Source organism: Gobius niger, assembly GCF_951799975.1.
Source record: "Gobius niger genome assembly, chromosome: 6".
In the NCBI taxonomy this organism is placed as follows: Eukaryota; Metazoa; Chordata; class Actinopteri; order Gobiiformes; family Gobiidae; genus Gobius; species Gobius niger.
This window is the reverse complement of record NC_136857.1, coordinates 18,429,143-18,573,321: the sequence shown is the minus strand read 5'-3', so window position 1 is coordinate 18,573,321 and position 144,179 is coordinate 18,429,143. Positions and strand designations below refer to the sequence as shown.

General features: G+C 41.1%; 3 protein-coding genes across 13 annotated transcripts in view; 1 reads left to right on the top strand and 2 right to left on the bottom strand.

Moving 5' to 3' along the window:
• The window catches only part of agrn (agrin), a 325,948-nt gene extending 304,537 nt beyond the window's left edge, over positions 1-21,411 (bottom strand). For all 11 annotated transcript variants that reach the window (XM_079557727.1, XM_079557735.1, XM_079557734.1 and 8 more), the window contains exons 1-2: positions 20,874-21,411; positions 17,829-18,090 (exon numbers count right to left, since the gene is read on the bottom strand). In XM_079557727.1, coding sequence (XP_079413853.1) covers positions 17,829-18,090; positions 20,874-21,059 — 448 coding nt within the window. In that variant the 5' untranslated portion in view covers positions 21,060-21,411. The remainder of the gene's footprint in view (positions 1-17,828; positions 18,091-20,873) is intronic.
• A 10,440-nt stretch (positions 21,412-31,851) lies between these two features.
• On the top strand, positions 31,852-119,333 carry mtor (mechanistic target of rapamycin kinase). The gene is made up of 58 exons (XM_079557726.1): positions 31,852-32,002; positions 32,346-32,488; positions 32,757-32,865; positions 33,037-33,269; positions 33,502-33,702; positions 33,779-33,913; positions 34,047-34,322; positions 35,383-35,491; positions 35,842-36,025; positions 36,127-36,255; positions 36,569-36,813; positions 36,896-37,105; positions 37,188-37,393; positions 37,626-37,748; positions 37,845-37,928; positions 38,425-38,517; positions 38,616-38,750; positions 40,674-40,803; positions 44,368-44,618; positions 45,104-45,190; positions 47,414-47,581; positions 50,514-50,626; positions 50,962-51,124; positions 51,622-51,714; positions 52,101-52,247; positions 53,435-53,577; positions 55,142-55,304; positions 55,982-56,127; positions 77,997-78,072; positions 81,493-81,632; positions 84,900-85,000; positions 85,534-85,649; positions 91,600-91,677; positions 92,068-92,175; positions 95,818-95,943; positions 96,666-96,797; positions 99,189-99,304; positions 103,032-103,149; positions 103,980-104,177; positions 104,456-104,556; positions 104,720-104,816; positions 104,896-104,994; positions 105,076-105,198; positions 105,355-105,537; positions 106,674-106,808; positions 108,398-108,576; positions 112,070-112,201; positions 112,620-112,767; positions 113,606-113,728; positions 114,119-114,201; positions 114,318-114,390; positions 114,468-114,542; positions 115,626-115,761; positions 116,554-116,619; positions 116,699-116,779; positions 117,005-117,085; positions 118,290-118,395; positions 118,953-119,333. The coding sequence occupies exons 2-58, from the start codon at positions 32,360-32,362 to the stop codon at positions 118,966-118,968; spliced, it is 7,551 nt and encodes a 2,516-aa protein (XP_079413852.1). The 5' UTR covers positions 31,852-32,002; positions 32,346-32,359; the 3' UTR covers positions 118,969-119,333.
• angptl7 (angiopoietin-like 7) lies at positions 61,122-63,946 on the bottom strand. Its single transcript, XM_079559271.1, has 5 exons — positions 63,222-63,946; positions 62,301-62,401; positions 62,033-62,227; positions 61,707-61,902; positions 61,122-61,623 (listed from the first exon to the last, which is right to left on the bottom strand). Exons 1-5 carry the CDS (start codon positions 63,568-63,570, stop codon positions 61,454-61,456), a joined length of 1,011 nt encoding a protein of 336 aa, XP_079415397.1. The 5' UTR covers positions 63,571-63,946; the 3' UTR covers positions 61,122-61,453.
• Positions 119,334-144,179: the final 24,846 nt, after the last annotated feature.

The following is a 144,179-nucleotide window of genomic DNA, read 5'->3' as shown; positions in this document are numbered from 1 at the left end:
TTGGCTCGAAGCTCAGTCGGTGGTCCAGAAATGCGTTGCTCAGATCTGATATAAAGCTGACATCGACAGGATTACACGCTCCATTTTAGAGATACGACACTCCTGGAACAGAGTCTCAGCCGTTTGCATACGTTTTTTACATTAGCATCCGACTATTCCAGGCTGTTTTCGTACATGGTAAACATGGCAACAACATGGAATGATAGCTTCCCCAGCTTGTGCTTGTTGATAAAGAAGCTGCGAGTTGTCGTTTTCAGAGTTTTATGGTGCGTCAACGAAATGTGTTGACCTGTAAGAACCGCAAACTGAGAAATTCTTAAAATATATCAGCTTATCCTCTTGGCAGGCACCTCAGACCATAATATCATACTGTATATTACAGGCATTTCAGGTTCTTAAACAGAGGGGAATGCTTAAAGTTTACATGTTTTGACAGCAGAATGATGCAACATGAAGTAAGAGTACAGATTGCACTCCTCCTTGTCATTTTAGAATTAAATGTCTGTAAAGTATCTACAGTTGACGGCCTCTGAGGTCCACTGCTCTTAAACCAGGAATAGCTGTAAAATAAACATACTGCTTCACTGAATGTAGAACACGGACAAAATAACTAATTTATATTGATTTAGATAGCTCTGAAAAAATGTATAGACTTGATAGATAGACTTTGATAGACTACCATACTCCAAATCTATGAGCAAATTCAATATCTTTCAACTCCAACCAATCACAATGCCCCTTCCTACACCCTCCTCCTCTTAACTGGTTGGGGGTGGTTGGGGGAGTGGGGGGGTACCAGTCACAGTCAGGTAAAATGACCCTTAATGCTTTTTGAATAGCGTGGCTAACTTTACGCTGCCATGTCATTAGGTGAACAAAAGGCCAGGCCAAACACAAGAAGACCCCCAACTTCAGCGGCACCCTGCTCCCTCCGAACCTATCCCCCAACCCCCATCCCCTCCCAGGACAGCCAACGTAGGCTCCTCTCAAATCAGTCTTCCACGAGCCATCGAGCATAACAGAACAGCGCTCTCTCCCTCCCCAGCGAGTGGATAAATCTGCAATGGAAAATTGACTGGGGATGTTTGCCTTTGGCCCACAGTAATCTGAAGAAGTGAGCGTGTGTTGAAACTGCTAATAGTACAGAGCAAACTTCCTCCCTCAGGGCCTTGTGAGGGGGACTCCGACAGTCAATGCATGGTTAATGATGTTTGCAGATGACTTCGGAGGGAAGGGGGGCACAAGGGGACTCCAAGGACAGTTACTGAGAAGATGCGGGGTCCCGGTGGTGCATGTTCGATGACTAACTTGGAACAGCTAACCCACTCGATTTAACCATGCACAGATATATTTGGGAGACAGTGAACATCAAAGTGACAGTGTTTGGGTTGCACTGGTTTACAGCGGAGGTTAATATTGACTGTGCCAAGTGTTTCGACACACAGGCACTAAAGGAGGAGAGCTCACATCCCTGGACAAGCGGCAAGACAGTGCTGACAAAAAGCTCAGGAGAGCACGGTGAAGAATGTGGGGCAGGAGTGTGAACTTGTGCTAACCAGGATGTGACAAAGACAAACATTAACTTGGACATGTGCAATTCGTCGACGTGTGACAGGCTGGGGTCATGAGGCAAGATTATGGCAAGGTGTTAAGGCAAAGTGAAAGTAAGCCCTAAAGTTGTACTCAAATCACAAACAAAATGTGTACTATAAATAGTTTTGCCATAAAGGGTTGCATCTTTCATCATAAGGTAAACTCCACTGGTATAGGAACAAGAACATAACTAGAAATGTAGAATCCCCATAGTTGCGGCTTTACAAAAGAGTATAATGCTTAGGTGAGGCCTAAAATCATGTGCATAGAATGAAACAGATCAGCAGAGAATGCAGAACAAAAGGTTGGCCTGGACTATGTGTGAGTCGCTTATTAAAGTGTCATGGCAAGTCCGCATCATACTTCCTCAAACCCCCCGCTCACTTCACGCTTCAAAAACTCCCTTTACACTTTGATGGGCTCCTCCAACAAAGCTCTGATTCTTCAGAAAGGCCGAGACCCTTTCTGAACTTGGAGTTGAGGCTCTGTGGAGCTCAACAAGGTGGGGGGTGCCGGTCCAAAATATGATTGACTTCAAATAATGGAGGTATTAGAATGAAAGGAAATGTTGGAGATCCACAAGGAGCTTTGATAATCACTGGGCTTTGGAAGCAGGTGGTGAGGAGGGACGCCTTCAAAAGACAAGAAGTCAACAACAAAGGCGTGCAACCCCACCCCCGCGCCAAGACACCCCCCAACGCCAGTATATGAGCCTTTGTCAACATGAGGCTGCACTGGGTTGAGGAGGTAGCCACAGGCTGCTCCTGTACAATGTGGACAACCAACAAGCTGAAAGGTTAATCCTTAAACTTCTACTTGGCAGCAGTGGGAAATGAAAATTCAAAGTCAAGTACTAAAAGTAAAGTAAATGTTTCAAGTTTGCTTGTCCAAAATGGTCATTAAACTTTTCAATTGAATATGCTTTAGTTTCTGATACATTTCTTGATTAATCTGCTAATATCAGTGCAGGAACTGTAAGTGTTACTTCTGAAAATCCTGATCAAATTATTTCAAAGCAGCAGAAGGGTAGAGTAGTCAAAACATTTACTTAAGTAAATACTTAAGTAGACAAAAAGGTAAAGTCTTAACATTCAACCTGTATTAGGGGCTTTAAGGTTATATTTTTTGCTCTCATTCGATCATTTCTAGTGATGTGCTGCATATAATTGGACAACTTCAGAAAATTGCATTCTGCAATGTGTAAAAAATAAATCTCTTCCTCGTAAAGCTATTTGATGCTACATTGACTTCCATATAATTGCTTATTTTCATCCTGCGGCCATTACAATACAGAACATGAATTTATGGTAATAATAACTTCAGGAGCTAGAAAATGACATAAAGAAACATGCACATTTTCCAAATTAATCACACTTTCATTATCATGCAATTGTTACCAATAAGAAACAATTGAGTTTTATAAAACGCTCTAGAGCTTTTAAAATACCTACGACAAAAATCCTTTTGCGGTTCAACACCCTACACTTCGAATTCTCAAGAGGACTTTTCACCTGCTCGCGAGAGACAAGAAGCTCCCAGCATCATTTATGGGCTTACTCGGGCATCCTGCCATAGAGATAAGCCCTCTGATATTATTAAACATGAATGGAGACGGTACTCAAGGGAGAGCGGGTTTTTAATCAACTTCACACTCTCCTGAACATGATAAAGTCTGTTGTTTTTTGTTTTTTTTTACTTTTTTTTACTCAATTGTTTCAGAGGCAAAGAAAGTGTTGAGTTACAGAGGGAGAGTGCGCTGATGTTACATATGGCTTGCTTGGATGGACTGATGGAAGCGCTAAAGTGGGCAAATCAATAACAGAGCAGCCGTGACTGAGCACAGATAATCCACTGACTGTCAACTCTTATAGGCCTCACACACACCTGTTTGGAGGCCGGTTCAAATTATAGCATAGCCTACAGACATATTGTGGCTATCAGTGTCTTGTTGCTGGCACGGAAATACTGCTGCAAGATTGTTTTCATACTTTCTTTGAAGTACAACTTGGTAAAACAGAGCATTTTTATTCCCCATTGGACTATTGCAACCCTCAAGAATTCTCACTTTTTTTCCAATTGCCATTTTGCTATTGTTTTCTGGATTTCGACTAGAACTGCGTCACAAATGACAACTTAACTCACTCAATCTATGACATAGATTTAGCCACAAGTAACAACTATGCTAAACTATTGAATGTGCTCCTTCTGATTATTAGCCACATCCAACAATCCCAAAGTCTCTAAGAACATAATTCGTAGGAAGGAAAAGCCCAAATTTCCATAAATCTTAACTTATTCTAAAGCAGCTGTGTTTTTGCTCATAGGTATTCTGGAATATCTCTATCTGTCTGTGCTGTTGACGTCTAACACATAAAGATAGGCCAAAGAAAGCAAACAAGATGAGAATATTTTCCTGGTGTTTGCATAAAGATATAAAGAACCGTTTTTATGGTTTGTATTGGAAACATTTTCATAGTTTCTCTAAAGAAATTTGAGAGATTTATTTCTTTGTTCAATAAAACATAAAAGCTCCCATAAGCGCTGCAAGTTGGCCGCAAGCATTCTGAGTAATAAAGAAGAAGTATCAATTTCTAGAGTTCCCATATACTATTGCATACTTGATTTGAAAACTAAAATGGCAGACATTATTTGGTTCAGTGTTTCTCCAACTTGTCAAGCCACAAATCTGAGGCCATGGTTCTCCACCGGAAAAAGGTGGTTTCCCCTCCACAGGTCGGTGGGGAGTCCTTACCTCAAGTGGAGGAGTTCAAGTATCTCGGGGTCTTGTTCACGAGTGAGGGACGGATGGAGCGTGAGATCGACAGACGGATCGGTGCGGCATCAGCAGTAATGCAGCCGCTGTATCGGTCTGTCGTGGTGAAGAGGGAGCTGAGTCGGGGGGCAAAGCTCTCGATTTACCGATCGATCTACGTTCCCACCCTCACCTATGGTCATGAGATTTGGGTAATGACCGAAAGGACAAGATCGCGAATACAAGCGGCCGAAATGAGTTTCCTTCGCAGGGTGGCTGGGCGCACCCTTCGAGATCGGGTGAGGAGCTCAGTTAGTGGAACAAGGCCTCGTGGAAGGCCCAGGGCACGCTGGTGGGACTATGTCTCCGAGCTGGCCTGGTGTCGCCTCGGGGTCCCCCCAGAACAGCTGGAGGAGGTGTGCGTGGATCGGGAAGTTTGGGCGTCTCTGCTGAGACTGCTGCCCCCGCGACCCGGCCCCGGATAAAGCGGAAGAAAATGGATGGATGGATGGATGTTTGCCATCATTCTTATCAAACAGGGCAGAAGAATTTTAATTGTCCCGTCAAGCTCCTGTTTGCACACTTGTCAAATACGGGGAAAGGGTCTATAGACTTGTCTGTGGAGTTCATTATCGGCGACTTCTGCCTCAAATGAAGTCCCACAGCATTGAGTTGAGTCGACTGTCGATGAGGCCTTTTCTGTTCCTTTCATCCCCATCTCTTAACGCACAATACTGGGTTAAGGGTGCAAGCGCTTGGCACCCACACAAGCCCCGAAGAGGACAGGAAAGAGGAGGTTCTGGGAGAGAAAAGAGCTGAGAAATCGCCTCTGAACTTCCGCCATTGTCTTTATGCAAATCCCTACTGATCAAGATTCCTCTGGCATCCTAACCAGCCGATGTGATCCGTGAGGACTAAAGGGAGCAGTGAAGAGGGTGACTCAGATGAGGGAACAGGCAAGACAGGGGGATTGGTCCGGGAAGTGACAAAAGCAGCACTTATCGAACAATAAACAGAAGAGTGCAGGCGGTGATTACTATTGGAGCGGTGCCACTAATGAGGCATAGGCCGCCCCATTGAACTCTGACAGATAAGGGTCATTTTAATTAAACCTTACACTGATGATAGTGATGAGGTGTCCCAAAGCAAACAAACCACTTGAACTGGAGTTTGTCAAAACCACAGAAATGGAGATCTTGCTTGGCTGGACTTGATGATGCTGGTTGCTTAAGGTGCACTACATGTCAAATTGATCACATTTTGTACAGTATTTTATATATTATATAAAGAAGGAAAAAAACATATATAAGTCGCTCCGGAGTATAAGTCGCACCAGCCAAAAAATGCATAATGAAGAAGAAAAAAACACATACGTCACTCTGGTGTATAAGTCGCACCAGCCAAAAAATGCATAATGAAGAAGAAAAAAACATATATAAGTCGCTCCGGAGTATTAAGTCGCACGAGCCTTGGCAACTACCTGGGCATGGAGGTGTAGCTGCATTGTTGACAAGCCTCTCCCGACAGCACTTTGTTCAAGCACCCCTTTGCAAACTCGTTCCTCTTACTGTGGCCATCTAGCTTTTAGCCCGTGATTAGCTTTTTTTGTTTTCTTCGTATATATTTTGGTATATAAGTCACACCTGAGTATAAGTCGCACGCCCAGCCAAACTATGAATATGGTATACAATATTTCAATCAAATGTCTGCAATATTTCAAACATCCATAACTATTATGTAAAGCTGTAAAGCTGAGCTACATTTCCAGCTGCGGCTTGCACAATTCCCCTTGTTTCTTTTGAAGCCTATCCTTGGGGAGCATAATGATGGTTTTTGCGGAGGGTGTGAACACGTCTGACCTGAGTTTAACCCAACAACCTTTCACCCATCCACACTCCCTTCGGCCAAAACCAAAGGCCAACTGGCTGCCATTCACCCTGTCCCGGTTCAACTGGGACGTCCGGGGGCTCTGAACCCTGTCTGGGCCTGATCTGAAGTCAGCAGGTGGAAATACACACATACACACACACACACACAGGGGAATTCCACTCAGACTCTATAAACATCATTTGGATCAGCAGAGGAAGAGGGTGTTTTACTTAAATCAATGGCAAATGAAAAGGCAAACTTCTTTAACTTGTTAGAAAAAAATTAAACTTTATAATAAATCATTCCTGTCCCGATGGCGCCATGTGTGTAGTAAAAGTACAACAACACTTATTTTTCTATCCAATCTGTTGTGCTACCTTGCATTGAATACTTGGGAAATTCAATAATTTGTATGTGATTCTTCAATTATTATTTGTAAGTAAATAAGCAACAGTCCAAAAGTCAACTAAGAGGATATCACAACTTTCCCTGAATGCTAACGGTTTCATCTCATGTCAAACAGAGTACAAGTTTCCCATTTGGCAGAATTGAGAGTCTAGTGTCTGATTTATGTAAAGTGCACTTTTTGTGACAACCTGTCCAAGCAGCCATTAGGGTCGGTTGCAAAAGTATTTCCCATCTATCTCAGTGTAGAGCCCTCTCCAACATGTCCGCCTTAAGTGCTCTCCTCAGAATATCCTCGAACTGCGATCACTTCTGTGTAAAATGGTCAAAGAGATAAATGTTGTGCTGTGCTCAATTCGAACTGGTGAAATTGCTCATGTAAAAGTTGCTTCAAAAAATGGAAAACTTTGAAGAGCCAGACTGCAGCATTTGAGGTTTTGATCCACAGTGACGTTCATTGGAAAGGGCAGTATCAGGGCAGACTGGTGGCAGCAAATCTCACAGTGTGATAGAATGAGTTCCCTAAAGCCATGGCTTTTTGAGGAGACTGGAAAATGCCAGGAGCATCCTCACAGCACTGAACACATGACAGGCCCAAGTTCACTCTCAGCTAAAATATGCTACATTGAGCAATTTATGTAAAGATTTGTTTAGTTTACTTGTTAGATCTCAAACCTTCCTTGATCCCAGGAGAGGAGTCGTGTTGTTCTCTTTTATTCTGCCTTCACTCTGGTTTCATTTCATCCCACTATAAAAAGCCATCGGTGGAGTTACAATATGTGCAAAATATTTCTAGCTTATCATTCACCACAATTGGAGTCATAGTGAAATCTTACTCACTTGTCATTGTCCTTGGGGTCAAGTCTTTGTTGCAATCACAATGCACTGGCAGGGTCAAACTCTGTATATGTTACTTTATCTGATCTGCAGATACTGATGTCTCTTCTCCAACAGAGTTGCCTTGCTATTCTTAATTTTCTGTTCATAAATTATTCATGTCAGTGTCTTCGTTCCAATCTTGTCTGTGTGAGTGCTACTATAGTGAGCCAGCATCCATCAGATATCTGTTTTGCCTCTAAAAGCCATCCCGTCCTCACCATTATTGGCTAAAACAACAGGGGCAGTACCTGCTCCTCCCACTGCCCCACACGCCCTATCAGCTGTTGGATGGGATGACTGGACATGTAAAGGGCTAACAGACCGCGAATACTGATATTTAGACTTGGAGGTGGCTTTATGTTCAAATCCCTGCAGCTACAACAGCTTAAGATGTTTACACAACTGAAAGCCCCGTCCAGGGAACACTGAAAACAAGGGGTTATACAGAGCCTGTCAACACAGTTAATAGACACGTAAACCAGCATTATTCAATTGCATTACTGTATTTCTCTTAGCACTTTAGAGCGGTCCATTTTGTAGAAGACCTATGATATGTGGCTTTGTGTGGGAATCAATTCTGAGCTCATGTCCAACTGACCTGCAACAGGGACAGTGACTTTTATAACATAACTGAATTGAAAGTGAGAACAGCATAAAATCATATTTAAGCTACAAATTGGTTCCTGACAACCAATATTTTTTTATTTTATTAAAATCTGTACTATTACAATGTTCATCTATTACATATGACGAGGGGAGTGTGTGAGCTTTTGTTTGAGGGGTGAGGATTGATCCGCACTTGATTTGTCAACACGGCAGTAGGCGAAGCAAAGCAACTACACATTACAATGTTCACTTTTCCAATACATGTGTACGTCCACAACGTGTGCATGACGAGAGGAGTGTGTGAGTGTAAGTTTCAGGGGAGGCGAGCGCTCCGCACACTGATATGCGATCATAAGAGCCACTTCGCCTGCTCTGATGGTGCTCGGGCCTAAATACTCATATTTGAAGTTCCAATACCAAATACCAAAGAGGTTTTTGAAGTTACGACCCCTATTTCACCACTTTTATGAGCCTGACTTGGAATATATTTGGGAGCATATTAAATTTTCAGAACGCAAGGCTGTGTTATGGCTTATGAAAGTAGTGAAAGACAGAGTAAGAGTTGGATGTCGAACTGGGTCATTCATTGGCCAGTGTCAGGTCTACAGCAGTGCACCTGGTTGTTAGAAGTATGACAGCTTTACAGGACACGGGATTCCAGTGTAATTACAGGTGGAGAGGGCTGAAATGAGAGCTCAGGGAGGGAGAGATTGTGCGAACGGCTGAGCAGGGGGAGGATGTGCTGAAGTACAGTGGAGAGCTGCTTCCATCGGCGAAAAGAAGACTATACATTTTTGTTTATGAGTTTAATTTGTGAAAATACACTGTAATAAATATGGAAGGGAGTTAGTGTTATGGCTAGGCAATACCAAGAGGATAACAAACATTCAATATAAAGTATACCCACGAGTAAAGCCACTAACTTGATGATGGTAGAATGATAGGCCAATTTCAGCATCCTTTGCACAATGCACATGATTAAGGCACATTACTATTCCAGCTGCTCTGAACAAAGAGATGGTAACTCATTTTAACACTGAGAGCACTGCACAGAAGAAATACCAAGGGTCTTGATTTTTGTTTGGAAACAGAATGGATTATATGCAAGCTAAGCTCCATACTGGGTTTTTAATGCATCAATAAAACAATATATGTTGTTGTTGTTGTTTGTTGTTGTTTGTTGTTGTTGTTGTTGTTGTTGTTGTTGTTGTTGTTGTTGTTGTTGTCGTTGTTGTTGTTGTTGTTGTTGTTGTTGTTGACAGAGGCAAGGAAGTGTCTTGTCCAAGGGCACAATGACAGTGTAAATGTGGGAGCCTGGATTCAAATATAACCTTTCATTTATAAAATGACCTGCTCTACCATCGTAGTCGATTTCCACTGCTAGGAGCATAGGGGCCGATTTATGTTCTTCCCAGTGGGTGCCAAGCCCCCCCCCCCAAAAAAAGTGGGGTTGGGATTGATCCCCTGCGCTCTACCTATGGAGCTAAACGAGCTGAGTGAAAAGGCACCACCGCACGTGCGCTCGTGGATTTGCAGAAAGTGGAGTAGCGGCTTTACAGGTTAGGCGATATTTATTGAATCATTTTAAGATTATTTTTTTTTTACAAATTTGCCTGGGTGTCCAAAGATTTCATCAGCGCCTATGGCCAGGCATAGTAAATTGAAACCATGGTCAACCTGTTATAAAGGAGTATTTACAAAATGAAAATGGCAATACACCTATGGAACATAAATCCTTCCAGGGGATATACTGTATGAATGAATGCTTGAACAAAATAACATTTAAAGCATTAGCCATCAGGGACCTCCCAAATGTGAAGTGGAGATGACATATGAAAGCAGACAGATCCTGACGGAGTGAGAACCGTGTTTAGGACAAGTCACATGGGGCAGGGAGAGAGTCTGGATGTTCATGCTTACTTCACCATGACGACCCGTGGACAGAAAGATTGGTGAGTGCGAGGGGGTGGATGAGGTGCAGGAAGCATAAAAGAGAGAGAGGGTCCAGAGGAATAGACTATATATCCTGTGATTTACTTGTCAAAGTGGGATGCCCAGCTGAACTACAAACCTGCCCAATTTCCTCTTCAGTTTTTTTTTTGCTTTTTGCTTTTATGAAACCAGGAAAGTCCAGCTGAGATTTCAGATTTTTATTCTCAAGGCAGTGCCGTTTTACAGCACTTTTTGTTGTGCAGCAAGAGTGTTAAAAGCTGCACCATATTTAAGTGGAGTTTATTCAAATAAGTGGTATTATGTTGCACTACTCCAATATCACTTAATAATACCTCAATTACTTTTGACCTTGCAAAAACAAAGATGTAACTTTATTCCCTCCCATGTGATTGTATGACCTAATCCCACTAAAGGAGCGACAGATCCACTGACCTACATCCAGACCACATAAGAACTGATGCTCCCTCATGGCCCACCAGACCGTAACGCTCTAAACCAGAACTAGTCAGAACTGGGGCCACACAGATGCCCTGGTCTTGAGATGTGAAGTCTCGGACCAGGAATCTTGTCACTGATCCAATTCCCCAATGGGAGCGCTTGATTCATGGGGACCGCTGGCTTTGAGCTCTTTATGTCTGAAACAGAAAGTTTCCGGGTCACTGTGCACACCAAAGTCGTATGCAGGTTAAACTCCAGTTTTCTGTTCCCAAAGACCACACCACGCTATATCAACTAAACAAATATTTACAAATGTTTAGCAAGCAATAAAAATACGAAAAATGCTTTAAATGGTTTGCTCTTCACTTTGTCAACACAAGTCTTTGGCTCATGCATTTATGAATGCATTTTTAGTGCAGATGCCGTTCCTCACACACCTTAGTCCTAAGGAGAGAACTTGGGACTCCTTTGGCATTATAGATATATCACTGTTTGCAAGACGAGAAATTGATTTCAACTTCGAATTAAAAACAAGACTCTTAGACTTTCACAAGTGTCTAGCTTTACACCTTCCTCTCATGTGTCCAGGCCTTTATATGATGTAATGGCTTCTACACTATTCCCTTGTGACGCTTTTGGCCAAAGTAAACCATTTTACGATGAATCTTTTAGTGACCCTGGCCTGGAGACAAACAGAACGCTCCGAAAAAGACATCATGGTGCGCAGTGTAGTTGGAACATGCTAAAGTCATTACACAGATGTAAAGGCCGTGAATGAAATGTAAGCAACACTTGAGGTTTGTCTGCAACCTCATGGCTTCTCACACTTAGTTTACAAAAAATTAGGCTTAAATCATTGGCTGCAGAATGGTAAACAAGGTAGTTACCAAATGTATACAATGTTTGTTTGTTTTACTGTATGACAGTTTCGGTAAAGCTCCATAAACGCAGCCACAATGCAATGAGGTGCACCTACATTATTTGATCCAGCAGAGCAACAGAATGCGAGAGATAAGCACAAAAAAAGTTTGTTTTTTGTTTTTTTCAGTTTCAGCTGTTTGTAGAAGTGTGTAAGAAATTATATCCAATGATCAAAACCATGCTACAGCCATATCTAACTGGAAATTATACACAAGAAACAGCTGACTAAAGTTATTGCCTTTGAGAACAGGAGCTCTAGATGTTAGGTCTGAAGGCTTGCAAACATCTGCAAAAACGACAAGCATGTCTCGGCACGTCTCTATCAGGGAGCTCTATCAATACCATCCCGATTCTTATCTGCTTCTTAGTATTACAGTCCATGTTCGTGCTGGGCCCATCGCCAAGATGCACACTTTGTGGTTAAGTGGTCTGTTCCTCCTCTGCTCCCCTCCATTTTTCATGGCTTTTTCATTTCACCGGTTCTTAAACACCATGCCAAGCTCTCCTTGCTCACAGATTTTTAATTAAAATCTACTATGTGCAGTAACTCAGGGGAAACTATGGGCTCCCTGGCAAACATGCAGGACAAACGCTCATGTGCGCTCCTTTGCTGCTCCATCAAAGACCGACCATCGTCAACTTGTTCGTTTTGTCTGATTCCGTTCACCTCAGTGCATAAATGCTTTCGGACATAAGCTTACAAAGGCGACGCAGATTTAACCAAAAGGGTTCACCGGCTAACTCTCAGACCTAATCCAATCAAAAGTCCATGAGAAAACCCCAATCCGCGGAGTTGCTTGTCGACTTCGCATGATTCCCCGCCAGACAAAAGGCGGCTTGTGTAGACATGAACCGGATCAGGACCCCAGTGCTTTAATTCAGTCCTGGGTGTGGCAGCGGAGGGTGGAAGTGTTCTCATAGACACTAGAGCTCCAATAAAATTGGACTGCTACTTTTGGAAAATCCCATATGTTTATGCTCTATACATTGGAATTATGCGGTGACACAGTGTGATTCATGCTTTGTAATTTGGTGGGAAGATGTTAGTAAATGCAGCTAGCGGCATGTTCTCTTACAGGAAGCGAGTGTTAAACATAATGAAGGACTACAATTTAGTAAACAATGAATAGGTAATGCAAAGTGCTGAGTGACCTGTTAGATCACAGTGTTGAGCTACATACTGTTAAGTCAATCGTAAACCAATGCAGACATTTGAATAGGCTGATACCAATGGATGATTTTAAGACTGTGCAAAAGATTAACAGAAGAGTGAATCAGTGCCACTTTCAAATAAACATTAGAACATCTTTCCCTGTCAAGAAAATCCTAAAATGGTAAAACCTGTATTATTTTTTTCAATAAAGTCACACATTAACTTAAAACAATGCACTCCTGGCCCAAGTGTCCTCAAGGTGAAGTCAACCAGATACTTAAATTTCCCCGTCATTGTTTCACCTCCGCATCAGTCTCACATATCACCATAGACTCCAATGGGAGAGGGGATCAGCCTGCCAGGTGGAGAGGCCCGTACAGGTGAGGAATTCAAGCGTGCCTCCTCCTTGCACAAATATTTGGAATAAGGAAAAAAAAAAGAATACTGGGCAGTAGAGAAGCAGCAGTCAAGACGGCCGAGCACATATCCCACCCACATTCCACCGCGCTGCTTTGCTGAGGCGTCATTAATGGGACCACCTGCCGGGGGATCAGGACCCCCATCATGGTCCTAACAAGCCGGGCTTAGCACACCACAGAGCAGTCTTCTGGGTAGAGAAACACGGATGTCGTAAAGGGGAAAGTAGCGCAACACTGGTCATTAACAGTAGACTAAGGGTTCGCCAGGGAAGGCCAATGGTGATGGAGCTACAGGCCTATTTGAGCATTTCTGTTGATACAAGCTGAGAGCACTGTTTTATTGTGTTAAAGCTATTATTACGCTTTTTAGACAATACAAAAATAGAAGTTAATATTATCACTTTACCCCTCAATCAACTGGCCTGTTTTGGAGCAGTAAAATGCAATATTTTTGCTTTTTTTTATGACTGCAAGCAACTAGCTAGATCACAACACTGTTCAGTAATGTTAAGACCAAAATATATTGTTTATAAGGAAGTCAACCCACAAACACCGATGTCACCAACTACAGTTCAACTTCTCTCACCAAAATCTACAACAGATGTCAAATGCCAACTAGTCTTAGTCATTTTACAACAGAGCTGCATTTTGTGCCATGATCTTCTACAGCAAACGTCTTTCCTGTTACTGTAAACAGCTCTTACATGATTACAATTATACGCTATTACAATCAAATCAAAAGCAATTGGAGGTTTATCCACGGGCTCATCATTCAATAAGACATGTAAATGGCATGAGCTCAAGGATTAAATCAGACGGCACGTTTTTCTATGTTGGTGTTCCATGTTGGAGCCTTGCGGGACTTTCAGGAGCAGAAACAAAGGAGCCTGACAAAGAGTGGAACGGGGATAAGATCTTCCTCACACTCAACACCTCTCCATCAAATAGACTTCCTGTCCAGGCTCAAAACATCTCTGCCTTTCCACTCTCTGGAATCCAGCACAGTCTATCAAGGGCACACCATCAAACAGGGAAAAAGTTGGAAGGGGAAAGCAAAGAAAACTGGTGAAGAGCATGGGCCTGAAAGGGCCTCAAAGGAGAATTTTGATTTGATTAATTGAATTCACAGGTTTTAGGTTATTGTGTATCATAATTATGCTTATTAATATGGAATGGACACAATTTTGGAAATCTAATATGCAAAATGTAAAACTTAGCCAGTGATTGATAACGTTTAGGTCATCTTTTGTCATTGTGTGAGTCTTATAAAAAAAGAATGGACAGGGTATAGTTATAGTGTATTCGCTGTTTGCAGGTCCACCTCTATAAATCTGCTGTCAAACCAGATTACTCACCAGCCTCATACAAGCAGTAATTAATACAACATTTTAAGAGCTTCTTTGTCCTGTGAGAAAGCTCCTAAAGTGAGAGCTACCCACTGGCCTTAGACATTTTGCTGCCAAACGATCAGTACCGCACCATTCATTCCAATGAGTCAAAGGGCCGTCATGTTATGCCTTGAGCTATCTCATGCCGGTAATCCATACAAATATGCCTCCACTCTGATTCATCAGGCTCATGTTTCTTGTAAATTTGTGTGTATGGAAAAAGTTACACAAAGCCGTTTTTATTCCACCTCTTAGACAATGCAACCCCCCCCACCCCCCCCACCTCTCCGCTTTTTTGCCCGGCATTCCGGAGTCTATCCTAGCTATCGAAAATGTCAGGAATGAGGGGCGAGCAAAGGAGGGTACGGTGCAGGCGGCAGGTACAGTCTTGTCCCAGTGCAGTCTGGGAGCAGAGGATGAGATCGGACTTGACTGACTTAATTAAAACTGTGCCGCTCTGAAACAAGAAGACTTGAATCCCTCCTCTTCTCAGGATAGAGTCGCAGAAGGCAGGTAATTATCTGGGCCACTTCTGTTAACGCAAAGGTTTTGTGGTGGTGGAGGAAAACCTTGCACTAATCCCAGGATAGAGGGGGTAAGGCAGGCAAAAGGTTAGTCGCACGGCATGTTTTGGCCTAATACATGGGAAACGTTGATAAAGCTTGCGACAAAATGCAAAAAATCACTCAATCAAACTTGTGCTATGTTCTAAAAGGTACCCGCTGAATGCAGAAATGGCAACAGGTGATTTCAACATTATTACATGGCCAGATGATTTTGCTTGCGCACGTGTATTTTCTATTCATTTTTGTACTCTTATGTTGACACTGAATAAGTTGAGTAGATAGTTAGTGAGTATAAATATAAATTATGGTTTTGTGCAGCATCTCTTTGAGTGTCACGTTACATAGAAAAGGACTTTTACAATTGTTGAGCTTAGATTGCCTCTGTCTCTTGTAGATTATCATTATCTTTAATGGGACATATGCCGACCAATACGCTGATGTACTATATATTCGTTTACACATTTGATTTGTTTATTTTGCTGTAACCACAGGAATACAACAGCATTTCTCAATCTCCCATGTCCAAGCTCAAAAATTACAAACAGATCTACTCCTGCTGACTCCGAAAATTCCAGTACTTCCATTATCAACTCCAGTATAAGATAAAACAGAGAAATCAGGTTTGAGCGGACAACAACGAAAAAAATCCTTCTTCAAACACAAAGCCGTGCCACAGAAAGGCCTGCATTCACCGCCGTTTATCTTCGCCAAGAAACTCCCCTCTCCACAACAGGAGTCCCGGGACAAGAAAGAAGCTGCTCAATGAAAAGGTTAGCAGTGCACTGTTTCGTGCCTTGACAGACAAACAGAAGAAGTTTTATGTGTGTGCCAAATGCAACTTAACACTGCAAACAAGCCCAGTCCCTTGGAACATCCCGCCACCCGGAACTATTGAGAGGAAAGCACCCGGAATGCAGACTCCAGAATTCCGAATCCAAACTCAAAGAGCCCTCGGCAAGGTGATTTTGTGCTGGGAATCATTTGCCAGTAATGCTTCGGAGTTTGAACGGCTGCCAACATTGTCAAATGGCAGAAACAGTTCAACGCTAAAGGGGGCTGCAGTCTCGCAGTCATGGTGGTTGGTGGTTCGATTTATTAGTCATGCTCCTGTGGGTCATCTCATAAGAGCTTGACAAATTACTATTCAACCAAATAAGGGTGCACACTGGGAAAGAATTAACTCCTTAGTGCTAAAGAACTACAAAGTAAATCAGTTTGATACATAAAGTTGCCAAAAGATTATACGAATAACACATTTTTCTTCAATGTTGCTGACAGCCAGGGTGGGTTTACTCTAAAATCACGCATTAATGTCAACACATTGCATTTTAAATCTCCCGTAGAGCACTTTTGATTAAATGTTACATGGTTTGCTATGCTTACAATAAGGTAAATTGTCCTCCTTTCGCTTCTTCTCAATTCCTGTTAACTTTTCCAATAAGGTTAAATGGTTACAAACCTATGGGCTGCAGTAAAAGTGTGGGAACCTGTCTCTCAAACTCTTGTCTACCTGTGAGTTATTAAACAGGCCATCTATAGTGTGCAAGGGTCAGAGAGCGACACTAAAGCCATCTCCTAGAGGTGTTTTCCGGACACACCCACCTGCAGGGACGGGCTGAGAAGAGTAGACCTCACTGCTCCAGGCTATGCTTTTTCGCAGAGCTACTGCTGCTCTGAGTCATGAAAAGTTAGCATGACTGTACAGCTCTCAGCTTGGATTCAATACAGCATTACTCCAGGCGGTGCATACAATTGAGTAAGTAATGAATGTAAAAAAGGTACCATGCTATATTCATTTTCATTTGAGTTACTATACAGTCAACAAAAAAGGGTAGTGACTGGTTGTTTATTGAAATGTGAGTAAAGTATTTGTAGGTCATCTTTACCTAACTTAATTGATGCTGCAGATGTAGCATTAAGTAGCATTCAGCATTTTAGTAAGGTAAGCTAGAAGCTACTGTATGTCTTATCGTCTCTGTTGGGAAGTATGTCATTCACTCAATCAATGCTGCTGGGACAACCTGAAAGGGGCATTGGGCATCTCAGGATCACCATGGTAGATTGTCCTATTGTGCATGTTTTGGGTTGTTGGGGAACACCCAACCAAATACAAGGAACACATGCAAACTCCACACAGATCTACAATGGACAGTCACTAAAACTTAAAGCAGAACTAAGTAATTCTCATTAAAACTCATTATAAAACTCAGTAATTGTCCGTAAGAGTGAATACTATGCTGACAGGAAAGACAAAGGGAGAGAGGGATATTGCACATTGTGCCACAACTCAATGACACAATGGAGATATTTTTAGTCACTCAAACTTGGCTGTAAATACTGCTAAAGTGACGCTAGCCCCCAGTTAGCTTTGCCCGTTAGCCTGTTGGCTTCTTCTTTGTGATTCCATTAGTGTGTATTGCGCCTCCGGGTCCGAGCAGGGAAAGTTGCAATCGTGGTTTTCTGGCAAGAGACACCAGCAGGAGATGAGACCCTCCAATCATCACATCAACACTTGTATTACCTCGAGAGGGACTATGGAAAGGATTTATTTAGATAAACAAGTTACTTAGTACTGCTTTAATACATTGAGTAAGGCCCCTTATAAAGAACATCCCTTTTCAAAATCATCAAATACTTGAATTAAATCTAATGCAGTCAGTCATACACTATATTTATTTACATATCAATGAATAAAAACGTGTGCAGAGTCGCAGTAAAATATCATTTAGAGAGACGCGGCCACCATATAACAATAGCAATAGTCCTCTACCTTACTCCATCATCCTCCTTTCCTATCTCATGCAGTAACACAACTCAATATCCACATGAAAAGTCTAGCGAAGATCCACCTGCCAGATACTGTTAGCATTCACAGCAGTCTCCTACCTTCCACGCAGTGCTCCACGTCCTCCAGATTGCGCAGAGTAATCCTCATCAGGCTGGAGTTGAGCATGAGTTCGTTCTTGTGCTCCTGTCCCATAGACTCCAGGGCAGGGTTGAGAAAGAAGATGCGCGTGTCCCCAGTGGACACCTGGTTGTCACAGATGCCCGGGTTACCGAAGCCGCCGATCATCACCTTGTTGCCCCCGTCCAACAGAATTTCACGGGTCACGCTCGATTTGCCTTTCAGGTAGCGCCACACTCTCACCTGCAGAAAGAAAAAAGCAGAAAGTAGGATTGTTTGGAGGTTAGCTATATACTGTATAAGTACTGTAGTTATAATTAGATTTGAGGGGATTCATCTCTCAGCTGGCCTGGGGCGCATCAGGATCCCTCAAGAAGAGCTGGAGAAAGTGGGCAAGGATAGGGAAGTCTGGGCATCTCAGCTCAGACTTCTGGCTGCGCAACACAACCCCAGATAAAGAAAAAGAAGATGGATGGATCTTTTTCTAAGTCAACTTTCAGTTATAGTGCATAGATTATTGTTGAGTAAGCAGACTATAACACACAACTACAATGGGGCTTGGTGAACAATAAAATGTTTTTCTCTATATACGGTATGTTCGGTCACGAATTTAGATATTATCAGATGGCAAACTTTTAGCTTCAAAAGATACAAATTTTGCACGAGTGTAATTTAATTATCTATTTCATTAATAAATCAATCATAATTGAGAGAGTCATCTATTATCAAAATAAGTGTTACTGCAGCCCTAAATAAACAGCTCAAGATCATTAGATTAGATTATATTAGATTATATATTATGTGTGGAGCTACACAACTCAAAACAAAACAAATTGGGTTAATTCAGACTGATAATACAGTACATCACTATGTGAGTTGCATTATTCGTTCACGCCATACTCGGTGGTGGTAAGCTACTATTGTAGCCACAGCTGCAGTGGGGTAGACTGACAGAAGCGAGGCAACCAGTCTGCGCCATCTACCCCTTGTAGCACATTTCCACCTTCATTACGCACTCAAAGCGCTTTACAGCAAGGAACCCCTCAACCATTCACACTCTTATTCAAACACCAATGAACACAGATACCTGAGGCAAGGTAGGTGAAGTGTCTTGCTCAAGGACACAATGACAATGTGTAGGATTTGAGCCCCCGACCATCCGATCAGGAGGCGCCCCCCCCTACCACCTGCGCCACTGTCGCCCCAATGCATTTTACACCCATATAGGACTACTGTAGTGCAAGTCTGTATGTGGTCTGTATGCTTTATCCAATACGTAAAATTACAGATAGCACATACTACAATGTTAAATGAGGTGTATTTTGCTTTACAACAGTATATTTATGTCAAAGGTTTGGAAAATGTTTTGAGTAAATAATTAGTCAAATCTTTCCCCACAGTCATTCCAATACAAACCAGACTGTGCACTGTTACAGTAAATTCTCAGAGGCTAAAGCAGTGTGTTTTATGTCCAGTCATGATCAGTCTGGCCTTCCTCTGCACTTCCCCTGTTCTGTCCGTCTCAGCTCTGGAGCAGTGCGCTTCTAATCTGCTCCATTCATTCTGCTGCAGACGGGAAACCAGTGAGTGCTAAGGAAAGGCTCGCTGACCAAACACTGCTTGTTTATTTTGACAGATCATAGAGTGGTACACCGCAAGAGAGCAGCATGGTGCTAAAGGACCTTTACAATAACTGGGTCGGGAACAGGGGACAGAGGCAGGCGGCTTCCTCCAGGCAAAATGTAGGATTCTGTTTCACTACAGCTACTATGAGTCAGGAGTTAAAATGTGCGCAAGAATGTGGCTATAGGGCACAGCTTTGGTTACAGGCAAACCTTGGCATAAAGGTCTGGTGTAAACCGCAAACGAACATTACATTGTTCTCCCTTTATATCTATTATTGAAGAATACCATTATCGGATGAAAAAAAAAAATTAGGAACTTCCCCTAATATCAACAAAATGAGCAAAGAAAAATAAAAAGATTGTCACTATTGACGCAGACCTCAGCTCTTTTTTGTGAATGTGTGAGAAATAGAAGATAATTTTCTAAAATCATTGAAAGATCATGAAAAGAAGGTGACAGGAATTAACCAGGAAATGTCATGTGTCTATCTTGTACTGACGCATAGTCCAGAGTACTGACCAATATTGCTTGGTAATGTTTCCCACACCAGTTGCTGAGTCACCATTTTGGCACAGAACACTGGTCTAAAAGTGGTTCTGTGCACTGTCCCATTACAATAATCTTTCATAGGTGCATTAGTCTTCTATATTTACTGACATAGGTATAACTATCAGTAATCCACCATGAGAGCCATTAGTGCCAAAGCCACTGGGGAGTAGTAGTGAGAAGCTGAGATTTTAATCATACAAAAGAGCCGCAGCCACGGGCCACTCAGGGGCCACTTTCCTGCAGCAACATGTTGGAGACGACTACATGCTCGCTTAGGCCCCTGTAATAGACGTGTAACTGTCTGGTACTAAGTGGTAATAAAGACACGTGGAATACATGGTCTAATCCAGAATTACAAAACATGTTCTCAGGGCACATGTTTTTGTGAAGCTGGGGGTAACAATTTTATTATTACTGTATATAATTATTTCATTTATTATTAATATTTTAATTTTGTTATTTTACTTATTAACTATCTATGTATGATTGACAATAAGATAATAATGCGAGGAATGCAAAGTCAGTCTAAGGTCTGAGTCATCAAGTAAAAAGACAGCAAATACAAAACATTTCTTTTCCAGTTCAAACATAAAAGTGGCCTCATGGTTAGGGTACTCTCCAGGAAATCTTAAGTAAATCCTTGTATAAAATGCACTATGTTGTCAAGCCCTACCTAAATAGCTGAAGTTTGGAAAAATGTCTTAATAATAGGTTCATTATACGTAAAGATTCTTAGAAGTTGTACATAAAGTCTGCGCAGTTGAATCAGTGGAAGTTGCCTAGTTTGACTGAGGCAGGTGTCTCCTCATGTGCAGTTGTGCACTGACTTCTGAAAGGCTGCTCACTCTTACCTTGCACGAGTACGTGTTGTGAACCGGGTCCACGTTTATTATTTCGTCCACAGTTCCCGTCAAAACTATGTTCGCTTCATCCTCCCGGTCCTCCAGGTTCCTCTCGGGGCAACTCGCTCCGCAGTGCCCGCTCAGAGCCACGAGCAGCCCGGCCACGATCAGCGCCACTGTCCGCTGGGATCCCATGGCTGGAGAAAAGAAAAAGTTTCACTCCGCGCAAAATCAGTTGACGCTCCAATGAGTTTTGTGAAAGCACTAACTATCGGTCAATTCGTGCATGTGGTTTTGCGCTCTTCTGAAGTTAGCTACAAGCGGGCAGTGTGTTTGTTCACGCTGCAGCCCAGATCCAGCATCTGCACCCGGCTACGGTCAGAGCGTGTGCGCCGCTGCCGGCTGGAAGTGGACGAGGAAGAGGGGAGACACCCGGAAGGAAGAGGAAGGCCCGGAGAGCCGTGTCTTCAGGAATGTGCCGCTCTCTCCCCCTCTTTTCCCCAGTCTCTCTCTCCCACTCTCTCTCTAATATCCGCCGCTGATTTGCATGCGATCTGAATTGCTGATCCCACAAGTGAAGTGAGGAAGGTGCTGGAGGGACTGTGAGAGGCACTGTGAGAGTAGTCAAATGCGCTTGTACTGCGTCGCCCCCCATTGGACGCTGAGGGTCCTTACGCATTTTGGACTATTTTGCAATGCGTTCCTATGGTTGATCCCTATCCAGAGTAGAGTAGCCACTAGCCAAATGATTTACTCAAGTGAGAGTAACGTCACTTTAGAATAATTTTACTCAAGTAGAAGTAGCTAAATAATGGCCCAAATATCAACTAAAGTAAGAGTAAAAAGTACTAAAAGAAAATGTTGCTTATACTGTGAGTACTGAGTAACTATATTTACAATGAGTGTAAAACTCCGATTCCTGTTTCAGTTGTGACTTAAATTATGAGAAACTAAACGTGAAAAAAAAACACATAGGCCTGTAAAAAGAAATCATTATGTGTCAAAAGTAAAGCTTTGTCACCAGTTACTATATTTTTATTACTCGAGTAAGAGAACAGATATTTCATTTTAATATTACTCAAGTAGAAGTAAAATGTACTGTATGGAGAAAAACGACTTGCCAACTTCAAAAAGTGACTTGAGGCTAAATGTAACTGTGTACTATACTCACCTCTGACTTAAAGGTACACTGCGTAAAATTTTAACATTTTTTACTATAGGCCTACAGTTGCGTGCAATTTGTTAAGAAATAGTGCTGTCACTCTGAATACCAGAAAACCGGCTGCTCACAATAGGACGTATGGGACACAACGGACACAAACACTGTATCAAATGTGTGTGTTGGTAGGCGAAGATCGGCTGCCACAATGGCGACTCTCATCAATCAAGTGGTTTCATTTGGCCGCCGATACAAAACATAATCAGCTCAACACAGAAAATGCTTTATAAGTGCGTAATCAAAAGATGGATTTGGATGAGGACGTTCTAGACTTGATGATGTCATAATCTCAGGTGGAGGGCAGGGGCCAATGGTAGAGAAACAGATTTTTAATGAAATCTCCAAAAAGAAAATTGGAATAAATGTCAAATGTTACTGATTGGATTCACAAACCTTCTTATGGCTCAAAGGCCTGGATCAACACCAGTGATATGATCTGGATATATTATATAAAGAGTTCATTTGAAAGATAGATATCTCCGGTTTTAATTTTTTTGCTTGTGAAGAGAAATTTTCAGGTATACGTTGAGTTTTTTCAAAGGCACTTGTATCTGTTTTTTTGCAGATGAACTCTTCATATTATATCACCAGAAAATGCTTTCACTTTACACTTCTTACACTGAGGGGAAGATGTTGAACTTCATGACCGTTTTTGTTTCATGTGGATTGTCGTAGTAATAAAAGAGATCTTAACTATGAACCAACCAAAAGACTGCAATTTCATGGTAACTATAGTAACCTCTGGAGTTGCCTCTCCATGAGTTCAAGCTGGAGATGTCTCTTCATGCTCCCAGTGTTACAATTCAGGAGCAGTGAGCCACTCAAAGCAAACATTGGTCATTTACTAGGTATTTTTCTAAAACATAAATCTACAATTAAATAAATGCTTGTATTTATTTGTAGTTTAATGAAATGTCATTTTTTTTCGGTCATCATTTTATACATACATTTCTCTGGTTCAATTTAATGCAGCTGAATTTAGTGGGAAAGGGCATTCCACTGTAATGATGGTTTTGTGGTCTTAAATGCTGTATTTCCAGCTTGTCCTCAGTTGCATGTAAGTCAGTGATACATCTTGAAATAATTGTTACCCCTTTAGATACTCTATTTTTACTTTATGCTGTACTTGAGTATATTATGTTATTGGGCTGTTCTGAAAAAGAGAAAGTTGTGTGACATATACAGTGTAGTGTGGTAGTATTCTATATTGACCAGTGCTTTTGAAATGTTTTGAATTAGCATGATCAATTATATTCTAAGCTTTTTAAGCATCACTAGGCCGAGTAAACCATGTTTTGTCACATTATTTGATGTTGGAATGACAAAAGTACCCTTGACATGCAGCTTGAGTCATGGTTTGCACCAGTTTTTTCTGCCCAAGGGTATAGGTATGCCCTTAACAAGTACATTTCAGAGTCAAATCAAATTTTTGAGGCATGAGAATGAAAAGAAAAGAATAGGCCTCCATCTATTATAGAAAACGCTATCTCTATGGCCGCCGCCTGGGCGCCGCCATGTTTATTTCCCATACCGACTTTGAAGCTAAGCAGGGAAGTGCCTGGTTAGAACTGGGATGGGAGACCGTTCCTCCGAAGCTAAGCAGGGAAGGGCCTGGTTAGGACTGGGATGGGAGACAGTTTGGGAACACCAAGAAGCCTGGCGACAGTACAGAGTGTGTGCGTGGACATCCGCGGCCGGCCCCCACGTGACGGTCCCACCGGCCGCGGGCATTGGCCACGGGTCCATATGGACCGCGGTGCTGCTGTCCGAGGACAACCCGCCGTCACAACAACGCGAGTGCACGAGATCTGACTGCCGTGCGTGTGCGCGCATCCAAACAGGGCGATGTGTGCGTGTGTGTATGTGTGTGCGTGAGCGTGCGTGCCCAAAACCTGCTCAAACACGAGCCTCTAATCAAACGCGCTGCTCCGACTGACTCACCGGAGGATAACTCCGTGTGAGTCAAAGCGAAAATGAAACCACTTAACGAGCGCATGGCCTGCACTGCGTAGGTTTTTTCCCTTTTTTTTTTTACTTTGCTGCTGTACCTTTTGTTTTCTATTTTGCTTTCACGTATTGTGAGCCCAGAGGTACATTTTATTCTAAAGCAGCTTTGAACGCATTGCCAATTTTATTGTAAGGTCAGAAATACTGTCTAATAACGATCATTAGGCTATTTCAGTTCAAAACCTACTCATTCTTTTTTTTTATTGTACACTACCGTGATGCACCAAACCAGGGTCCTGCACCGTGACCCAAACCGTTAGAGCTGAACCCCTAATATTTATCCATAATTATTCCACTGTCTCTTGAATCCTGTTCCCCAAGTTTAGCGAAAATATTGTCGTAGTTTATAAGAGAGGAGCACGGGTGCATCAAACACTCCAATTGCAGTTTGTTTGAAATTTTTTGGAGCCTTCATTCTTTTACTCATTTGTAGTGGCCATAGTTTTTGGAATGGGTTGGGAACCACTGGTCTACAGCTGAACTGTGTGACGGGTTGGACATTTCTTTGTAGTCACTCACAATCTCTGAATATCAAATGTGGAGACTAGCGAGGCCCGGCCGAAGGCCGGGTCTCAGCTAGTAAGGAAAGATTCTGACAGCTCTTCTCCTCCTCTCATATGTGTACACACAGAGCACTCGTGACAGGCCATACTTATAGTGGCCGCTCTGTGAATATGTACATGTGCCAGACACAATTACAGCGGAAAAAAAACCAATTTAAACTGAATAAAAATTTGCAGCACACAGTGAGAAAATATAGTGTGATAGTTTCATGACTGGTGATAATACTTGAATAATAAAGAAATGGTGCTACAATGACTATGTTATAATGATAGTTTACAAGAACCAAGTCATCACCAAAAGTGTTGATTATAAATTCTGATGAAATATGGCAGATTTTACCATATTTCACTAGATGGCAGTTGGATTGTGGCGATCTGGTCTGGTAAAAATAGAGTTGACAACACCACCCTGTGGGGAGTCGAAACAAACATAAAGATGTTATTTATCAGCTCACTGACACGCTGTATGTCAGCAAAGCCTTCAAATATCCAGATGGTTGGATGTTTGAGACCTTACTTAAAATGGGCCTATGTTTTGAAAGATTTTCTCCCCAGTGATTGATAAGCCATGATTATGTGAATATCTTTTCACATTTGACTTGCTCAAGTTATTTCACTATAGGAAGAAAAACAATGTGTGTCTGAAAAAAAATACACGTGTGTTGCATTGAAGCAAACCCAGGCCAGATAGGTTCCTTCATCACGGTTTTTACAGTTGACCACAGAGCACACAATTTAGAAACAGCCCATTCATTTTAACACATGGCTGAGCACATTACACTCTATATGTTTTCAGCTGTTTCTCCAGCACAAACAGTGAAAGAGCAGAGAGAGCAGTGTGTGGTTAGTGGTCTGTCGCTGTGCCAGATGGCTCAGTGCTCTCAAGGTTCAAGTCTAAACAGAAGCCGCCTCTTCACACCTGGTTTTATCCCCTGTGTTCACTGGAATGTCATATAGGCTACATCAGCGGACTGTTCAATAGTGCATTTGTTGTAACTTTCCTCTGCATTTACAAGCCAAGATAATTAACAGATTTCATCTCTCAAAGTTCCAACAATGTTTTTAACCTACTGTAATTCCTCTGCTTTCCAAACACTTTGATCCTGTGCTGGCCACATTACGTATGTTATATACTTATTATTGCTTATAGTAATATAATAATTATAAATAATTATATAAGGATAAGTATAGTATAAATATACATTCCTCCATTAAAATGTTCCATGACAAATTTGTAATAGCTTAGAACTCAATATTGTTCTAAAAAAAATGTCAAGGTCAAATGGAACTCTCTTTACACAAAATGCATTCTTTAAAGTTTCACTTAACTTTTCCCAAGTCATTCAGATTAAAGTCAGTCATTTGAGACAGGGCTGAGTGACTCTTCATTACTTTTACTTTGTTACTGGAAAAACACATCCATCTTCCCACGCAGCCACCAACCTAATTTCTGCAGAGTGGCCGCCACAACTCACTGTGGGCCATTCTGCGTAATGGTTGCAGCCCATTCATTCCCAGCATGCACTTTGGCAGGGCCATACGGGAGTCCATTAGAAAATGAGTCCACGCCAAAGCTGCTGACATATTGAGAGATTAGAACCCGGCCGATACCAATGATTCGGATTCCACGCCTCAGTTGATTAATTGGTATGTGTAAACTATATGGACATAGAGTTTGGAGTCCATGTTGGATTACATTCATGCAATTGATATAAAGTCATTTATAAGTATTTGTGTCAATGGCAGAATTTCAGTTATGGAGACTGAACTGTACAGTACTCTAGTTGTTGTGTGTAAGACAGATATTGTGCCCTCTAGTGGATAGGACAGGTATTGCGGAGACCAAACCTGAACTAAAATCACGTGGGATCTCCTGTCAAGATACTAGCTCTTTGTTGAAACTGTAAATGCTCCTGATGTAAGTCAGCATCTCTCAGATTGTTGTAGAATGATATTTCTTGATGATATCGCCCAAAATGTATATTTTGATTTTGATGTGTGGCGAGAGACATTCTCTTTCCCCTCACAGTGAGACTTGGGGCCAGATCTTGTGGTTCATAGCGCAGGCTGTAGAGAAGACGAGTACGCAGACGGGTGGCGCTCCTCGCAATCTTCAGTGTCATACCTGGCGCAAAAAGTGGGCAGGACAGGAGGGGTGGACAGACTCCCATTGCGATGTTGTGGTGCCGCCCCCTCCCCATGCTTTCCCCAGACCTGTGGAAGGCGGTGGGCATCATGCACACGTAACGTGCATGATGCAGCGTGCAATGTTTAATAAAGATTAAAGAAATAAAACTGTCCCTCCCAGCCACTCGCTGCAGATCCAAGATGAGCAGGCGGGGAAAGAGAGGCAGCAGCCTCGCGTTGGACACCGTTCGAATGCGCAAAGTTACGAAATGTACAGGATTTAATTGATCAGTAACTGTCATATCGGCTGCGGAGTAGTTGCAGAGTTATGCAGCAGTTGCAAGAAAACTAGCGTATTGGAACATTTGCGCTCCAGCTGCAGGATTCTTGGAGCGGCTGAATTGGAACAAAAAAAAGTTGCTATTCCCCCTGTAAAATGCGCTTCTTTCTTTTGGACTGAGCTGTGGCTACACAAGGAGCATCATCAGGAGGTAAACACTGACACACGATGGAAATGTCTCCTTAAAACGCAGATTAGACGTGGTGTTGTGGCACTTGAAGGCACGTGTGGTTTATTTATGGAAAACTGTTGTTTTGGTGTTAGGGGTGTGCGAGTTGATCTACTGTATCAAAGTAGGCCCGTGCGCAACCTACACTCAGACAGACTTTTCAAGGCAATTTCGCTTTTGTTTTCAATTTGACGTCGATTCTAAGGAAGAAGACAAGGCAGCGCGATGCAAAAAGGAATATAATGGGAAGGTTAACACAGAAGAGTGGCTCCAAGTGCTGCTTGTAATGAACCACGCCTCATTCGGCCTCTTTTTCTTAAATAACGCCCTCTCCCTAGTGGCGCAGCCTTTAGCGTAACATGCAAGATCGAAAAAGAGATAAAGATCAGTGTGTGAGATGACTGAAATGTTACAATATATTTACTACCTATACCAAGACTCAAGGCAGTCAATCCGATAACCAGCCACACAAAAGCCCACAACAATGCATGAACCTTCACATTATTCCCAAATGTGTTTCCATTGAGATTTGGGCGACACAGTTTTAGATTCTAACTGCAATATTTTTCTGTTAATCATCACAATTAGATTGCCATGTTTTCAAATTCAGTTCACTGATGTCATTTTAAACATGCTCAGGATAATTACCAACATAGCTGACAAGACAGAGACGGACAAAAACAACAACGAATGCAAATTAGTATAAAGTCCGTCTGTCTTTTCAGAATATCTTTAGGAATCTGAACTATGGATTAGCTGTTTGTTTTTTTTAACATAACATGACCCAATGCTTACATCCAGCCTTGCAAACAAATGTTGTTTTTGAAATGCATATACTGTATTAAGTGAATTCCTAGAGTGTGTCCTTTTCTACAGGCGTCTTACAATTCTATTTTTGGTAAAACATTCCGAACAGGTCATTATTAAAATAACCTTTTCTGTAATATTTTCACGTATTCACAGTAACAATCACTTATGTCCTTGGTCAAGTTTTGCTTTGCTGATGGTCCGGATTACAGCAGAGTCAGAGTAGAGGCATGCCAGCCTGCTGATTCAATAGGTTCAAGTAGAGGTTGGGTTCATGACTCAGGAGAAGGCTTACTGCGGCGTCATCACACACTTCTCTTTCGGTCACATTTGCTGATTACTCTATTCATTATTGCATTAGACCTTTGCTGATTCATCTGCTGTAGTTCTATTTACTAAATTCACTTTATCCTGATATAATTAATATTTAAAAAGATAAGACAAATATGGCAAGTTGGTCCTTATTTCTAAATACACCCAACAGAAATTTCCAGTTACAAAAAATACTAAGGGCATTATACAATTACAGCAGAATAAGAGAAAACTAAGCATTCAAATAAATACCGGTACAAGAAAGAAACGTCCAGAAGGAGCAAGAAAAAGTGTGTGTGGTGTGGTAAAGCAAGAATAGCTTTGCACACACACTTTTTGCATCGGAAACTGCTACAAATTCAAACTATAGGACTCTCTATACCAATATGTCACAATTATGATGCAACAATACATCCGGAAAGTATATCCCCTTCACTTTTTACATATTTTGTTATCTTATGCCAAAATGAAATAATGTTCTATTTTTTCTCATCAATCTGCACACAATACCCCATAATGCTTTAGCACCTTGGAATGATTCCATAACCCCCACTAAGGCAGCAGTTGTCCACATTGTTCTCATCGTGGCTTACAAAACTTTTCAAGCCGTTCTTCAGTACAGCGTGCACATCTGGGGCGCCGCCCACAACAACTGCGGTTGTGTAGTGCGTACTGATACGTGACAAGGCGAGTACATGCAGGACACAAGTGTGCTATATAGAAAGGCACCTAACTCCTCTTGCGTGTCCTGGGTCTTCCCAGAGGCCTCCTCCCAATGGGACTTTTCCGGAACACCTCCCAAGGGCAGCCACCGCGAGGCATCCGAAACAGATGTCTGAGCCACAGCAGGCTCTAATGGCACACCCAGCCACCCTGCGGAGGGAACTCATTTCGGTTGCCTGTATCCGTGATGTTGTCTTGTCGATCATTACACAAATCTCATGGTCCCTCTTTGAGTCCTCAATCTCTGCTTCCCCATCGGAAGATGTGACAGTGGGATTGAAGAGATCGTCAAAGTATTCCTCCTGTCTGTCTGTGAACAGGTTCACAAACTAAGAATTTTATTCAATGTAATAGTGCAACATTAAACATAAAACATAACATACCATTGGGTTGAGATAAAACCCTTTAAGGGCATGCATTGGGTAGATCAGGAAGAACATCAGCAAGAACATCCTCTGCTGAGCCTTCTTGATGAGGGAGCAGATGGTTGACTCACATTTGAGGTCCTGGGTGATGGTGGTGCCCAGGAAAGGCAAAGATTCCACAATGGGGATTCGGATGGGGGAGTCTGTCAGGGCGAGGGGGGACGGTGAGGCTGTAACTTTCCTAAAGTCCACGATCATCTCCACTGTCTTCTGGGCGTTCAGCTCGAGGTTGTTGTGGCTGCGCCAGGATGCCAGCCGGTCCTCCTCTCTCCTGAAAGCAGACTCATCACTGTCCGAGATGAGCCCGATGAGGGGGGTGTTGTGTGTAAACCTTTGCTTTTGTAGAAAGTAATATAAAACCATATAAAAAAATTATATCTGTCAATCTTCTGGCATTTAGCAAATGGAAATATTAATAATATCTAATTCACCTAAAAAAGTAAATTCTGGTTTCATGTGTAAAGTGTATGTAAATATCTGGTTCCCACTGTGTGTGTGTGTGTGTATATATATATATACACTCTTCCTCACCCTTCTGGGGCGGTCTCTTTTTCCTCCAAGCTCGGGTCCTCGACCAGAGGCCTGGGAGCTTGAGGGTTCTGCGCAGTATCTTTGCAGTTCCTAGCACTGCACTATTCTGGACCGAGATGTCTGATGTATTTCCTGGGATCTGCTGGAGCCACTCCTCCAGTTTGGGGGTCACTGCCCGAGTGCCCCAACGACCACGGGCACCTCTTTTATTTTTATATATAAATAATGGAAAATAAAAAAGAAGCAGCTGAAATATACAGCTAAAAATCAAAACAACCCCTAAATAAATGATGCTTAAATGCAATTAATTACTCGATCAATTAATTACAAAGGCTTTGTTAAACTTGATTAAAAATGCAGTTAATAGACAAAGCTTTACAGTGGCACTGCAGGGCCGAATGAATTATTTTTCAGTGATTTATGTGAATGTCCTTTTTATATAAATGGATGCCTGACATGTTCAAACCACCACTTGCAAAAACTCTGAAAAGGTCAGACTCGATCTACTTAAGTTGTTGAGTAACCATGTTGTAAAGGCCAGAATAAAAGGCTTATTCAAGTGCACCCATGATCTGTCTGTCACTTCACACAAAAGGGCAGTGCTGCCTGTTGAGACAGTGAGGGTGAATACTGCATATACTTGCAAGTTGCAAGGCACTGCAGCATCAAGACAGGAAAGTGAAAGGCCAGAGGTGTAAGAGTCAGCAGCAAAAAATGGTCTGCCCATCCAGCATGTGGGAAGACACAAGGCTCTAGAGTCTACAGCTTGGATGATATGTAATATTTTTTTTTTTATAGATGACTGATATTGCCTCATCTCACTTTCCACATAAAATTCTGCAGGTTTGCCTTAACTTCTGGAAAGAGGATTGAGCACATTTCCAAATGCAATAGTGACGTGAGGTCTACTTTCTACAAACATAAGGCGAGCAAGTAAAATTGGCAATGACGTCACAGTGGCGCTCATATTCATAGCATTTACATGTGTGTACATGGTTTCCGTGGTTCCCCTTACGAAAAACATGTACAATAGGCCAAGTTGAGTGAGAGTGTGTTTGTATGTGAGGGGGACAACGGATGGATATAATACGGTGTGGCATGTTAACATAATGCATGAGTGCCATGGTCGTTCATTACTAAGCACCGTCCCAACCAAATGATTTAAAGATAATAATAATAAAAAGAAAAGCAAATAATAGAAATGACATTTCCTGCCACAGAACTTATTTCCAAAAAGAAATGTGTGTGTATTTTAGGGCTGTCAAAGTTTAAGCTTTAACAAAAAAAAAAATTATGAACTAACTAAATTATGAACTAATCACAATTAATCACATCATATATTTTGATCAAACACATTCTGTTGCTGAGACAAAGCATTGTACATTGTAAGACTTTTTTTTTAACACAGTTTATCGAACATTTTTATATTTTCGAGTGTCATTTCTGAACTGCAATTTTGCTATTTCAACAAAAAGGACTTTAATTTTGCCTTTATGTATCCAAAAGTTTACAGATTATGTTCAAAATGTTCAGAACCCTCAGAAAATACATCTAAGATGTGATTATCGAGGGGGCGATCAAGAAAGTGTTTTATGTCGGCCAAATAGGCCTATTGGTAATGAATAGAATTATTAGAGAAAAATGATCCATGATGCACTTAATATATGGGGTGCTATTAATGCACGTTCTAGGAATGTGCATTGTAGGAATGAAGCATCACCAGAGGATGTCAGTATTGTCACTTCTGCTGAGACAAAACACAGAGGAAGAAGTCCAGCCCAGCCTTGCAGAGCAGCCAGCTCGGTTCTGTGTCTGTTCTGCAGTTTAGTTACACTACTGTGGACTGATTGTACAATGAAAGATATTCTTCATCAAATACATCTTTACTGAATCCCAGGCATACTCGGGTCCACCGGTAGGTTGTCCATGTTGGCAATTATTTGAGTCCTAATGGTTGCTTTACTAGTTAGCTTTAGCTAAAATGAACAAGCATGTTATGCTCATGTTATTGAAAGTCCCGTCCTTTTACACGTTGCTACTCTGCACGGATTGACACATGTTTGACTTTATGATGATCTAATCATACTATAATAAAATGTAAACTGTTCACACTTAGGTTAACGCGTTATTTACATATTGCTACGGCCAATCCCAGAGGCATAGCTCATGTAGCGAGCTGTTTCAGAACTTTACACTTTCCTCTCAAGTTTTCATTCTTTTAGGTCAGATTTGTCTGTGATCGTTGTGTGTGTTTGCAGACAAAGTCATCCAGATGGTGATCATGTTGGGGACAGCCACTGTGCTGCAGCAGTTTGTCAGTGGGCTCAAGAATCGGAATGAAGACACCAGGGCCAAATCTGCTAAAGACCTGCAGCATTATGTGACCACGGAGCTCAGAGAAGTACTGTCAGCCATGCACACTCAGTTGCCTTGTTATGACTTTAAACAAAACAACACAGCTTTTGAACCTTAAGCTATTATGTGTAAGGTCGAAAAATGCGCTATGTTTATTACAACTCAGGTTATTGCTCTGAGAAGGCGAACTATGTAACAATTGTCCGAACCAAATTGTTATATTTCCTCAAAATACAGGAATTTTTTAGAGTCTAAACAATTGTAGACATATGCATGCACTTGATATAATATTCTTTTTTGTTTTCCTTAAATAGTTGAGCCAAGATGAAGCCACTACCTTTTACGATGAGTTGAATCACCACATCTTTGAGCTGGTCTCCAGCTCCGATGTCAATGAGAAGAAAGGAGGGATTCTTGCCATAGGTAAGTTCTCAGCAGTTTGTATTCATTATCTGTATACAACCTTTGGTGCTTTTCAGGAAACACACAAAAAAAGTAAAATAGAACTTGAACACTCCACATAAGTGTTTCAAAATGTTTTAAAAAATAGTAATATGAAAGTAAGCAATAAAGTACCATATCTTGTTTTATCAGTGAGCCTCATTGGAGTTGAGGGAGGCAATGCCACCAGAATCAGCCGCTTCGCCAACTACCTGAGGAACCTACTGCCCTCTAGTGACCCTGTGGTGATGGAGATGGCCTCTAAAGCCATGGGACACTTGTCTATGGCAGGGGACACCTTCACTGCGGAGTATGTGGAGTTCGAGGTGAAAAGGGCGCTGGAGTGGCTGGGAGCAGACAGGAATGAGGGCAGGCGGCATGCTTCTGTAAGTAGTACATTTTTGTTATGGCATCAACATGACTTCACAACTGTGCTAAGTGTTTCCGTGTAAACATTCAAACAATATGTCTGCCGCATATTCTGCATTGTAGGTGTCAAGTAAGACATTGTTGATATTGTTATACATAGATATTGTTGCTGCTTTGCTTCTAAGTCTTCTGTTATTGTGATTCCTGCATTATAATTTACATCATTTATCATTATTCATCTCTTCACAGGTGTTGGTGTTGAGAGAGTTGGCTGTGAGCGCTCCCACCTTCTTTTTTCAACAAGTTCAGCCTTTCTTTGACAACATCTTTTACGCTGTGTGGGACCAAAAACAGGCGATTAGGGAAGGGGCCGTGTCTGCACTCAGAGCCTGCCTCATCCTCACCACTCAGAGGGAGACCAAGGAGATGCAGAAACCACAGTGGTATAAAGTATGTACATTTTTCTACAGATTTGCATCTTATTTTCCATGCATATGAGTGACATAAACTGCCCCCCTTTCTGCAGCAAACCTTTGAAGAGGCAGAGAAGGGGTTTGATGAAACATTGGCCAAGGAGAAAGGGATGAATCGTGATGACCGGGTCCATGGGGCCCTCCTGATTCTGAATGAGCTTGTCCGGATCAGCAGCATGGAGGGAGAGGCGAGACTCTTATTACATCATTTCCACATTACATCTTCAGTGTTGTTGCACATGCAGGAGGACTACATATTTAGTTTAGGCCTCACTCTATGCCTATTCTTGGTATAATATCTACATCTGTATTGTCTTACAGCGCATGCGTGAGGAAATGGAAGAAATCACTCAGCAGCAGTTAGTCCATGATAAGTACTGCAAAGAGCTGATGGGTTTTGGGACCAAGCCTCGCCACATCACTCCCTTCACAAGTTTCCAGTCAGTTCAACCGCAGCAGTCCAACGCTCTGCTGGGTCTGCTGGGGTACAGTACTCCTCAGGGCTTTATGACCTTTGGGGCCGCTCCAGTTCCAGCCAAGAGCTCCCTGGTTGAGAGTCGCTACTGCAGAGAGCTCATGGAGGAGAGATTTGACCAGGTACAGTCCTCTACTAAGATTAGATTAGATAAAATACACTTTATTGTTCACTCAGTGGAAATTTGGGTCCCGGGTTCCATCCCCGGACCAGGCCTTTCTGTGTGGAGTTTGTTTGTTCTCTCCGTGTCTGCGTAGGTTTTCTCGGGATATTTCAGTTTGCCCTACCACTAAAATCATGTACAATAGGTGAATCCTCCAGTCAAGTGATACTACCATCGGCCTGTCTCCACATCTGGAGATGGGTCCCCAGTTGACCACTGCTCCTTACGGGTTGCCCTAGCGGCATCGTGGGATGGATGGATGGATGGACAATAAGACAGCACAGACAGCTGGCTAACGCCAGACTAAAATCACAAGTGATATTTAGTTGGACCACCAATTCATTTTCTAGAGTAGAGGTGTGGTTTACGATTGTCCATAGTCGTTAGTACTGCATTGGGCGCTACGAATGTCTATCATATGTGTCTGCGCGTAGCCATAGCCAAGCGTATCATCGTATCAGGTGACGTAAGACGTACCCGCTGTAAACTTTTGAACTAAACTATTTAGAACACGGTCTGAAGCTTGATCGAAAGATGGCGTCTCATCTGCTACTGTCATATTGGATCCGTAAATAAACTTAAAAAAAAATGTTATCCTTAAACAAGCTACAAGCTTCTGTATGTGGAATAGTGCGTCATCGTCTTGTCGTCGCTCCTCGTTCTGTGATTGGTCGCCAAATCCATGCGAAGATTTCTGCCATGGTTCCCAGACTGCTGTGCCGTGCGGAATGATTCGAGCGCACACAGTCTGCCGTTGGCCAGGCTGGTAATAAATAGCCAGTTCTAGCCAATTATGATGACAATAATGTTTCTTTATGTTCGTCGTATCTTTTATGTCTTTAATCATATTCGATTTTTGGTTTATATTCAGATTTATTTTTTGAGTATTTGCTATTGTTAGACTGTTTTGCTATATATTTATTTGTAACACACGACAAAGGATCACCATCTGGATTCTTCATGCATCAATTATAAGCTGGAATATATATATTTTAATTTTAAGTGCGGTTAACTTCCAGGTGTGTCGATGGGTGCTGAAGTACAGAACAAGTAAAAACCCTCTGATCCAGATGACAATTCTCAACCTTCTTCCACGCTTAGCTGCCTTTCAGCCCCACACTTTCACGGGTAAGTTCCAGTGATTATACTTTCATGTCCAAGAAAGTATGAATAAAGGAAGAACATACATTTCAAGTAGGGCTGGGTAGCTTTAATTTTTCATTTGATACCGGTACTTTAACGATACTTGGCTTTCGATACAGATACCTGAACGATACTGAAAAAATATATGTACTACAGTATATATTTGTCATCTGAGCTGAAACGACCAATTCACTTTCTTTAATGCTGTCTCTGGACTAAAGATAATAATACCCCCAATACCATTAGTGCCTAAACTTTTATTTTAAGATGCCATCTGAAATTATTTAACGGTACCCAGCCCAAATTTCAAGTACTTAAATGTTGTGGTTGTGCAGACCAGTACCTGTCAGATACTATGGGCTACCTGCTGGGCTGTCTGAAGAAGGAAAAGGAAAGGACAGCTGCGTTTCAGGCTTTGGGACTTCTGGTTGTGGCTGTGAGGGCAGACATCCAGCCTTACCTATTGAAGATCTTGGAGATTATTAAGGCAGCGCTGCCACCAAAGGACTTTGCTCATAAGTAAGTACATGGTTATGCTATAGATATGTTAAAAGTGTCTTTAAAGTGGTAAAGTTATAACTGTTAATTTATTCTAAATGTGGTTGCATTTGTGTGTATAGGCGGCAGAAAACTATGCAGGTAGATGCAACAGTTTTTACTTGTATAAGCATGCTGTCCAGAGCCATGGGACCCAGCATACAGCCAGACATCAAGGAGCTGCTCGAGCCCATGCTGGCTGTAGGACTGAGGTAAGCATGAGAATAAGATACAATTAATGAGCACATGGCCTACACATGCATTTCTTTTTTAACTTTTTAATGCTGCAATTTTGTTTTCTATGTTGCTTTGTTTGGGAGCCCAGGGGCACATTTTATTATAGCGCAGCTTTGAAAAATTCAAAAGCATTGCCAAGTATATATATACATTATATTATAAATTCTGCCTTGTTGTTTATCGCGCTTGATTGAACCTCATCGTGAGATTGCTGAACTGTAACAACCCTAACGTTAAGTATATATGTTTTTTTAAATTTATTCTCAAAATATGCATCTATTTGTCCAGCCCTGCCCTGACTGCCGTGTTGTATGACCTGAGCCGTCAGATCCCTCAGCTAAAGAAAGACATCCAGGATGGCCTGCTGAAGATGCTGTCACTGGTCCTGATGCACAAGCCTCTGCGTCACCCTGGCATGCCTAAAGGCCTGGCACACCAGCTGGCCTCACCGAGTCTCACAAACATACCTGAGGCTAGTGATGTGGGTAGCATTACTCTTGCTCTACGTACCCTCGGCAGCTTTGAATTTGAGGGTAAGTTATGCTGAGTAGTTTTTTTGGGAAGACCATTTAGTTAGAATGTCCGTAACTGTTGACTGTTTTTTTCCTCTCTTAGGACACTCCCTGACTCAGTTTGTGCGGCACTGCGCTGACCACTTCCTGAACAGCGAACACAAGGAGATCAGGATGGAGGCTGCCCGGACCTGCTCCCGCCTCCTCACTCCCTCCATCCACCTCATCAGCGGACACGTTGTCAGTCAGACCGCAGTCCAGGTGGTGGCTGATGTGCTCAGTAAACTGCTGGTGGTTGGCATCACAGACCCCGGTAACTCTATAAGTATTACATTCACTACAACAGCACATGCACACGTCCAACAGCAGTTAATCGCTCTGTGTGTTCTCTTTAGATCCAGATATCCGTTATTGTGTCTTGGCCTCCCTCGATGAGCGTTTCGACGCACACCTCGCTCAGGCTGAGAACCTGCAGGCCCTGTTTGTGGCCCTGAACGATGAGGTGTTTGAGATCAGAGAACTGGCAATTTGCACAATCGGACGCCTCAGCAGCATGAACCCTGCCTTTGTCATGCCTTTTCTGCGCAAGATGCTCATACAGGTACAAAAAATACATGATGCCCTTTCTTTTCGAGGCGTGACAATTGTATGATCATATCTTTAGTGTTTTTAGAAAATCCAGCAGAGGGCAGTAAAGAGCTTTAGAAAACGTCTACCAGCCTTTGTAGAATGTTCCAGTGTATCAGTTCGAAGAGCTTAATTTGACATAAACTTTGAATAAATGAGCGTTTTCATCCATAATTCATGTTTTTTTTTTTTTTTTTGCTTTTCAGATTTTGACTGAGCTGGAGCACAGTGGTGTTGGTAGAAATAAAGAGCAGAGTGCGCGCATGCTTGGGCACCTGGTTTCAAACGCTCCTCGCCTAATACGCCCGTATATGGAGCCCATCTTAAAGGTGCATTTTTGCTATATTCAAATGATGTATTGCACACCCCAGCAATGGTAAGGAATGGGCTAATTGTTATTTTGCTTGCCTTTTTTATTTTCACAGGCTCTTATCTTGAAACTGAAAGACCCAGATCCCAACCCCGCTGTGGTCATAAGTGTTTTGGCCACAATTGGCGAGTTGGCTCAGGTAACGACTGTCATATTAACTAAATATTAATAAGAACTTAAATAATTCAGCTCTAGTACGAACTCATAATAGAATAATGATCATATCCAGAAGGCTCACTGGAACAAGAGGAGTCAGGAAAGTGGATTAGAGAGAAAACAGAAAGTAGGAGATGTTCAGGTGGGAGACTTGGTTTGAGGAAGATCTAAGAAAATGTAGGAAATAGTACAGTGTTTTTACCTTATATAGTATGTGGATGAGCAATTATTAAATGTTGAAAATTTGAGACGTAATGCTCCAGTACTTGTCACAAATAGTCGATAAATTTTGTCAGGCAGTAATCCAGTTCAGGGCAGGCATTTTACTATTTTACTGCTTTCAAAATTTCAGCTGCTAAAACAGAGGGAAATTTAGTTGGCAGTAAATGTTGAGTCTGTTTGAGCCAAGTACAATAGACACCGGTTCACCCTGTGTTATTGAGACCGAGTACAAAAATCCTCTGTGGTTCTCTCATCAGGTGAGCGGACTAGAAATGAGGAAATGGATGGATGAGCTGTTTCCCATCATCATGGACATGCTCCAGGATTCCTCTTCACTGGCCAAGAGACAGGTATGATCCAAAAGATCACGTAGGATAGTATTAAGTTGTGTGTAAATGTACAATCTCCGAATTGTAGAAAAAGGTACAGTCTCTCGTTCCTCCTCCAGGTGGCGCTGTGGACACTGGGCCAGCAGGTTGCCAGCACAGGCTATGTAGTGGAGCCCTACCGCAAGTACCCTTCACTTTTGGAGGTGCTGCTCAACTTCCTTAAAACTGAACAGAACCAGGGCATTCGCAGAGAGGTACGGTAACAGCCTTTCCCTCTGTGTCATCATTACGTACTACACAGATAGATGTTGTAACTTTGACGTGAGAACCCCATTGCCTATGACTGCAGTACACACGATGCACTTTCCCTATATTGTCGTGGAACTCTTTCCAAAGCCGTATGCATGTGACGTAAGTGGTAATGGTCTTTCCCTCCCTGCTACATCACTTAAAGGGGAGCAATGCTGTTACATGTTAGAAAGTTTCTGGCTCTGACCACTTACAGACAAGGCTGAATAATAAAACTCTGTACATTTGAAACCCCTCAAGGCTTATTATTACACAGTTAGAGCCCTTTCAGTAAGTCTGGGTTAACTTTTTTTTTACGCAACATCACTTCCTATTCAGTCTGCAAATGTATTCAGCTAAGAGGGCGCTAACTGGCACCATAAGTTAAAAGTTCACCGCCTTGTTTTAATACTGTATCCATATATTATTGCCAGCTGCAAATTGGACTTCATTTCTCTGCTACACTTTTGACTCCAAACTACGCTGCGGATTTGATCTTGTAACTGAGAAATATTTTTTACCAAATTATAACATTGACAAAAGACAAACCTGTAAAAAAGAATTGCATTTTATACTTCTGGCTCTTAATTTTAGCTTAGCTTTTAACTGACATCTATTTATTTAGTCCTAATATATAGTATATATTGTTTTAAATGTTTTAATCTGTAAAGCACTTGGTGATACCACTTTATAAATATAGTTTGATTGATTGATTAATGCTGAATAGCTATAGTGTTTGTGCCTAGGGCTGTCACGACAAATACTATATCGACTTATCGTTCAATAAAAATAGATAAACAATACACTTTTCTTTGTAAAACCTTGATTTTCAACTGAAGCAAATTGAGTTTCTTAATATTTCATGTTTATTGCGGCTTGTGTGGTATTTTAGGATATGATGATGCACTTTTAGAACAAAGGTTTATTGTCATTGTTATCAAAATGTATTCAAATTTGTTATTGTGACAGGCCTATTGGTGCCTATGTATTGTAAGCCAACCCAGGCAATGTAAGGTTTGTATTCACTAAACTGAGCATGGGACATTCGAACATTCGAAGAAGATCTAAAATGTTGCCCTGTAATGTGGAAATAATTGGTGTCAAATAATTAAGAATTATGGTACAATCTAGGAGTGGGTGATCTGCATCTAATGAAATGGGTGATGTTTCAAATGATGATCTCCCAATTCAGAGAAATCATCATGTGAACCTGTGCTTTTGTGTTTAGCAGCTCTATGCCTAAACCATAGATTTAACATATACAAGAGATCGATGGTTAGCAAATCAAAGAACAAAAAACAGCGTGGTTAAAAATATGATACCTACCCCAGCGTTGTCAAAAAAAGAAACTCTTTGGAGCCAGGCTTTAACTGTAAGCAGTGCTAGGTAGGTGCGAAGTCTTCATTAGAATCCTGTTTACAAAGTGTCTCTTGGAAGGGAGGTGGTAATACAGCAATGTCAGCTGCCTGCCATGAAGACCAAAGGGAAGCGCTTTCCTCGCAATTTGGCTTAAATGCACATGATTTGTTTTTTTTCGATACTGTGGCTAGTCTTTCTCTTGGTCAGTCACATGCATTTAACCAAATCACTGTAAAGTGTGAACTCTCAGAAGAAGAAGACGGCTTTATTTACCTGATACAAGCTGTTTAAAAACTTGTGTTCAATTATTTATGATAAATTCAAAGATTTTAAACTATTCCCCAAGAAGGTTGATGTAATTTTCGCCATATTACCCACCCCTTTCGCAGTCAGACCACTCAAGAACCACTGACTTCATTTATTCCATTGCTCATTCTTAATACAAAGTTATTAGGCAAATAACTGTACATCTGCTTTGGAGCCAAACATTTGTAGCATATTATAAATGTTCCATGCTGTGTCTACATCAGGCCATCCGTGTGCTGGGCCTCCTTGGAGCGCTGGACCCCTACAAGCATAAGGTCAACATTGGCATGATCGACCAGTCCCGTGATGCTTCTGCTGTTAGTCTTTCTGAGTCCAAGTCCAGTCAGGATTCTGGTAAGCATTTCCTCATCATCTGGAAGGCAACAGCTTGGGTTATTGTCAAAAGTCTGCCAGCAAAGTTATGGTTGGTTTGGTTTAGTGGTAAATTAGCGTAAAGTGTTGCGCCTAGAGAAGAAAACCCGGCCAAAGGAACAAGCACACAGTTCCAAATGATCATTTTTGGACATTCCCCACTCGAGGGTTACTAAATTTAAAGACATATGTAGTGGAGTAATTTCAAGCCCGACAAGCATAAGTGTGCTTTACTAATTTTGCCATTTGGGCTGATATGGTATAATGTAGAGGTCAATATCGGGCCGATATTTCGGGATTTTACAATATTAGATATCTCCGGGACCGAAAGTGATAGAGACCTCCTGTTTCTTGCCTTGAAAAGAGTGAAGGCAGGACTTTAAAACGAGGCCTCCCACAACTTCCTCGGGCTCAGGGGAACAGAGAACCATCGCTAAGAACATTGATGAGCTACAAGTTTTGACTAAAGTTAGTTAGTTTCACTAAACCTCAGTCAAAACGGACGTGCTGCATCATCATTTTGAAGCACTGAACCTTGAGAATTCAGTTTTAACCTCCGCAGTTGTATTTTAGATCGTTGTGCAAAAAAAGGCATGCTATTGCTAACAGCGACTAAAGCTGGGACAGAAACTATGAGTGAATCAACTAAAGTCACAAAATAAAATTGGCCACTGCTGGAGTGGCCAAGTAGTTATGTTTTTACATGATTATAGACCAGACATTTGGAAGAATCAGCCAAAAATATTAATAAAAATCCCCCAAAATCGGCCTCAGAAAAACCTATATCGGTCGACCTCTAGTAGCAATAGTGTGTATTATTGCTGTTTGAGTCCATAACACTGAATGTAAGCTGGTTGTCTGTTGAAATGGTGTTTTTATGCACACACAAAATGTAAAATCAAACAAAGTGACACACACACCATGGCGCTTTTAATCTTATTTGTCTTTCATCCCCAAATTATCCCATCTAAGAAAGATATAATCCTTTTCAAAGTGCAAATCCTGTCTGGGCAGCAGTATATCTTGCTATCGGCCCAGAGAGATCCGTACAGGGTTCTGATTTTGTGTGTTTGATTATCTAGCAAGAGAATGACTTCAGTTTTGATTAAATGGTCAAAATACGCAACTTGTTGGACGAGCATGTCAGTATTTTGTGGGAAAGCGACCGAGACAATGTGGTAATAGTTTTAGCAGTTTGCTCTGGGCTCAATGGCCTGTGACCAGAAGCAGAGACTGTATATCTCATAATACATTCACAGTTTTCCCAGGGCCATTGTCTGCAGCTTGAGTCGTTTTGTTATGTGTGGGGCCATTGGCTAACCCTGTCTCCTCACCTGACCTGAACCGCCACCATTCACACTTTCCAAAACAAAGACTGAATTACTGCAGTGCTTAGCTTTGCTGCTGCCTCACTGTTTGGCTGTCACATCATTTCCCTGCCATAGACTATCAGACCGTTTATCACAATGCATTAGTTGTAAAGTGCAAAGCTACTGTCTTTAGCCCGCGGGCCTGGTGCCAGTCTGTTATGACTACTGGGAGATGACAACTGAAACTGTACTCCCACAGCGGGCCCGTGAAAAGCTGAATACCAGACGTCTGTCTTCTTAGAACGCTTGTAAAACTCTGTAGCTCCACAAAGAATGCACTCACCCCAATTGCCCCATCATGAATGCCATTAATTTATTCAAATAAATTATGAGTAGGTGTTTTTAAGATGCATTTTTATTGATTTTGCGTATGCAGTCCAGCTTAGAGTCAATCCCCAAAGCCACACATCCTATTTCATCTACTACTCACAGTTGTAGCACAAGCCCACTGATATAAATTTATGTTCTGTATGCATTGCACATGTGTGAGGAACTGTTTTGGTTGGATTGCAGTATTTTAATGCTTTTCTAGACTGTCAAAGTCTTTCTCAGTCTCATGTTTTACTCACTGTGAATTGAGTCATGTCAGATGTTCGAAGCCAATCTGCGCCTTAGTTAGGGAGTCTAGTTTTTTACATCTTTATGGCCCACTGCCATTTATTCCCCACAGGGTGAACATGCACAATCTTACGCACTAGGCTATCGGGCACATGAATGAGCTCAAAAATATGTTTCACAGCTTTCAAATAGCAGAGTGACCCAGTCATTTTCACAACATTAGCCTCCGACTGTTTTTAGCATCATTGCTACCTGAGTTTACAATCTCTCATAATACGCTGCAGATGCCACATGGGAGTGTTATTTATACAACTTTACACATTTCTATGCCATGGTTTATAGGATTTTTCACAGATTATGTTCACTGTATTATGATGTTGAATGTTGAATAATTAATGCAAACACCAAGAAAAACAAATGTTGTTGCTGATAAATCGCTTACCTTTCCACTCCTGCCAACAAGAGTAAGATTTACCTCTAATGCCATGTCCAGACAGAGTAATGAGGAGGATTTGTGTAGCAGTACGACCAAAGCTTTTTTATTTGGAAATGCTTTTTACCATTATCTCACCTAATTTTTATTATGCCTTGGAATCGTTCTTGTTCTTCTGACTCCTGTACATCAGTTCTGACTTCTGCACAACAAGAAGACATTGTAGCAAAAGTATAGTCCTGCCCAGATGAATGAGCACATAGAAAACAGTATTTAGTTCTTCCTGGCAAACACCATTCATTCCCTCTGTTGCTATTGGCATCTTAACAAAGACATAAGACGAAGCTAGCAATTACTGCAATCAAGCTTCATTTTATTTCAAAAAGACATTTACCGTTTGTGGAGCTGAATGAAAAGGGTAGCCAGCATCAACAAGTCAGCGATTATTTTTTTAAAAGGCCAAACATGTGCAGTAGCAGCTGAGACTTTTATGTGAAGATGACGTTCTATTTTGCAAATGCCATAAATAACTTATTTAGACTCGCATAAAACAGCGATGACTTTGTCCGCAGGAGTACAAGGCTGAGTTGAAGTGGTTGGAGTGTAATTTTGGTTCAAAAGCATTGGAGGGTGTGACTCATAAACTTGCTAAAATGTTAAAATAATGTATCAAATTCTTACCATCCACAAGTATGTGTTACACAAGATTTTTTTAAGGCATTTAATTTAATTTGTCGGTTTTCCCCCTCTGCCTAATGCCTTCTTTGATGAATGGTATTGCTGTGTTGTCTACAATAAAAACAAATGGAAAGAATACGGAACCCTTTGCTAACTTGTCCCCCCCTGTAGGAGTCCAGCATGTGAGATGAAGGGACTAAAATAGCATTATATTTCTTGTTGTAGCTGCTAGAATAGATTTTCTTTTTAAATATTCATATTTGCATATGATTTCACTGTATATTGATTGCTGGTCATGTTTTATTTAGGGTCTGGTGAATTTGTTTAGATAATAGTATATTGTTTATGGTTATCAAGTCACCTCACTCGTCTGTATTGTATGTCAGGCTTTGTGTAGTTTGTAGTTTTCTTAACTTAAACTTCTTAACTTGTTACTGTGATGACTCTAAACTGTTTTTCATTGAATGCCGACATTATAACCCCTTTGTTATGGTTTCCTTCCCCCAGCCGACTACAGCACCAGTGAGATGCTGGTGAACATGGGTAACCTCCCTCTGGATGAGTTCTACCCGGCTGTGGCCATTGTCACCCTCATGCGTATCCTGCGGGACCCCTCCCTGTCTAATCACCACACCATGGTGGTCCAGGCCGTTACCTTCATCTTCAAGTCCCTGGGCCTCAAGTGTGTCCAGTTCCTGCCCCAGGTCATGCCCACTTTCCTAAACGTCATCCGTGTGTGTGACGCCAGCATCAGAGAGGTGGGTGTCGCGCCAGGACTTTCTAACTTGCCCATTTGGGGTTTGGCTCAGTAACCCGCTCAACCACATTTCTAGAGTATTAGTATAAGAAATTAGTATTAGTATTAGTATTAGAAAGTCAAAATTTAGCTTAAAGTGCATTTGTAGTCCAGTGTTGCTGTGCATGTTGAATTTTATCATCTCTGACATTTTGAAACATGATCCAGTTATTTCCTCAGTAATCACAAAGACTGCAGTTGTTTGGGTAACATAATTTCCTTTGCAAACGAGAAAATATTGGTCTTATCATGTATAAAACTTGTTTATCCTGTCCTTTAAATCTTCTTCTGCATGCTTCTTATATTAGTTTAGCAGTTCACATTGGGTACTTAAGCCTCACAGCAGAAGGTTCTTTTCCAAATATGTGGTGTGTGGCAAAGCAATTGTGTGCCAGCATTTACAACGATGCCTCTGTGTAACCACCAGTATTTGTTTTTTTCCCGTAGTTCCTGTTCCAGCAGATGGGCATGGTGGTGTGCTTTGTGAAAATCCACATCCGCCCATACATGGACGACATTTTCACACTAATCAGAGTGAGTAGCTCTGTTGATGTGCCAACTTTTCAGCAAATCCTCTCTAATTTCCTTTAAATCAACAGGGAGTTTAAACAAATAGATGAGAAATAAATGTGAATGGAACGCAAGAAACACACAACTAATGCGACATGCGTGTCCAGTAACAATATGCAGAACTTGTTTACCAAGGCAACAGACTCCTAATTAGTGAAACCACACACTCACGCACCCACACACACCCACACACACACACACACCCACACACACCCACACACACACCACACACACACACACACACACACACACACACACACACACACACACACACACACACACACACACACACACACACACACACACACACACACACACACACACACACACACACAAACTTGCCTCAAAAGTACAAAATGCTCCAAATGAATCCAAATTAAAATTATTTTTGGCAATTTTCAAAATTAGAGTATGCGTCATTACATTACATCATTACATTCATTCTAAACAGAACCTTCAATGCTCCCGACTGAGTGTCAAAACACTTAAGTGTACAGTGTACACTTGACACTCACCTGTGGCCATGCTTTTGCTATGCTGTGTCATCACATGTATTCCCTCTATTATATTAACTCACCTTTGAATTATCCGCTGATTACTTTTACCACCTACCATATTTTCCGAACTATAAGTCGCACTTTTTTTCATAGTTTGGCTGAGAGTGCAACTTATACTCAGGTGCGACTTGTATATCAAAATAGATCAGATGTGATTATTTTCACACTGACAGCCGCTAGAGGGCGCTCTAGGCTTATGTACTAGTATCTGCTACTCCTGTAAAAAATGGTAATCGAGCAGCATGCCCAGGTAGTTGCCAAGGCTGGTGCGACTTATACTCCGGAGCGACTTATATATGCTTTTTTCTTCTTCATTATGCCTTTTTTGGCTGGTGCGAGTTATACTCCAGAGCAACTTATGTTTTTTTCTTCTTCATTATGCCTATTTTGGCTGGTGCGACTTATTCTCCAAAGCGACTTATAGTCCAGAAAATACGGTAGTACTTCATATCTCACTTAATCCAAACTTGTAAATCAATTGCCACTGTCTTCCACCAAACCTCACCTTCCCATGATCACTTTTGACGGCTGGAAAATCTCACGTTACCAGTCCCGCATCTGAACCAAGGTGAGGCTGGTACTGACACTATTGCACGTGGCAGTAACCAGAGAGGAGCGAAGGGGAGAACTGGACCGTGGCTCGTCAAGTCCCGCCGAGTTAATAAACGGCAAGCAAACATAAAGACTCCATTCATTCTCAGCTCCAGCTCGGGTCCTGCATCCAGATGGAGAGGCTGGAATACCCATTTAGGAACGCTCGCTCGCTCAACTTCTCCCTCTCTCTCAGTTAGCAGCAGAGCAGGAAGTCGGGGGTCTGTCGGGGACCCCGGGACAACAACACCTCGCCAGATCTCACAGCTAAGGCCCCACCGGCTGATTGACAGATTGCGTGACTTCGGAGCCACCCCCCCCCGCTCAGACAAACCACTATTATCTGAAATGTACACAATTTCCTAAATGATGTCACGGGTGGCACAGAGACGTGATGTCAAGGCTTTTGCCGTCTACTTTTAGAACGCTAATCCTCGCACGTGAAAATTATGTTATTTCAAAGTAAATCCATCCACACTTTGATTATTGATGGAAACACGCATGACCCAGTTCCCTCGACCAATTTTTTTTAAAGCCAAGAGAGTGAGGTCAAGCTTTTTGGATCTACCCAGTGAATATTGTAAAATTTTATATGCTGAAAGTGGACTTTCAGGCGCTGGACTTATTTAGGTCACTTTTAGTATTTGGCCATTTCAAACCACTTCTGAAAATTAGATTTTATATTCATTATTATTGTGGAAAATGACCTTTTATATACAAATGGCTATTAAAGATGCACCAATCCAGCGCTTTCAGTCCCAATCCTGAGGCTTGGGTGTTGAGCATCCGTCAGTATTCAATAATAACCAATAGCAGTGCTGTTCTTCTAAAAGAAAACATGAACTAATCCAAATGCAAAAAAACAACAACAGTATCGGTATTGTTGCATCCCTGATTGTCATGTTTCAATACTTTAATTCTTCCATTTTATGAATTTGCAATTTCACCAACTCAGAATCACTCAGACCAAACCTGAGTCGACGCCAACAACAGCAACATTAAAATATCGTAATTATTTTATACCGTTTGTTGTCCACAGGAGTACTGGACACCCAACAACCCCATGCAGAACACTATCATCCTCCTGATTGAGCAGATTGTGGTGGCTCTCGGAGGGGAGTTCAAGCTCTACCTGCCTCAGCTCATCCCGCACATGCTGAGAGTCTTCATGCATGACAACAGCACCGGTCGCAGCGTTACTATTAAGGTCAGTAACAAATAAAGCTCTGTATTGAACACCATCATAGTGTTTGCAAATCCCAAATGAAGATTAAAAGTCTGAATTCTGCATTGTATGTAGTATGTGTTAAGAAAAATAGCCCAAAAAATTTAAAAAACGGGCTACAATATTACTAGTTGGCGTGTTTTGACATCAGACATTGTGATATATGGTGTGGCTGACCAGCTCCTGTATACAGAAGTCAATGTAACGTAACCCTAATTAATCATGGCTGTAATTGTCAGCATGTTTAGCCTTACCTTTTAGCGTTATGCAATAAGAGTTGACACTGAAATGCATCTGACCATTTATTATTTAGGACACTTTTTCAGAGTTGAGCCAGAAATGTGCTCCTACGTAAACAGTGTTCCATAAACCTTTTAAAGGAGAATTGAAGAACACCAAAACATGCCTTCAATATGCTGACATTTTAACTTTTTATATGTAGGTGATATTTTCTCCACCTGTGTTATTAAATGCATGTTTTCTGTCAGTGAAAAACTCAATATGTTTAGTAATGGTCAGTCAGCAAACCATTTTATTATTCAAATCTCAAAGAGGATGTGCACACATCCTCCCTACATAAAAACAATAGTTGAAGCTTGTCCACATAACCTGTACAATACATACGCTTCCAAGAATACCTGTTCAGTCTGATTTAGCCCATAAATAGTTGGTGGAACAATATCATTACTCACTAATTCTAGTAGTCTACTTGTGCTTTCATTTGAGAAATGACTTCTAAATTAGGTGTTAAAATACATAACATGCCCCTAATGTGGTTTCTCTGCTACACTGTAGTGTTCACAATTAATCATGTCTGTAAAAGAATGCCAAGAAATGCTGTAATTATGCTGTTACTTAAGAGGAGGTGTTGAAGGGGCGCCACATTCATTGATTTGCAGAAGAAATAGAAGACCAATTTATTGCATTATGATTAAACCATAAATCTTGTTTTGCTTAATTAATTGTATAAAGATTACATTTGAGTTTGGTAATTGGAGCAGATTGCCGTTTTTTAACTGAGAAAAGTGGGTGTTTTAACTTAATCACCGAGAGACGCTTCATTGACTTTTTATAAAGACCAGAAGCTCAGTCCACATTTGACTTACGGCACCGCTGTTTTCTTAGCGTGGTTTTCATCAATATCCACCAAAACCTTAGACGCTTAAGTTGTTTGAAAAAGCCATAGACATGTATTACACACACTATTCAGTTTCACCAGTCGCTGCCAGTAGTTGTCAGCTCTCTACCTCAAACTCTATATCACGGTAGACCACAAAAGAATCACAAGCAATGCAGACATCTTTTCTTTCTTGAGAATATCTGTCTGCTGCATTAGATAACCCAGCATCCCACAGTCGGGACAGCCTGTAACTTTGGGCCTGGTCTGAAGCCTAGTCTTTGGGGGTCAGAAAAAGGAGCTGAGAATTAGGTTACCTTCCCGTTCAAGAAGATGTAAAACATCCTTCCATCATTTTGGGGGTGCTGGTGTCCATGGCCCCCCAGCGAGTGACCCCGGGCTCACTTGTTCACCTCCACCGGCTTCCTGCTGTCTCGCCATATGCTTTTCAGACATGGGGGCGAACAGAGAGGTGGTCACGGGCGGGGGCTGCTACACACGTCATCAAGCATCTATCTGCGAGTCGTATGAGGAGCAGTGATGAGGTCATGCTGCCTATGTCCTCGCAGGGGCAACATGACACATATTGGCCTGGAGCTTTTTTGCGTCTGTTTTTTTTTTTTTTACAAGCCGTCTCGCAGAGTTGTGACAGTCGACTTAACTGACAACATTGAGAATGTCAAGATTTCCAGGTTGGTTTTGTCCGGGAACTTACCTACGTGATGACCCACTTTTTACATAAGAATATTACTCACTGGAGAAAAGTTATACTACATTGCCTGACCAATAACAAAGTTGCCACCTGGATTTAACTAGCTGTTATGATCTGGGGTTGCTGCAACACTATGTGCCCAAAGAATGAGAATAGCTGACTACCTGAACATCCTGAATGACCAGGTTATTTCTTCCAACTGATTCCTTCTTCCCTAATGGCTCGGGCATGTTCCCAGATGACAATGCCAGGATTCATCGAGCTCACATTATGAAAGAGTCAGGGAGTCCAAACCTCTTTGAGAATGTGCTGGAGAAGCCTTTGCGCAGTGGTCACACTCTTATTATCAATATTATCAATGCAAGATCTTGGCGAAAAATAAATGCAACAATGGATTTTTTGGGCAAAACATTACTGATTACAGCCAATGCGTGCTGTAATCAAAGCTAAAGGCAGTCCAAGAAATATTAAAGCAGTACTAAGTAACTTGTTTACCTTAATAAATCATTTCCGTAGTCCCTCTGGGGGTAGTACAAGTGTTAATGGGATGATTGGGGGGGTCTTTCATCTCCCCCGGTGTCTCTGGTCAGAAAACCACAATTGCAGCTTGGCTGCCATTGGGTAAACGGGCAAAGCTAACTGCGGGCTAGCACCACTTAAACAGTATTTACTGCAAAGTTTGAGTGAAAAAAAAATCTCCATTTTGTAATTGGATGTACACTATCCCTCTCTCCCTTTGTCTTTTCTGTCAGTGTAGTATTTACTCTCAAGGACAAGTAATGAGTAAAAAAATTTAACATGCTGTGACACCTGCAGTGGCACTTATGGCCTCTAGGGGCATGAGTTACTTAGTTCTGCTTTAAAGTGTGTAATCTTTTTTATTTTGGTGGATAGGAAATGTATACAGTACCAAATATATCAACAGTGAAGTATTTCATATCATCTTGCTGAATTGATTGTGCTCACTCTCTATGATGCAGTAAGTTTGTGTTTGTGACACAATTTGAAATGGTTCAATAGTATCACTCATCCCTGCAGCTTTCTGGCAGTGTACAGTGTCTTATAGTATGTCTCTCCTGTTTCAGCTACTCAACGCTATCCAGCTGTTTGGAGCCAACCTAGATGACTACCTACACCTGCTCCTTCCTCCTATTGTCAAGTTGTTTGATGCTCCGGATGTGCCTCTGCAAGCACGAAAGTGAGTGTATTAAAAATATAATGCATATTTTTTTTAGATTAGGTTATGTCACAGTTCAGTAAAGTCCCATGCCTAACTGAACAACATCATATTTTTCAGTCCACAGACGTGCTAAATTATATTCCAGTTTTCATATCTATGTACCGGAACCGTAGTGGTCAAGACAGAAAGTTCTTCTGGTAGCTTTTACAGACGTACAGTATGACATTTTATGTGTTGAGCCTCCCTGGCAGACACTTCAATCCTTTTACTGGACGTCTTAACAGCTCTAAAGTCCCCCTTGTCTCCATCTCCCACTGTTCAAAAATCATGACTATGTTTTTTTCGTCTGTCAGGGTTGCCTTGGAGACGCTGGACCGTCTAACGGAGTCCCTGGACTTCACCGACTATGCTTCACGTATTATCCACCCCATTGTCAGGACACTGGACACCACCCCCGAGCTCAGATCTACCTCCATGGACACGCTGTCTAGTCTGGTGTTCCAGCTGGGCAAGAAGGTACAGTAGTAGCAACAGCATCATTATTTCGGACGATATTTTTTGTGACATGGTTAATGGTTCCTATAATCCTATCATCACGATTAATTCTGGTGATTGAAAAGTGCTGGCCTATTATTCGGTAGTCCCCTCAGCCTCTCCTGTTGTGTGGACTTTTTCGACAGTCCGTCAAACTGCCCAATCTTTATTACTTCCTGCCAGACTGCTGATGTCATTTCACAATTGAGAAGTGGAGTGGGGGGGTGGGTAGTGTTTATGAGAGGGGATGAAGTCACTCTCCTCCCTCCCTTTCCCACTTAGACCCCCCCCCCCGTCCCAGGTCTAACCTCAGCAGTCCATGTGGAAGCACATCTGGCAGCACATATGAAGACCGGGCTTTTGATGTGGGACTCATAACACTTCGATACAAGTCCAGGATACTCAGTCATTTAGTTTATAGCAGTGGAAGGAGGGAGCCCCTTTTATTTACTCTGCTTCCCTTTCCTCTCATCTTGCAGTACCAGATCTTTATCCCCATGGTCAACAAAGTCATGCTCAAGCACAGAATCAACCACCAGCGCTATGATATACTCATCTGTCGTATTGTGAAGGTAAGCTCCTTTATCAGAGAAGAACGGCTCATGTGACACATCGAATCATTTGTAAATTGTCTACTACTTTCAATTTCACCAGAGTAGCACAAAAATGTCAGTTTTTGTTTTGTCCTAATTAGTATTGTACTGCATCAATGCTTCACTGCTTGTGTCTATTAAATCATACTAAAATGAATGCTATTGTACAAGTATTGCTCATATAATAATCTCAGACTCAGAGTACAACATTTATTTATCATGTATTATTCCCCATCAGTGAACCATTACTCACGTGTTCATTAGCAGATGAGGAAATGCACTTGTTGTGAAGCCGGCCTGAGTAGTCTCTCTGTGTGGCCTGTTTGCGTGTGGGCTTGAGGATGTTATTTCTGTGCTCACAAAAGGGCTACACTCTGGCTGAAGAGGAAGAGGACCCTCTAATCTTCCAGCATCGGCAGCTCCGAGGTAACCAGGGCGACACTCTGGTCAGCGGGCCTGTGGAGGCGGGGCCAATGAAGAAGCTTCACGTCAGCACCACAGCACTGCAGAAGGTCAGAGGGAGTCTAGACATGGTCTTTTAAAGTGGGATTGCGAGGTTACTTTCATGGTGAATGGTGTGTGCCACATGGTAGATGTTTGTCTCACTGCGGAGCCCACAGACGTGTACAGTAAACAACCATGTGCCCGAGTTTATCTCTGAGCAACAAGGAGACAAATGGGAGGAAACTCCAGATTCAATCTAGAATACAAATTTGAGCCGCATATGGACTCAATTATTTTTTTATGAAGAAGTAGGATTGGGCCATATAGCCAAGCTTGTATTGATTGAACTTCAGTTTTGATATTCACTTATTTCTTTTTGTTCATATTAAAAACAAATGAATATAGCCTCATGAATAATACAGGGCATGTGCTAAACTGAAGACTGTAGACACTCCAGACCTGCAAAGTTACATCCATCCAAAAATACATGAAATCTGCATGGCTTTGTAATGGCTTCTCCTGCAGATGACGAGGTGAATGACAGATCCAGTGCACCACACTGTGTCAGAGGCACAGACATGTGCGTCAGATCTGATCTTGGTCATAATCCGGCCTCAAAAGCTTTGTTTACAAAAACGTACAAGCACACAATAGGTACAGCAAAACACGAGCCTCGAATAAAATGGGCTGCTGAGTGCGTGTTTTATCTGCCGTGTACTTTAGAGCACTACAGTTATTTTTTTGCTGTTTTGTATTGTATGCCCAGGGCCATATTTTATTATAAAACAGCTTTGAAAAATTATAAAGCATCAACAGTTTTTTTTCTGAGAGCATAAATACTGCCTAGTGGGGAACATTCAGGCTATTTTATTTCAAAACCAACGTAATATTTTTTATATCTTACTGGCACCTTGATGCAACTTAGGTCCTGCACCGTGAACAGAAGTGAACCAAGAGGTAGCTGGACCGTTACACCCCTACTGAACAGACCAAATATGGTTTGAACCAATTATATTGAACCTTGATCTGACATTCAAAGAAAATATATGACTTGGCTGTATTTCAGTTTCTTTGTTTGGAAAGTTCATAAGTATTGCCTTTCATCAAATGTAATCAGTGATTTAGTTTTTTGAATAACAAAGCCAATGACTCAAAATTTAAATCATCATGCAAAGCACATTAACCCCTGTGACCACCTTGCCTGGAGAATACTCTGTGTTCTCCCAGTGACCAGCTGTTTTCTGTTGCTCCACAGGCTTGGGGCGCTGCCAGAAAGGTGTCCAAGGACGACTGGCTGGAGTGGCTGCGGCGGTTGAGCGTGGTCCTGCTCAAAGAATCGTCCTCCCCTGCTCTGCGCTCCTGCTGGTCACTGGCACAAACATACATACCACTGGCCAGGTACACCAAGGCTAGACTTATCTTTGCTTGTCTGGCGCTTAATGCCCCGTAGCTACGCCATGACATAATGCGGAGGCTGAGGTCAGTGATAAACAGTCAAATCAAACGGAGGTTTGTCTGTACTTCAACAAACCACAAGTCAAGCATTGAAATTTTAGCGGCTCTTGTCAGAGATAGTCGTTTCCAGATGTAGATGTGTGTTCTAAATGATGGGAAAGATGGCTGCACGGGAATAATGCAAATGCTCTGAGGCTTTCATCTTGTGAACACTGTTTTGAAATCATTGCAATCTTTTATTTTCATGTCAAACGAGTAACGATATTCAGCATGTGTGAACAGCCCAGAATTTCTGGCCTATGGTGTTTATTACATTTTTGGTGTTATTACATTGAATAAGCGGAATAATAACATGCTTTTAAGTGAAGTGAACAAAAAGGAAATGGCTCTAAATTAACGATGCAAGATGATTACAAAAGAAATTCTAACCAGTTGCTTTTTTGTGTGAGGAAACGCGTTTTCATGCTGTGCAGTTTTAACCAACCATCAGTCTGTGCACTGAAACATAAGCTGCTGCTGTCAGACACAAAAACAATGTTGTATTAGTCGTTTCTAGATGTGTCTGTGTTCTAAAATGAGTTGTAGATCACAAACATGACAAATGCTTTTCATTCCAAGCTATTTTTTGATGGAAACTTTCTTAAAGGATCTGTATCATGCTATTTTAGCCATCCCAAAGTACAATTTATATGATATATTGTACCTCTACCGCCATGGACTACTATTTTTTGTGAGAAATATAAGTATTTTTCTGGGGGTATTTTGCAAACCTGGAAGACAAGACGCTTCGATTCAGTTAACTCCGCCCCCTCCCTCCGAGCGGATCTGCCCATGCATTAGTAGCAGTAAAATAAATATAAATATCACAACAAGTGAAGTTACTTCACAATACAGTTATAAGGAGTTGACATCTGCAACACAGCTTCATAAATGGCTAACACACAAGCTAACACGCGTTTTGACTCACCACCACTCTGAGCTGGCCTCTCCATCACATTGGGGACTCGCGTTGGTTATAAAAGTTTATCCACTTTGAGAAGATTCACCAAGCATACATCAAGAAACAGTCCTGCAGTCCAGTTTTTTTTTTTTTTTTTTAAGCTGTATTTTAAATTAAAATCGGGCCGTAAGGAATTACAATACAGAAGTTGGGCTCTTCCTGTTTGACACTATGACGTAAAAAACGTCAGAGTGTCACAGCTCAGTCGTTTTCCAGCAGAGGGTGGAGCAGCTGCTCAGAGAGCAGGATTCAAGAGGATCGCTGACTGCGTGAATGAAGCCAAAAACCACTCTGGGGGTATTTTTGATAAGGAAATAGCATAACAACATGGCTAAAAGCTCCAAAAAGTCGATTTTGCATGATATAGGCCCTTTAAGCTTTATCATTAAAGTTGATAATGCTGCTAACCTTAATTCTTGGAAATTTGTTGAATAATGCATCATTTTTTTTCCTTATACAGTAGCACCTTAGTTTATATTCACTCTTGTCTTTCTGTATTCTCTACAGAGATCTGTTTAATGCGGCCTTCCTGTCATGTTGGTCGGAGTTGAGCGAAGACCAGCAGGACGAGCTGATCCGCAGCATTGAGCTGGCACTCACGTCACAGGACATCGCTGAAGTCACACAGACGCTGCTCAACTTGGCCGAGTTTATGGAGCACAGCGACAAGGTTTGTTTGCTCAGCGTCTGCACATCAGGCTTTATCAGCACCAGTTAACCAAGAATTATCCCTACTCATCATTCATTCATCAACAATCATCAGCAAACTAAATCATGCTGCTCCTAGTCCTATTGTTGCTGTCAGTCAAGTGATCCCCCAACAGCACCGGGGGCATCGAGAGTCTGATGTGTCAACTTTCAGGCACAAAACCATTATAAACCATTAAGTTGCCAGTCATGAACGTTTTGCTTCAAAGTGGATTTGACACAAATCACTACCATAACGCAGGGCTCATGATACAATTGTAGCATATGTTTTGTAGAAATAATATTTGGTAAAGTCTTTCACTTTTCTGATCTGAAGTTTAAGTAAAAGAGGTTGTACACAATCTTCATACAGTAATCTCTTTTTCAGATGCTGCTAAAGAGCTCAAGTTCCTTGTGGCAATTTGACCACACATGCTGTGCCCATTATCCATGTTGTTGAGCGTGTGGCAGCTTTGACCATAATTCCAGTAAAGTTAGCGTGTGTAAGGTTATAGTGTACCTTTCTCGAAGGTGTTTGTAGAAATGGGTTTCCCTGTAAAGTGTCACACATCTTTGCCTGTTTAAGTCCAGCTACCATGAACCCTAATGTAACAATTGTAAAGAAAGAGTACAAATAAAATATGACTGTTCCTATTTTAGGGTCCTTTGCCTTTGAGAGATGACAATGGCATTGTGTTGCTGGGAGAGAGGGCTGCCAAGTGTCGCGCCTATGCCAAAGCTCTACACTACAAAGAACTGGAGTTTCAGAAAGGACCTTCGCCTCTGATTCTGGAGTCTCTCATCAGGTAGGATCAAAAAGCTATTGGGATTCGGCATTGGCTAGATGTTTGCAGATTAGTGTTCACTTCGATTCTATTAAGGTGGTTTTCCGCATGTAGGCGCGTATCAACCGAATGGTTCTTTCACCTGCTTTGTCGAGCTTTTCCTTAGTAAAGGCCAGGGCCAAACCTGTCTGACCAGGTATAGGTTTTGGGACCGACCACTGGCTGTGGCCAAAGCACGTTAACCCATGTCGGATGTGACGTGAACAGACTGCTGGCCTCTGATTGGCAACGAGAGAGTGGACAGCCCTCACTTTTGACACGCAGGTCACATGGATTTAATATTTTACAACATCATACGGCTGTTAAAAGGGGATTTTGCCGATATTCGCATTTTGCCGCTGTTTGCGCAGCTTTAGCTGATGTTAGCATAACATTTGCATGTAGCTTACCTTTATAGTGGTATTTAGCGGTTTCTTTTCTGTTTTAATACAGCTTGGCACCTCTGAATGATTCCATAAGTCCCACCAAAAGGCAGCATTTGTCCACATTTGTTCTCATCCCGGCTTACAAAACTTTTAATGATGATCTGTACAGCGTGCTCCTCCATGACAAATGCGTGTGTGTGTGTGGTGGAAACAGAAAGGTGTGCGGGGTAGAGTCGATATGTGCACGTAGAACGTGGGGTGGAACTATGGACTACTACTATGGAACTACTACTAACGCTATGTGGAACGACAGCTTTATTTGTTGCATGATGAGAAAACACACATACATTTAACTTGAAAAATATAATTCACCAAAACCAAGGTTAAATACATATGGTAATGTCGAGATACTGGGAAAGGGAGGGACTGTAGCTCCCTGTAGCTACAGGTTGGAGATGCCTGTAATACATTGCTGCATCACTCGCTAAACAGCAGTATGTTGGTTGGGTGTATGCCATGTCCAAACCAGAAAAACACCTCATTTAAATGCATTACTAAAGCGTAAAAAAGTCCAAAATTGCAGATGACCCTGAGTACCATCTGAAGAAGCAGATGAAGAAGAAGCACCCCTGAATGTCTAAATACAGAGTCTTAATGCCTTCAGGAAAATGTTGGCCAAATAATGATGCAAAAGGAGTGTCATCAGCCAAGTGCCGGTGATCATTTGGCCAAACCACGTGAGGATTTATGGACTGTGCGTGTCACTCTTCTTGTGTGGCGCAAACTAAGCTTTCTTTTTAAATTTACTACTGCTTTTAAGATACCGGTGCTGTTCATTTATGTTAAGTAACTGATATTCTTGGGTAAATGGTGACTCACTCTTTTGCTGTCATTGGACATTTTTACACAAGTAGCAGAGTACTGTTCTCTTCGAGTTTTCATTGGCATAAGCTTCCGTTTCAAAGACAAACAATCCCCAAATCCTAATCTAATAACTACAGATGAATGATAATCTGCATGTCCTTTGTACCACGCTGCTTTGATTTTCAGCTGTCATCTTTTCCAACCCATTCTCTCATCCTCCTTTTATTTCTCCATCTTTGGCATGGCACTGAGAAATCTGTTTCCCAGGCATCTAATTGGACTCTTGCCTCTGTTTCATCTGCGCGTGTCTGGAATTGTGTTTCTCTGGGGCCTGCTTTCAATTTCTCTGGAGCCTTGATGATGATGAATGATGGAAGCTGGTCCTCCAGTGTTTTCAATATCCCCATCTGCTTCTCACCTCTCCAGGATTTCCCATAAAATAGTGGCTGCTGAGCACAAAGCAAATCCCCAAACCCCTAGTATTTGTACATGACTTGAATATGTGGAGGCATCGTGGCTGAGAGACATAATAATGTGGAAATTATTCAAGTGGCACTGTGGATTCAGTGGTGGCTCGACTTTGTTGTTATTGGTTGGATTTGAGCTTAATATGTCTTCCCGAGCTTGAAAGGCAAAAATCTGATATCTTATTTGCATTGGTTGTTTTTTTATGATCGCATTTGTTTCGTCCACAAAAAGCTTGAAATCAGACCTTGAAATTCAATGCAAAGGACTTTGGACTTTGGACTTGTCTGTCTTTTCTGAGATTCAAGACAAAATTTGGAGACTAACCTGTTTGTAAGCTTAAAGCTGCCCTCAGCTATTCTCCAGGATTTTTTGTTGTCAGTAGGTGTCAGTAGTAAACCCTGCATTGCACCCCCCTCCCCTCCCCTGGCTTTCCCCCTCCACACACCTTATGATGCATTCAAAGGGGAAAGGAAATCTCATTAATCTTGTGTGCAACACTCATTTATCAGCACAATAAACAAGATGAGTAGCAAAACATAGTAAACATTTTTAGACTGCAACCTTCATGTAAGTCTGTTTTTTTGGCAATCAAACATAATTTACAGTGCAGAGGTTTTATTTACCACAACCCTTGAACGCCTCATACACTTCCCGATGGTGCGACCAGACCTTCCTGTAGATATTGGATTATTAAAGAAATGGACATGAGGATTTCAGCTGCATCAGAGCAGGTCGGCCAGATGTTCATCAGTATTTCTTTCTGTAAACTTCTGTCATAATTAGAGGCCGACTGATATGGGTTTTTCTAAGGCTGATGCCGATATTTTGGGATGTTAATTGGCCGATGCTGATATGCTCAGCCGATTATTTTTCCAAATGTCTGGTCTGTAATCTGTGAAAACAAATACTTTGCCGCTCCAGAACTGGACGATTTTGTTGTATTACTTTAGGTCAGGGGTGTCCAAACTTTTTTCATGGGGGGCCGCATACTGAAGCGTACAGAGGGTGAAGGGCCATAGATCAGTGGTTAGTGCCGCAAAACCTTTGACTAGCAGAGGTTTAAATTGCGGCCCACACCTTTATTTATGCTCAAAACCATCATGCCAGCTCTGTCTCACAATAAAAGGTTAGTTGTTTGGTTAGAATTGTGTAGAATTATTACATTTCAAATAAAAAGGACTATCTCTGATCATGTGTCCCGATTCAGCAAGATGGCAGAGGGCCACCAAAAATTGGTCTGAGGGCCGCATTTGGCCCCCGGGCCGCACTTTGGACACCCCTGCTTTAGGTGATCCAATCATAGTTTCTGTCCCAGCTTTGATTTGTTGTTGTTAGCATTAGCATATTGTTACTAGCTGCGGCATTCTGCGCGGCGATCAAAAAACAATTGGGGAACGTAGCACTAACTCAACGATTGAATTCTCCAGATTCTGCACTTCAAAATGACATGCAAGATGCATATATGCATATTGACGGAGGTTTATTGAAACTTGTGTTTAACAAACTTGAATCCAACCAATTTTCATTGCGATGTTTCTCACCTGCCCCTGAGGCCTAAGGAGTCCTTTTAAATCGTGTTAATCATTTTAATCGTCCAATGCAAAAAGCGGAGCTTTACTGAATATCCCAAAATTAATACTGGAAGAGGTAAAATGTAGACAATGGGAAAGGTGCATTCTTAATGATTAAAACGAAAAAGATGAGATCATGTAAGCCTTTATTGATCTCACAATGGAGAAATTCACTTGTTAAGAGAACATAATAGAAGTATCTTATATACATTGACTACAAAACTTTTGGGGGTAAAAAGTATAAACTATAGAAATGAAATAAACAGACTTTAATAAAAGATGTATTGGCAGTGTAAGGTTTACAGTCATAGTGCAAGTGGTTGTGACGTAGATACAGACATTTTTGCACATAGTAGTAGATGATATATCGCCCAGCCCTAGATTGAAGACAACACAATAATACAATAATAATAATATATTGCTTATACGGTGAGGAAATGGCTTTGAGATTTTAGCAGCAGGACCTTTCATTTAAAGGCAGTAGCTCATTGGATGCTTAAAATAATGGTTACATAAATGATCATTACAGGTTTAACATAACATCCCAAATTAAATTTGCCACCTAATTAACCATCTTGTTAATATAGCCTATTAAACTGTTTTGACACCTCGTAAAACAACACACCCTTTTTTCCGCATTGTTGCATCTGATTGTTTTGCGTGAGAAAGCATTTAATGGCTGCTAAAAGCCCAAGGTCAAATCCTATTTACATTCACCCAGCGTACTGACCAAGTAATAAGTGCTGTATTGCCTTCTCTTGGTCCTGTGGAAAATGGTTGTAAATTCCTTTTACTGCAGTTGGTTTCCATAAAAATGTTAGGGCTAGCTTTTAGATCAGGCGGCCTCTCTGTGTAGACTCAATAGCAGCTGATCTCTTAACACTGTCTCCCATTGAATACTTAAAGCCCAGGCCATTTGTCACTGTCCACTGGTCCTTTTAAAGCCACCCTTAGTCTGCTGCGGTCGCCTTCCTAAAAGGAGATGGGTAGCTTTAATTAGATGTTTACCCAGAGTAAATGTCACCTTGTTAAAAGTCATACAATCCGACCAGGCCTATTGCTGGGGCCTGCGGAGACAGTGAACTCCTGTGTGGAGGCGACAGCCAAAAATTCTGAGCTTTTTTCAGGACAAACCAAATGCCAGTATTGTTTTCATTGTCGTATGGCATAGAGCGTGTGTGTGTGGTCTTTCGTGCTGTGACATATGATTTGACCGCAACTTTAGGAAATGGACAGAGGTCAGAGTTCATAGTAGTAGTCGTGGCGTCATTGTTAGACCTTGAATTGTTTGTGAATGGTTTGTTTGAAAGGAAGTTGAGTCGAGCTTTTTGAGCCTGTAGCATTTTACTGATGGAGGACAATCCAAATGTTTGAACATGCTTTCTCCTTTATGCCTTATGTTATGTGTGGAGGTCATTGTTTTATATATCTGCCTCTAGATGTTAACTTGACACACCCAAGCTACAAAATATGATTCATTTATGTGGATTATACTGTACCTCAGACTGTGTTATACACAATTCGCTTTAACATCATCAGTGTTTTGTTTAAAAATATGTTTATTTCCTATCACTTAAAACCACAAAATGACACAGCTGTACACATTTTACAAATGTTTTCATCACAAATGGTTAACATACCAAAACATATAAGTAAAAAAATTGTATCATACAAAACAAGTCGGTGGTTCTGGCAACTCTCATACGTACATCCATTTTAAACCTTTACGTCGTTGGTACATCATCCCAGTAAACTTGTGCTTTCAAAACAAAACGGACAATGAACCAATTTCCAGTTATTTTTCCAAGACAGTGGTAAAAGAGCATCCATCAAGGCTTTTAAAAAATAAAATATTTTTAGTGATAAATACACAAAAGGACTGTAATTTACAAAATAAACATGACACATTCATTTGACTAAACAATCATTGCATCTTCCATGTCTTTCTCTTTCCACTCAGCACAGCCTTTACAATTATTGACAATATCGTTCATTCATCATTGGTGGCATTTGAAACACTCAGGGGTGAAACTCCACTGGGCGGATCTTCATCTCCACTTTCTTCAGGGAGTAGTTGGGGCCATGCCAGCCATACCATGTGATGCCATCGGAGCTCCTGGCGTGATCGCCGTAGCGGTAAAATACTCCGTTCAGGTTGGAGTCGGTGCAGCAGTTGTACCAATATCCACCTGGGAAATAACAAAGAAAATATATGAGAATAAATGACGGTCGCAGTGTAGCTGACTAGTTTTAAATCTTGTCTTGCTCATACCTTTGCGCAGAGCAGCACAGTCGTCCACGCATTTGTCGTTGTCCTTGTTCATGGTGCTGAAGTTGGTGTTGTTGTGGTAACGCAGGGAGTCTCCGGCGTTGCCACTGTAGTTGGCGATGAAGAGTTTGTAGCTGTTGAGCTCATTAGCCAGAGTGAAAAAGCCATACTCAGCGTACCGGGTTTCTCCTTGCCAGTCCTGCATCGGAAAACACATGATTCACATGATTTCGGGCATCATTAAGTAACTTATTGCTGGTTTGATTTATCAGCACAACTTTTTGCAATAGAAACTGTCCTTTATTGAATATATGTTTTGACGGACGTACCTCAAGCTCGACCCGCAGCACACTGGGCTGTCTGGTAAGGCGGAAGATGTGCTCATTGCCCAGCCAGAAGTCTCCACGGATTGATCCAAATCCGTGCTTGTACTGCTTCCAGTCACGGTTAAAAGAAGTTAAGCCAATCTTGCGCCTTTGAATCACTGTCCAGCCACCTCCCTTTGTCTCCATATCACAGTAGACCTGAACCCAGAGGCCACACAGTCAGTCAGACTAAGTCCAAAATGTGGTGATCGTTTGAAGGAGTATTACTTACATTCAGTTCAGGTGTTCCCAGAAAGTCATCTTTAGGAAGTTTGTACTCCCCTGAGATCCTGTAGTTCCTGGTATAGAGTGATGCGCAGTCGTATATGGCATCTGGAGAAGAAAGATCTTTTCAGTTATGCTCAAACCATATGTATTTTACGAGGAGTTCAAAAATATGTCATAAATTGTTTCAGCTTTATGGAGATGGAATGAATTCATTCTACAAAAATGCGATTAGAGGGATTTCGTCCACTCTGGTTCCATCTTTCAGTCTGGCCATGCCATTATTGCGGCTTGGAGTTCATACGGTGAGACAAAACATTTACAAGTCTGCTGAAGGGTCTGCCTGCCCCCTCATTGCCGTCTAATCTCTTCCTGCTCTGCTTCTCCTGTCTTTAATTTTCTCCACCACTTGCAAAAGGGTTTCTGTGTTCTCATAGCCACCGACACAAAAGTGCTCCTTGTTAAGTCCAACTGTTAAGCTATTGAAATAATCAGTTACGTCATGCCCGTTGCCTTTTAAAGCTTTCGGCAGCAGCCACGACTGATTAGCTCCACTTTCAATGAAGATGAATGAGAAGAGTGTAGTGGCTCTGAAGAAATGTTTGAATCCAACAGTGCATTTGAACAGAAAACAGTGATTGTGAGATGTTAACAAAGACAGATTCAAATAGTTTTTTTTACTGGCTGTAGTATTACAAGTTGAATGAAATAAGTAACGGTTTAAGTGGCAGTGGAAACAACCGAAACTGAATGTAATCGGATGATCATTTTATGCAACTCTAAATACACACAAACACTTCTGCATTTTGTGTAAATAAAAAGCAAAATCAACTTATTAAAATCCCAGTAATTAAGCATTCAAAGCCTTAAATAGTGTTCAATAATTCCCAATAATTTGAGATGTTGCTCTACAGAATCAGAGTCTTACCTGATGAAGTCTGGGTAGCCGACTGCAGCGTTTGTAGCTGCATGATCTCCACTCGGTTGTTGATCTCGGAGTACTTGCTCTCGGCCTCGGTCACTCGGGCCTCCTGCTGCCGGTTCAGCTGGTCCAGCTCCATGATCTGCCTCACCACGTTCATCAGGTCCGTCTCCTGTTTGCGGTTCAGCTCCTCCACCAGACTGGTCAGGTTGGCCACTTGGACCTTAAGCGAGCGCACCTCATCGCAGCACTGAGCTTTCGACGGCTTTGGTAGAAGCGGTCTCTTTTTGGGATTCTGCGCCCATGTTAGTGCTATAAGAAGCAATGTAACCTCCAGGAATAAATGATATTTCATTGTCTGTGCTAATGAAAAATAAAAAGTCCTTAAAAAAGAAGTCACTGAAGTAAAAGCTCTCCTTGGTTGGTTCACCTAGACTGACTATTCCCAAAGTGAAGCCCTCCTCAAGCTGAGCATTTTAAATATTTAGCGCATGGGTCCTCCCCCTTCCTTTTGAGAGCACACTGTACTGACCCTCTCCAACCTCCTGAGCATGGACCTACCCCTGCCCCCTAACTATCCCCTCATCTTAACTTTCACTCAATGCTCTGAATTTCTGGCCTCTGTGTTCCCACTTCTGTCAGGTGTTGAAGCTTTCTGGGCTCCAAACCTATTTTAATGGTTGGAAGGGTAACATTAGAGAGATTAGAAGAAGCAAACCAGACTTCCAGAACTGTGCGTTTTCACTCAATTACTCCTTGGTACTTACTTGTGAGAATGCCTGGACTTTGGCAGTACCAGACTCCTCTACTTTTTTTTTTGCTTATTTAAATCATTAGAGTGGTTATTTCCTCCCGCTTTTAAGGCTTTAATTATCATTTTAATGACCATTTTGCCCCTATCCTCGGGGCTGTCAGTAAATGGGGCCCTCACACGTCAAGAAAGTCACTTCGTTCTTTTAATTAGAGCTTAAGTATACTATTGAAGCTACTGAAAATGTGAACCAGACGCGTCTTCTTGTTTTCTAGAGTAAAGTTTCAAAAGTGTGTCCATACAAGCGTTGCCAGAGTTAAATTAGCCGAAATTGGTAGCATTGGGAAGAAAGAATTTAAGTAAAAGGTACTGGTAAACAAGCCTAATGAATGTTTCCGTCACACATGTACTTTTTACTGTACTGTGTGATAATGGCGCTGGTCGAGACATTCAAAACTATTATAATGAATAATAGCTTAATATTCTACAAATCTTTTAGTATTTTTTCTTTGTGATCATCTTTTGTTGTGCTATTTATACATTCATTTATTTTATAATAATCAGTGTAAACCGACTCTGAAGGGTATTCATAGAGTGCGTCTGCCGAGACATACTCTGCTGGGTTTTCCCTGGATATTTAGGGGTGTTCTCCTCAGTCAGCTGTCAGCACTGTGGCCTGGTGGTGGTCTTGCCCCCCAGTGTCATGGGCCTGTTCTGCCACGGGGCTGTGGATGCTAATTGATTGACTGACATTGTGTTCAAAGTGCTGGCAGCTTTTAGGATGAAATTAACATGATCTCAGCACAGTGGAATCTTTGGGTTATTCCAACTTCTTTTTATCATATGCACTGCCAGTAGGTGAGGTTTTAGAGGAGGAGTTTGACACAGACTTGCACATACTTGTAAACCTGATATTTGTGGCTATAGAAATACACATATAAACATTTTTTTTATTTGACTGAATTAAGACCTATTCAAATGTGTGTCTTCTTCCATCAATGGTTGGGCAAATTACACTGAAAACAACCTAATGCATAATCCGCTTTGGTCTTACCGGGTAAAGTACTGCAGATATACATTTTCATTCATTTCAAATTGTTACTTGAATTGGAGTCTACCTTCATCTTACGTGATCTTAAATGACAAACATCAACTCGTTTTGATGCACCTCAGGCCTGTTATGTCTCCCCTTAAAGTGTTTGGTTTAACTGGCTGTTCAGTGTTTCCTTTGCTGGTCTGCTGAGGCCAAAAGGAAACATTTCACATTGTTCTGCTCAGCATCATCTGAGAAGCGAGGGGACTGTGGTTTAAGTGTAAATTGAATGACTCCTCTCACATTCTCTACTTGTTACATAACCGACTGTTGTTGCTTTGGTGTGTTTTGGAACTTTTCGTTTTCTCATTTCTCACACAGTTTGGCACATTTATATGTTCTTATGGTCTGGAGGATGCCTATTTTAAATTTGTACTGTAATATCTGGATTATAAGCTGCTAATTTTTTCACACGCTTTAAACCATGCGGCCAATACTACCAATACTGTTGCGTTTAGATATTGTGCCCGAGCCCCGACCATAAATTTGGGCCGTGATATCTTAAGGAGGAGTTGTCCTGTAGTTCAGCTCTTTTCCCAACTTAGACGGCTACCAGACTGCAGCGTGGGGAGGGGGAGGTGCAGGGGGAACACACGTGCTGAGTGTATTGGTCAGAGCAGTTTTAGTCACAAGGGGTTATAAAAAGTAGTTTTGGTGTTCATTTAGGGCGTAAAAGTATAAAAGTATAAATAGCTGCTCGTACGCTGTGCATATAACCTGTCCCGCACTGCACTCATCTCTCGGCCCTGGTGCAGAGTGTGCTCTCATGTTACAACATGGACAGACACCTGTGCCTTATAGAAAAGTTCAGCCTATATGCAGGTGCTCGTCATATAATTAGAATATCATGAAGAAGTGCATTTACTTCTGTTATTCAACTTAAACTGTGAAACTAATATATGATATAGACTCATTACATGCAAAGTGAGATATGTCAAACCTTTATTTGTTTTATTTTGATTATTATGGCTCACAGTTTGTAAAAACCCCAAATTAAAAATCCAAACGCTCCAGGATCAATTGTTTTTTGCTGTGTCTGGTAGGTTTTCACTACTGATGGACCCTGTCACCAGAAAAAGGAATCAAGTTTCTTTTTCACATAAAAAGTTCTAAAATGCACATTTTATCAATATAATAATCTGATCTACAGCAATTACATACAACTCATGTATAACTCGAATAAATGTGCTTTTCCACGTACATTTCCCATGTGCTTGATTGTCTCATCATTGTATAAGGTGGGCACTGGGCAGTAGTGCTAAGGGTCTTGCCTAAATACCCACACTGGAAGTTTGCTCATAATTTGCCCCAGTATGTGCTTAGTGACTCACTTCTCACTCTGCTACGATACTTCCCGCTTTCCTCCTGGCTCTGGCGTTCAGGAGCTAAGGAGGAACATCCAGCTGGATACCTTTTATATGTTCATGCATCATGCTGTTTTTCCTTTAAAAAACAGCTCCTTTAAACATTATCTAGCCTCTAACCATTTCTCGCTAGACAGTAAAGAATGCCCCCAACCCCCACGACAAACCCCTTTCCATTGCTTAGAAATACCACTGAAATAAATATTATGATCTTTTGTTTGCTGTAAATTGCACAACTTCTTAAAACAGTCAGTCTAGTTATGCACATTGTGGTCAGTGACAACACATTGTCTCACCTTGTTCAATCACAGCAGGTAAACATGGGGTTAGAGTGATGCAGGACTGCCAGGAGCCCGCATCAACAGGTTTATGTAATCTTGTTGGAGTTACCTCTTCCACCTGTCTGCCTCACTCATAGAAAAACAAAGAAAACAAAAACAGTTCCTTATTAAAAGTCTTTTAAGCAAAGATAGTTTAGCGCTAGAGAAATGCTGTGTGTATTGTCTTTGACAGAAGAGCGCAAATCTCCATAGACATGCATTGAGTTTTGTATATTTGTATTTACTAATTGTTCTCACATCCAAAGTAGCTTTTTTTTTTTTTTTTTTGCATTGAATGTTTTAAATTTTATGTTGTTTTTTTTTCATTACATTTTTATTTAATCTTTTATTTTATTTATTGGTTTATTTAGTCGGGACAGTGCAAGTTAATGAACAAGCCACACTGGATTGTACCCTTGGGCCAATTTCCATCTGTTGTCCCCCATGCACACTCTCAAACATCCTGGCCTATTGTACATGTTTTTAATGGTAGGGACTTTTAATGGTGTGATTTATTTTAATGGTGTGACAAGTGTGATTTAGAATCTATTTTTCAGAGGAGTACTGGCCCTAGAAGGGACTCTACTAAACTCCACACAGAAGGACTCAAACCAAATAGCATATTAGTCCATTTTGCTCAGGGCTCTGCCCCGACTGCCTGTCACTCAGAGAATAGACTTTAAAAAAGATAATCTTGAGTATCTTGTGTACAGCTCTCTGCCTAAATATGAATTGTGCTCTACAAAAAACTTGCCTTTCCTTCTTGCTGTGTGGCAATAATTTTACATGAATAAACATGAGATGATTTGCATTATATATATGACATATAATAAACTTTGTCAATGTCTTTCAGAATAAAGTCACAAATAAATTGCTTTTTGTATTCTCATTCCAAGATGGCTAAACTTTTATTTATGGCTAATGACTTAATTGATTTGGTTGGAACAGATCAGGTATAACAGTGATGCCTGTGGGAAAAGCAGAAATCACTTGCCGCCCTAATTGCTAAAATGAAAAACATTTGAGCAATGTAAATTGTATTTCAATTAATACTGAAAGTATTTGCTCCTATCTAGATACAAAATAACATTAAACGTTCATGCTTAAATGATCTTAAAATCGTATTGCATTTTCACCTCACAGGAGACGAGAGGCAGTAAACTGGTCACGTAGAGTAGCTTGAATAAACTTTTCCATATTTCCCCTAATGAGAGAGGCTGTATGCACCGGGGCAGACTGAACTGGCAGAGCCTCAAGAGGTCTGGTGGCTTTAGGCTGTGATCACTACCAGGTGGCCACTGACCGTCTGCTCACCGGCCTGGCACCAGGAGCAGGGACAGGCTGTGCTTCAGAGAAAGTCCATGGATTAGCTCGTATCCCCTTTGAGATGGTCCCTTCTTTGTGTGAGAAGAGAGTTAGATTACGTGGCACTACTTCAGACGGACACTTCACGACAAAGGGACATGAAGCAGTTGTTTCTTTGGAGGGAAAACTAACGATCGATTGTGCCAGTTTTTGTCAAGGATTGTGTTGTTTATCTTACACTTGTTTACTATCACAGAAGCTCAAGATAATGTTTTTTATTTGGAGCTCGCATAGTACAGTCCAGATCAAAGGTTTAAGACCAGTTGATACATTTTAAAAACCTTCATTTTTCATGGTTGGATTTTAACAAGGTTCCAAGTAAAGCATCAGTATGCAACAAGAAGAAAAGGGAGTGAGACCATCTATCCATCCATCCATCCATCCATTTTCTTCCGCTTTATCCGGGGCCGGGTCGCGGGGGCAGCAGTCTCAGCAGAGATGCCCAAACTTCCCGATCCACACACACCTCCTCCAACTGTTCTGGGAGGACCCCGAGGCGACACCAGGCCAGCTCGGAGACATAGTCCCACCAGCGTGACCTGGGTCTTCCACGAGGCCTTGTTGTGAGACCAACAATTAAGTAAACCTTTTATTGAAAAAACAAAACAAAAAAAGGGAAATGTAAAAAGTGAAATAGGCCGTTTTGCAGTTGATCTGAAGTGTATGACCACATGCCTTTAAAAGGCCAAATATGTGCAAAAAACACGGATTCTTCTTGTTATTCTTCTTGTATATTGAAGTTCTACTTGGGACCTTGATGAGATCCAACCAGGCCAAATGTGTGTGTTTTTTTTTCCTGTTGCCATTTTTCAACTGGTCTTTAAAGCAGTACTAAGTAACTTATTTACCTTAATAAATTCTTTCCGTAGTCTCTGTGGGGGTAATACAAGTGTTTATGGGATGATTGGAGGGTCTTTCATCTCCCCCTGGTGTCTCTGGCCAGAAAACCATGTTTGCAACTTGACTGCCCCCGGTGCGGAGAAAGCAATACACACTAATGTAATCACGAAGAAGAAGCTAACATGCTAACGGGCAAAGCTAACTGCGGGCTAACGTCACTTTAAACAGTATTTACAGCCAAGTTTGAGTGAAAAAAAATATTTCCATTGTATAATTGGTTGCACAGTAACCCTCTCTCCCTTCGCCTTTCCTGTCAGCGTAGTATTTACTCTCCAAGACAATTAATACATTAAAAAATCGTAACTTGCTACTACACCTGCAGTTGCGCTTATGGCCTCTAGGGGGAAGAGTTACTTAGTACTGCTTTAAATTTTGATTGGGACTGTATTAAATGGTTGAATATAGATTTTCATTTGTCCATTGATTTCTCTGTGGGTCAGTCCAAATTACAAGGATACTCCTTTTTTCACCTCCATGTACCTTTACAAGTTTTCATTTTGGATATTATTTTCTTCGCTTGTCAATTTGCAGGTCAATCTTGTAAGATTAGATGAGATAAGATGAGCCTTTATTGATCTTGCAATGGATAAATTCACTTGTTACATTCAGCTCTCAAAAAACACTCTGTGCAAAATAGACAGTAGAATGATGGTTGAAAATATTTGCCAAAACTTTGATTAGCCTCAACATAGTTTCTTGCTTAGCATCTTCCACAAGTAATCTTGAAAATAAGATCATACAACTTTCCATTGTTTTGAAGGGAAAACAATTACATTTTCATTTCGTTATGGTCTTATGCAATATCATCATGAAAGTGCTGGCGTGTGACAGTGGAAATATTTAATGGCCATTTTGATTGAAGTTAATTCAATATGTTGCTGTACGCATATGTTTTCTTTGTTTGAGTTTATTTACATAGCAACTGCAGCATTCCAATGAGGTAACTGTCATGCTGCATTGTGAGCCAGGAGCCACACTTTGTTCTGCTGACCCCTTGACCTGAAGGTGAGGAGCGTGGGGTGCATTTTGCGGGGCTGTCACGATGAGGATCTTGTGTTCTGAACAAGTGTGGAAGGGTCTTGTCCGCCCAAGAAATGTGATTACAGAATATCCGAGTAGAAGATGTCATCTAACCTTTTGTCATCGACCAAGATGTATCAATTATAATGCATTGCAGTTGATAAACAGATATTTTGTGATCAATAGAGATAACTGGATAGAATTCTGATTCCTGGTGACTATTTGGAAGCCTTAACTGAATTTTCCACACCTTGTATTATAAGTATGGAAATACTTATAATACAGTATATCAGTTATCAATGTGGATAACTGATAAGAGGTTTGGATGTTTAGATGTTTGGAGAAATGAAAAACAATGTTCTAGTCAGCTGGTGATTTAATTTCAAACTCCCTTTGGTCATGCACATCTCTGGATAATTTGTAAATCTAAGTCTGAGGTAACCGTAAACTATCCAGATCTTTAAATGAAGATGCATCAAAGCCAGCATCTGTATCTAATAGTCACAACATTTTATCCACTGAAGATGTTCTCAGAAAGCATGACATACTGGGGTCAGAGTATAATTGTGATAGAAAGGGTTCAGATTGCATTCGTAGCATGTTAAAGTACAGAGTTTGCAGAATAGTGTCTTTGTCCCCATCCATAAAGCCATCTTATCTGATGCCTTTTGAATGTGAGATCTGCTTCATCAGTCTTGGACAGTGCTTGGATTACTCATTTCAAAGCAAAGGATTCTAGATTGTTCGAGTAACTTGTAGCTTTCATGTATAAATACCTGAACTTGACTCTGACCCTAATCTTTTGTCATCTAGTGTGGTGTATCATAGTTCATGTTCAGAAAGATCATATTGTGTTCTGAATTTATCTCTGGAAAAAAAGAATATTCAACTTAACCTTAAAGCAGTACTAAGTAACTTGTTTACCTTAATACATCATTTTCCCTCTGGGGGTAATACAAGTGTTAATTGGATGATTGGGGGTCTTTCATCTCCCACTGGTGTCTCGTCAGAAAACCATCCTTGCAACTTTCCCTGTTCCACCCCGGAGCAGTAATACACACTAATGGAATCATGAAGAAGAAGCTAAAAGGCTAATAGGCAAAGCTTGCTGCGGGCTAGCGCCACTTAAACAATATTTATAGCCAAGTTTGAGTGAAAAAAATGATCTCCATTGTTTTGGATGGACAATAGCCCTCTCTCCCTTTGTCTTTTCTGTCAACGTAGTATTTACTCTCACGGACAATTAACACCTGCAGTGGCTCTTATGGCCTCTAGAGGCAGACTTGGTACTGCTTTAAGTTGCATTGTAATTATGAAAATCGTGATGCATTTTAGGTGGTTTACCTCCTTCAATTGGTCATGCATTAAAAAAGTAGGGATGCACCGATACCACTTTTTCTAAAACCGATACGAGTACGAGTACTTGGATTTAAGTACTCGCCGATACCGAATACCTATACGAGTACAAGGCATTTTCTTCAACATTCTTACTTTTTTTTTCACAGCTGACTGGTTTGTAATTAGTTAATTTACTCATGTACATTTCCTTAAGTAAAGTAGGCGACACATTTAAGAGCAGTTATATTAGAATTGTGCTGATGCCATTTATTATTTATTTTATTTTCATTCAATATAATTTTTAATTTTTATTGCACTGTCCATCATAGACAGAACAGCTCATGTCCAAAAGCTCCCCAATGCCTGTGCTTAATTCATATATTTTTATTTAACAATAGTATTGAGATGTTACTTAAATGGTCTCTTTTCGTCTTTACTTCAGCTCCTGTAGATTTTCTCGTGTGTTTTGTAGCAACTTAGCGAGTAGCTACAGCGTTTTCATTGTTCTGCTGCATCTCATTTTCGCTCAATATGGACATACAATATGTCTTTACGTTGGATTTTCTGGGGACTTTTTAGTCGCTGGGTTAGTTTTTCAGAAGAATAAACCCCTTTGCATAAAACGGCGTCAGAGTGGCCAAAACTGCGCTAGCCGCGAGTTAGCAACGTTAGCCTGTATGTTGTAAACACTGCAGACGCTGCAGCACTAACAACATTTAGCTCTGGTTAAATCCAGCACAGACTCTGATTTAGGGAGTGTCATCTGTAATAAAGTCAGCTCTATGTGGAATATTGTATTTGCACTAAAGAATTCTCCAGTTTGTTGCTATTTTCTCTCCTCAGCTGAGAGCTGCGCCTCGTAGGTGCGCTGGCCGCACGTCAAATGGTATCGGTTTCTGGTATCGGGACCTCATGAATGAGTACGAGTATGAGTACAAGCCTGTGGTATCGGCCCGATACCCGATACTGGTATCGGTATCGGTGCATCCCTATAAAAAAGTATTGATTGTGTGATACAACTTCTGAATAGTCTAAAGCAGGGGTCCTCAAACTATGGCCCCCGCGCCAAATCCGGCCCACGAGATGATTTAACCTGGCTCCTGACTTGTAGAGCTCAAATCCCCGAGTATGTCAAAAAAAAAAAAGGAAGTCTCTGGCCCACTCCTGTGCAGAGTTATGATTTTTTTTTAAACTAAATAACCAGTATACTCATTCCAGCCACTAGGGGACAAGTTAAATAAATAAAAAGGAATTCCACAAGTGTGGGGGGCCACGTGTGGAATGACATAAGCGATTAGGAATATAAACAACACATTATAGCCATGTGGTAAATGAAGCTTACCACCACAGTGTGGATGAATGAATAATAGTAATTACTTTACACATACAAATATATGTGTCATATATTTGATATATATATATATGACACAATATGTCAAACTTGCTTGTAAAGCACAATACAAGTGTAAACAGTAATTCATTTGGTCACATTACGCAATGATGTTTTATTTGAAAATAAAAATATATGGAATACCTGTGCTATTTCAAATTAAAACAAAGTGTGAAGACTTGATTACTATTTTTGCAAACCACTACAACTAAACAAATGTGCCTGGAATCAAGTGTTGATCTTGTGGATATAGTAGTGGAAATGACTGTGCCAGGCTAGTAATCTCTACTTCACAACAGGCCTGCTGCATTTTAATGTGGGTCATACTATTCTATCTTATAGCCAACCCCCATCACAGTCGGGAACGATAATGGGCCCCCAGAGAAAAAAGTTTGAGGACCCCTGATCTAGAGTTTTGTAAATCAGTACAGTATAAATAAGTGTAAGTTGCTGCTTTTGTATACCAAGAAACGCATCACACTTCTTACATGTCATCAACCTAATTTAATTATCTTTGTGTCGTTACCGTTTTTTCCCCATGCACCTCCATATTTTGTGTACGGTACGGTTCATATTCACATCACAGTCATCCATTCTGCTTCACTTCTACTCGTACTATGTTGTGTATTTTTCTTTTACTTAATCACATTTTCATTTTGAACTACATTTCCATGTGGTTTCCTCCTTTCATTCATTTTTATAGAGCAGTCTGATTGAAACAGCCTATCCAAACAAACCTGTTGTCAGTGGTATAGTGTTCCTTTTCAAACAAAACTCAGCCCTACAGCTTCCATGTTAAAAATCGGAACATTTCAGGTGGCATTATCTTCAGCCGTTATAGCTGTTACAATGTCGACATTAATTTCCAGACAGAGGAAAAACACAAATCTTGGCATTTTGTGTTTGGACAACCATTGACTACTAGTTGTAATGGCGTTCCATTTCACTGGAACTGACAAATGCTTGTGTGTCGCTAATTAGCTTGACTGTGTGTACGCTACAGCCGTTCTTGACACTTCGTTTCTTCATAACCTTTACCTCATTCTTATTCTAAGGAAGCACTTCGGGTCATTAGCATAACCAAGCCAATACTGCCACCTCACGCAGCTGCTACCTATTTAGGCCTTTTTTACATCCAAGTGCCCAGCTTCCATCAGATGCTGGTGACGTCACTGCTTTCCTAGACGTAGACTGCTAGCAACAGGCCTGCGCAATGGAAAAGCTCCCCAGAGGTGCTAGTTTGTGCCGGAGCAGTTTACCTCACTCTCCATGGGAAGTTGATTGCATTTTGGCTGGCCAGCAAGTGAACAAATCTTCAGGCATAAATAGTCCCTTTATCAGACTGAGAAAAAAAGATGTATTGTTCCCAACGTATCGAATCTATAAGCTGCAACACATTGGAATATCCTTCGATTAAGGGTTATTGTCAGTGAATGAGCTCTTTATATTCTCAGTGGGACTGAAGGATTCCTACCAGACTGGCCATTCATGCGCAGCGGTGCTGTGATGCAGATGGTTACCTTGCTCACCTGTGGTTTTTTTATCCGACTCTGTCATTCAGAGAATGGCGCTCATACAGGAACAGCGTTTTAAGAGAAACTAAAATAATCTAGAGAGCTTTCACTCTACGTAAGCAAGAGGCAGTGTGTCTTGTTTTCTGTGGGATGATCTCCACTAAACAGTAGCTTAATAGTGAATTGCATTGTGTACAAGTATCAAAGAGATTCCTGGTTCTACACATGTCACAATTCACACACATTTCTACCAAGTAGCTACAACTCCAATTCCTCACTTCCGAATCTGATCAATGAGTCACGTTACGGTAGAAAGAGTGCTAGTTGGGACATAAACAAGCATTTTCACAGAATTTTAAACCCCTTTAAAGACCACAGCAGCGGCAGCTCTCTGTTCTGTTGTATTACTTTGAAGGCCTGAGTCATACCCAGAGCACATGGCTGTTTATATGCATCAACAAAAAAAGACGTACTTGTACAAAAAGACGAAGCTGTAAGCTTCCGATTACAGCTATTTTTAATGACTGTACCACAGAGATTGTATGATCTTCCAGGCTTTTTAATTTTACTTTGTAATGCTTTTAGACCGTGATTCCCGTGTCCTGCAAATACAGTATTGTGACACATGTTTGATTTCGGACTCTCTCTCATGTTTGTGCATCACATTCGCCTCAACATTGACCTAGCGTGTATTTCAGAAGTGAGGAATTCAGTATGCAGGCTTTCCCAAGTAAATCATTTTATCGAATTATTATTTTGAAAAAGTGGAATTTATTATTAACTCAGAGCTCAATCACTGAAAATGACTTCTGTCAAATAGTGCCTTTAACAGATATGTCACTGTTGCTTCTTGTGTCTTTAAAAAAGCAGCATTATGACAGTGTCCTGTCTCTGTCTGATAGTATTTTGACTTGAGCAGGGCGTTATGCGAGCCGTGACATCTGGATACGTTTAGATGGAGCATGCTCAGAACTGGCAGCCAGATGGCTCGGGCTGAGGGACAATGAAATCTCCAGGGCCTGCACCAGAGAAGGCTCCCTACTTGCATTTGTCTGTCCACATCTGGGTACCTTTAGCATACCTTCACCGCTTTGTGTGATTGGCTGCTGATGCTTCACCGTTTCCCTCTATTTGGAGTTTGGAAGTTGATTATTTGACAACAAGTAGTTTGTTTGCTCCATTGGCAGATTACATAGTGCCAACATACCCAGGAGGTTCTGTCACAGAACATGGTGGTACATAACAATGTTCAACTAAATTTTATTCTTTTTCAGTCAGATCTTTGTCAACTGCTTCAACAATGCACTTTTGAAAGAGTTCATTGCTTGATTTTGAGAAAGGCAGTAAACGAAAGAAATAGAAATGTTTTGATTATTGAAAAATGCATGACAAATTGATTCATTTCTTTCTGAATTCTCCAGTGTGTAATCATATTTAATAGAGGCCATATTGTTTAAATTGTCTGGCGTTGTGTACTGTATTGTCTCACTAAATGAATTTGCATACAAAATGCACATTTACATTCTTACTGAGCATATTCCTGATATGAGTTGAGTGAAATCCTCTACCTAAAGATGTCAAATTTATTTCACATCTACACATCTTAACTTTAGAATCTTGCAACTGTTGAAACTTTTAGCCTAGTGTTTGACTGAAACACATTTATCTTTCACTCTATGAGGAGCCTACAAGAGTTAGAAAATTGTACAAAGTACTACTAGTCATTGTGAAGTCACAGTTGTAGACCATGTGTGTCTCAGACCTTTCATGTACTGTAGCTGCAAGCTGCTTAGCAAATCGTTTGTCTAAACTGAACTGAAGCTGAAACTTAATTATAGCCAAGATCATCAACAGCACAAGAAAATTAATATAGAGAGCTAGCCATTTGAAAATATGGCATTTATCAAATGACCCCCTGCATATCTTTTCTTGCTTCACACTATATGGATGACGGCTCTTGTTGTGATTTTATGTTACTGGAGCATGCGGTTCTGTACCAGCGGCCTCTGAAGCTATGACCACTTGCTGGGACATTTTTATCACATTTCTGACCTTTAGCCCTGTCTACGCCGGCCTCCTGACAGATACACTCCAGTCTCTCTCATCCCCATCGTCTGCTGTCCTCGGGACTCCGTGCATACCAGCGCTCTTCAAACGCTGCATTTCACAGATGTATTGGCCATAGCCGTGCCTTAGGAAATCGAACAGACTAGTGCTTCACCTGACCATTTCCAGATGTGGTGGCGGTAAGGGTGAGTGCCGAGTGGACAAACAGGAACCGCAGTGTCCTGACATATGAGACATCGCTTGACAGAAAAGCATGACGAAGCAGCGAAAGGGTCCTTTGTGAGTCAGAATACACAGGGTGCCTCTGAAAATATGTATCCGCTATGTCAACGCATTGGTTTTGAGGATTTGCACTTTGTCAGGGTCAGTTTGACGAGGTTTCCACACTTCATTTTCCACCGCTTTCTATGCCTGTGCAATATCTCACCAAATGATCGTTATCGCAATATTAGTTGTGAAAAATATCACACTGAGATCTGAAGTACAGTATGACTGAGAGTTATGCCAGTTATTGTCATGGGGGTTGGTGTTGTAGGCCTTTCCGAGAATGAGTCTAGACCAATAGTTTTCATTTAACTTTGTGAGGAAATGCTGTATGTTTTAGGGCTGGGACAAAATATCGCATCGGATCGGAATACTTTGTGCTGCAATACTACAGTGGGGAAAAAAAGTATTTGGCCAAAATCCATTAGAATGTGAAACTGACCAAATACTTTTTTTCCCCACTGTAAGTCAAGTATCGCAAATACTTTCAATACTTGTGTTTTGAGGCATTTTTATTGTTTTCCAGTAACAGTTACACAGCACTTTGATACTTTTGTGTTAATGCACTTTTCAGACTTAACACTTCAATAAATGTCAAATGGCATTTTGGTTTATAAACTTTGGACACATGACTTTTCACACATTTTAAGGTGAACATATTACTTATCATAATTACTTACTGTATCGTGATACGTATCGGATCGGCCCCTGAGTGTCATGATACGTATCGGATCGGCCCAGCCCTAGTATTTTATATTACCGTATTTTCTGGACTATAAGTCGAACCAGCCAAAAAATGCATAATGAAGAACAAAAAAATAAGTCGCTCCGGAGTATAAGTCGCACCAGCCTTGGCAACTACTTGGGTATGGAGGAGAAACTGCACCGTTGACAAGCCTCTCCCGGCATAACGTTGTTCAAGCTGTCATTTGTGAACTCGTTCCTCTAGCTGTGGCCATCCAGCTTTTAGCCCGCGATTAGCTTTTTTGGTTTTCTTCATTGCAGAAAGAGTAGCCTCCGCTATTCGCCAATCCCTCACAAGTTTCTCGCTTACTCCACACTTTTTGTCTGCTACTCAATAACCATTACTCAATAACCATAACAGGAGTAGCAGATACTGGTACACAAGCCTAGAGCGCCCTCTAGCCAACTGTCAGTGTGAAAATGACAAATGTGTGAAATTATATATTTTGATATATAAGTAATAATAATAAAAAAGTGCGACTTATAGTCCGAAAAAGACGGTACTTTTTTCAGTTTTCTAGAAGGTTACAGCAACACAGTTTGAGTGAGCCGTCTGTTCACCAACACCAAACTTACAGTTCACATCAGCTGTCAAAATTAGGTATTGAAATTAATGTTTTCTTTTTTTTTGTATCTGTGCTTTCTCCACAGTATCAACAATAAACTGCAGCAGCCAGAAGCTGCCTCTGGAGTGCTGGAGTACGCCATGAAACATTTTGGAGAGCTGGTAAGACGGCCACATCTCATAAGTATACAGTACAAAGCTAGTTAAATTTCAACATCTGAGCAAAACTAACTCGTCCATAACATTCAAATGGGCCCTGAACGGACTGCGCTGCATGTGGAATAGCCATCTCTCGGTTTGATCAGTCATCTAGGGAGCGCAGCACTGTGGGATTTCTCAGGCATATTTGAACCTAGCCATGGCCTAGCTGCTATTTTTGATGCCAAGTATAAATGAGGAGTGTTGGTGAGAGAGAAAAGGGTGGGAATATATAAATAAGACATTGTATGAAATTTAAAGTATTATTAAAACAATTCAACAAATAAAACAAAGGACAACATTGCACTGTTCACACAAGCTCGCTGCTTCAACCTTCGCTCAAAAATTCGGCCTTGGGTCTGATCTGATTCACACAGAAGTCTTTCATAAACGGCAGTAAAGTGGAAAACATTTGTAGAAAGAATGAGACACGAAGTCTGCTGCTTGGTTTATTGAACACAATAACAGTAACACCAGGCACAATGTTAACAAGTGATCTTCATAAAAAAAGAGAGAAGAAGAAATCTGACTATTGAATGGAGATGCACAACAAAAACACATTTCACTGTACATTGAGATATTACATTGCGCATGTTTCTCTCTATTTCATCCTACAACTTCACAGATGTATGATAAATCTCTGTTACAACTGTTATCATTGAAGCCCCATTTATTCCCAATTGCAGTCAACTGGACACAATCATTGTTTGTAGTCTTACTGGGTTTGTTCGCCCAAAAATCTGACTGGACTAGTTCAGTCCCATCCTCCCACACCCATGAGCCCTCGGTCTCCCTGTCGGACAGTCCAATCCAAGCTTTGTTATGGAACATACCCAGGACCTGCAGCTCGGTTCTGGTCTTTATGGTGACCAGGCGCCCTCCGCGGTTCTCACAGTCCTCCTTACTTCTTAACCAGTTCCTAGTCACAGCTTTACCAGAGATGTAGTAGCACTTTCTGTTCAACTCAATCCATCCCACAGCACATGGGCCTATCGGAATTTGAACAAGGTCAGAAACCGAAGTTAAACTATAGTCTCCTATTATTTTGTAACAATGTATCACTGAGAACATGTAAGTTTTTTCCTGCTTCATACAAATGGAAATGTAGTGTTTATTTATAGCCCTGATATTGCCATTTTTCTGACAATGTATTTGACGCAGTCTCACTAACCTTTTTCTACAGGCACGTCTTCTTTCTTTTCTGTGAAATTGTTGAATCTCGCTTGTAACTCCTTCACTATAGAAGTCAGGTTTTCATGACTTATTGGATCCTGGCTCCAAGAGGAGAGTGACCTGAAACCTACCATGAAGTAAAAATCATAAAAAGATGTATTAGTGTTTGATATTTTGAAGCATACTCCCCATTTTGTCCCTTCTCTTACTATGAGCAACAAATCCCAAGATCACAGCCAGCAGAATAAAGACGAGCAGTCCAAAAAACACTCTTGCAGCTCTAGACCTCCTCCCTAAAAGAAAACATTTTAAATTGAAAGCCTTTCTTCAGATCTAATAATTCCATCGCAAGTCTTACCTGCTGTAAGATTTCTTCCATCGCTGAACATCATTATTTTGTCATACGGATCTAATTTGCCGTCTGAAACATATGTAACATATGCTCCCGACATGTTTCAGATTTAAGGGTGAAATATTGTGATGCACAAAATAAGGAACTGGCACCAGATCACATATGCTTACATCGAGGAATAAATCAAAAACAGGATGTGAAAGTGTGAATCTCTCTTTTTTTGTGATGAAATGACATTTTGCCTTGGACAGTAGAAAACAACACTTTGATGTAATTTTGTCTTGTCTCTCCAGCTTATTTGAATAATTTCATTCGTTAATGTAAGGCATCAGCAGAACAGAACATGATGCAAGCCATATATACAAGAATAGCTTTCTTCTTTTTAACATAAAGGAAATTCAGCAGAGTTTGTCAGTAGTTATTTGTTGCCTTCTCTCATTCACTGTGCATGCACTTGAGACAGTGTAAGTGTGTTGCGCCATACGCCAAGGGTTAGGACCAACTCAAAGAACCTTCTAGAAACACTACCGTCAAAAGCAGGGGTGTCCAAGCCACGGCCCACTTATAATTGGCCCGCTGCAAATTCTTAAAACATAATTGAGTTTCTATTTGAATTTCTATTAAATAAATGGATAGAAAGCTGTAAAGCTGTTTTTTTTTTTTTCACTTTAAGCATATTCAATTAAAAAGCATAGTTAACATTTTATTGAATTTGCTAACTTACTTTGCTAACTAACTTAAGGTGAAGTTATATATCTGACCTCTACTGAGTGCGGCCCAGTTGTTTGTATATTTTTCTGTATGTGGTCCTCAGTGAAAAAACTTTGGACACCCCTAGTCAAAACAAAGCCAAATGCAATATTGATCGAAAACAGCGGAAATAACATATCAGTAGTATCACTTCCTAAAAATGTTTAAAAGTTGTTGTTTTTTTATTATAGAAAGACCGCACACCAGGTATAACAAAAACAAAAGGTATATATATATTAGAGCAATAAATCCTTTTCGTAGTCCCTCTGGGGGTAATACAAGTGTTAATGGGATGATTTGGGGGTCTTTCATCTCCCGCTGGTGTCTCTGGCCAGAAAACCACAATTGCAAATTGACTGCCACCGAACTGGAGCAACCAATACACACAAATAGAATCACGTATAAGAAGAACGGTCAAACCTAACTGCGGTCTAGTGCCACTTTAAACAGTATTTTCCCCATCCTCTTTCCCCCTCGCCCCGCTCCACAATCAAGGATGAGAGAAACATAACTGCTAACCATTCACATGGTTTGACAAATAAAACATCTTGAATCTTGAATCTCTATTTACAGCCAAGTTTGGGTGAAAAAAATGATTTTCATTGTGTAATTGGATGTACAATATCCCTCACTTCCATAATGAGTAAAAAAATTGCAACATGCTACATCACCTGTAGTTGCACTTATGGTCTCTTGGGGCTGGAGTTACTTATTGCTGCTTTAAAAGACATAAATGTAATAAAAGAGTTTTACTTTCTATTCCTCTGAGCCAGCTAAGATTAGCCCCTCCCACTCAAAGTTTCGCTACAACCACATGTGCCAAGCATTGTAATTAGTATTATTTTTATTATCTCTCTATTGTAAAAGCTGTGCAGTGAAGGAGAGCAAGAGGAAGGCTCTTAAAGTAGAAGGTTTCAATGTGCACTTCCAGGAACGTTGTTGTGAGGCCACCTTTAAGCAGATGTGTTGTGGAGAAAGGTTTGTTTTTTTCTTGCTTTAGTATAGTGGTCACCAATGACAAGATAACCCAAATTCACAATAACCACCGCGTCCCTGCTTCAGCCACCAGACGACTAAACAAACACCATTCATCCTCTTCTTTGTCCTAGGAAATCCAAGCCACCTGGTATGAAAAGCTGCATGAGTGGGAGGACGCACTGGTTGCGTACGACAAGAAGATCGACATGAACAAAGAAGATCCTGAGCTGATCCTGGGCAGAATGCGATGCTTGGAGGCACTGGGAGAATGGTACGTATTCTATATCATATCAGTGGGATTTATACTTATATGATATAGAGAGAAACTTTTAAATAGGTCACTAAGTCTGGTTCAAAAGCACATTGTTCCTTTGAAATACTGTGTGAGCAATGATAAAGATGTGTTATACTTTATGATGTAAAACACTTGTTGTAGCTACACATTCTCATTAAAACTCTGGCGATGCACTTCACTTAATGCTCATATAAATGAAGCACATGATTGCCTGATAGTGATAAATGGTGGTTTCTTTGTAAATGTGCTCGATGGAGAAATGTGAGGTAGTTCTTGCTCTAGGCTCTTTGAATGTGCTCACAGAGCGTGGGCAGCCTTTCCCTAATGAGCCCTGACATTAGAACTGCGATGACAGGCTGAAAAGAAAAGAAAATGGTTTCTTTGAGTTGCCAGAGTAATATAACCGGGACATGTTTGACCAGTGGTTCAGAACATTGCCGGTCCAATGTGACCTCCCACCTTCACAGAGTAATACTTTGTGTCGGGTTCATTTCGCAAGAAAATGATTCATGTGTTTTTAAGAAAGTGACTCTTCTCAACAGTGACATTTCTATTTGTTTGGGAGAGTTGAGCAGGTCTGGATATTATATAACCACTGACCCGCTCCTGAGTCACAGAAGATGACACGTGTGGACACGATGTGCTTAGTCTAGGTGAAGTGCAGTTCATTTGCTCCAACCTTCTGATGAATTGCTAAAAAATGGAGTGACCTTTTCTATGTCAGTTACTAAAATAATGGCTTCATTAAGTTAAGAAAACACAGGGCTTTTTATTTGCATCTAGTTGTTCTTTTCTAATTGATTGTTTGTAACATTAATATGCTGAGGATATTGTCAAAATATTGCTGCACTTGTACAGTTCGAACATAATTCACAGGCAGACAATTGTATTAAGATTAGTGGTGGGCCGTTATCGGACTCTTATCGGGCGATAAAAAAAATATCGCCGTTCATCTATTCTCAAAGCTGGGTTGGGAGCTCTTTCAAAACAGCGACATAAACAACTCATTTCATGGCCACAGCCCCAAACGAAACAGCGCAACTTTATCACCAAAAGTTCACGAGAGCCTTTTCCAGCTACTTTTCAACCGCGAACAGAGTTTAACCGCAGCACTTACTGAGTTTGGAGACGAACTTTACAGCTACTTTTCTCCGAGTCCGTTTGCTTCTCTTTCTCCGCTCTCTGCTGTCTCCTCCGCCGCCCGGCTGAGGCCCGTTTCCTTTTCTGATCAAATCCAAATAAATACGTCCCGCATCTTCGTGTTTTCGACGTTTATCTCCATTTTGACAGAACTTTCCCCAAGTTGAAGCTCGTAGTAGCAGTAGCTGCAGCAGCATTGAACTGCGTTGTTGTGACAGTGATCACGTGACACTGTTGACACTGTTGACCAATCAGGAGACGCGCACATGTTTAGGTTAATTTCAAAATTAATCTAGATTAATCTAGATTAAAAAAAATAATCTATGCCCACCTCTAAGATGTTGTGTGGGCAAAATAAAATGTTTTGTTTACCTTTTCTCTGAGGAGTCACCACAGAATTGGCTGATTTCGGAAGCAGGCCCCAGTATAGATCTACAGTACTACACACCTAGTTAGCCTTTTATGCCCAAGCCAAAACTCTCATTTTATATTCTACTCACTCATTCTTCTTTAAAGCTGCTCTCAGCTACTCCTTTTTGCCGGCCTGGAGTTGTTGCATTCCCACATTGTATCGCTCGATGCGCCTCCTTCGAAACCGCTAATCTTTTCCCGCAGAAGCAGCAAAGAGCTCCACACCTCCCTTGCCAACACACCACTCACCTGCCCTGTACCACGTCAACACATACACGTGTAGGGATCGCAAATGTTCCAACAGTTGGCGCACTAACACAGTCAGAGTTTAGAATTATGACAGAAGTTCACTAAAGATTGTGAACTGATAAACATTTGACTAAAAGTATTCAGAAGCAAATATGAGCAAATATTCTAACTGTATGGGCCCGATCTTGAGCATCAAAACAGAGACGATAGCGTGACATTATCACTTTGTGATATTGCCACTCCAGACTTAGCGCATTTAAGTGGGTGGAGACACACACATTTTCCTCCAACCAGATCGACTCCGCGTCCAGGAGAGTGGTTGTGTGGGGTGAACATGTGCTTTTGTTTTGCTTGCGTTCACGCCAAGCGCGGGCCGATCCGCGCCACAGTGGACGCTGTAGCTCTTTTTCTCTCGAGACGTGAACATCGTTTTGCTCACGATGGGGTTAATAAAGTTTTTAGTTTGACCTGTGAGAGCCTAAGGCTTAAGAAAGAACGCAAGACAGCGCAATGTAAACGAGGAAGTGAATGTCAGCCGTGTTTCCATCAGTGCAGTCACCTCCTCTTGTGACGCCCCCTCACAGGTGGCGGAGGCGAATGGCACATATAGCGCCGCCACTCGGAAAATAATTCGCCAAGAGCCTGCGCCACCCCGTGCGACGCCACAAGATCTGGCCCTATATGTTGCTCCTCACAGTTGTATTCACAGGTTTTAGTAGAATTCGTGACGTATGACAAATCACTGTACAATCAGTAATGGTAAAATAATGGATAATTGTGATATTTGAGCTCAAAGAAGTACACATCTGTTGAAGAAAGTGTACTAATCATTCTCATTTTAGAAATAAACATCCTCCAGCTTATGTACTCCCTTTGATCTGATTTGTTCCAATCTAGCACTGATGTTGTTAATGAGGACTATCTCTTGATTATGTCAAGCTTAAGCAGAACGGAGCACTTGAAGCATGCCTGATGATATACAGTAGGTCAGGAATAAACATGGTCTTTCTTCTTGTGAGCGTGTCAGCTGTTATTTGTTGACTGATCTCATACAGTAAACATGTAATGATTTACAGAGGGCCTGACCTCTAATGGGAAGTTTAGATTTAACTGTGCAACTTAAAGCTTTCTTTTGCAGCTGTGGTTGGAGGTATGGTGTATAATCTTACCATAGTGGATAGTAAAGATTTCATGACCTCACAACATCTCATACTTTCCACTCGAGTTTTTTTTATTCCTTGCAAGTTTCAGTTTAATTCCTGTATCTACTAGTTTTGTAGAAGATACTGAAATGTTTGCGAAAGTCCTAACGTGTGTTGGACGTGACTATGATCGATCAACCATGAAGGCAGATGACCAATGAAACTGGTCACTTCACTCTTGTTCTATTACCGAAGATAATCTGGATGTTTTTGTGCTAACCCTGGTCCTAATGTTTTCCAGGGGCCAGCTTCACCAACAATGCTGTGAGGAGTGGACTCTGGTCAGTGAAGAGACCCAGGCTAAGATGGCCCGGATGGCTGCTGCGGCTGCCTGGGGTCTAGGTAAATAGCGCACAGTGTATAAATCATTGTGCCAGCATTTTCTCATTACTGGGTAATTTGTTTTAATGAAGATGGAGTTTTAATTCAATTCTGTTCCTACAATAAACATCATAACATTCTGGAACAGCCATTTTAACCAAAGTGTCAGTCAGACCAATTACGCCATCACTGCAAACCAAACTCAACCAGATTGTTGAAACTCTCGTCAAACAATGCAGCATCTTTCAGACCTTTCTTACATAATAGTCAATCAATGACTCATAGTCACAACAAAGACAGATGTGATTGTGAATGACGAAAAGCAGCGATGTCTTCAGAAACTTGTGGTCTGTGGCTTTCTCTTTCCACACGCACTCGTAAACTCTGAATATTTATACCCTGTGACAGCCCCCTTTATGCAGGCCACTTGTTTTAATGTTGTTGCAGAGCCATAATCATTAACATTTAAACAAAGGTACAATAGAGTTATGCTGCTACGTTCCTTAACAGTCGTTTATACTAATAGTTCTCAATGCTGTGTTTTTGGTCCACAGGGCACTGGGACAGCATGGAGGAGTACACGTGCATGATTCCCCGGGACACTCATGATGGGGCCTTCTACAGAGCAGTGCTAGCCCTCCATCAGGACCTTTACTCCTTAGCACAGCAGGTGGGTTACATCACTTTCCCCCCATTGCCCTGCGGGACACTTTTCTCACATTAAAAGCACATTAAAATTCTACATTTTCAGTAAACATCACATAAAGACTGTTCTCGGGGGGAAATGGCTGGCTGCTGCAAAAGACATTAGACTTTGTAATGAGCATTGAAAATGTGTGAAAAGAGAAATGAAAAGACAAGGTCACAAAGCACAGTGACGGGCGGTGCAGAAAAAAGACACTTTTAAAATGTGAAATGAGCATGTTTAAAAGAAGCTATTACTTAATTATTATTTTTCTGTCTTCATTTAAAGGAGTCATGTAAAATCTACTTTATTGAGTTTTACACCATGTTAAAACGTTCCCTCATCAAATACATACCTGGAGTGGTATTTCACATTCACGCAGTTTTGTGTGATTCTCGAATTATCCTGTTTCTCTTTCTATGGTGTCAGACCTTCAGCCTGCACTTCCTGGATACAATTGCGTCATAGTTAAAACCCAACACTGTCCTCCACATTCTTAAAGCCCATAGTTCAACAATATATCGGCCTCAAAGTGTGTTCATCACACTGTGCTGAAACTGTAAACTGCGCCGTAAATTGAAACTGAAAGTGTTTTTTTAATTAAGTTATTCCCACAGCTGCCAACAAGAACAGCTCCAAGGAGCTCCAGCGCCTCTGTTTCATTGTTACTATTTAATTCTTACATAATTTCAAATTAGAAAACGTAAAATATCAACGCTGAGGCATCAAAATAATGTGTATTAAAGGAATAGGCCACCATTTTTACATACTGAGATATGTTCTTACCTTAGCTTGGACGAGTTCTTTAGGACCTGTCTGGTCTTCCCCCGTGCCTTCAGTCACGTAAACACAGCGCAGACGGCGTTAGCATTTAGCCTCTCCCCCTCTCCACTATAGCTCCAAAAGGTCAAGATAGAAGCTACCAAGCTCTTCCACGTTTTCCCTATTTAAATATGGTTACGTGAAGTGTTACACTACAAAGTATAATTACACAAAATTAAACAATGTGGATTTTCTAAGCGGATAAAAGGGGGGACTATATTGTAAGGCGTAATAATACCAGGAGTAGTTCGAAATCCGCGCAGTAATCTTCACTTTACTGCGCAGTAATCTTCACTTCAGTGTTGTTTTCGTCAACGAAGACGATAACGATATCTTTTCGTTGACGCCCCTTTTTTTAATGACGATAACGTAACGATGACAAGCTAAAATGAGCTCTTTGGGGACGAGAACATGACGAGACGTTTACGAGTTTACGTCAATGAGACGAGACGAGACAAAAATGGGAGAAAGTTTTTCGTCAGATCGTTCACAAACAGAGTTTGTGCGCGGAGTGAGAGAACACACGGTAAACGTGACACGGAGCAGCGCCGTGCTGCTCATGATGCGGAGGCGGCGCCTCTTTCTCTCTCTCTCTCTCTCTCCGCGTGGCGCGCGGTCACTGCTCGCGTACATTCTCCTCGGAGCGTCTGACATCCATGTCACAGGGACTTTATTGTTTCTCAGGACAGTTTTCAATACCGTGGCGTATGAACGCAGAAAGCACGTTGATGTAGGCTACGTATGTGCAGACAGCGCTGTTGGTAAAAAAAAAAAAAAAATCTCGAAGCGATCAGAGGACGAGGAGAGCGGACGCTTTTGGGAAAAGTCCTGTTCACAGTCCGCCGACCACTTCTGCCAGTGCCTATCGTGGTGTCATCTGTTTGTCAAAAGCCAATAGAAGCTATTATCCATCCATCCATCCATTTTCTTCCGCTTTATCCGGGGCCGGGTCGCGGGGGCAGCAGTCTCAGCAGAGATGCCCAAACTTCCCGATCCACACACACCTCCTCCAGCTGTTCTGGGGGGACCCCGAGGCGACACCAGGCCAGCTCGGAGACATAGTCCCACCACCGTGTCCTGGGCCTTCCACGAGGCCTTGTCCCACTAGGACATGCCTGGAACACCTCCCGAGGGAGGCGACCAGGAGGCATCCGAAACAGATGCCCGAGCCACCTCAGCTGGCTCCTTTCGACGTGAAGGAGCAGCGACTCTACTCCGAGCTCCTCCCGAGTAACTGAGCTCCTCACCCGATCTCGGAGGGTGCGCCCAGCCACCCTGCGAAGGAAACTCATTTCGGCCGCTTGTATTCGCGATCTTGTCCTTTCGGTCATTACCCAAATCTCATGACCATAGGTGAGGGTGGGAACGTAGATCGATCGGTAAATCGAGAGCTTTGCCCTCCGACTCAGCTCCCTCTTCACCACGACAGACCGATACAGCGACCGCATCACTGCTGACGCCGCACCGATCCGTCTATCGATCTCACGCTCCATCCGTCCCTCACTCGTGAACAAGACCCCGAGATACTTGAACTCCTCCACTTGAGGCAAGCTATTATTTATCCCAATTTCCAAGACTTATCGAAATTAATTATCACTTCTTATAATGAAACCGACGAAAACTTGACAAAAACCTTTTTAATTTTCGTCTGACTAAAACGTGACTAAAACGATCACATTTTGAAGTGACTAAAACGTGACTAAACCTAAATGCATTTTCGTCCAAAGGACTAAGACTAAGACTAAAACTAAAAGGGCTGCCAAAAACAACACTGCTTCACTTTACTGTGCGGATGCCAAATTCTGGACAAACTTGTGTAGATGTGGTCTGTTGAGCCTTTTACCCCCAATTTAAAGAATAGATGTACATAGGTGCGGTCCTTAGGTTGTGTATCAGCTGTGTGGAGATGGCAGGCTCGGCAACAATGAGGCCACTCAACATAGAACAGAATGAGAAGCAGATGGTGCCGAGGTGAAAGCTAAAATGTAAACATGATCTCAGTCTAGTCTCCTGGATGTGGTCAGTAATCCTTGCACTTAAGGTCGTTTCATTTGATATGGTCGTGCCGTCTCCTCTGACTGTACTCCCAACAGCCACACATGTGCTCGGAAGATGTGGACTTGCATTGTGGTGGTGGCAATCTTTGCTCTGATCTAGAAATGTTGTGGAGAAATGCTGCTTTTTCATCCAAACACACAGGCCAAGATTTCTAATGTATATTCCATTGGCCAAACACATGTATACATTTTTACATGACTTGTCTCATGATTCTTGGCAGGAGATTTTACCATGGTGATTATTCAGTGATTTATGTTATTTCTGTCTCCAAAAAAGTCTTTGGGGCTCAATATAATGCTTAAGAGAAACATGAAGACAAATGGAATTAAGAAGGGTATCATTTATATCGCCAGGATGAGAAAGAAAGTGTCTGCACAACTATATAGCTCCCAAAAAGTAGTTATATCTTACACCGTATGTAATATTTCGGACACTGGCCCTTCCTCAGCCTTTCCATATGTCTGAGGAAGGGCCAATGCCCGAAACGTTACATATGGTGTCAGTAATGAATACTTTTTGGGAGCTTTTGAGTTTACACTTTTTTTCTCATCCTTGTGTTCTACTTTGATCCTGCACACTAATTCAGACTGGATGTGTGTGTTTTTTTGTTTTTCTTACATCATTTATATCGCCCACATAAAAAGTTTACATAATCAGAGCGCACATAAAACTAGAGAAAGCAGCCAGCTGAGTAGCACTGTCATGAAGGAACTTGTTTGTAGATTTTCTTCCAATTACTAATATCTTATTATCCCACAAAGGCCCAGGTGCACCCACCAAAATGATTGTGATTGTCATACCCTTATCCAGTAATTGTATAAAATTACTGACAGGATACAACAGGTATGGCAAAGACTATTATTATTGTCTTCTGATTATATATTAAATCATTTAAACAGGAAGAAAAAACTATTTAGTAAACTCTGCGGCAAATTTGTCCCAATTTTTGTATTCAATGTTCTCAAATTCAATGCCTAAGCTCAGCAGCTTCTTACATTCCCAGACTGTTTTTTGCCTTCTATATTAAAATCCACAGATGCATGTGTTAAATATTTATCTGCCACATTTATCTCCCCTTTAACTTCTGGAAACGGTTCGGGGTGTAACAATGCACCGTGCTGCAATGCAAGGAGGTGCTAAAATCCGGCGATATGTGTTGTGCTAAAGTGACTATGCAAGTTTTAGTCTATATTTGTTCATTTAAAAGCTCCGAGGCATGTGTCACGCGTGTACGTATGTGCGGACTCGAACCTCGAAACAAGCGCATGTGTGCCATCATCGCTTACTGTTAAAATGTGTAAGATGCATTTTCTATTTTTCCTTTAGAACACAACGATTTTGTTTTTCCATTTGGCTTTGAATTGTAAGGGCACATTTTATTATAAAACGGTTTTGAAAAATTCGAAAGCTTTGACAATTTTATTCTAAGATTATAAATACTGCCTAATAATGAACATTCAGGCTGTTTTATTTCAAAACCAACGTATTATTTATATCGCACTTGCACAGTGATGTCACAAAAATGCACAATATCCTACATACGCCAACCTGCTGTATGTAAGTGTGTGTCTCAGTAGAAGATGTGCTCATAGACTCTTTGTACCATTATATAGACAGACACTGCATTTATCAGGAGTCGTCTGGGCTTCACATTTTTTTGGCGGGGGGCCCCATTGTTGCAAGTCTGACATAAACAGCACTAGAACTGAATGTAGGCTATAAAGAAGCAGCCGCTTTGTCACCCTGTCACCGTTCTACATGCATATACTGCTTGTGGTGCATGCTTAAAGAGGGTGCACCGGCACATTATTGCTGCTTTCCCTCCCTACGCAGAAATGTAATTGTTGGGAAAGACTCTGAAACAGCTGTTTGTTTCATGGCAGAGGACTTCCTTAGCCATCCTCCATCGTTTTACTTTGCTCATAATAACAGTTTCTAAAATATTGGCTATAGACGCACAAGAAATGTACAGACTTCTACCTGGAACATTAGTGTCCTTGTTTGTCCCGTGGCTGTCCGAGATGACATAGGCTTCTCACTGTTATAGAAGGTGTTCATTCTTTTGGAATTTTAAACATAAGGTCACACAGCACAGTCAAAAATGACAAAAACATGTCAAGTTTTCAACCTGTGAAGTTTGAATCAAAGTAGTATTTTTGTGAGCATCAATCCATCAGTCAATGGATTTGTATAGCCCAATATCACAACTGGGCTGCACCAAACATTTAGGCAATGAAACAGAACCGTCAACAGGACAATGTAAAGTTCAGGCAAATTAACTATCCAGGCAAACATAATGCCCAAATAAGTGTCGGAAGCAGGTGGTGACGAGCCTCATTGGCGTCGAGGAAAAACTCAAAAACCCTAGGGGAAAAAAAAGAAACTTCGGGGAGAACCACTGAAGGAGAGATCCACTCCCATGGACAGGTTGTAGATAGACCCATCGGCCCTCAGCAGACGGGCATTCGATCACATACCCAAAACTTCACACTGTTCAGTACGTCCACATTTCACCAAATAGTTAGACAATGTAGCATTCACAAAAGCTCTCATCACTCCATTATGCTCCTCTTGTAAACCATTGGCGTCTCGGGGGGAACTAAAGCTCTTAGCTTCACAAGCTGTTCTTTTAGTGTTTCATTTATGTGTCAATACTTGCACCTCTTAAATGTTATTGCCGAGTTATTACCAAGTTTTTCCAATGCGGATTTTGATACAAGAAGTCAAGGAATCTCAACTGCTTCTTTATTTAGAACGATATAGTGTAGTAAAATCAATCTACAACACCTAGCTTTATTGTCTTTTAAAAAAGAATATATGTGATTGATTGAGTCAAGTTGACTTTTTATACTAAACCAATGGCCTCAAAATAAAGTTTAGATTTTCAAATGCTTATGAAGGCACAGTTGGATTCCTAAAGTGCATTCTGCAGCTGAGATGTCTAAAGTTTAAAATTATTCTGTAGTCATTTAAAATGTACCAAGTTCATTGCAAGGACTTGTGTGAAAATGTAATTAATAACCTTAATAACCAGACTGTGTAAATCTTTCCTTAGTGCATTGACAAAGCCAGAGACCTGCTGGACGCGGAGCTGACAGCCATGGCTGGAGAGAGCTACAGTCGAGCCTATGGTGTAAGTATTCTTAGGAGAGTCATAATCGTAAAAGATCTTAATATTTGTGCAGTACCACCAGAATAGTTCACGCTTTGATATACATAATATCCTAATCATCATTTCCCTTCTCTGATCTTTGCTATACATTTTTTTTTTTTCCCTTTCATGTACCCAAATGAACTTTTAAATTAGTTTTAGGACATCAATAATTTCATGCTGTTTAAAATATTTGGCTCATCATTTCCAAAGGCAAAATGTATCAGTGCGGATTGACAGAAAGCCATTGCGTATGTTTTTACAGTTGCCGCAGCAGAGTGGTTGCATGTAATTCCTCTTTTGTATTGCTCATATATTGTCTCATTTACTCGCAGCTGTGAATGTAATGGCGTGTGTAATGTTCTTTTCCAGGCCATGGTGTCTTGCGAGATGCTGTCGGAGCTGGAGGAGGTGATTCAGTACAAGCTGGTGCCCGAGAGGAGGGACATTATCAGGGAGACGTGGTGGGAGCGGCTGCAGGTACTTACACCTCCAGATGAATGGGCACGCGGTCGACAACTGGGCTATAGAGTTGGACCAGATAGAGCACATACAGAGTAGGCCTGTGTCAATAGATAATGACTTCTCGTTTAATATATGGAAATATTTACATTTATTTTTTTGTGTGTTTTATTCTGCTTCAGATTTACCTTATCTTATCATTTAAGAGTTCTAGTATCCGAGGTATTCCTTAGGGCTTCTATATTGTCCTCACATAGCACTTCAGCATGTTTAGGTACGGCTCCCCTTTGGGACCAGGAGTCTCCTGAGATTTAGAAACCGCAGTGGGACCCTCAAGTTTCCTACACTTGTAATCGAGGACGTGCTCGAGTTACTGCAATGTTAATCAAACGTTTGAAATCTGTTCTCTTTAAAATGGGAGTTTCTCTAATTACGTACATCTGCAACCACAAATAAGATCATTTTTTTGGGCTGGTGGCGTCCATTAATTGTATGAATGAAAAATTGCATACCCACTACATTCAATTCAAAGGCTAATTTTACATGTTGGCTGTCATTTTGTCAGCACAAATGGCATCACTTACGATCGGTAACCAACGCTGAAACCTCATCGTAACTCTTCCTGAGACTGATTTTGATTGCTCTCATTATCTTTATTAATAGTGAATCACTGTCTTGTACTTGTTGTCAAATGAGACAAGAGAGAACGCACGGAGGGGACCACAAATCCAAAGTGTGGTTACGGAAAACTCTGCGGGCTGCCAGGGCTTTGATACCCAAGACATGCCATCCCATTTACGATAAACCAGCCTATTTAACATTTCCTTGTCAGGGGATCATTTACATCTTCAAGAGCCTCCACAAATATTATGTTCAGGGCTCACTTTTCAGGACCATTTCTCACATTATGACGCCTGTGTTTTATTAAAGGAATTGCACAAACATATTTTTCATTATTTCCAAGTTAGTTGAATACTTATTGACCAGCGTATATAACTTACATGATTAATATCCTATGATGCACCTGTAAACTTTGAGTGAGGCATTTCCCGTGTGTGTTTCACAGTATATCATTACACTATCCGTGGAGTGGAAACAGTTACGCACAAGTTCAAATTAGTACTCTGTTAAAGCTCCTCTTTATCTCTTTCCATTCATAAAAGTGTAGGCGGGTCAGGGAGGGTATCTGAGTTTAAAGGGTTCTTCCCAGAGCTCACACCGGTCTGCACTGCAGCAGGTTGCTTCTCTGCGCTGATTTATTGGAGGCAAACCTCACACATCTGTGAAAAGTCACAGTTTTGCTCTTTAACTCCGTCCTCTCTCATCAAAGCATTATGACGCGGCTTCAAGCTCACCTCAGGCGTGTAAACGGTCCCTGCTTGTTTTTTGTTTGGATATGGAAACTTCTGCCCTCTCCTGTGTTGACCTCGTATGTGTAGGTCAAGTGAAATGGAAATATGGAAAATTTGGGTCATTTGAAGATCCTGCTCCAGTTTTTGCGCTGGTTAAAAAACAGATAATGAGGCTTCTGTTTATTTTACTTTCATATACGTATTATACCAAAATATTTGAAGATCAATGTTTAATATGCAGTTTCCTGATGATATTCTAGTTTATCACTGAGGCCATTGTCTTTTATTTATTCATTTGTTTGTTTTATATAACCTGTTATTTTTTCACTTTTGTAAAACACAATGTGCTGGAATGCGGAAAGGTGGATTGGAAAATGCAATTAGTTTTAACAATTAGGCACCCAAACCTGGTTGTCAGACTCACAGGTCGACACAGACTTGGTTCGAGAGTTTACTTCCAATTATTCCAAACCTACAGGGTCTGGTGAAGAGCACACAAAGGGACGCTGATGTAACATTTAATCTTCTGTGCTGCTACAGGGAAGAGTCCTGACTTCATGGAAAAACGGCTGCAGATGAGTTCCTAACATCGGCATCCCAGTGTTCTCTGAGCAACAAAACAAACCATTAAACAGAAACCACCGGCTGAAATGTTTTTGTGATGCACGGTATCTGTCGAGGGCCATGTAATTTTCAGATGTGTTTTCCAAAAAACCTGTCTGGGCAAGCTTATTGTTGTTTAAGCAAAGAAAATGTCGGCCTACGTTGACAGCCTCTCCTTGGGTTGAGATGTTCTTTGCTTTTTCTAATGATTTGATCAAAATCACAGAGGAGTCGGCAGATACTGTATGTTGGCGATAGTTCTTATAATGTAAAGTGACGATGGATGCTTGAATTGACATGTTGAAGCAAGGACATTTTCTGCAGTTATGCATTATGCAAATCCAGAAGCGTCTTAAAAAAGCGCCAAAATAATAAAGATCAAAACGCAAACTAAAATGTGACAAAAAAAGCGTCAATAGCAAAAGCAACAATGGCAAAATTACAAAAAACAAACAAAAAAGTGATGAAAACGTAGCGAAAAAGTGACAAAAAAGCAACAAAGAAGCAACAAAAGAGTGGCAAAAACATGGCAAAAAAGCAACGAATAAAGTGATGAAAACGCCACAAAAGAGCGGAAAAAAAAGGGACACAAAAAATGGTTAATGTGGAGGTTAAGAGGTTAATAAAATGGCACATTTCTTCTAAGGCACTTTACAATTTTACATTACAAGATCAACAATGGAAAAATATGGTCGTAGGTGGGACTTTGTTGATGTTGCTATTAGGGATGCACCAATCTGCTTTTTTGAGCTCCCGATCCGATATTTTGATTTGTTAGCGGCAGAATAGCGATAGTAGACAAATTTATTTATATCCTCCTGTGTGATGTTGATGTTGTTCTGTTAAGATCGATTGTACAGTTTCTGTGATTTTATTTTGGCAGCCTGGGCAATTACTCATGTGCACAACACAATAATAAGAATAAATCAAATCAAATAAACCAGTAGCCTAGCTTAGCGATAGCATGAAGGCCGTAAATCTGTGGTCCTGGATCTGCTGTGATTGCGGTGCGGTAGGCTGCAGGCTGGAGCAGCTGCAGAACCATGACCGCTGATTCACGGCTGTCTTGTATCGGACCCGTCTGGTCATCAAATCCGATCCAATCCGATACTCTCATAATGCCCGGATCGGCTACCGATACTGACACTGAATATCGGATCGGTACATCCCTAGTTGCTATAGTGATGCCGCAATACGCATGCTGGATAAATCATTTCATAATTTTTTAAATAAATACTCATCACAAAGTACTCTGAATTAGCTGGTGATCCATGTGTACATTATGTTTTCACACTGATATTGATAAGTTATAGTTTGTGTAACTTTGAGAATACACACGATTGTTCTGTACATGCCCACACAAACCACACCTAGTTTCCAGAACTAGGGTTTGTTAAATATAAGATAGGCAGATACATGTTAAATCCATCATAGGCGCAGGTACTGTATCTTAGCACCTTGCAAAACTACCCACCAGGGTTTATATGAGGAGGTTGTTAAGGTGCCTTTCTCACATGTGAGCGCTGCCTCATGTGACGCTGTTTTACGGACAGAGACTGGTGTTGGCAGTAAAGATACCTGTGAAGTTTTACTGCTCCTCTTTGTCACGGCTGCTCTTTCTCTCTCTCTTTAACGATACATGCCTCTGTTTGAACTGCAGTAATGTGCTTGACCCTGCTCCCGTGTTTGTGTGTGTTTTCTTTAGGGCTGTCAGAGGATAGTGGAGGACTGGCAGAGGATCCTGATGGTGAGGTCTTTGGTCATCAGTCCGCATGAAGACATGAGGACATGGCTGAAGTATGCCAGTCTCTGCGGCAAAAGTGGACGCTTGGTTAGTAATCCATCTACTGAACAAATGAGGAGCAAATGAATCCATTATTTTAATCATGTCAGGTATTGCCAAGTCCATGAGTGAATTGTGCGTAGGTTTGGTTCTACTTGCTCCTATTGAAGCAAGGGGAAAGTTGTCCACTTGAAGCACATTAGCACAGTCATAATGTTTTTGCACAGATTAGGGTATTAGTATCTGGAACCAGTCAAAACACAAAAACACTGATCAAATTACATGTAGATTATAATGATACTTGTTCAACAAAATTTTCAACACAGTACTGGTAACCAATGTCCCAAGCTCATTCAAATATAATCAAGCTGATTCATTCACAGACCCTTAACCTTGCCTCATTAATCTGTCCTCTCTTGGCTTCTTGTAATGTGAACAGCTTTCTAATCGTGTTAAGTTCAACTGTCATTGCCAGTCATCAAACTCAACCATATCCGAGTCTGTTTACAGTCCATGGAGGTAGCTCAGGAGCCCAATCACACTGTTTAGAAACATGAGTTTCAACTTGCACATGATTTGGTTGACACAGTCCAGAAGTAATCTGGAAGTCTGATCGCTACTGGCTACTACCTAGAAATGGGACTTACTGAAATTAGAAAAAACACAGCGTTGTATCTCTGGTTGCAGTGGTTTTCATTAAGCCATGTATTATTGTTGAAATATTATAATGTTGTCTTTCCTCCATCTTGAACTCTTGTTGTTCTCTCCAGGCTCTGGCTCATAAGACTCTAGTGCTGCTTCTCGGAGTCGACCCTTCGAAGCAGCTGGATCACCCACTGCCCACAGCCCACCCCCACGTCACGTATGCCTATATGAAGTACATGTGGAAGAGCACACGCAAGGTAACAGTACACTGCTCACACTTTGCTCACATGTTTCAATGTTTCAATCTTTGAAAGTGACATTAAAAGACCCCAGTTTTTGATTCATGTCATGTTGCAGAATGTTTACATTGTCAAATTCAATTCCTGCCACAAAACAAAACTATAATATAAGTTTAGTATGTACGTATTCTTTGGCCCGTAGGTTTTTATTTGACCAGTCAATTCAGGATTAAAGGGGGTGGAGAGAGGAGAGAAATGTTCAGCAAGTTGACGGACTCAAGATGCTGATGTCAGAAAATTTTGTAGGAAAAATATATTTATTACAATTTAATTGAAACTGACCCGTTACACCGTCACACGGGAAATGTACAAGGGGAAAAGACTTCTAATTCAGATGTGCAAGTGCTTTTTCTGGACCTTAATGCCATCCACTCCAGAACTGAACTTTGGACCCGAGTGCGTAAAACTCCATGTAGAGCGGCAGAGGCTGTGCGTCCATTTACAGCCCTCACAACAACAGCCAGCGCAAAAGTTGAGCGAGTTGTAATGTCTTTCCAATCTGTCACAAAGAAGAAGAGCCCGTGCGCGTCGTGTGACTAATTGGAGATTTCGATTTGCAACACGAGTTTTCCGCTCATTCTCATCCGAGGAGCGAGAAGGGGAAGCATCTGCGGCCGCGTCATTCCCCTCCTCTGCCACTCAACGCGTGGCTTTTTTTTAATCTGTCACATTTAAGTTAAGTTGATGCGCGCCAGCACACGTGCATAATACATTATCTTTGCATTAACGAGAACAGAACTCAAACCAGCGCATTTGGATCTGTAACTACAAAAAAAGACACTTGACAATACTGACCAAGATTATCAGTAAGCAACATTACGTAGCCTTAAATAAGTGATTTTGGTGGATTATTGTGTCCACCCTCACATGGACCTTTTTACCAAACCACCCAAGTTATGCACAACAACCTGTATTTGCGTGTGTTCAATAATTTGTTTGACATATTCAGAGCTCTTGGGTGTCGATTTTATTAGGGAGCTTAGGTAAGTGTGACTAGGAATGACTGATGCCTCGTCCAGCTGCACCTCTCCAAGCTATAAATGAACAAACGCAAACACACCCAGCGACACGGACACTCCTCTCTCCACTGTTTGTCTGTCACTCATCACACACACTGTTGAATTATTATTTGGCATTTACTGAGCAAAACATTGTGGTATTGTCTCCACCTAGATACTGGCAGGAATAACATGACTGGAATTGAAATAGTGTAGAATTGTGGACCAATTTGTACTGGCTCATGAAATCAACATATTATAACCGGTGTTGGGCTAGTTACTTAAAAATGTTAATATATTCTATAGTAGTGATTACAGCTCTAAAAATGTAATATGTTACTGTTTCAAAAATGTAGCTGAGTTACACTACTTTGAGTTACTTTTGAGTTACTTTTGGCAAAATATAAAGTGAATATAGTAATAATGCCATGGAGCAAAAGTGCAGGCAGAGATTTCCTTTTCCTTCACTTTCCCCCATTCTTCTGTGTTTTGTTTTGAGGACATTAACTGCAGACTGCAGATCTTATACACCAGTGTCCAACTGGGTTTGTTGTGCTGCATTTTATTTGGGGGGAGTTTTGCATTTTTTGTTCATACATTTAAATGCACTTTTAACTCAAGTTGCTTGAATTGTAATGACCACTATATTCCTGTATTTTGTTTAAAGGTGCACTATGTAACTTTTGAAGTGGAAAAAAAAATAATCTTAATATTTGTGTATATTTGACCTTGTAGTGACTCAGTGGCTTTACCGGCCTTTATGACGCTCCAGGATCAGTTATTTTTATGGGTTCGTACCAGAAACTGATTCTGGGCGTCATAGATGCCACTGGGAAAGCAAAGGTGCCATGCTGCACCTGTAAAGCCACTGAGTCACTACAAGGTCAAATATACATAAATATTAAGATTTTTTTTTTCCGCTTCAAAAGTTGCATAGTGCACCAATTGAAGTGATATGTTATATTTCTTAGTTACTGAAAAAAGTTATACATTTTTGTAACTTGTTTCTTTTGTAACATGTAAAGTATGGATGGTCAATAAGTAAAAGTGAAGCTGCCAAAGCTTAGCAGGAGAATTAGAGATAGGTCTGTGCCGGTCCTAACAGGTTGCACGAGCAGGACTGAAGAATGTGTCAACTGCAGAGAACATATTTCTCTATGAGCCGAGAAATTTCCTTAACCTCAGTGATGTGGACTCGACCTCTATCCCTGTGCTATGGCTTTCACTTGGTGTGGCTTTTACTCTCAAACTGCTATTTCAGATGAAGTCAAAGTAGCAAAAGCGTTGTAAATAATCTCTCACTCCACTTTCAAAATCCTTTCCTTAATTTGTTTTGTTTCCCTCTTCCTAGATCGATGCTTTCCAACACATGCAACACTTTGTTCAAGGTATGCAGCAGCAGGCCCAGCACGCCATCGCCGCTGAAGACCAGCAGCACAAGCAGGAGCTCCACAAACTCATGGCCAGGTCCGGAACTTGGAACCCGCAGCACTTAACACACTTAAACCAGCTGTTTCACTGATCAATTACACACGAGTAAAAGTATGATCGCTTGGACACAAGTTGTCTCGGATCTTAATTTTTCTGTCTGCTCTCAAACGTGTTATCTTCACACTCGGATGCATCGATAGATTGGATTCCATGACCTTTTGCTTCTTGGCGTTTCTCAGGCTCCTGAGGTTATTCGCAGTCTGTCGCATTTGCCAAACGCGTTGCCAGTGGCGTCATTATGCTTTTAGCTGTGGTTCTCTGGTGTGAAGCCGAACACATTCCTGCTCAATGGAGAAAACACACCACACACAAGCTGCTGAAGCGTTGAAATGCTGTGTGTTTGGTGCCCCTGTGTTGTTAATACAGAGGGTCAGGTACAGTGCAGTCTGTTCCTTTCCATCACAGTGACCTCACCGTCCATAGTTCTCCTACTGTCTCATCTCGCACCTTTTTAATTTCACACTCTTGGCTTTTGCCACTTGCTATGAATAAAAACGGCAAAACTGTTACATACTGGAATGTTGTAGGAGACAAATGTGTCTTTAGCTTCAATGGCTAACCAACCGATGTTGAAATGGTCAGAGAAGCTGCTGAGATGATGGAAAGCTGAACCTTGCATCCAAATAACCTTTAGACTAAGGGAAAGCAGCAGTAAACATTGGCTTGGTCTGTTCCGGCTTGTACTATTCCATTGCCAAAGTGCCGTTGGGCAGCGCACCCGAACAAACTTAAACTCTCCCATCTGCTTATCAAATCACTATTTTATTAGTGTTTGCAAGGGTAATAGCAACACAAATCTTAAGTTGGACACTGTCATGGAATTTTGCGTGGATAGTCTTTAAGGCACAGCAATTTAATTTAATATACCAGAGATGATGTGTGGAAGGCTTTAACATTGTAATGGTTTTAACTGTTTTGATAGTACCTTGCTTCAGTGTTATAATGATGTGCAGCCTTGAGTTGACCTATAGCTGACATCTGTTGCCGCATGTGGCTGCAATCATTACTGTAGGGTAAATTGTACAGTATTTTAACACTCAGACAGGCAGCCGTCACGTGTGCTCCCAATTCATAAATCATACATGACAACACACACTTGTGGCACTGTCCAGAAGACTTTATTATTGTCGTTTACGCCACTCGCAGACTTTGCGTGTCTGAAGAATGTTTGTCGGGAAACACCTGTATGATGTGCAGCAGACAGGCTGACACGCTTTTGTAAAAGCAGGTCGGCTCTGTGATATGGAGCACACCTGGACAATCACATGGTCACCCTCTGTTTCGCTGCTCAAGAATCCAGGACAATTAGGATGCTTGGAGGTGAAAATGTATGAGCAGGTTTAATGTACAGGACCCGTCAATGGTTTGGAAGTTTTTATGCACTGACATTTCAAACGGTAAAATAACTCCAAATATCTATTTTAAATTCTTCAAAATTGCCGCCCTTCATTCTTGGCATTTTGTTAATAAGCTTTAAATGTCAGTCATCTGAAATGGTTTTCAACAGTCCTGAGAAGTGAAAACCAATTGTGGTGACTATATCGTGAAGCTCATTGAGAAAGAAAGCCTTAATCAAAGTAATAAAATCTACTTTTTTTGTTTAGCATAATTCTATATGTGTTCATTCACAAATGACGGCCTTTAGTAAGAATCTATAATGTAAATGGTCAATATTTGGCCCAATGTTCTGAACCTTTTTTGATTGATTGATTGATTGATTGATTGATTGATTGATTGATTGATTGATTGATTGATTGATTGATTGATTGATTGATTCATTCATTCATTCATTCATTCATTCATTCATTCATTCATTCATTCATTCATTCATTCATTCATTCATTCATTCATTCATTCATTCATTCATTCATTCATTTGAAGTAGAACATTATAATGGTTTATTATAATGGTTTCATGGTTTTATAATGGTTGGCATTGGGAAACATTAAGCCGTTGTAGACAGTAAGTCATATGTTTTAAAGGAATAGGCCACCGTTTTTACATACTAAAATATGTTCTTACCTCACTTTAGACGTGTTAATATATCCCCGTCTGGTCTTTGTCCGTGCGCTCTGTCACGCAAACGGAGCACATACGCAGCCTCTCCCACATGTCATATAGCTCCGAAAAAGCTCACGATAGAAGCTACCAAGCTCTTCCACGTGTTCCCTATTTAAATAAAGTTACGTGAAGTGTTTTCATGCGAAGTATATTTACACAGAAATGTAACATGTCGATTTTATAAGCAAATAAAAAGGGGGACTATATTGTGAGGCGTAATGATACGAGGAGTAAAACGTCCGCGCAGTAACTCCTAAAGGTTATTGACGGAAGTGAGCGGGGGAAGTCTTTAGGAGTTACTACGCGGACGCTGTGCTCCTCGTATCATTACGCCTCACAATATAGTCCCCCTTTTTATTTGCTTATAAAATCGACATGTTACATTTCTGTGTAAATATACTTCGCATGAAAACACTTCACGTAACTTTATTTAAATAGGGAACACGTGGAAGAGCTTGGTAGCTTCTATCGTGAGCTTTTTCGGAGCTATGTGACATGTGGGAGAGGCTGCGTATGTGCTCCGTTTGCGTGACAGAGCGCACGGACAAAGACCAGACGGGGATATATTAACACGTCTAAAGTGAGGTAAGAACATATTTTAGTATGTAAAAACGGTGGCCTATTCCTTTAATGTTGAATATGCTCGGCTAATTGGCAGAGTAATCTCTTTGTCATTATCAAATGTTAGCATTAGATATAGTTTCCTTATGACTTTAAAGTTCATCATCACCACAAAGGTGGTGAAAAACTTGCTTTCTATTTCGAGATTCATGTTGAGAATGTGTAAGATCACAGTTAGCTGCCACAGCTGTGTCCTATTATTTCTTCTGGTAACTAAACTAAACTAAAGCTGACCTTCAGCTTGCTCTCAAAGCTGCTGATGAAGAGCACATGCAATCTATTTATATATAAATCATTAATACTAAAGAATACCCAGATATAACTTTGTTCGTGAAGTAATTTGTTAAATGTGTACACACACTTTTCTGTGAACCTGCTGTACCTAAAAGCACACTAAAATCATTGAAAACAATGATTCCCATTCAGACCGAGGGCCAGACAAAACAGTGTGAGCCAGCGGCCTCTTTGCAGGTCGTGTAGAAGTGATTGTAGCTTGACTGAGGCAGGTCGGACGGCTCCGGCTGTTTCCCTGTAGGCATCTGCGTTTTATAGGATTATGGATAAATTCCCATATGTGGTGCCACAGAGCTCACTGTCAGCGTAAATAGAAGGAAAAGAGGTTTGAGTAATTTCATCCAGATTTGATCCCAGAACTTTAGAAGTCCCGAACTACTCAGACATTTGGTTCTTCATCATGATCTTTGTTGTGTGGTTGTCCTCTCGCATGTATTGTTTCATGTATGACAAATATGGTTCTAATCTAAACATTTATAAAGAAAGTACAAAAAGTACATTTTGACTTGCTGATCTTAATATTGTTTAATGTATGATGTATGCATAAATATTTTTAATATACAGTATATCAGATAATACTGGTTGTTTTTTCCACACTATGCTAAACAGTTTAGCAGTTGTAATCATTAGGTTGAGTGCCCCAGTCTCTGTGATTTTTTCTTGTATTTCATCCATTCAATACTTGATTTAAATTTAACTCCTGAATGAATCCTCTTTTCTACGCTAGGTGCTTTCTGAAGCTCGGCGAGTGGCAGCTCAGTCTCCAGGGGATTAACGAGAGCACCATCCCCAAAGTCCTGCAGTACTACAGCCACTCCACCGAACATGACCGCAACTGGTACAAGGTCAGCCCCACCCCACCTTTCAATTCTCTCTCCACAGCCGGGCCTCAAATCCCAGATCTGCCCTGACATTTAAGTCGCCGTTTTATTGCTCTGCAAAAAAGAACTGTCAAAACATATTCATATTTTTGCTCTATATGTACGGGTCACTTTTTCCACTAATTGGACTCTGCTGACATCCTTTGAACGTATGAGGTGATGGAAGAATTGAAGAGGTTTTTGCATGTTCCGATTTTAGCCTAGACTCCGGGCTACAAAAGATGTAGCCATGATCTCCATATCCATCTTCACCAGCTCCTGCTGCGCTTTTAACTTTCTCCACTGTTGCATAACCTTGCAAACATCAAATGCACGTGTTTGGAGTACAGGACTTTCCCCAGGGAGACATCTGTCCTTTTGTAAACTTTTGTAAGAAAAACAATAAGTCAGACTTATTGCATCCAACATGTGAGTCATATTAGAGTCATCTCCAGTGGAATCTTTTCCAATGTAGAAAGGACTTTTAATATTTTACTTCAGTACGCAGCAGATCAATGTAGTTTGAAGTGGTCATTTGAATTGAAACCAATGCAGTTGTTTAAATTACATGCAGGACTGTTACAAGTTGTGAAAGTACTGAATTCGGACACAACCCAAAGTTACTCATTACTATGTTGTAGTATCTCAGGTGTAGTATCTAAGTGCAAAACTGTACTTGAAGTGTGATTTATTGCAGTCATCTAGCAGTAGTTTTATTTTACCTTGGCAGTAGTAATAAATGAAACCATGAGGTGGGCTCCCAAACCGATATCTTTGCTTACCATCTCTTTTTTTTCCTCCACTTCTTTCTTCAGGCCTGGCACGCCTGGGCCGTGATGAACTTTGAAGCCGTGCTCCATTACAAACATCAGAACCAGGGTCGAGATGAGAAGAAGAAGCTGCGTCATGCCAGCGGAGCCAGCGCCAACAGTGAGGCCAGTAACAGTGACAGCGAAGTGGACAGCACCGATCACAGCCCAGTGCCCTCTCCCGGTCAGAAGAAGGTTAACGAGGTGAGACAGTATGCAACGCTAACCTGGAACAAAAGTGTTATTAATGGCATCCGGTGATCAAAAGGCTGCTTTTACTGTTGCTGGACTGGTCAAAGGGTGAAATGGTCATGAGTTTTGGTTTTAGTGATATTTCATCCATTTGACTTGAGTGACAATAACATTTTATCAAATACATGCCTGAGTTGACTGTAAGAAAACAGGTGACCTTCATGTGATATAATATCAATTCAATATTACCTTGCATCTTCAAAGTTCTGTTTACTGACCTCTTTTTCTAGGACCTCTCAAAGACGCTGCTCCTGTACACAGTCCCCGCAGTCCAGGGCTTCTTCCGCTCCATTTCTCTGTCCAGAGGAAATAACCTGCAAGACACACTCAGGTCTGGTCACTTGCACAGAGTATATTCACGTTTCCCCACTCACGTTTGCACACATCGGTGCGGCGAGAAAAGTGGGACCCCTAGTGGTTGACTCGCATACATTTAAAACAGTCTGTTATCCTCAAGCAGTATTTACATTTTAGGATTTCTTCTTCTCTTTCAGAGTTTTGACGTTATGGTTCGACTATGGGCACTGGGCGGATGTGAACGAAGCTTTGGTGGAGGGTATAAAGACTATTCAAATTGACACATGGCTCCAGGTATGAGATGGGAAGTGTTTATTATTTGAAAAATACCTATTAGTTATTCTTAAATGTTTGTGCTTGTTCGTTTCTATAGGTGATCCCACAGCTTATTGCTCGAATTGACACCCCCCGCCCCCTTGTGGGTCGCCTCATTCATCAGCTGCTCACGGACATTGGAAGGAACCATCCCCAGGTATTTAAGAAAAATAAATATGATAACAGCACATTAATATATATTTTTTTTCATTTGTTGTTCTTCTGTTTATGTGAAAAGGCTTTGATTTATCCTCTCACGGTGGCTTCCAAGTCGACAACAACTGCTCGCCACAACGCTGCTAACAAGATCCTGAAGAACATGTGCGAGCACTGCAACACTCTGGTGCAGCAGGCTATGATGGTACTGCTGCCATTTATTATCGCTACTTCATGTGGCTTTGCTTAGATCTTCATTCACAAATACCCTCACATTAGACTTTCATTCATTTGTGCTCTTCATTTGACTTCCCGTTCGCATAAAAATATACAATGTGCTCATGTTCACGTGTCTCTCCAGGTGAGTGAAGAGCTTATCCGTGTGGCCATCCTGTGGCACGAGATGTGGCACGAAGGCCTTGAAGAAGCGTCCAGGCTTTATTTCGGAGAACGCAACGTGAAGGGCATGTTTGCAGTGTTGGAGCCCCTCCACGCCATGATGGAGCGGGGACCGCAGACCCTCAAGGAAACCTCTTTCAATCAGGTGTGTCACAGCAGCCACACTGTTAAATTGCTTTCTTTTTGTGTGAATATTTTTCCCTTGAGAAACACAAGGAAGTGGGGAAGGAAGGAATTCATTTGTAGAGCGCCTTTGACAAACACTTGACACAGGACACAAGTACACAAGAAATGTGTGAATGATATTGATTTCTTAACCTCTTTTCCAACGCCTGAACCGAGGGCGTTTTCTCCAGTTCAGCTCTACCCAAATCTAAAAGCTTCTCGACAGGAGAGCAACTGTGTAAAGCCTCATTTCAAAGATAAGATCTACAAAAGTGATCGTAACTTTTTTGTCACCTCGTCACATTTTTTAAGCGTTTTTGTCGTTTCCGATGCTTTTTTCACACGTTTTGATCACTTTTGTTGTAACTTTTTTGTTGCACGATGGTCGTGTTTTTGTCAAATTTTTGCCACTTATTTGTCATATTTTTTTTATTTTCTGGCACATTTTTGACGGTCTTTTGTTGCGTTTTTGTCGCTTTTTTGTAGCTTCTTTTTTCATTGCTTTTTTTCATTGCGTTGTTGTCGTGTTTGCGTCACTGTTTTGTCACTTTTTTGTTGCTTTTCCGGCACGGTTTTCGGCACCTTTTTTGATGCTTTTAGATTTGGGTAAAGCCAAACTGGAGAGAATGTGCTCGGTTCAGGTGGGGGTGATGTTAAAGATATACTGGGATGTTTCAATGTACTTTCTAGTGCTAGCCTTTTTACTATGTGTTCTCTAAAGTGTGGTCATTATCCATGTGGCAAATTCTCATTTACGAGGCAATGATTGTGTAACCCCAGGTACCTTTTTATATAATAACACTGGGCTGCCCCCTTTAAGATGTAAATAAACTGAACTATAAAACCAGTTCATCTCAGGACAGGCATTTAAAAATCATTAGCATTGAATTAACCAAAGCTTAGCCCTAAAAACAGGATTATTTTGATAACGTCCCCAGGCAGACTGAATTAACAGATGTGCACCATTTCATTTTGAATCCTTAATAACCCCAATTGGAAGGGTAATGTTAAAAGCTTTGACATTTCGTTTTTATTGTCTGGTTTTGGCTGCCGCCGCTCATTTAGCAGCGGGCCAGTGCGGCAGAGCTAAGTGTGTTTGTCTTTGCGTTGGTCTAGGCATATGGCAGGGACCTGATGGAGGCGCAGGACTGGTGCAGGAAGTACATGCGCTCGGGAAATGTCAAAGACCTGACGCAGGCCTGGGATCTGTACTACCACGTGTTCAGACGCATCTCCAAGCAGCTGCCACAGGTGAGGACGAGCGGAGCGGGGATGATGAAGCCGCAGAAATTCAACTGGACAGTTTTCTCTCTCTCTGTGCACGGTTACAGACTGAGATATGAATACTGATTAAAAAAAAACTGTGGGTTCTTTGCAGGCCCATTTTTTTTTGTGGCAGCCTTTAACCTAGAGATGCACCGATCCAGCTTTTTTGATACCTATACTGGGGTTTGAGTATCTGCCAAAATCAGATATTTACCGATACCAAGAGACTTTCTTAATGTCTTTCTCTGAGTGAAACAATTAATTGACTCTTCGCCATTGTAAGATCAAGTCATATTTTATTGTCATGTTACAGATCAATTCTGTTTTGGATAAACGTTAACAAGGATGACTTTTCTACACTAATTATCCTTAGGTATATGGCAGGCTTTAGGTTACATTAATATAAATAATTCACAGAAAGTGATCTGATCATTAAAAATATGTGAGATATTTCTTAAACTAAAATACAAACACTTGGCTTCAGCAGTGGTTATTTTGTTTTGTTAGGCTACTTTAGGTATTTCTATCATAGCTTCTGGCATAGTTTAGTGTACGTTAGCATTAGCATGCTCCAGCTAGCTAGCTTTATTTTGCGAGGCGATCAAAAATACATTTGCGAAAGTTAGAACTAACTGAGCGGTTGAATCCTCCAGGTTCTTAGCTTTAAAACAAAATACAGCATATTCATTTAGATTTAGGTGGTAAAAGTTGTGTTTGTAAGGCATTGAGAGGCAAAACTGGTATCGGTTCAGGATCGGATTTGTGGCCGATACCCAGTATCTTTTTTATAGTAATAGTTTACCGTTTTTACATACTGATATATGTTCTTACCTGAGCTTAGACGAGTTGATGCGTACCTGTCTGATCTTCATGTGTGTGCCCGTGGAAGAGTGTTGTAGCTTCCAGCTTCACCCCGTTTGGAGCTATAGGAATACATTGGGAGAGGCCAAATGCTAACAACATCTTTCGTCTTTTTGCGTGACTGAGGGCACGCACAAAGACCAGACAGGTACGCATCAACTCGTCTAAGCTCAGGTAAGAACATGTCTCAGTATGGAAAAACGGTGAACTATTCCTTTAACCCCCGCCTTAACCTAGTGCGTTTTCTCTAGTTTGGCTTTACCCAAATCCAAAGCTTCTCGACTGGAGATTACAGACGTAAGGCGTTATTTGAAAGCCAAGACCTGCAAAGCCCATCTAAGGATCTTCTCGTTATGATTGGAGTTTTCATCGTGACAAAAACATGACAAAAATGTGACTAAAAAAAAATGCAATGAAAACGACTCTAACGTGATAACATAGACAGGACGAAACTTAAGATGAGTTTTGCAGGACTTAGCTTTCAAATGAGGTGTTACACTGGCCTATAGTCTAAGCTCCAGTTGAAAATCCTATTAATCCATCCATCTTCTGTTGTGTGATGTATTTTTCAAATGAACACTACAGTTCACTGCATTTTTTCTTTTGTATCTTTTGCAAACTTCGTCTTTTGTTCGGTGTTCTTTTGAATACAAACATGAAAACCATTTGTCTCCTTTTCTACATTCCGTCCTCCCTCCTCTCCTCTCGCTCAGCTGACCTCCCTGGAGCTGCAGTACGTCAGTCCGAAGCTGCTGATGTGCCGTGACCTGGAGCTCGCTGTACCAGGGACATACGACCCAAACCAGCCAATCATCCGCATCCAGTCCATCGCCCCCTCCCTGCAGGTGATCACCTCCAAGCAGCGCCCACGCAAGCTCACCATCATGGGTAAGTCTATCAGCAGACACACTGCACTGGCCTTGTGGCTCGCAAACCATTAGAAAAGAATAATAGATTAGAAAACATTTCAGGCTCGAGTTCTTCGCCGTGAACTGACTGAACTCTGCACTGCTGAAAATTTAATTTGAATAGAAACTCTTCCACGCAACAAATTGCTGCAGAGCCAGGTCACGTTGAGAATGAAAACACAAGAGAATGCCAATGAGCAAAATGAGATACAGCCCAGAAGATTTCCAATACCATTTTTTTTACGACATGTCAAGCAAACTCTGTTGCTTCGACACTGGGATATGATTAAGATGGGTGCCCTTTATCCAATGTTGCACAAAGGATTTATTAAATGATGATTTAATGGGATGCACTCAAAGAAAAGGGTTATTTTTAGGAACCTGAATGTGAGACAATATTATGAAATAATACGGGTTACAGTGATCGTGCTAACCCATTATTCATTCAGTCAAAATATTAGATATTCACGATTTGATTGATTTTCAAACACGTCAAATGCTGCTCAAAGCCAGAAACAAACAATTACCATCAAGCATTCAGATTTAATTGAGAGGGAAATGCAGTACAATCTAAGATCTTAGGGGCATGTGGTGTTTTCAAATTAAAAAAGTAAGCACAACATTAAAAAGCTTTTGTGCACCGAAAAAGTGAAAAAATATTTGAAAAAATCAAACTATTTACCAAAAAGAAATTATTAAAGTAACTCGCGCCCTTAGAGGCCATAAGCTCCAGTGCCGTAGTGTTAATACTACTACGCTGACCGAAAAGACAAACGAAGAGAGGGATGTTGTACTTTGTGCCACAACCCAATTTACACAATGGAGATACATTTTTTTGGTAGCACTTTATTTTACACTACCCTTGATACATTGTACCTAACTAAATTTAGTACAATGTAATGGGCTTTGTAACAATGTGTAATAAGTTGTACCTATGGATTAGATGCACAATGAAATAATATGTATTTGTAGTTTGCAGCTACATAATGTAATGAGACATAATTGTAACTCTAAACCTAACCTGAAGCCCTAACGCTAAAGGGTCACGTGTCCTATTACATTATGTACTTACAAAGTACTAATACAAGTTATTCCATTGTGTACGTGTTAAATAGGCACAAGTTATTACAGATTGTTACAGAGCCCATTACATGGTACTACATTTAGTTAGGTAAAATGTATCAAGGTACTGTAGAATAAAATGATGCTTTTTTTCACTCAAACTTTCAAACTTGGCTGTAAACACTGCTTAAGTGGCGCTAGCCCGCTAGTTAGCTTTGCCCTTTAGCCTGTTAGCTTCTTCTTCGCGATTCCATTAGTGTGTATTGGTGACTCCGACCCAGTGCAGGGAAAGTTGCAAGTGTGGTTTTCTGGCCAGAGACACCAGGGGGAGATGAAAGACCCCCAATCATCCTATTAACACTTGTATTACCCCCAGACGGACTAAGAAAAGGATTTATTAAGGTAAACATTTTACTTAGTTCTTCTTTAAATACTGAAGGCTTCGAATGCAGCTGATTTGTTTTGAAAAGACAGAGATGTAAGTAGGGGTGGGATTGTATACAAGTATTTGCGTCTTCCCACTCTCATTCGAACATGCACTTTCTTTTCATGTCTTTTTTTGTGCGTTGGAATAATGGATGCACAAAGATGTTTTTTTTGAAAATGTCAATTTTATTAGACGGCTCTCCTAAAGAGCAGCGCATTTCGTTAAAAACATCCGCATTCATCTCCAGCCCGTTCTGTAGCGCTCCACTGGCAACATGGCTATAAATAAAAGAAAAATAAACTTGCCATAGACATATTGAAATCCTTCTAAAATGGCAGAGTTCTCTAAAGTCACCTTGTCTGGGAGCCAAATTCTTCCATTATCAATCACAAATGGCTCACTTCTCCTCACACCTCTCCACTTGACAACGCGCTACCTTGTTCTTCTGTATCCCATCAGGGCTACACAATGTACTCCGTAAAAGATGATAGCCAATAAATCAAATGACCTCCGGAGCAAGAGCGGAGATTAAGAGCTGCCACGCGCTAGACGCCTGCGAGATTTAGTGTCACACAAGTGTCCCTCCAGCCACACGCTACACGCTGATACTGGGGTCCTGGACAAACTGGGGCAGATAGAGATGTAGTCTGTCACGGTTTCCATCGGGACAGGCCAGCAACTTTATTAAATGGAAGATGACAAGAGCAGGTTGTACGATGATTGCAGTAGGCTTTGTAAGTTACCGTAATGGTTGTGAGAGCAGCTGGACTTCAGATAAGTCATAAAGGTTTTCCGTGGTATTCCGTTTAAAAAGTTCTTGAGGCTAATATATTGTAGAGGAAATAGAAAGATATGCGGTAGCTGCGTTTGATATACCCAGAATGGTTTTGCAAGGTTTTAATGTCCCATCCAGCACTGTTAATATAAAAAAAAAAAAAATCAATATTCAATGCACTCATTGCTTTGGAACAATGGGTAGAAATAAAACTTGGGCCTGGTTCTCAGCCTGGGGCTCTGGAGATCATTTGGGGGGCATATTTTCTGTGTAGATTGAATGGAAAACTTTCCCTATAGACTCATCGAACACTAACGGTCGTTATATTACAAATGAAGAAGAAGTGCATATTTGTTACGAGCTAATTTGTTTATATTCATTGTTAAGCTTTGGGTGTTTTTATGTTGCCTTTGTCTTGACAAAAACATGTATTTGTACGAGCTCAGCTGCTAGAACGTTTGTCATCAGTCGAAGGTCGACGGTTCAATACTGGCTCCTAATACCACCTCCAGAGTGCAAACTGGTATTTAAATGAGAGGCAGAAAAGGATGATTTTTTTCCTGATGCAGAAAGATTCAGATTCAGATTCATTTATTGGCCATTTGCAGTTTGAAAAACCACATTGGAAAAAAATGTGCAAAGAGCTCAAAGTGCGATATGTAAAACATGTAAAAAGACACAATATAAAAAAACAGAACAAACAAACAATGCCACATTAAAAGCCTAAGGGCAAAACATTGTACAATAAAAGTCCACATCGATAAATATAATAGAAGTGCCTGTTTAAAGTGCCTTGTTTAAAGTGATCACAGCTTGAGGAAAGAAACTGTTCATCTGTCGATCAGTAGAACATATGATGGAGCGATACCTTCTCCCTGAAGGAAGCATCTCAAAAAAGGCTTTAGCAGGGTGGCCTGAGGCATCATTTGCAAGAAAAATATTAGATAAATGTGACCCAGGACCATTTAGTATAAATCGAGGGTTCTACCACATCATCACAGCTCTTTTGAGCAGTCTACATTATGACAACAGCATCTGTAGAAATGATACGGTTCATATCACAGTTACAGCCTGAGACGCGACTTGGAGAGAGGAGGTTGTAGAGCCATCTGTTCAGCAGCGGGACGCACAACTGAAGCTCTCCCGCAGAAGGTGCAAGTCATGCTTAAAGACTCAACTAATACAGCTGCTGTGTGGCGCCCTCTGCAGGCAGCAACGGACACGAGTTCATGTTCCTGCTGAAGGGCCACGAGGACCTACGGCAGGATGAGAGGGTCATGCAGCTCTTTGGGCTGGTCAACACTCTACTGGCTAATGACCCGGCTTCTCTTCGCAAGAACCTCAGGTAGACACACTTTAAGTGTCGAAGTATCATGAATTATGTTGACCCAATATATAAAAGTCTCTTTAGTCTCCGTCTCTACCCACACATAGATGCTACAACTAGTAAATTTAGTTTTTATTGCATGAAAAACTACATGTTTTGATTTCACCAAAACTCAATTCCACCACTCAAAGGATTCATCTATTTGAATACCAAATAAAGGCAAACCAAAAACAATTCTTGTATTAATGACACAATCCCATATCTATTTATTACTTTTACTTTATAGCACTGCTTAACTAATTGCACAAACTACACCTCACACATTGAACTACACCAGTCTCTTGCGTCTACATTCATGGTCATGGCTAATTAAATGCACTAGACTGATATACATCTCTAAATTGCGCATACGTGAACTTGTCTCTTGTCTGCGCAGTATCCAGCGGTATGCGGTGATCCCTCTATCTACTAACTCGGGTCTAATTGGCTGGGTCCCGCACTGTGACACGCTCCACGCTCTCATCAGAGACTACAGGGAGAAGAAGAAGATCCTTCTCAACATCGAGCACCGCATCATGCTTCGGGTGAGGAATGCACGTCTCCAACATCCACTGTTGCCTCTGGAACATGTGCTTCTTCTTTAGATGTCTCAAAGGCTTTCATATACTTCAGTGGTTTACTGTATATGTAAATTTCAATGCACTCATCACAAACTACTAGATAAATGATATGAAGGCATGCGCATAATCCAGCCAATCCAGGCCAAAATGTTAAAGTCAGATGAATTACTTAAAAGGTTTTCTTTAAGTTTGCATTATTGATGTTTTTAAAGGCATGACTTCCAAACCTACCTCCAACTTTCACCTTTAGATATGCACAATATTTCACTTGCTGGATCAGTGTTCAATTCTTATGGTTTGGTCATATGTAGCATGTCAGTCATGAAAGCATTTTGTTTTTTCTTTTGTATCGGAGACTGAACACATCTATAAAATATGGACACAGGCAGCAGGTTGAAGCCTTAAGAGTTTGAAATGGTGGCTGCATGCTTTCACACATTTTTTTGATAGAGACATGTTTTCCAAAGAGCAGCAAGGCCACAGACAAGGCAATCTCAAAGCGAGACAGAGAGCCTCGCTGCATTGTTCCACTGCAAAACAACCCTGACAGGAATGTCTCGATAAAAACGAGAAATGTTAAGGGTCATATTCCGAGTAAACAAACTGAAATGGTCATTCACGGAACAAAACATTTAAGCACCATTTAAAGTGTGCATTGCTCTTGTCTTGATCGCTTTCATTGTTTTACAAACTATTCTTCTGTAACATTTGAAAAGCCCCGTAAGGCGACTGTTCTTGTGATGCTGGGCTTTACGAAAACAAATGGATTGCTAACGTTATTCGGATGCTGTTTGTGTTTCAGATGGCTCCAGACTACGATCACCTAACCCTGATGGAGAAGGTGGAGGTCTTTGAACACGCTGTAAACAACACAGCAGGAGACGACCTGGCCAAGCTGCTGTGGCTGAAGAGCCCCAGTTCTGAGGTGAAAAGTCTCAAAAAAAAAAAGCATTTGAAAAGTTGGAAGGTGTAAGGTTATGTAGTGATGGACAATATTGCAAAACACACACATCTAATGGCTTTTGATGATTTAAAAAGTAATCATATTCAAATCTTTGCGTCTTGTTTATCCCAAAAGAATCAGGTTACCCGTCTCTCTGCCCTACTTTCTAAACCACTAACTTGGCAGGATTTTCTAAGCTGCTTTCAAACAGGTCCATTTTTAGAGCATTAGCTGCCTCTGTAACTCATGTAGAGCTGCGTGTGAACATGTATCAAGCACCCTGTCAAAGAGCCTGTGTCCCGAACTCGCTGCTATATCTTTACTGACATTTAATCATCTTTTTTTCTCCTCCTCTTCTTCTTCTTCTTCCAGGTGTGGTTTGACAGGAGGACCAATTACACACGCTCCCTGGCCGTCATGTCCATGGTTGGCTACATCCTTGGACTGGGAGACAGGTGTGTGTGTGTGTGTGTGAATTCTCAAGAGACGTCTATTTAAAGACATTAAAATTAGGTTAAGGGTAATTAACATAAAAAGCTATTAACCAGGAGATGATGTTTTGACCCTTCAGGCATCCATCCAATCTGATGTTGGACAGATTAAGTGGGAAGATCCTACACATAGACTTCGGTGACTGCTTTGAGGTGGGTGTAAAGGCCGTTAATGATATTAATAGGATGCTATGAATATGTCAAACTGAGTTGGTGTATTGATTGGACAGGTGGCCATGACCAGAGAGAAGTTCCCCGAGAAGATTCCATTCAGACTGACCAGGATGCTGACCAATGCTATGGAGGTGCAGTGCAAGATATTTTAACCTCTTAACCCCCGCCTGAACTGAGCACATTTTCTCCAGTTTGGCTTTACCAGAAGCTAAAAGCGAAAAAGCGGAAAAAAACACACGCCTAAAGAGTGGAACAAAAAAGTGATAAAAACACGGCAACAAAGCAATGAAAAAAGCGAGGAAAAAGCAACAAAACATGACAATAAAGCGATTATAAAGAGGAAAGCACAACAAAAACAGTTCCAAAATGTGACGGGGGCAAAAGAGTGACAAAAACATGCTGGAAAAGCAACAAAGCGACAAAACATGACAAAAGAGTGATGAAAAAGCAACAAAAAATCCACAAGGAAGCCACGCAAACGTGACAAAAAAAACAACTATTAAAACACGACAAATAAAGCATCAAAAAAGCACCAAGTAGTTTTGTCGGTCTTTCCAATGAGGCGTTACCTTGAACTTAAGGCTATACACTTTTAGATTTGGATAAAACTGAACTGGAGAAATTGCGCTCGGTTAAGAAATTCATTACTGAATGTAAGTGGATATCAAAAAAATAAAAGGGGGGGTTGACATATATAGATTACAGATGGTTACCCAGATGTATAATTGTGCTGGTTTGACCCAAATGACCAAAAATGTACAATTTACAGTATATTAAAACAATTGTTGGACAATGGACTACTAAATAAGGTCGAGATCCACTGTAATAAAACATGATCATATACTGTTATTCTGAATGGATCCGGTTTGTGGAGCATATTAAGATACTGATTAAAGTTTGAATGGGTTTGCTCCACTTTCCCCATCAAGATAAAACATGCATGCTTGGCTAATCCTAAGCACAAACCTGGATCAAGATCAGGAGAAGGGTGTTGCACTGCGGCCACTCACTGCTCCAGCTGCACTGAGTGATGGTTCGGATGCTGAGGACACATTTCCTCATTGAGACATTTGGTTTGCAAGAAAAATATATCTCTGTTAACTGGGGTTGGTAGGCTTCTCCCCATAACAAACGCTTTGAATGAAATCTGATTTAAAATAAAGTAAAGTCTGTGGCCCCATTCTTAACCGCTCTGTGCTTGTGTGACTCTGCAGGTGACAGGTCTGGATGGCAACTACCGCATCACCTGTCACACAGTGATGGAGGTGCTGAGGGAGCATCGGGACAGTGTCATGGCCGTCCTGGAGGCCTTTGTCTATGACCCGCTGCTCAACTGGAGGCTCATGGACAGTAAGACACTTCCACACTCTCATTTTATGTTTTTTAGTTTCCACTTTATAAGTCGGGGCCCATGTGACTCGACCTTACGCTGGAGTTTTTGGAAGTGATGATAGCTTTGAAAGGTCGGGCCAAGTCAAAGATCGCCATCTACCACTTTAATCTCCCTCGTCAAACTCAAGGAAAGTGGGCCAAATGATGTCTGCCTGTCTGCAATATTTTACCTTGCACACAAATCGGTTTGAGTTGCTATTATGCTAGATTGATGTGACAGGTGCTTTGACACTGACAGAATGAAAAGAAACAAATGGTCAGTTTTGGTACTAGCTGTCCCAACCCATTTTGTCATTCGGGACATACAGCCCGCAATGAACAGACCGATTCCCAAGACCTAAACATGAATCATCGTTATGATCAAAATGGCTCCTGCATTTCTCACTGTCCATAGAGATGCCTGTGTTGAAACTGCAATACATCTTATTAGCCTCCTAGCATAGTTGTTAAATTGCTAAATTGAGATTTTGGTTTCTTTGTACTGTCTAAAAAATGCTGCATTTTTGTGTGTCACTGGCAATGTCCTCAGTAAATTATAAGGCGAGTTACAATCCTCCAACTCCCCTTTTTTCTATTTTTCCAAAAGAACATGAAATATGACTAGGAGGCAGACGATATGTTGATGTTAAACCTCATCATTTCATTAGCGCTAAGATGAATGACATCATGAATGAGAGAGACTATTAGGGGAAATTCCAGGCTTCACTTAATGATTGGAAATGTGTTACTGACTTAAGCTTTGACCCACAGCAAACACCAAAGGCACCAAGCGCTCCCGCACTCGGACCGACTCGTACACCGCTGGACAGTCTGTCGGTCAGTTTACTTTTGCTTTACTTTTGCTACTACTGCATACCAGAGCGTTACATTATGCTTACGTGAATTCTTCTTGCAGAGGTATTGGAGGGAATAGACCTCGGAGAGACGACCCACAAGAAACCTGGCACCACCGTACCTGAATCCATCCACTCCTTCAGTCAGTGCATCTCTTGTTTGTAAATGATTTGTTTGTTGGGAAAAACGCTCAGTCTTTTGCCCGTTTTTTGTTCCGCTCTCCGCTCCCTGCTGTCATGAGTGAGTGGTGTAACTGCTGTGTTATTGTTAGGCACCACTTTCCCAGACAGCGGTTTTCTGAGTTCTGCTTTTTTTTTTGTTCTGAAGCTGACAGTTGTGTGACGCTCTGTGCTTCTTTCTGCTGCAGTTGGAGACGGCTTGGTTCAACCTGAAGCACTCAACAAGAAAGCCATTCAGATCATCAATCGAGTCCGGGACAAGCTCACAGGTGACTTTTTTACTTTCTTCTTTTGTTTCCTCAATTAAATGAGGAATTCTGTAAAGGAAAATGTATGTCCGGACATATAAGCACAAATTGGTCATGATATTTTGCTATCATTTGTCTTTATTTGAAGGAGAACATTCATAGTATGACACTTCCCATTTGAAGTAGTGATGCCCCGATACCGATACCACATGCTTGTACTCATACTTGTACTCATTAAAGGGGCTAGATGCAAATTGGTCATTTTTTACTCACGACTGCCACCTCAGGTCTTACTGACTAACTGCAGTCTCTATATTAAGCTCATGCATGGCGGCACTTGGGACCCGAATGAACATCTTTTTGAGTGACAGTGCAGGATTTTAGAGGCAGTTGTGGTGAATAGATCTGGGTTCATTCTTCTGACTTTGCTGCAACATATCGGGGGAGGAAGATACTTAATTTTAACATTTTTAAACTCTGTATAGTCGCTTTGATGTGGTCCTGATACCAGTTGAGGTGTGGCTCCTACGGGATGCAGCCCTCATCTGAGGAGAGCTGGCTTTATTACAGACTACGCTCCCTAACTCAGAGTCTGTGCTGGATTTAACCAGAGCTAGATGTTGTTAGTGCTGCAGCGTGGCGTCTGCAGTGTTTACAAGATGCAGGCTAATGATGCCAAACTAGCGGCTAGTTTAGCAACTAACCCGGCAACTAAAAAGTACTCAGAAATAAATTGATGCAGCATGCCCATATTGAGCGAAAGTGATCAAAATGCTGTAGCTACTTGATAAGTTGCTATAAATACAGAGGAAAATCCACACGGAGCTGCAAAAAGAGACCATTTTGCGGCAGTAATATGTAACAATCTCATCACTGTTCTGTCTATGATGGACAGTGCAATAACGATTTAAAAATAATATTGAATAAAAATTAAAAATAAAATGGCATCTGTTCAATTTTGATATAACTCATCTTAAAAGTGTACTAACCAATCTGCTATGAAAAAGTCAGTCCATAAACCGTCTATTCACTTCAAAAAGTCTGTTGAAGAAAGTGCCTTGTACTCGTATCGGTATTCGGTATCAGCAAGTACGTAAATCAAAGTAGGGCCTACTCATATCGGTTTTAGAAAAAGTGCTATTGTTGCATCCCTAATTTGAAGACTTGCAATATGGGTTTATAAATGACACCCCCACGTAACCCTGAGTTTCATTTTGTGCCTCAGGACGGGATTTCGCCCATGACGAAACGCTGGACGTGCCAACGCAAGTGGAGCTGCTGATCAAACAGGCCACGTCACATGAGAACCTGTGTCAGTGCTACATCGGGTGGTCAGTATTTACTCCTGTACTTACAGTGCGCCTGGCGTTTCGTTAGACACAACATAAGGGGAGGAATACATCATCTCACGGTGTAAAAGTGACCCCAGCCAACTCTGAGATCATGATGTAAAGGGCACAACCAAGGTCAATAGCGGATCAATAGACGCTGGCAGGAACACGTGTACTAATGTGTGTTTTATGGCTTCATTAGAGGACTACTGTCTACAAACTATATTTATATTCACATTAATATTCCACACTACTTCCATTTTCACCACCACAGCACCAGAGGTTTATAAATAGAGATAATTCATACCGTTGGGCATCGTGGTTGAGACCGATTGTTCTCTTTAGAGGGCAAATATTCATTAAGTATAAACAATGGAGTCTGTATTCTATTAATTGTTAATAGTTTTGTCAGGAATAGAATTTGTAATGTGAGACTAGTTGACTTCATCAAAAATAGATTTCGGGGCAAGTTACTGTAGGTTAAGTTTTACCAAATGTGTCAAATGATTTTGTGACTTTTCCCTCCAGTCTATTTACACCAGCTTTGTTTCTTTCAGGTGTCCATTCTGGTAAAGCCCTGGAGAATCTTTTTTTTCCCTTTCTTTCTGTGAACCAAACCATAACACAGCTCTCAAACTAGCCTCTTTATGGACACTGATGAAGCTGAATCCCACTATTGCAAATGGGCCTAGTTTGAGTTGAAGAAATGACCCAAGGAGCCTAACCTTAATTTAATTCTAAATGTTGTCAAACCTTTTTGTGGTGTCGTGTCGCTTTTTGCTTTTGTTACACAACTGTAATAAGCGATGCCTTTTATAACAGTACATGGTTCTGAAATCTGAATTATCATTGTGTAATTATGTGACACTTTTCAATAACATGCTCGGCCTTTTACTGCGACTTTGCCGAAGGATTTTTGACCTCATAATGTATCGTTTGAGCTTGAAGGTGCCAATAAATATGTACAGATAAATATCACTAAACGATATGCCTGATGGTTTTGCCATACATTTATGCTTCCCTTCTCCTTGATAAAATCGTTTTGATTTATTTACGTTGTCATAGATTGTTACCTCAAGCTTCTTTATTCCAAAATGAACATACGCTGCCTCATAATGTATAAAGCTTTGAAATATATATCGATTTTCTACAGTGCCAACTCTTGAGATATTCTGTGCGCTTGTGCCTAGAAAGGCGTGCTGCACTTTTTCATTTCATTTCCCCCCTACAGAGGGCAGTCTTCCCCCTAGCTGCTGTATCTCCATCCTGCAGCCCATATTCTGTGAGCACACCGAACACACACACACCACAGAGTGCAGCTACATTTCACATTTGTGCCTTTGCTTTTGAATAGAGATGAGAGTGCTTGTTCTCCACTATATTTATCCAGGCTGTAGACTTCGGGGAGCTAGTGCGCGGAGCTTCTCTTCTCAACCCAGAGAGAAATCAAACTGAGCAAATTGCAGCAGCAGCAGCCGCCCTGACAACTATTAATTCAGTTTTATCTAGTGTGCGCAAGGTAGAGCTGCGTTTCACTCCCGACTCATTGTTATTCCGCCACTTATTCGCCTATTTATTTCCCCTCTGCTTTCTCCTCTGAAGGTTAATTACTTATAGATAGTTGGGGATTACAGATCAACAAAAAGCAGCCCATTGATCGCTTCCCTGCCGTGCCCACCTCTGCAATGTCACACTCCATACGCACCGGGACATGTGCGCGGTGATTATCTGTCTGCATCGATCCCCTCCTCTTGTGTTCCTTCGCACACTTGGCCCCTGCCTCTTCTCCGCGGCTGCCCAAAAGCTCATTATCGAAAATGTGACTTCTCATTGTGGCCATTTTCTCCCCTTGTTTCTCTAATTTGTTTGTATTTTTTGTCTTGCGCCACCTCTCGCAGTTTGAGGGCCAGAAGAGTCAATAGCCTGAGTTAAATAGGCTCCATTGATCGGTTGGAGGGATTTAGCTGTTTACCAACGGTGGAAATAAAATTGGAATGCAGGAATGAATGGTGTGGACGCAGCCAGTAAATGGTGATGAATGATACTCATCAGGATGCAATGGACATAAATGATGCCTGAGGTAATGGTTGGTGAGGTAGACAGCGGCTCACATTCTTTAACGGGGCCAATGTGGCAGCGTATGGCTAAAAATGGAAAATTTGTCGTGTCATTGGTGACACACTTGATATTTCAGCCAATTGAAATCATTGTAACGTATTACAAGAATAGGCTATGACTAAGCACTCAAAACATAAACATATAATACACTGAATCATTAATGCCTCTCAGGTAAATGGTAAGTGGAGTCCACTTGTATAGCGCTTTTCTTTATCAGGCCCAAAGCGCTTTACAGTAAGGAACCAGTCACCCATTCACTCTCTCATTCATACACCAGTGTACACAGACACTGGAGGCAACGAGGGTGTGTTGCCCAAGGACACAACAACAGTGTGCACTTGTGGGAGTTGGTACCTGATCACATTTTGTTAAGACATCACACATTTAATTTTTGGTATCAATACAAGCAACAAAAAGCTATATTTCTAACGAATTGCATTATTCCTCACTTCACATATAGCAGAGTATTTCAGCCTAAAGTTCCACATAAAATATTTACTTAAAGGGGCCAGATGCAAGTTTGCCATTTTATACTCACTACTGCCATCTGTACCTTCTATATTAAGCCTGTGCATGACGGCACTTCGGACCCGAATTAACACCTTTTTGAGTGACAGTGCAGGATTTTAGAGGCAGTTGTGGTGAACAGGTGTGGGCTCATTCTACACCTTAGGACATTGTTGAAACATGTATAGTCCCTTTAAAAACTGTTAGCAGTTTGACCCTGCTGTAGTTGTAAATATCAAAATACAGTAATTTGTTGTACTTTTGATTCAAAGACAATATTATAAAAAATATCTAATAATTTTTGCCTTCGGCCCGTGATCTGAACATGAGTTCCCTTCAGTTTAGAGCAGTGGTGTCCAAACTTTTCATCGAGGGCTGGACATTGAAGTGTTTATGCCGTGGACGGCCACAGGACAATGGTCATGGAGATGTTTAAACCGTGCCCCATGCCTTTATTTAGGCTTAATGCCAGCTCTGTCTCACATTAAAATGTTACTTTTAGAGGTTGTAATCATGTAGAATGATTAAACTAGTTGTAAAAAGCACCATATCTGGCAAAGTGTGCCAATTCAACAAGAAGTCACTAAAATTAGTTTGAGGGCCGCATTTGGCCCCCAGGCCACACTTTGGGCACCTGTGGTTTGGAGCAAAAGATTTAAGACAAAAGTAATAATGTACTATCCATGATCAAATCAAGTTCATTCAAAATATTCTAAAAGGACTCCAAATGTGTTTGTTTCCCTCCAATTTAAATATTTTCAGCTCTGTCAGATAATGGTTCATTATTAACAAAACAATCAATGAAGTTGTTCATATATATTCATATAGCCCTGTACACCACACAAAGTGCTTTCCATTAAAATCCACAACATCAGAGTAAAACAAGCAAAACAAAAAGTGGTGACTCTTGAATAAAACACGCTGTTTTGCTAAATCCAGAGTGCCTCGGCTCCATCTCTTCCTCTTAAAAGAATACAATACAGTTACAATGTGCAAAAATATCACTGCATTACTGTGTGTTAAGATCCAGTCTGCATCAGTAGCTTTTGAGCCAAAGGCAGTGATGGTGCGTATTTCAAAGGAGTGCTTATTCCAGCGATAAGCCAAGAAGGCCCGACCACCCCAGTGCTTGTACCTGGCTCTGGAGAGTTCTAGCGAGAGCTGGTTTGTGGATATTAAACCCCTGGTTGGGTTCCGGAAAACACAAAAGTTCAGTTAGGTACAGACCATCACTTTAGAGGTGCATTAGGTCACTTTTCACGTGGAAAAATAGTTGATCTTAGTGACCTTTTAGTGACCGAGTGGCGGCATGAGTGGCAAGCATGGTGCCTTTACTTTCTATCACGGTGGCCTCTCGGACACTCCTGGACCAATTATTTTAGGTTTTCTGGATGGAATATATGCGTAACCATGGAGATGGTTCCATCAGCAGAGAAAACCACCTGATACCCTAAAACAATTAATCCATGGAACGTCCAAGAGGCTGCCATGACGAAAAGTAAAGGTGCCAAGCTAATCATCCATACAGCCACACGGTCACTGAAAGGTCAAATACCCCCTTATAGGAATTATTGAAGTCATGCCATGATTTAGAGTGTTTGGAACAATCTAGTCATTATTGTACAGCGTTCAATCCACCATTTCTTGAAAATAACTCCTGAACACTTTCTGTCACAGCCCATTCCTCTGTGGTCCTTCTGAAAACACGCTTCTACTTCACCGCTGGCATGCCTAACAGTCGTGCAGAGGAGAATGCACTGGGAGGCCATATTGATGCGAGCTTGTGACGTTCAATAGCTGTAGACTAGTTTAAAGCCAGCGCCTGCAGTCAGGACGGGGGTGTCTGTGCAGTGTGCTGTGAAGCCATATCGATGGGGCTGACAGCAGTTTAGCCCTTTGCGAGATGTGCCGCTCCCCCCGGACCCCTCCAGAACATTCTTCTCCTCAGCCTTGTTTACCGACCTGCTAATATTCCCCTGGGTGGAGGTTTCTAGAAGAAGACACACCATGGAGAGCGTCAACAGTCACCTGCTGGCGAGGTAAAACAAGAGGGAAGTAAAATGAAAGTTAAATGAGCATTTGGTGGTTATTTGTAATTATTACTGCCATTGATTCAGTAACCAAACTAAATAATATTTTCTTATTTGTCAGCGCCTTTAAAAATCACTCAAGGACTCTTTACAAGAAGAAAAAAGACATTTCAAAGCACAGATTAAAAGCTACACTGAAAATAAGGTTCAATAAAAGATAAAAGTATTAATCAGGGCTTTATTGAGCCATCAAACTACAATGATGTCATTTTAGTGATAAAAGTCTCAAAGTGCAAAATAAAGAGGAGTATAAATAAAGCATATTGTTTCCAGCTCCTAAAGTTTTAAATATTAAAAACCTTTCCAACAGTAAGAGTACTTAATCTGTATTTTTTCTCCCCAAGCTTGAATGAAAACACACTTTGCCTGATCAGCCGTTAATCGCTCGGCTAAACACAAGGTGATTATGCGACTCTTCCCGTGGCTTCATCTATGATCTGAGTAAATAAACTCAGTGCAGGCGAGCCACGTTTGGCAGACGAGGCCTTTGAAAGTCGTGCGGTGTCCTCATTCTCTCAACCCCCTGTTTGTTCCCTGTGTATTTAGCTCATTTAATCCAGGCGATTTCACAGGGACAACAGAATTGGATTCATATATTACTGTAATTCAATGAGTCTACGTGTACAATAGGGATTTAGTTTCGCCGACAAAAGTTGAAGAGTTAAGTTACTGAGTTCTGCTTTAAATACGAATAAATGCGGCTGTTAATTATTGTAACATTTATTTGATTCTATAGGAAGTTTGCGTTTGGCAAGTAACTATTCAGTTTATTTTTGTTTGTGCTTTCACCATTGAACATTGTTTTATATCTACATTACATAAAAACGTCCAGAATTATTTTGTTGAACGATTATGTGAGGAAAAAATATGAATTGCATTTAAGTCGACATCAATTTGCTTTGCTTTTATTCTTTTTGGCCGCTGGGCTGAATAATTTTTTTGTTTTCTTTTTTTGAGCCTACAAGCTTTTTTTTTTGTTCTCCCTTTAGGGAACTGTAGGGACTCCGTACAATTGAACCGTCTGGCTGGGGGGAAAAAGGGAAATAAAGTAACTTTGAGTTGACAGAAGAGTCCTTCTAAGAGATTAGTCTTGGCTGTGTAAATGAAATGTGTAAGTTCTTGTGACATGACTGTAAGACCTCATCTATCCCAGAGGGCATAGTAGCATGTAAGATAAAAGTTATTTGTGTGAGATAATGAGTTTGTATCAAAGCCCAAACAACTCTTCACTGTAGTTTGTCTGAACACAGACCAAAGTAGGGCACGTAAATGAGAAATGTGCGCCGCTTTGAAGCTCCACTCGGTGTTTTGCATGCTGCTGGCTCCAAATGAAAGTGGGCGCTAGTTAACCGTTTGAGGAATTACAAGTTTAATATCGAGTGACATCTGCAAATGGCGCGCAGTATGCTAGTGTTTGTCTGGAACTGAAATAAGCAGATTTCTTCACAGTGAAATGTTCTGTTCGGCTCCGAGACACAGTGGGCGCAGCGGCACTGCAGAGATCCAATCACAAAATTAATGAGCTTTGGACCTTCTCTAAAACATGAAATATATCAATACTGTGTCACATGAGGGTAAATGGGGGTGTTGCTTAACTACAACACTTGTTACTAATAATGATAGCCTAATAATAATGATATATTTTATTTGATATACACTTTTCATTCAGAGTGCTCAAGCAAAACACACATTTAAAAAAAAAATATAGCAAAAATATCAAGAATTATAGGCTTTCTTACACAGATAAGCTTCCAGGTTCTGTGTTTCTCTCAGCCCCACAGGGAGGCTGTTCCAAAGCCTTAGTGCAGCAGAGCAGAAGGCTCTGTCCCCCATGGCTCGGTGGTAGGGACATAAAGCAGGAGGAAGCTACAAGATGACCCGAGTGCGCTTGTGGAGGTTCGCTTTGAGATGAGTTCCTGTAGGTGTGATGGGGCGTGTCCACAGATGCATCTGTGTGTGAGGAGCTGGATTTTTAGAATCAATCAGGGCAGAAACTGGAAGCCAGTGGCGTGAATACAGAAGGGGTGTAATATGGTCATATTTTCTGGATAGGATTTGCACTTTATAGGTTATTGCAGCAATCTCGTGAAAGAGTCTGTGAATAGTCCGCCCTTGAGGCAATAAAGGAACCGACAACTTTGCATTTCACACCCATATTATGTTTTACAGATTTAACCTTTTTTTGTTACGTTTTTATTTAGTTGGAGTCCCTAGCCAAGCACTGCATTAAAATGGACATGACTAGAGAACAGATTGGAGCAGGATTCTCAATTGTTTTGGGACTGTCCATGGTCCCTTTACAGAACAGATAAAACCCCAAGTCTACCTCTTCTCCCAGTGTATGTGACATTACAATGAACTCACGGGTTTTAAAACATGCATAAAACCAATTTGCGATTGCGACTGGCTTTGTTGTTTTCATCCATTATTAATATTTAAAGCAATACTAAGTAACTTGTTTACCTTAATAAATCCTTTTCATAGTCCCTCTGGGGGTAATACAAGTGTTAATGGGATGATTGGGGGGGTCTTTCATCTCCCCCGGTGTCTCTGGCCAGAAAACCACAATTGCAACTTCCCTGCACCGGGTTGGAATCACCAATACACACTAATAGAATCACGAAGAAGAAGCTAACAGACTAACGGGCAAAGCTAACTGCAGGCTAGCACCACTTAAACAGTATTTACAGCCAAGTTTGAGTGAAAAAATGATCTCCATGGTGTAATTGGATGTACAATATCCCTCTCTCCCTTTGTCTTTTCTGTCAGCATAGTATTTACTCTCATGGACAGTTAATGAGTAAAGAAAATGCAACATGCTACGACACCATGCTGTGGCGCTTATGGCGTTTAGGGGCATGAGTTACTTAGTACTGCTTTAAAGGGGGGGGTGTTATGCAAAATCGACTTTTTCAAGCTTGAGTCCTCCTAGGAACGCCCCCACCTCCTGGAGACGCCTCCGAGCTTTCGTCACCAGCCGAGTAACCAACCACTGCTCCTCAGTGGGGAGGGGCCCACTGATGCCACAGACAGCATGTGGAGGGGGCGTGTCGGAAAGGGTCAGAGGTTCTTAAAGAGACAGAGGCCTACTTCAAGACATTCACTACAGCCATTTTGAGAGAGCAATTTTATACAAGGCAGTTATTTTAATTTACTGCTTTTACAGACCAACAGAAGGTTGCGTCATCATTGTGTGCTATAGACTGGTGCTATGTGATTGAAACAAGCATAATACCCCCCCTTTAAGATTAAAATAGCAAAATTATTATCAGTCCTTTTTTTTTATGTTGTTTTGAGTTGTAACATATAGGGCTACTCAATTTATCTAAATGTAACCAAAATGTCCGATTAAAAAATCATCAGTTGTAGCCCAGTTACTGCAGTTTGGTGTAAAATGGAATTATTACGGGTGCTAAATGGACCATTGCCTTGTTGAATAAAGAGGCGTATGTGAACGTGATAGGAGTAGTGGATCCCCCATATATCGTAACGTATTGCTGCAAATGTATTTTACAACATTATTATAAATCTAAACAAACAAAACATCAAAGCACCGTGGCACGAGTTTGGCCACTGATAAAAGAGAAAACTGGCTGTGCTATTTTTGTGTGTGGTTCTTGTTGTCTACACAGATGAGTCAAGTGTCCCGGCTGGGAGCTGAGGCTGACCCCTGGCTGACCCCCTCTGTCTGTCTTCGCAGATGGTATATTCTACTGCACACAAACACCACCCTGTGCATTGTATTCCTACCAGCATATTTAAGATGAGCCTGGCATCAAATCATTAGCATGCTTTAAACAGTGATGAAGAGAAATCTATAAGCGCAAATGCACTCCACTACATTGACCCAAGCGCCGCTCAGAGTCCCTCTTCTACAAATCTGAAAGCCATTTATTCTTGAACACATTTTGACCTTATGTAGTCTGCTCCAGGTGTGACACTTACCTCCAGAGGCGACTCAGCACAATCCCTCCCGGATACATTCAGGCTGCCAAAATGCACTTTGTCTCTGTACTTGCTTAATAATCTCTTTGCAAGCTTTGCATGTATTCATTGTGACATTTCTATTACCTTTCATTCAGGCCAAAAGAGGGGGAAGAGCCATCTACTGAACACTCCTCCAAAAAGCTACACATAAACTAAAGCTAAACTTAAGTTTGACTCTCTCTTATCAGCCAAAACATGCATAACACACTTCTCCCATAGCTAAGGTAGAGACTAACTTTGTCATATAAAGAAGTGTAGTACAACTAAATGGGGATTTTCACACTAAAAGCAGTTTAATACGACTGAATGGGGATTTTCATGGGAGCATTGTCAGCATTTGCCCCGTATTTGCGATGACAATGAGATTCCCTGTTAGGATCCTGGGCTGTCACATTCAGGTTCTTGAGTGAGGATCCTAGTCCTTAACAATTGTGGGAATAGCCATAGAGGTCTACTTGCCAACATTGTGTTTTGAAAAATAGGGAGATTTTTTTCATTGGAGTATCGGCCCAAGGAACAACGTTCCTTTGCCTGGTGTGCGTGTAATACAATGTTTCTTGCCTTGTCACTGATGAAGGAAACTTGTTCTGAAAACATTGTTTCTTTGATATTCCATAAATTATTCCTTTATCCACTACGGACAAATTGGGTAGTAGAGAGACCAGTGAATAGTCGGACATTTGAGCTCAAAAGTGAGGACAAAGGGTACAAAACCTATGGAAAATAGGCTATATTTAAAACAATTTTAGATTAAATTTAATACTTTTGCACAAATGCCTTAAGAATTTACATGTTATCATCTAATGATTGTAAGGTCTACACAGGCCTGTAAGCTTTTTTAGCATTATTTAGTCACTTGGTGTGGTGTGAGTAACATGTCTCCATGGTAACGCTGAGGGGAGGTGCTGACCAGCCCTCTCGTTTGGTTCAAGTGCTAATGAAGTACAAAAACAAACTGAGCAATGAATGCGTGATACCTGTCTCTTCACTGTGACATCGGGAGTTTAAAGGGAGAAATGACTAACCGGGAGCATCATGGGAGATAGGGTTAAAAATCGTGAGTCTCCCACATGAATCGGGAGAGATGGCAAGAGGTCCAAATCACAATAGCTATTCTTCGTCTTCTTTTATTTTTTTCTCACCCTTTGAGATGTCAAAATGTTCAGGAGACCCTATTATACATGTTTTAGTGGCAATGGAAACCAATGCAGCTGAAGTAGTGCCCTGTTGATGCCAAAGGGGAACCTTAAACATAAACATTCTGAAAATATGTGAACTCCTCAAACGGCAAATAATCAGGGTAATCATAATCTCATTTCATACAGTGGATGACACATGTGAAGAGCTCGGTGCACAATGCGTGAGTTCAACCTTATTGTAAGTGGTTTACCCACATACCTAAAAGCATGTTACACACATTTATTTCACAAGTTCTCTTGGCCAAGTTTTTTGGCCATCCTTAACCTGTCATAGATATTTCACTGGCATTTAAACTTTTCTTCTGAGCCAGTTTTGGTGTTGATGAGCAGAGACTCCTGCAGACATCCCAAAGCAGACGTGATAAATGCGGCCTGACTTTATGCTGGAGACGTTGCTCTAACTACAGTGAGGACAGAGATGGATGTGTCTGAGCAGCATCTGTGAAGTTCACCATCAAACTCCACACCCTCCATTTAGAAAAAATACTTTGTGTCAGGGATATACACAAAGGCTATTTCGTGTATATTCCCGACACAAAGCATTTTTTCTAAACAAGGCAAGATCTTTTTTATTTTCACTTTTATTTTTGGCTTTTTGGTTATTCTCTGACCAATTAAAATTGTGTTCCAAAATAGTTTCTTGGTGTCAAAACCAATGAACAAAAAAATAAAATTGTTGTTAAGGTGCTGACATTGCAACAATACTGCTAATGGCAAGGTGCAGTTTCAGAAACACATGGACTGCTAATGGGGCTCATTGTTAGGGAATAATTGTTATAGTTTCTTTATGTGACAACTCTGAGTGGGATGAATCATGGTTTCTCTCTTTCGTCTCCATGTTAATAATGTAAATGGGAGAGGAGACGAAGACAGCTATAATGTGTCTATGGTCAAGATCAACTCTAAATCCTCATTTGGGGAAGTTTTGGAAAGTTTTGTGTCCAACAAAACAAACCGAGGCACTGGCAAATCTTTGACACATGCTCACAACTACTGGCCATATATTTTTAAACTCTCATAAATAAAAACACAATTCTCAAAGGTTTGACTGACAGACCATCCACAAATATCAAATAAACAAGTCATGGCCAAGTTACAGACAGTTTGTACATTATAGCAATTTTACTGCGAGTCAGTCAAAAACGCACTCTGTTGATATAGAACATTTTAAGACAGTCTAGTGTCTTGTCAGTTGGAGCCACACTTGCTGCAACAATGCTCATGTTGTTCGGCCAACCTTTTTATGTCATTTTATTCCTTTTTATATTTCATTTTATATAAACTAATAAAACAAAAACATGGGAAAGTATTGACATTTAAGGTTTTGAAGCTTGAAGTGGACATATCATGACATTTATAATTGTAGCTTATAAACCTTCTGGCTGCTATGTACAAATAATGTACCAAAACAAATACAAAACATCATTACTTTAGTCTATTGATAACCCATGAATGAAGAAAAATACTTATTTTCTTCGTGAGGGAACAATGTTATAAGAAAGAAAGAAAATCCCAATATATATTTCTTAAAATTACAGGATTTCATTTTAAAATTCCATGACTTTTCCATGTTTTCCATGACTGTATGTGAAAAAAGAAACGTTGGGGAGACTGGGGCTATTTTTCACGCGGGGTAATTTGTCACATTGCTTTTTATAGCCACACTAGAGTGCGCTGTATGCTGGTACTGATGTATAATATGTGGATCGGTATTCCTCTTCTCTTCCAATAATAATTTTCTCATTTGGACTGAAGACGTGAGAAGACACATTTTGAATTGATTTTCTGCCTTTCCACACACTTTAGTGTTATTTCTGTAAGAGATTTTCTTTAGTTAGTGCCTTAAAGAAAAGACACTGATCTGAAAGACAAAGATGTTAGCTTTGAGTTGAGCCGTTTTAGAGCTAGCATGCTATAGCCGTTTGTTAGCTAGCACTGTTCGTAAAGTGGACACTCAGGGCTATTTGTCACAAAACCTGAGGGGTTATTTGTCACATGGGGTATAACCTTTTTTTCTTTTGTGTCTAATATGTTTTTTTATGATCAATTTATCTTAACATTAGCTTTTCTAGAGGCCGTATGTTTGTGTGCATTTGTACATTTTACACCTCTTAAAGGGGCTAGATTCAAGTTGGCCATTTTAAACTCACTACTGCCACCTCAGGTCATACTTGTAACTGCACCTTCTATATTAAACTCGTGCATGACGGCAATTCGGACCCAAGTAACCACTTTTTGAGTGACAGTGCAGGATTTTAGAGGCAGTTGTGGTGAACAGGTCTGGGTTCATTCTACACCTTAGGACATGGCTGGAACATGTAGGGGGAGGAAAATACTTAATTTTAACATTTTTAAACTCCGTATAGCCCCTTTAAAGCATTTTGCAAAGAAAATCAACAGGTAGTTCAGTGTCATGAACACATCTTTTAAAGCATATTTTGTCCTTTTATCTCAAAAAGCAAAAAAGTTACAAAGGCTTATCAAATTTCAAGTTAACATCAAAAACTCCATTAAAAACAATAGGGACGACCAACCCCACATATTGTGACAACTTGCCCCGCACATTGATTTTGTTGAGTTTGACGGTTAATATATCACAATATGATAGAAAAACGAGAGCGAGGTCTACTTCATGTCAAGGGTTCAAGCTTTCATTTAATGCAGGACTGACTCTTGTGGAATTTTATGTTGATGAGCAGGAAACTCTCAACAACAACTAACATAAGATACTTGACTATTTTGGTTTCTAACATGTGGTGCACGTAATACAAAACAAATCGGTCAAATGGAGAAACATGATTGTGGAAGGTTGCCATTGCGATTCCAAGTCGTGTGGCGCCATGGAGTTGATGAGTTGACAGTTTGAGATGTACAGTTTACTCCGGTTTGTTGTTTTATATGGAATACTTAAAGTGATAGTCTGTAAGTTTGCAAAGTGAGGAAAGATGGAGTGAAATTTGAAAGTAAACAATCAAATTCCTCCCCTCTTTAACCAGAAAGCCCTTCTTCGTCTGCAAAATGAGGAGAGCAGGAACAACATTTTCTAAAGTAAACTATCAACCTCCTCGACCACCTCTCTTGATTGGTCCTGACAGGCTGGTTCACAGGAAAAGCTCGTCTCATTGGTCAACATGGGAGGATACTAGACTCTGATTAGTTGCTGAGATCTGGGAAGGAGGGACTACAAAAAATAACACATATATACTGTATATATATAATTACTTAACATCAAAAAGCAAGACCAGGTGATCAATTTTGCACATTTTATAACATTTATAATACATTTAGACTTCCAGACTATCACTTTGATGTCTTTATTTCAGAAGAAAAATTGGCACAGTCCATTTCACTTGTAGCCAGGACCACATAGTTGACTCATACCTGTCTTGTACTGTAGATAATGCGTCATGTTCTGTGAAGTGTTCCGGACTGTGTAGTACTGCTCTGTCCATTCGAACCATGGCCGCCTGCGAGGCACACTGCTTTGGTTTTCAGAGTGATGACACCTCTTTGCCTTTTGTTCCACTCCACTGTACATCTACTTTGAGCATGTCTCTGCTCTTACAGTTTACACTCGCTCTGCTGCCCATCTGTTGTGGTTGTATATCTCTTAAATGTTTCCGTATGCCGCCATGATGTTGGTGTGCGAGAAATCTTTGGGGCGGGAGAACTGCAACATATTATGTCCATACACGGTCAAGACGAACTTTATGTGTTACAATCAATCTCCACGCTAGAGGTTATGTGTGCTAGCCAGTAGCACCCAATAAAATGGCCACTCTACAATATTAAACCTTTGGGCTATGTCACTTTCAATTTGCATCCTCTCCATGCCAACAGCAAGAACCACGGGCAGATATTGATTCAAACTGACCACTCTTTTGCACAGTATTCATTTCTATAGAGCATGTTTTATAAACTTGGAATATTGGTCTTGAATGGTACTTTTCTGGCGTAGTTGAGTTAAGCCTCAGTAAGATGCTGGGGTACCACATGTTCTAAACTAAAACTAGATAGGACGTCGCCATGGTAATCCATTGGAACTTACGTCCTACTCCGGCGGCCATGTTGTGATTGTCCATTCATTCACTACTCAAGAACAATCGTTGAGGACTCTACGTTTCAGGAATTTACCATCTAATTTGACTTTTATTATGATAATCTAATGGCCTTACTTACTTAAAACAAATTTGTGTAAAATAAATATTTTAATTCATAATGGTTGTGTCCACAGAACATATTCACATGCCTATATAAAAAAAATCTGTGTAAATTAGAGACCAGTGCAGTGTTGATGGGCTTTTATTTAATACATTTTTCTACTTTCAATTAGAATTATAGGTTAATCTGACAGTTGTATGATGGCCGCCACGGGAACGATTCTATTTCTTTCCATTTCTTCTTTATCTCAAGCGCTTGGAGTACTTGCTGGAATAGATGTACAGGCCTATCCTATCAGATCATTATATGTTATAAAGTTTTAATCAATGTCAATGCCTCCTAAATATTACACTGTCCCCTATCAATGTTGGCAGTTTTGACAATACCGCAGGCCTACCTCAGAGAAAAGTTTAGGAATATTTTTGGAATCTGCTCATGCCCGTCGACAAATCCTCCTTGTTTAGGTTAAAGCAGTACAAAGTAACTTGTTTGCCTTAATTAATCCTTTTTTCGTAGTCCATCTGTCGGTAATACAAGGGTTGATGGGATGATTGGGAGGTCTTTCATCTCCCCTTGGTGTCTCTGTCCATAAAACCACAATTGCAACTTTGCCGCCTCCGAGTCGGAGCCACCAATACACACTAATGGAATTACTAAGAAGAAGCTAGCAAGCTAACGGGCAAAGCTAACTGCGGGCTAGCGCCACTTAAACAGTATTTACAGCCAAGTTTGAGTGCAAAAATTATCTCCATTGTGTAATTGGATGTACAATATCCCTCTCTCCCTTTGTCTTTTCTGTCAGTGTAGTATTTACTCTCACGGACAATTAATGAGTAAAAAAAACTCAACATGCTACGACACCTGCAGTGGCGCTTGTGGCCTCTAGGGGTATGAGTTACTTGGTACTGCTGAACACTTGCAGGTCACTTTAAAGTCACACTTTGGAGTCACCCAGATAACTATATGTTTACTATGAAACCTCGTATGGAATAGTGCTCATCTCTCAGCAAAAGGTTCCTTTTTTTATTGGCCATTTTGAGAGTATAATCAAACTCACATGCTGATCGTGCAGATACTTAGCTTAAAGGAAGGCCAGTTTTATAGCTCCTCTAAACAGCACAACAGTTTTCAGCTGTTCTAACATAATTGCATGGGAGTTTTCTTATCATCAATAACCTTTAACACGATTAGCTAACACAATGCGCCATTAGAACACCAGTCGCTGGAAATGTGCCCCTGTACACCTATGTATGAAGAATTAGTTTCCAGCTACAGTAGAATAGTCATTTACCACATTAACAATGTCTAGACTTTTGAACATTTTATATTGTACATTGAACAGACATCACACATTCCTCCGCAAACAGTAACCCAGGTATCCAGTTCTAAGTAACTTGTCGATGCCCGATGTCCTCCAGCTGTCTGGGCGGGCCATTCTCTTGTCTCCCCGCTTGGATTTACTCACCAGAGGGAATAGCCATTACATCTCGTGTTATTATTTGCCATAAAAATGCTGTGAACGGCAGTGGACGCGGAGGTGATATAAAACGCAGCGGGGTGTGAGATGGCGCCGCGGCGTCATCAATCAGACACACGCTGAAACATCAGGCCTCTCCGCCGGCCAGGGAGAGGGGAAATTGATTTTTGTGTAAGTCTCAACGATTAGGGTGTGAAAGAGGACCAGGGGCACGGGGCAGAGGAGGCGCGGGAACAGCAGGGGATGGGATGGGCCTATGAGCGGGAACACACAGGGAAAGCAAATGTTTTTTAAGGAGCTTATAGCAGAGATTGTAGCCCATCTCAGAGCTTTACCGGAGAGGACTTGTTCTGAGAATTGGACATGTGTGTTAACCAGAAGCAGTTGGCAACAGGAAATGCTAAAAGCTGCAATGACAAGTGCAGGATTTCGATGCGGTAAAAGCTCAAGAGAATTTATGGGGAAAAAACTGTTGACTGTTGCTTTGCATGTTGTTGTTTGGTTTTAGCACCCCCTGTAGGCAGCAGTAGGTGTCTTCGGCCTTAAATATAAAATATAAGCTGTAATTTTTTGCTAACAGCACTCTAACTGATTGATGGCATTGTATTAAATTATTATTTGTTTGTTATGAAATAAAAGGGGGAACATTGCATATTAATGAGCATTATAACAAATGCAAATATGCCAGACAATATGGTGCGTTCATGTGGACTGGGGAGCTCGTTTTCCCGAGATGTGACGTTATTGTCCCCAGTTGGTTTGTGTTCATGTGGTTTTTTGATGTGGGAAAGTGGGGATTTTGATTCAATAAAAAAAAAAAAAAAAAAAAATCATTGATTAGCGCTTAGCTGAGCTAATTATTTAAATGTGTTAGCATCTCAAAGCTAAACGTTAGTTTGTTAGTTTTAAAAAACATCACATAAAGTAACTTTTTCCAAGCAAGTCAGCTGCCGAAGTCGGGAAACTCGTTTTGACCCGAGTTCCCCCGTCGTTTTCCCCAGATGAATGAGCGTTCACATGCATTCCCCAACTGGGGAAGTTGTTCACCCGAGTTCCCGAAGGACCATGAACGCACCAATGTTCCTAGGCAATTTCAATCTCCAGACCTCCTCCCAAAACACAAGAACATACTATACATGCAGACACTATATAGACAATATACGAGTGGACAATACAGGCGGGTATGAGACATCACAGTTTCAATTCAAGTGTTTTTTATATAGCACATTAAAAAACATCTACTGATCTACAAACAATAAAAAATGTTAAAGAAAACAGTCAGGTTTTGAAGATGCAGCATCAGCAACAAAGCCGACACAAGTTGAATACATCTTGGTTGAAATCTTTCTCAGAGATAATTTTGCCAAAATTCAGCTACTTGCTTCTCAAAGGTAGCCTAAAATAAAATAAAAAATGCTGCCCTACTTCCTATACAGCATCAACTGCAGCCCTAGGTTTTATCTCTGCCAGCTCAGTAAATTGTGCTTTACTTGAGAGTGTAGCTAACCGGTCTTATTACCCTCATTTTCTATGAAAAACAAAGTGAGTCAACAACAGTGTACAAAGATTCTTGAATTCCCTCAAGTTAGATGCCTCAAAAGAGATAAGCGTGACCTCCTTTTAAAGATTACCATCGTCAGAAGTATTGAGCTTAAGGCTGGGCTGCGGACAGGAAAAGAGCATGATGGTGTCAGAATGCTTAAGATAAAGTGCTGTTGAACTTTCCTACAGCAGTGAAATGTTTTAGCTGAGCCGCTGACAGGACACAAGGTCACTCTGTGAAGTAGCAAACTTTTGTATTCAAACCACACTTGAATTGTAACAGAGGGGCTGACAGAGAGCGTTCCTGGAGTGCGCCATTCATCAAAACCACAAACTTGAGATTTATTCAGCTGCACAGTGTGAACCTCACTGCTACCCACTAACCAATGTTTTGCAAATGCTATGGGGAACAGTACTAAAATAAGTGGCAACCCACGCACTCCAAACAAATATGAGCAATAAAACATACCAAAACTGAGAGCAGATGGTCACATTGCTGTTTTTACATCTTCACGGAAATTAATTGCAGTGTCATTTCTTGCATACATCTGTTCAACATGTATTTGGGTACTTCAGTGTGAATTGTAATAAATTATAATCCCCAATATACTGCCAACATCAGAGTGGGTTGTAGAGGTGCAGGGCAGGCCTCCTTTAAACACACCACGCCCTGATCCTACCACATCGCGATGGTCCCTGTGAATATACTGGTCCCTATAGTTTTAGCAAGCAAGTTTAATTTCCATGTTTTGCTCTTTTTTTTTTTTTTCGGGTGGGGCCTTGAGCCTTGAAAATGGTGATTCACCCAGACCTATTGGATCTGCACACATTACGATGTGACTAGATGCGGAGCTGGCTCTGCCGAGTTCGTCCGCTTCCCTGGCCTTATCTCACATTCATTCACCATGCATCATCCACGCTTCCAACGCCACTGTAAGCTATGAATCACTGCACTATTCTTATCATGTGCTGACCCCCTCGCCTGCGTCTCCAATAAGCATAACCTTATCTGACAAGGCCGCGGCTATTGAAGGAGCGTGGATGCTAGCCTTCCCCCGGATAGCTCCCCGCCCTTCTGTTCTCTTGGCGTATTTCCACCAGTGCGGTCTCTTTCAGCATTCCGCGCCTCGAAGCTTCCTCGGTTTGCATTTCTTCTTTTTTTTATCATCTTCCTGGAGCGTTTAGCATCAACAGGCAGATGAGTAAACACTAGTCCTCGAGTAGCTATAAGAAGCGATGCCAGATCTGTCATTTTGAGAGTGCGAGTTTCTGCATGGAGTGATTACATTTCCATTAATAGTAGGCAAAGACTTTTTGAAGACAGGAACATTATGAAAAGTAAATACCTTACTGTAAGTGTCAAAATCAACAGTTGGACGGCGAAGTGATCAATAGGCACAAAGTGTATGATGTTTTCTGTTTGGAGTTTGCCTGTAGCTTCTTACAGTACGTATCAGAGAAAAGTTTTTCGAGTCATCATCTGTACTCTGGAGGTGTTAGAAAACAACAATCTGGAATGTAGCAATATGTTTTTTTTTTATATTGTGCCGAGTCAAAAAAAAGACTTGGAAAAAAAGAAAGCAACTCAGCAACCTTTGCCTCCACTGCCACCGGTTCTTCCCTGTTAAAGGCTATTTCATGGGCTGACAACTGACAAAGCAGGCACAATGTGGCCCTTTTGCCAGAGCAAAGGCAGGCGCGCCACAGGCCTGGTCGGTGAGGGCTCGGCTAAAGTGATAAAAAAGTGAATTTTCAAAATAATAATTGAAATGAGGAAAAAGTCCATGATGTTAAAATAAATAGATAATGGCGAATGTGCCCTATTAGCCGAACACGAGCAGTTTGTTTTTACATACCTGGGGGTGACCCCAAATCAAACCAGCGACTATACACTATACACAATCTAGTGCTTTTAAGACAGTCATTTAAGGGCAACTCAAAGGCCAAAAACGTGTTTGCAACCTCAGTTTAAGTTGCATTACAATGCTACTTCAAAGGAACAGGCCACCGTTTTTCCATACTGAGATATGTTTTTCCCTGAGCTTAGATGAGTTGATGGGTACCTGTCTGGTCTTTGTGTGAGCCCTCAGACAGGTACGTAATCAACTCATCTAAGCTCAGGTAAAAACATATCACAGTATGGAAGACTATGTGAAAACGGTGGCCTGTTCCTTTAATCTGGAATCAGAACTGCAGCCATCTGAAAGACCATCTTGAAGCCAAAGGAAAGGTGAGATTCATTTTACTTTACTTTTAAGCAAAACTTTTCCAAGTTTGGTGTGGGCACTTTTCTTTTGAGGAACTCCTTCTAAAGAAAGATGCTGACTCTTCTGGCCCCTCATGAGGTTTACAGGTAGTTTTAGTAATTTCTCACTCGTGGTTTCACTTAGGCATGTATCCCATGGCAACACATCGATATAAATCTGTACAGAACTCTTAGATGACTGTAGGCTAGGAGCTCAGCCATCATTCTCCGCGTTGCAGCAAATCTAAGACCGCTCGGAGGCTTACACCGATGTGTCCATTTACTACCCACTCAGCGCTCTCCTCCGCTTGTCTTGATCTTGTGTCTACAAAAATAATGTGCACTCGGTCATTATCTCACGGAGGGGCCTGGCGAGGCGTGAGGGGCGTCTCTCGCCTGGCTGCCTTTCATTTAACAAAGTGGCGTTGTTGCTTTAGTGTGTGCAAAAGATAGCATACATTATATACGCAAAGTCTGTTCTTTTTTTTTGTACGTTTCCCCTCCTTTTTCGTTCTCTATCAGCGACTTTTCTCACATTGTTCATCAGCCCGCGGGACACACAAAAAAAAAAGGCCCGTCTCCCAGGATCAATTAGTCACTTCTCGTCGGGTAGAGCTGGCGAGCGTAGTGGGAGCGGAGGAGACAAAAGCGGCACAGTGGTGCTGGCGTGGTGGTGAGGTGATACGGTGTCGCGCGCCTTCCTTCCAGGCCATTAGCGTGACAAGCGCTTGGTGTCCGGGGATAGGTGGAGCTGACAGGCGAGTGGTGCCCCGCCAGGACACAGGCAGGAGAGGAGAGCGCTGACACACTTTTATTCCTGCTCTTTACTCCTGCTGTTTTTTTTTTTTTGGAACTCCATCTAGGTTCTCTCCCTGGAGCTGTCCCCACACTCCCCCCACTTTCTTAAAAGCAGCCTTTTCTTTCCCCTGCTTTTTTTTTTTTTTTTTTTTTTTCGAAAGCCCTTTCACAGTAGATGTAGTGCAAGTCTTCAGCCTTCTGCTTCAGTGCTGTTCACTTAACTGTCTGCTCTTAAATGTTCTTTCCTAAGTACATGCATGTGTGCAGATTGCTCGCCTTAATATACCACAGAATCCTTCCTTAGAAACCGCTCAAATTTCAACAACAGCGGAAGCAAAGATCCCAGTTTTCCTTTCCATCATGTAAGTAACCGGGAAATTTCATTCGTTAATTGTACGCATGCTGAGGAACAAAGCATTTCTCGGTGTTTTGTGACCCCGCAGGTCTCCGAGATGCTTTCAAGGCCCACCTCTCCCTCGTCTCCCACAGTTGGAATTATATTAAGTGTTAGACCACAGAGTCACAGCAGGACACGCCACCAGAGGTAAACACAGTTATTTTTAGGATTCTGTCTGAGCCGTCCATTCTTCAGAGGACCGGGGGCAGTGGGGGTCTCTTTCATCAGTGATTCCTCGCACACATTTAAGACATTACATAACTTAATATCAATTCTTAAGGACAGTACCGTTTTGTTTGTGTTCAAACTAAATCTGCAACAACCAGACTCTAAAATAGTTCAAAAACAAAACATTTAAGTTGGTTTGTCTCACAGGTGGTGGGCTGTGGTTTCCTAGAATTGTAATGAATTTAATTTAATGCTACTTTTTTCTGAATTGTTAATGAGTTTGTGAGCACCATCTAAATGCGATGTTTACCTCTGTCTTAGTATTTCACAGAAAAGGTCGTATCTTCCTCAGTCCAGGAAGAGCTCCCAGCTACAAGGCTGTGTGCCCTGTGAATTATGTTTGAATCATTTGCAAGAATGTCAAACCTTCTACTGCACTGAGAGGACGACACACATTGAAATTGTATTGACTTCAAAAACTACAAATTGCTCAATTTACCAGACTTGTTATGATGATGGCATGGCCCCTGAAACTATTTGCATGTTATCAAATTATAACAAATGAATGAACAAGTAAGATGGAGAACTCCCTGGAGAAGATCTGGGTTTGGTTTTATTTCCTTGTGTCATTTTCGTTTGATCAGCTAACATTTTTTTTTGTGCAATAAGAGAACGAGACCAAATTGTATCAACATGAAGCACACTTTGGGAGAATCTGCACAGCAGGATATTCATTCATTTGTTTTCAAACATGGGATTGTGGCGTTGTCATTATTTGTGTCCAGTGGGGTGTTTTCGACATGCTCTACGGCCCTTTCCATAGTCCTATAATCCTTGTCTGTGTGATTCAGATGTTATTATTTCCCCTGTGCTCATAAAAGTCATACAAAAAGTGTGTGTCCATTGTGTGGCCCATGTATGGGTGTGAAGAGTATGCATGGACAGCCTTTATTAGAGAAGGCCCATCACACGTGGACTTCCAATTGCAGAAATGGTTAGAGCCACTCATTAATTCTGCTGGCTGAGTCCACCGCGATGAGTAAAAGTGTTATTTCTGCCTTCGTGGGGTTTACTCAGCGCCGCGGGGCTGTTTTTTTTTTGCTAGGCCCAAGTGAGATGGACCAAAGTGGAATGACGCGGTGCCAAGACTCTGAGGTCAACTGACTTCACGACCCCAGCGCCTCGAACCGTGACCCCTGCACTGTGAGCTGAATGACGCTGATCACGCTACACCGCACCTTCATTTCTATGTGATAACTCTACATGACATTTCTGACTAAATATCGGAAGTCCTGGTAGTCTACAGTTGAACCTAAGAAAGAAAGATTTATATTTATTTAGTGGACACAATGCCCGAAAAATGGATCTAAAGACTTTGCTATTCAGCCTGTCAACCTTAACCTTTGACAACAAGCCCAAACCGTTGAATATAATTCAAATACTGCATCCCCCAAAGTATTGTTAATTTACGTAAACAATGAATAAAGCTGAGATCATAGTCAACACTAATCTCTAATCTCAATTTAACAGACTGTTCTACTTTTTCAGAGGATAAATATTCAAAGATATGTTTTCAGGCAAAGGCTCACCGCACACTTTTGCTTTTCAGCTTTTCAGTCCCAACCCATGATTTGAGACAAAGCAGCATTCATTATCAATCCCAGGTAATCAATCTTAGTCATTGATGTTTGAACCCCAAAAGAACATAGTTACTCTTTTGATTCTTTGACTGTGTGCTTGACTTTAGGGACAGCCGTTTGAACATGAAAAAGTTCCATTAGTCATTTGCGGAGACTGAATCTACAAGTCTGATGTGATTCCCAAAAGCACAAATGGTAATGCTGACCCAGAAAACTCTTACAAGTACTGTCAGAGTTGTGACCAGAAACACTTTTTTGTAATATTAAATTCTTGCCTCAATTTGCAGGAACATTTCTAGATACAAATTAAACCATCTTAATTGATTTCATAAAGTACAGTTCTTACTGTTCAGTTAGCATTTTATTTGACCAAGCAACAAAGCAATACTATGTTGCTGTCAAAAATGTGCTCCTTTATTGAATTGATACGACCAAATGTGCACGGAAAAGCAAAGTGTGACTTTGTTCGCTTCTGTTGTTGTGTCTATAGCAGAGTTCATACAAGCCCTGCACACAAGTATCACTTTAGTATCAAACATTCATCTTCCGCCATGTGCACACAATAAGCAGCTTCTCCTGCCCCATGTATGAGATGTTAGCCATATTGAAGATGCAGGGTATTTTAGCAGCTGCTTACCCTATTCATAGACTCAACTTGGAAATCATTAAATCAGTTGCATGCTACAACCTAACAGTGGAATATGGAACAGTCCCGGGGACACAACTATCCTCACTCAACTTGTCTAATGGAACTTATCTTGTCTTTAAACATCGGAGGGCACAAAAATATTGCATTTGTTCTGTATTTTCTTTAGTAATGCTTCTCTGACATCGGGTCAATAGTGTGTGTGGTTGGCGGTGGTCGGAGAGGCCAATGGAGATTGGCAGCCTCGCTTCCATCATCCTAGGGCAGCTGTGACTATAATAGTAGCTTACCCCCACTGAGTGTTGTGTGCGTAAACACTGAAAAGTCTTTAAACAATAGCGCTATATAAGTCTAATGCATCATCAATCATCGTCGTCGTCGTCGTATTATTATAATAATAATTGTTTATCAAATATTTGTTTGTGCAAAATGAAGACTTATTCTCAATAAATACATATTTTTATTTTGCTTGGCGAAATGGTGACATATATTCTAATTCGGTGTAAAAAAGTTTATGACCTTTAATTGGTGATTATTTCAGCAGTGGATTAAGATAAAGTTGCTTCTTTTTCTGTCTATGGAACTTTTACAGTGTGGACCCATAAGTAGCATGGTTATACCTAATTATCTAGGCCAGGGGTGGGCAATTCATTTTCACTTGGGGCCACATAAGAAGACTGAATTGAGAACTCATTCGGCTCAACTTTGTACATGATACTACATTGTGTGTTTTCGCTGATACTGGCATTTAGTTTTCAGTAAATATTTAGCTGTATCAAGCCAAGGACTAAACCGCATGTAAACCAGGAGTCAGGACTAAGACCAACTCAGGCCTAAACCATGTAAACCAGGCCAAACACAAGTCTACTGCAGAACTAAACAAGACAAAGGCTACAGAGGAGGAATGAGGTCTTCACCCCAGTGATCCTCAAACCACACGCCAGCCCAACAACTGCGGACATGGCTTGGCAGGCACCTGTTTGGGTCCAGACTTTATAGAAAAACAAACAAAACAAAAAAAGTACATGGAAGTGACACTCCGCCAGAAAGCACGCTCGTGTACATCGTTATTTATTCAACTTCAGCCTCTTTATTTAGTAAGACATTATTTTATCCGCTTTGCAAACACATCCACAACACTGTCTCTTACCTTGAAATCGCTGCCTTTAAATTGGCAGAGTAACGCCCACCACTGTGTCCCGTGAGTCCTGCCTCAACGATGTAGCCGAGCAAACCCTCCGCATAGATTTAAAACACGATGCACATTATGCTTCTGTTTTGTGACATCTGTCATTCTGTCCAACGACACTCCTCCTGTTTTCTCGGTTTAGCCTCATACTCTGTTTGACAGATGCAGATGTCGAGCTGGTCATGGCGCCAACACAAGCGGCAAACTGCACCACGAATGGCCAAATTAAGTTTCTTCACAGACCGGACATGGCCCCCGAGCCGAGATTTGCCCATGTCTGATCTAAGATATTAAATGGTTCTTCTACATCTAATCAACTCCAGGTGACTGTATACTTGAGCTGTGAGTTTGCCTGTTCACTGGTACGCACCAACATCAGATGAAATCTTCCTCACTGGGTTGCTGTGACCTTATCAGTATCTTTTGGTCTGATGTTGAAAATGCTTATAAAACATGATGACCTATCACAAATTTATTCTAAATCGAATGTACCAGTGCTATTTTGAGACAGACATCTCCAAATAAAGCATGGGAGATTTTTTGACCTTTTGCTGGAGTTGTTTCTTAACAATTCATGCACAGTGGACCTATAGTCCTGAATCCGGAGGCTGTGGTCTCAAGCTGTTCAGAGACTGGGCATGCACTTAAGACACAGACCCTTTCTGACTCTTTGTCTCCAAACCACTGCCAGCACCACAGGATGTGCAAGCTGCTTCCTATTGTGTAGAGGCATATATAATAATAACACTGCTTCACAGTCCAAAGTCAGCTCTCTTCAAATGTAATACACTTGACATTATTATTATTTTTATTCTGCACAGTATGTGTGAATGTTTTTTTTTCCGTGTTTTATTCCTTGCGATGCATCTTGGCTGTCGTCATTGTAAATAAGAATAGGTTCGAAATTGATTTGCCTGATAAAATATGACCCTTCCTGGAACCGCCACCTTAACGTGGTGGAGGGGTTTGAGCACCCGAATGATCCTAGGAGCTATGTTGTCGGGGGCTTCGTGCCCCTGGTAGGGTCTCCCAGGGCAAACAGGTCCTAGGTCACGGGTCAGACAAAGAGCGGTTCAGAAGCCCCTTATGAGAGACCAACAGGCCCGGTTAAAATCATAAGGCCGTCCTTCTGTGGACCCACCACCTGCAGGAGGAGCCATAAGGGGCTGGTGCATTGTGATTTGGACAGCTCCAACAGCTGCCCCCACGACCCGGCAACGGACAAGTGGAAGAAGATGGATGGATGGATGGATGGATAAAATATGAAGAATTAACATCAGAAAGAAATGTACTACAGTTAATAAACAAGTTACTTAGTCCTGCTTCAAATCCGTCTGTGCAATGAGGTTACCTCTGAGATCTCAGTTATGTTGTAACTGTGTGTATCAGCTGTGTAAGCTGCTTATATTTCTCTCTGTGTGTACATTACTCAGCCAGAAATCACACTCTTGGTTTATAAAGATGTTGAAAGAGAGATTTATGCGCTTTACAAACGGCAATTCACGGCCCTGTGCGCTCTTCTTTTCGGGCCACACATCTCTGTATGTGTCCTCCGCCCCTTCACGCCACCCTGACAGCTTTGTCACAAAGATGAATTCATCGTCAGCACTGCAGCCAAAA

Coding starts and splice junctions, on each gene's coding strand:
- mtor (XM_079557726.1), top strand. CDS start 32,360: ATGGTGATCATGTTGGGGACAGCCACTGTGCTGCAGCAGTTTGTCAGT. Junction 33,703..33,778: donor AGAAACCACAGTGGTATAAA/GTATGTACATTT, acceptor CCCTTTCTGCAG/CAAACCTTTGAAGAGGCAGA. Junction 37,106..37,187: donor GGTTGGCATCACAGACCCCG/GTAACTCTATAA, acceptor TGTTCTCTTTAG/ATCCAGATATCCGTTATTGT.
- angptl7 (XM_079559271.1), bottom strand. CDS start 63,570: ATGAAATATCATTTATTCCTGGAGGTTACATTGCTTCTTATAGCACTA. Junction 62,402..63,221: donor GGCTACCCAGACTTCATCAG/GTAAGACTCTGA, acceptor TTTCTTCTCCAG/ATGCCATATACGACTGCGCA. Junction 62,228..62,300: donor TGGGAACACCTGAACTGAAT/GTAAGTAATACT, acceptor CTCTGGGTTCAG/GTCTACTGTGATATGGAGAC.